The following is a 138303-nucleotide window of genomic DNA, read 5'->3' on the forward strand; positions in this document are numbered from 1 at the left end:
TAATCCGCTTCACCTTGAGTATGCTCCAAGCTTCAGGAATCTTCCAATGAATAAAATGTGGGCTAACCTACCTGCCTTTTCAACTGTAGAAGTCTTGATGACACCACTGTCATCTCTTATGTTCTGGTTCTGTCTATTCATATGCCAATACTTAATCTTCCAATTCAAACTTCATATCAATTTTGCTGCTTTTTTTTTTCCTCCTGCGTTTTTCTGCTATTTCTCTGCTGATTTTTCTGTGTGGACTTCAAAATCACCTCAGTGAGAGAAAAGAAAGAAAAAAAGAGAGGAAAAGACCAAGTAAAGAGGGAAGAAAATGAAGGGAGAAAGAGAGGAAGATTTAAGAAACAAATATGTATTGCTAATAGTAACTGACTTTTTAATTGATTGCTAAATATGTGCCGGGTGCGTTTGCTAGTCACATACCCCGAACCTTCCAGGGTAAGTCTGCTGTTGTGCTAGCCAATGCCTCGTGGGCTCCAACCATCGAATTGCAGCTCAGGGAGCCACACCTGTGTCTATCTGGAGGCTCTGGAATTGGAGAGAATTAGCATTTAGAGCTGCCAGTTGGCTACCCTTCCCTCCCCCAGATAAGCTTTGTTTTACTTTGTTCCCAGCCTGGCCTGGAAACTCTCTGTGCAGCCCAGGGTAGCCTCAAAGTCCCACTCCTCCTGCCTTGGGCTCCCCAGAGCTAGGATGACAGACACACACCACCATCACACCTGGCTTCTCCGATGGATTGTTGGGAAACAGGTTACATAACTTCTCAGAAGCTCAAGGATGCCTTCGGTCCCTCCTCCTGATCCCTGGCCCCTCCTTCCTATAGCTACGATCCCCTACAAAACTGTGCCAAAAAAGCCTTTGCTTTCTAGGGAATCTAGACTAAGACACCCATCTCACTGAGGAGAAGAGAGTTTCTAGGAAATTAAGTGATCTGCTCTACATAGCACATCTGGCAAATTGCAAGCAAGGGTTGTTTTCCTTGTTTTGTTTTGTTTTGTTACCCTTTATTCAGTATTTCTACTTGTTTTCCGTTGGCAGTCACTGGGCCAAGCAGTAGGGTTATGATTGTGGGCCAGGAGATACAAAGTCACAGTTTTCAGGAAGCTGATGAGACATGGATGCTAAGAAAGCCAAAATATATAAAGTGTGCCTGGGGGTGTAGCTCAGTGGTAGAGAACTTGTTAAAGAGTTATTTATGAATGTTATGTGTATGGGTCTTTTGTCTACATATTCCAGCACACCAGAAGAGGGCATTGGAACCCATGTTGTCAGCTGCCATATGGGTGCTGGGAATTGAACCCAGGACCTCTTGGAAGAGCAGTCGGTGCTCTTACCCCCTGAGCTAACACTCCAGTCCATGGCAAAGCACCTGTATGTGTAGGGACCTGGGTTTGGGGCCCAACACTGAAGAAAAAAAAAAAAGAAAGAAAGACTTCACAACCACCCGTGGTGGCTTTAATAAAAAATTATAACGACCAACATTGTCAGGGATGTAAGGAAAAGTAAACCTTCATATAGTATTTGCAGGGACTCAAAAGATGGAGACACTTAGGAACCCAGTCTGTCGGTTCCTCATAGCATTAAGCAGAATTCCCACATGAGCCAACCCTTCCACTTCTAGGTAAATACCCAGATGAACGGAAACCTTGTTTACACAAAAGCAAATGTTCACAACGTAACTGTTAGCAAACAGTTGAAACAGTTATGTTCATCAGCTGATGGGTGGGTAAATAGCATATAGTGTGTATCCATACCACAGACTATTGGTAGCTATAAAAAAGAGTAAGGTACTGAAACATGTATGTCATGGATAACCCTTGAAAACATGCTAAGCGGGAAAAAGCACAGTCACAATTACATATTGTGGGGCTCTATTTATGTGACATGTCCTGAGTAAGTACATCTGTACAAGTAGATCGTAAATAAATGTTTGCGTAGCATCGACAAAATTGGCAGCAATGCCTCCGAGTATGGGTTTCTTTTAGGGGTGACAAAAAAGTCCTAAACTGATCATGGTGACATATTTGAATATGTTAAACGAAAACACTGAATTCTATTTTTCAGGGGTAAATTTTGCAGTATGTCAAATTTATTTGAATAAACACAATAAAAGTATGACTTTTTACATTAGGTTTGGGTAGCAGTATGTTCCAAGATAATATATTATTGAGGAGAACTTTTGTTTTATATATAAGAGATAGATAGATAGATAGATAGATAGATAGATAGATAGATAGATAGATAGATAGGCAGACTGACTTTCTGGAATGTGCTTTTCTTTATTGTTGTTCTTTTGTTTGGGGTCTTTGAAAATATTTTTATTATTTGACAGTTTCATACAGGTATACAACATGCCTTGACTGTATTCACCCCCAACTCATCCTCCCTACTCCCCCTGCCCCGATCTCCCTGACATGCCCCCCACCTTCTTATCCTCCACTCTAAAAACATAATAATCTACTGAGTCCAGTTAGCACTGCACGCATGCCTATGGGTGTGGGGCCGTCCACGGGAACCTGAGCAATCGACCTGCAGCCACACCCACAAAGTGACTCCTCTTCCTCCAGAAGCTCTCTGTTGCCCGGAACAACTGAACTAGAGGTTGAACCTGGTGAGCCCTCCTCCAGCCCTGCTGGAACACTGGCTGGCTTCTTCTTGTGCATGTCTTGTGCAGGTGATCGGAGCTGCAGCAAGTGCATGAGCGCAATGGCCACGGTATGCCCAGATTACAGCATGTTATAGTTCTCCTGCCCATCTTCCAGCTCTTGCATTATTGCAGTCCCTCCTCCGAGGTATTCCCTGGGCCTTGAGGTGGTGGAGGCAGATGTCTTGTTTGCAGCTTCAGCTCTCAGCAGCAGTCACACCTGGTGTGGACAGCCGTGTGGATGTGGATGTGTGCTGGGATAGGTGTGCACCCATGCCAGAGCATGCATGTGCAGGGCAGAGGGCGACTTGTGGGAGGAGATTCTCTCCCTCCATGTGATTTTTTTTCCCAGATTGGACTGAAGCCGTCAGGCTTGGCAGCAAGCCTCTATGACCACTAAGCCATCTTACTGACCTCCATCATCACTAACTCTCATCATTTTGATGAGTTATGAGTCTCATTGACACTGCTGCCCACTTCAAAAGCAGCTTCTCCGGCCAAGGTTGAAGGCAGCATTAGTCAATGGATATAAATAGAAATGGCCCGAGTCAAGCTCCAGAAGGGTTCAGGTCGCAAAGAGTGGAGTCAGCGAAGGGAACGAGGAGACTGACACTACCAGAGGGTGAAGGATGGCTGCCACTTTATGGGAAAAAGGCTCCACCTTTTATATTCTAGAATTGTACAATAGTTTAGCCGCAGGCAAGATTGAAAGGAGTCTCAATGATTCAGGGATGAAAGAGGCCATTAACTTTATGGAGCATTTTTTCCTGAGACAAAAGCAACATGTTCAGCAAGTATCTAAATGCCTATTGTTCTCAAAGGTTCAGTAACTCCGCCCCTACATCAAGGGAAGGGCCACAAGTTCCACAAGAAGGGCTCCCTTTAGCAAGCAGGAACTTTCCTCAAGCCTCTGAGGGAATAGAGGCCCTTGTCCAAATGCCTGACCTTGGGAACAGGACTTCCTCTGGGGACCAGACACTCCACTACAATGTTTGTTTGTTTGTTTGTTTTTCAGACAGGGTTTCTCTGTGTAGCCCTGGCTGTCCTGGAACTCACTCTATAGACTAGGCTGGCCTCGAACTCAGAGATCCGCCTGCCTCTGCCTCCTGAGTGCTGGGATTAAAGACGTGCCCTACTACTACTACTACTACTACTACTAGTACTACTATGCAGAACCAGGTGGATCTCTGTGAGTTCAAGGCCATCCTGGTCTAGAGAGCAAGATCCAGGACAGGCACAAAAACCTTGTTAAAAAAACAAAACAGAAAAAAACAAACAAGGGTTGGGGATTTAGCTCAGTGGTAGAGTGCTTGCCTAGAAAGCTCAAGGCCCTAGGTTAGGTCCTCAGGTCCAGGAAAAAAAAAATCAAGGTGACTGGGTAAGTAGCAGCCCCTTAGAGAATCACACGCGGTTCCCATTGAAGGATTACCTTGCATTGAGAATGCACATTCAAAAGACTTACATGAAGCACACTGTACATATGAACTCACTAGCAAGCACTTTGTCCTCTTTTATTGTTACCCTTTCTTGGCTGGAGTAAAAAGGAGAAAATGAGCTGACCGTCAGCATTCATCTCTCTCTGCTTCCTGACTGCGGATGCGATGGGACCAGCTGCCTCGTGATGCGGTTGCCATGCCTTCCTGCCAGGTGGACTGTATTCGCTAGAACTGTAGGTAGAAATAAACCTTTCCCTCTTCCCTTCCTGTCGCTACATGACCGACCGCACATGCGCAGTCCAGTAGCCAAGCAAGAGGCTTAGTCATACCTTACATCCTTGTGTGTAATCATACAATTGGCATGCAGCGTGATCAGTCTATGCACATGCATGGCGTAGGTATGTGAGCCAATACCCGCATGTAGGGAGGGATCCATAAAAAGCTGGTCACAGACTCCTCTCCTGTTCTTCTTCTCCTTCTTCCTCTCTCTCCATGCACAACCGTCCATAGGCCTAAAGCACATTCCCCTCTGTTACTTGTAATAAATTCTTAGAGTGGGTTTTGTTGAACCTCATGGCTTTTCTCGAACAGTAAACAGCACTGCTTAATAAAAAACAACACGTCACCACATTAAACCAACACTTCCTTAAGTTGCCTTTGTTAGGTATTTCGTTGTAACAATGAGACAGGTCATCAATGCAGGTTAGTGTTGGGTTGCAGGCACTCACCAGTGTGCCTATATCAATATGGTGATATTGTTTTTGTACTGAAATGTGATTTTATTCGTATGTTAATAAATAAAGTTGCCTGGGGGTCAGAGCTAATAGCAAGCCATAGCACAAGTCTGGCAGTGGTAGCACACACCCTTAATCCCAATCACATAACAGGCAGATCTCTGTGTGTTCAAGGATACAGCCAGCATGGAGACACATGCCTTTAATCTCAATACCAACCATAGAAGACCTGGAGGTCTGTATAGATGGGCAGTGATGAGGAGGTCATGTGGTTGGGTTCACAACCAATGAGAAGGCAGAACAGAAAGTCTATAAAAGGCAGATACACAGGAAGTAGCGCTCTTGCTGAGGGGAAGGACAGCAGTGGCAGTGAAGGGTAAGCTCAGCTCTCAGCTACTGCTCTGACCTCTTGGGCTTTTAACTCTGCAATTGGCTCTGTGTTTCTTATTTAATAAGACTGTTCATCTACATATCAACCTTTAATTTTAATACATATTTCAAAGTACGTAAGTAAGTCATAAACAGATCAATGGGCACCATGATTGGATTGTGTTATAACCTCAGAAATGAGAAGTCTTGGGTCAGTGAGATGACTCAGCAGGTAAAGGTGCTTGCCACCAACACCGAGGGACCTGTGTTCAAACTCCAGAACCCATGTGAAGTTGGAAAGAAATAACTGGCTCCATGAGGTTGTCCTCTACCCTACCCATAAGCACCTGGCACACACATCCTCATACACATCATGACCACACATAAACAGTAAGAGAGAGAGAGAGAGAGAGAGAGAGAGAGAGAGAGAGAGAGAGAGAGAGAGAGAAAGAGAAAGAGAGAGAGAGAGAGAAAAGAAGAAGAAGAAGAAGAAGAAGAAGAAGAAGAAGAAGAAGAAGAAGAAGAAGAAGAAGTCTTTCTTAACCATCACCCCAAATCCAGAACAACAAAATTATATATTAATAAGTGTGATTTTATAAAAAGCTGTAACTCTAACGTGGAAAAAGTCATAAAGCCACAATACATGACAAATAAGATATTAACTGTCATAGTCAAGGTTTCTATTGCTGTAATAAAACACCATGACCAAAGCAACTTGGAGAGGAAAGAGTTCATTTGACATACACTTCCACACCACTGTTCATCATCAAAGGAAGTCAGGACAGGAATTCCAACAGGACAGGAACCTGAAGGCAGCAGCTGATGCAGAGGCCATGAAGAAGAACTGATTTACTGGCTTGCTTCCCATGCCTTGCTCAGCCTGCTCTCTTATAATACCCAGGACCACCAGCCCAGGGATGGCACCACCCACAATGAGCTGGGCCCTCCCCATCAACTAACTAAGAAATGCCCTGCAAGATTGCCTACAGCCCAAATTTATGGAGTCACTTTCTTTTTTATTTTTTTTTGGGGGGGAGGGTGTTGAGATGATTCCCTCCTTTCAGATGACTTTAGCTTGTGTCAAGTTGACCTAAAACCATCCAGCACTTCAATATACAGGAAAGTGAACTCATCTGGCTTCTAACTATAAAAACACTCATCTTTACTACTCATAAGAAAAATACATTAAAACCATACTGATAATACTCTTCCTCCAATTACATTAAGTTTGGTAACATGCAGGCAAAGATAGCAGGAAGTGAGAACTGTTATACATTTCAGGTAGAACTATAAAAACATTGCTCTAGCAAGTCCCCTCCTCTGACTTCATATCCTGGATTTATCTGCCTATGTATAAAATGGCATATAAACGTGGTTGATGCCATAGCATTGTTTGAGCAAGTAAAAGGCTGGAAATAATCATCAGAGAAGTTTCCTCCTGCAGCAGATGGGAACAAATAGAGAGACCCACGGCCAGATATAATGTGAAGTGAGAGATCTTGGAACACTCAGCCCTAAACAGAATGTCTCCATCAAATCCCTCCCCTCAGGGCTCAGGGAACCCCGTAGAAGAGAAAGAGTGTAAGAGCCACAGAAAAGAAAAGTGTAAGAACCAGAGGAGATGGAGGACACCAGGAGAACAAGGCCCTCTGAATCAACTGAGCAAGGCTCATATGAACTCAGAGACTGAAGCAGTAAGCGCAGACCTACTCGGGTCTGCACCAGGTCCTCTGCATATAGACTATAGCTTTCAGTTTAGGGTTTTATGGGACTCTTGAGTGTGTGAATGAGTGGGTCTTTGAATCTTGTGCCTTTTCTTGGGCTCTTTTCCATCTATTGGGTTGTCTTGTCCAACTTCGATGTGATGGTTTTTGTTTTATCATGTTTTATCTTATTAGGTTTTGGTGTTATCTCTTAGAAATCTTTTCTAAAGACAGAAAGGGAGTGAATCCGGATTGGAGGGGGAGGGTAGGAGGGAACTGGGATAATTAGAGGGAGGAGAAACTGTAGTCAGGATAGATTGTATGAGAACATAATCTATTTTTAAAAGGGGGCAGGGTAAAAGAAAATACTAAGTAGCAAAAAAGAGCAACAACAAACAGCTCCGTATCTCATGCTGTTCTATGAGGCATTGTAGTTTAAACATGTACAGGTTCCCTTTGCTAAACATCCTGGAAAAATTCCTTAGACTATCAAGGAGCATTTATGATTGAAGAATTAAAGCTGCAACTATCTTTAACAAATGTTACCAATACCAAATAAGAGTAGAAATACAAATGATATATTACAAAGTATACATTAATGTGGCCTTGTAATGATAGCCTACACAAGATGGGTTTTTTTTAAAGACTATTTTTGAAGTTTAAATCTTGGTTGTCAACTTAACTGGACCTGGAATCAGCTGAAAGACAGCCCACAGGGCATACCTGTAAAGGTTATTTGAAGTGGGAAGATGTACCCTCAATGTGGATCACACCTTCTGGTGGCAGACCAGGCAAAAGGAGGTCTAAGCAGCTTAGCTTTTTGCCTGCTTTTCTTGACCTCGCACCAGCAAGTTCATCTACTCGGTTGCTGCTGCTGCTGCTGCTGCTGCTGCTGCTGCTGCTGCTGCTGCTGCTGCTGCAGTCCTTCACTGATTCCAGAACCCAGCTTCTTTGGACTTCCAACATCAACTAAAGACCAGTAGCTCTCCAGGAATCCTCCAGGCCGTTGGTGCCAGACTGGAACCATTGAAGCATCCAGCCTCAAGGACTGAGCAACTACTGGATTCTTGGCCTTTCAGGTGTGAGGCAGCCATTTTTTAGTGATCCACACTGTATCTTGTAAGCCAATGTAATCAACCCTCTCATAATATACATTGACTGTATAGATTCTGTTCCTCTAAAGAACCTTGACTAAGACTCCACCTGAAAGATGCTTTATTAGGACTCAGGGCGTAGCATAAAGGGGGACAGCAAACAGACTCTAGGTTCTAAAGGTGTTATGCCCGAGTTGTGAGTTCCCCTCCCCATCGACAAGACCACCAAGGAGCCCACTTTGGATGCAAAAACAAAAGGTTTCCTTATTCAAGGCAAGCCCAGGCAGGGACTTCGTCCAACACTCAGTTACAGCGAGTGAAGGAGGGAGCCCTAAGAACTTATTACAAGAGGTTTATGTGGGAAAAGTTTACATGCAGTGGGTTACACATCTTAGTGTCTTAGGATTGGACGAAGGAGCTAGGGATGAGGTAGTTCTTTGAAGTTATTGACTGAACTATAAGCATGAAATTACTAATGGCTGACGGGATGCAGGGTATCTATGGAGACATAAATTTTTACTCCCTATATGCTGTTTCACTGGGTCCAGGATATATATATTATATATTACATATTGTATATTATATATTATATATATAATACTGGTCAGCTTCTGGGTTCTTCTACAGGTCAGCAGATACCTTGAGATGGGAACCACTTAAGAGGGCTACTGATTTTTTCCCCTTCAAAGGTACACGCAAATCAGCAAGTAATTCTCAGTTTTGTACCACCGACATGATTAGCACCAGAAACCTAAGTTTCAAAAGTCTGGTTAAGCTAAAAGACACATGAATCATACAAGAGGATATAAACCTAATTGTTTTTCTAGATTTAACTCTGTAACAGCTTTTGTCCTGGTGGATAAGTACACCCAAGCATAACTGATAAGTGGGTGTGTAAAATCCAAAGTGAAGCCTCGAAGCTTGAGAATGGCTTCTAGCATAGAAGTTTGTTGAGATGTATAGACTTTGGATCTGGCTAATGTTGCTATACGATGTCTTTTATTTGCAAGTTCTGTGTAATAACCTTTTAATTAAAAAAAAAAAAAGCCTGGAAATAACCGAAGACGTTCATCAGCAGAATGGAGGGTTAAATGAACTACAGAAACACCTGCTTCATGAACTGTGAAGATAAATGAGGTAGCTCCTGTGAGCTAATATGGAACCATCCTTAGTGTATGTGGTATAGAAAGAAAACCAAAGAACAGAATTGTATATGGTATGCGGTGCTTCATGTAAGCTGGGGAGGGGGGCGGAACGGGACACAGACGGACACATACACACACAGGCATATTTATCTTTGTTTATGCATGCTCTGTTTTTTTCTGTTTTAGACAGGGTCTGAATGTATAGCCCTGGTCTGGCCTGAAACTCAAATGCTGGGATGAAAGGCATGTGTCACCATGTTCAGCCACACACGCCTTTAACAAATTCTAGAAATACAGGAAGCCCTGAGCAGGCGAAGTCCCGAGTGAATGTGTGTTGTTGATATGGGCACAGGCGTGTCAAGAACCCTAATGCCTTAGCCCCACAGGAAATGGCAAAGCTGTCCAACTGCAAATGCTGATAGTATGTGCAGAAAAGGCCCGTGGTAGCTTCCCACCCCCCACCTGCCCTCTCACGTCCCACCCCTGTGCTTTTAAGGCCTAAAGATTGCTCCCCAACAGAGACCGCTCCTGCTGAGATTAGCTCAACTTGCCTCCTTGTTCAGCTGTGTATAAACACGGCCTCCTTCCTTGCTCAGCTGTACGCAATATTCTCAACTCCCAATATTCTCAACTCCCTGTTCAACTGTATATAATAAACCCTCTGAACGTGTGGAGTGCCGAGGTCTCTCCACCAGAGAGCCCAGTCCACCTGATTGCAGTTTTCTGTGTGTTTGTATGTTTGTATGTTTGTTTGTTTGTTTCTCGTTCCCTCCATTCCCCAGTTAGGTCCATCCTTGGAGTCTTGCTGGATGAGGCATAGGAAGACACAGAAGTAGTGAACAGGAGTCACAGGGTGGCACTTAGCATAAGAAGTTAGCCCCGGGATGTAGATTAACACTGGGTTCCTGTGATATTTGTTCTATGAAGTAGATTTTTTTTTTTACTTTCTTTTTTTTTCTTTTTTTTAAATTTTATTTATTTTATTTTACAATACCATTCAGTTCTACATATCAGCCACGGGTTCCCCTATTCTCCCCCCTCCCACCCCCTACCCCTACCCCCAGCCCATCCCCCCATTCCCACCTCCTCCAGGGCAAAGCCTCCCCCGAGGACTGCGATCAACCTGGTAGACTCAGTCCAGGCAGGTCCAGTCCCTTCCTCCCAGACTGAGCCAAGTGTCCCTGCATAAGCTCCAGGTTTCAAACTGCCAACTCATGCAATGAGCACAGGACCTGGTACCACTGCCTAGTTGCCTCCCAAACTGATCAAGCCAATCAGCTGTCTCATCCATTCAGAGGGCCTGATCCAGCTAGGGGCCCCTCAGCCTTTGGTTCATAGTTCATGTGTTTCCATTCATTTGGCTATTTTTTTTTCAATAATTGAGTAAAACCGAAATTTATTATAAGCCACAGTCGTCCTAGGGACCTCCATGCTATATATATAGCCTCTATGAAGCAGATTTTTAAAAAATCCATACAGGTGTGTGTTTGTGTTTGTATTCAATCTTATGTTTGCCTTTTGAAATGTCAGCTCCATTGAGACATAATCCATATGCCACATAGTTCATCCAAATGGCACACATGACTTTCGGCATATCCACAGAATTGTAAGCCTTCACCCCAAACAATTTAAAATATTTTCATCTTTCTACCTTTCCCCAAAATGCATGTCCACTAGCAGACATTTCCCATGTCCCCCACCCACCCTCGGCAGCCCCGGCTCTACTTTCTGCCTCTGTGGATCTGCCCATCATATGAGGTGAGGGCCCCACTATCTCTTCCTGTACAAATTTAATCCACGTGTTCATTTACAGCTACTTCTGCTTACTTTACAGCAATCCAAACATCCCCAACTGTCACCATACTTTATTTAGCTCCATTTCTATAAATGTTCTGTGGCAGTAACAAATGGCATCTGCCAGCTTCCCCGTGGCCACTGTCCTTAGCTGACATGGGATTTCTCATTAGTTTTCCCCTGTTTCCCCTTCGGCTCTCTGGCCCTCCTGATGCTTCACCTGCCACAGGGCAGTACCATACTGCGACCACTGTCTGTGTCTGTGTCTGTGTCTGTCTGTCTGTCTGTCTCTCTCTCTCTCTCTCTCTCTGAGCGCGAGCATGCACATGCGTGCTGTGGTACATGTGTGCGGGTCAGAGGACAACCTTGGAGAGTCGGCTCTCTCCTTCCATCATGGGCTCCAGAGACCTAACTCAGGTTGTCGGGTCTGGCTGGCCACTGCTTTTCCCCACCGCTGAGTCATCGCACCAGTCTTCTGGTTGCCTTTAGTGCATAGTAAAATGTAAACGCCGTGTGAACAGCTGCCATAATGTATTTGTTGGGGAATAATGACAAGGACTTAATATCTTTCTAATGTTTTTTTTAGTTGGACATTGGCTATATTTGCAGACAACTGGATTTGCCTGTATTCAACTTAAGCTTACTAAGCAAGCCTTTCTCTGCCACCTCTCAAAACCAGAGAGTGACCAAGAGATGGTTTATATGCTTAGAATCTTTCACTCCTCTATGCCCTTCTCAACCCAAAAGGCGATGTCAATTCCCCCATTTCTTGAGCCAGAGCAGGCCCTGAGACTGCCGCAAGCCATGGGGTTTGATGAAAATTATCGACACAACTTCTGGGATTAGACTACCAACACGTGTGGGTCTGCTTTGTTCTCTTGCGATGCAGACTCAAGGATGGCAGCCAGCAAGTTGTGAGAAAACACAGTACCCAGCGGGAAGCTCGTGTAGACAGGGACTACGGTCCATGGGCAACAGCCCTAACTGAGCTCTCAGGTAATGGGCCAGCCACGGACGAGAACCATCTTGAAAATGAAACCTTTAGCCCTCGGTTGAGTCATCCCTGCTGAGGCCCTGCGAAGCACATAGGACCACTGAGTCATGAGAAATAGAGAGCTGAAAGACTTACAGAAATAAGTCACTGGTGCTAGAATTACAGCTCTGGGGTGGAGTGCTTGCCTATGTGCACAAGGCTAAGGGTTTGATCCCCGATGACGAAAAATGGGATAAAAAATACACAGAAGTAATTGAATCAAGAAGAGGAGGAGGGAAAGGAGGAGGAAGAGGAGGAGGAAGAGGAAGAGGAGGAAAAGGAGAAGGAAGAGGAGGAAGAAGAAGAGAGAAGGAGGAGGAGGAAGTGAAGGAGGGAGAAGAGGAGGAGGGGAGGAGGAGGAAAATGAGGAGGAGGAGAAGGAGGAGGAAGAGGAGGAGGAAGAGAAGGAGGAGGAGGAGGAGGAGGAGGAGGAGGAGGAGGAGGAGGAGGAGAAGGAGGCAGAGGAAAAGGTGTCTTCTTGGCTCAACCCTCTCCAGAGCAGGCTCTGACACAGCAGTCATGCTCCACTTAACCACAGGACAGTGCTGAGAAAAATGTCTTGTTTGGAAGGGGGTTAGTTTGGGTCTGGTGTAGCCCAGGCTGGCCTTAAACTCCCTGTGTAGCTGAGGATGGCCTTCAAATCCTGATGCTCCAGACTCCATCTCCAAAGGGCTGGGATCACAGGGGTAGCACAGCACCATCCTCAGTTGAGAACAGTGTCTTAAGTGTTGGCGTCTCTGGGCAACCATCACCGTGTGCCCTCACGTAAAGTAAGACAGCTAAGATGTCCCTAGGAAATACACTCGTGGGGGCAGCCTGTAAAATCACCTGTGGGCCAGGTTTATGGAATAGTGCTTTTACATTACCTCCTTCCTCTGGAAGTTAATCCATGTCGGTAATGGAGAATTGTTATCATTTGCCTATAAGGTGTGGTGTGATATTTTGTTTGTGCTCTGACCAACAAGGCTTGCTTGGAGTCAGAGGGCAGAGCTAGCCACTAGTTAACCATAGAGGTCTGGAGGTCTGTCTGTACAGAGAGGAGACAGGAAGTGATATGGCGGGGTGGAGACAGGATCTTGGTCCTTTTGGATGGAGGAACTGAAGAGGTAGGAAGCAACTGGCTGCTGCTCCCTCTTCCCTGATCTTTCAGGTTTTTACCCCAATATTGGACTCCCGTTTTTTTTATTGATAAAGATTAATTAGAGCCGGGTGGTGGTGGTGGCGGCGGCGGCGGCGGCGGCGGACGCCTTTAATCCCAGCACTCGGGAGGGAGAGCCAGGCGGATCTTTGTGAGTTCGAGGCCAGCCTGGGCTACCGAGTGAGTTCCAGGAAAAGGCGCAAAGCTACACAGAGAAACCCTGTCCTCAAAAAACCAAAAAAAAAAAAAAAAAGATTAATTAGATTAACACTACAGTAGGGCTCATAACTCCCCCACCAGCTTCCTTTACCCAGTTAAGGAACTTAGCAAGAGCAGACTCGGTAACTCATTTTGTAGGCTGGAGGCTTTAGGGATACAGATATCAGTGGACACCAGGGCCAGGAGCTATGAGGCTGGGAAAAATAATTGGCTGAATGCTATTCACTAGAAGTTATAGAGAACTCTCTTCACTAGACTTGTAGCTGTCGTGGGCTGGGGAGATGGCCCCAGTCAGTGGAGTGCTTGCTGCATAAACCTGGGAACTGGAGCTCAGTACCCAGAACCCATATAAAACCTGGACAAGTGGGGCGGTGGTGGTGCACACCTTTAATCCCAGCACTCGGGTGTCAGAGGCAGATGGATCTCTGAGTTTGAGGCCGGCCTGGTCAACAGAGTGAGTTCCAGGACAGCCGGAGCTACATAGAGAAACCCTGACTCAAGAAACCTTGTTTCGAAAAAACAAAAAAGAAAAACAAAAACCTGGGCATAATGACATAGCACTTGTAATCTCAAGGCTGGGGAGGCTGAGACAGGCAGATCTCTGGGGCTCGCCGGCTAGTCAGCCTAGTGTAACTGGCCAGCCCCAGGACCTAATGAGAGATTCTACCTCAAAAAACAAGGTGAGGTTTGGGGACATGGCTCAGTGGGTAAGACACTTACCGTGGAAGCATAAGGACCTAAGTTCAGAGCCCCAGAATCCACGTAAGACTCAGAGCTCCTACTGGGAGGTGGGAGGTAGAGACATAAGACTCCTCTGGTCTGGAGGCCAGCTGGCCTGGCTTCCAAAGTAGTGAGTTATCTCAACGGATCATTCACAGTCAATTACAGATTGGACAAAGCGTGAAACAAGAGACTCTGTCTCAGACAAGGTAGAAAGCAGGGACCCACATCTGAAGTCATTCTCCGACCTCTGACATGTGTGCCATGGGATGTGCATGCCTGTACCCATACAGGTACATGTGTAGACACATAGAGGTGAAAGGGAGGGAAGAAGGAAGGAAGGATGGAAAGAATGAAGGAAGGGTTGGCAGCTCTAAAGATGTTAAGACTAAATCTCAGCCAATTAAAAGTCTGCTAGTGTAACCACTGCTCGCTTAGCCAGTTATGTTTGAGGTGACCTGACTGTCCCTGAAACTCCCCTTAGCTGTGCTTAAAAGGAGCCTCCATGCTCCTCAGTGATGGTGCCATTTACAGGTGAGCGAAGCCACATATGCTGAAATATTAATAAATGCTCTTTGCTTTTACAAACTATTTGAGCCTGGGGTCTTCTTTCAGTGTTTCTTCAGACCCTTACAACACACACACACACACACACACACACACACACACACACACACACACACACACACACACACTCAGAAGAGACAAAATCAGGGCCTGGAGAGATACCTCTGCAGTTAAGAGCACTGGTTGATCTTCCAGAAGACCCAGCTTCAATTTACCCACAGGACGGCACATAACCATCTATAATTCCAGTCCTAGCTGATCTGATGCCTTCTTCTGGCTTCTGTGGGTACTAGGCCTGGCATGTGGTGCACAGACATGCAGGCGAAACACACATACACATAAAATAATTTACAAAAAAGAGATTAAAGATGATATTCAACATGACAATGTACAGCTCTCATCAACAACTGTTTTCTTTTTAAACTTTCTTAAAATTACATTTACTGTGTTTGTGTGTGTGTGTGTATTGAGCATGTGAGTTTGTGGTGTGTGTGCCTGTGTGTTTGTGGCAGGTGTGTGTGGTATTGAGGTAAACATACATGCACACATATGCATGATGTTAGGTCTCAAACCTGAGACAAATGGCTAACTGAGGTACTTATTTAACATATCAAAACGGACCTGGGCCCCAGGCTCTCCCAACATCCCTCAGTCCCTACCTGTTACAGTGTATGGCTGGTGCACCCCGCCCTCTGCCTTTAACTTCTCCAGCCCAGGGGCTGGGCTGCCCTTCCCTATATAATCCAGTCATTTCGTACCCGGTTCTTTGTCTACCCTTCACTCTCCTGCCTCTCCGCTCTCCTCATGTGGGCCGGCTTAGGGTCATGTTCACTCTGGACTCTCCCGGATGTCCCTGCCTGTGGCTAGGCTCTCCCTTTTAACTACAGCAAACCCTCTCCTCCACCACACCTAGGAGCAACCATGTCCTTCCTTTTTTCCTTTTTTTTTTTTTTTTTTTTCATTCACATACCACAACTCCAGTGTGGAAGTCAGACGACAACTTTCAGGAGGCCAGGGTTCTCCTCTTCCACCATGTGAGTCCTAGGGGTTGAACTCAAGCCATTAGGCATTGCAGCAGGCGCCTGCATCCACTGAGTTGGCTCACCCGCCTTCATCTTCACAACCCGAAACCGTTCTGGCATCTCTCCTTTTCACCGAGCTGGCATTTGAAGAATCTGTGTCGGTTTCTTTAAGAAACATTCCCTACCTGTTACAAGGCTTCCTCATGCCTTGATGGGGTCCCCTGGGAGGAGATAAGCACCATGCTGAGTACACAATCACTTCTTGAGGCATCTTAGCCAGAGGCGCCCCATCAGTCAGCCCGTGGGGGTTGAGGTTAGCTGAACACCTGATCCACAGGTTGCCTGGTTCCTCCACCGAATAGCTATAATTTTCTCCTTGCAAATGGCAAAGCTGTCTCCTGAGAGACACTTCAGGACTGAGGAAATATCCTGTCCCTTAGTAGATATTATCTCTAGATTTAGAGATCACTGCTTCCCAACCAAACTTTTTTTTTTAACTGTGAAGACTGCGAAACAATATTTCAACCTATTCCTCCACTTATCTTGCATGTCCTCCCCTCTTACCTCTATTTATCAATTCACCTATCAGTATAAACAGATGGGTTTCCTGTGTGTGTGTGTGTGTGTGTGTGTGTGTGTGTGTGTGTGTGTGTGTGTGTGTATGCACTCAAGCACACACATACGGGCATACAAGTCTACATGTGTGAGGGTGCATGTGTGTCGAGGTATGCATACATGGATGAACATGCATGTGAAGACCAGAAGTTGATATTGGGGGTCTTCCTCAATTTTCTATACCTCATACATTGAAGCAGGTTCTCACCCTTGAACCCAGAGTTCGCCAATGCAGTTAGCCAGCTTGTTTGGAGATCCCGTCTCCTTCTGAGTGCTGGAACTGCACACAGGCTGTAAAGCCAGTCTGGGATTTGCCTGTGTTCTGGCAATCTGAACTCCGGCCTCCCAGTTGCATGGCAGGCAGGTCTTTTCCAAACTAAGCCATCTTCTTGGCTGCTTGCTTTGTTTGTCACAAGGCTACCTTTTCGCCCAGGCTGGTCTCAAACTTGCTAAGCGATGGAGGATGACTCTAAACTCCCGATCCTCCTGTCTCCGCTTTCCGAGTGCACCCCCACACCCCACTGTACACTATCCTTGTGTAGGGGTGGAGTTTAGTTTTAGATTTAGTTTTAAGATCACCCAAGGCAATTAATCCTAGCATGTCCCAGGAGCACATATGTTTTCCCATTTATGCAGGTCTTTTGTGTCTGAGGATTTTCTTTTGAAATCCGCTTAACTGTAGAGTTCTTGAGGGTTGAGCTCATTATCTATTTCTTTTTGGTCCTCCAACCAGGCCTAGCACTTAGACTCCAAAGGGGCTTCAACTACTAGTTAACTGAATGAATGAAAGGCTACTCGGGGTTCTTGCCTCACCCTCTCTCAAGAACAACCCACTTGGTGTCTCCAACAGAGCTCTCTTCTGTGGTTTCTTGTTTTATGTGTATGTATGAGAGTGTGTAGTGTGTGTGTTGGTGGTATAGGCATTGTTAGAATTCCTAGCCACTCCCCCAGCTACATGACCACACATAGGCTGTCCAGTAGCCAGGCCAGATGTTTAGTCATCCCAGGGCCTTACATCCTATGTAATCCGTGTGCTGCGTCATCACGTAATTTGCGTGCAGCATGATCATGTGATCTATGCGCATGCATGGCGTAACCTATAAAAGCAGGCAGGTCCCACTTATCCCTCTGCCCTTCTTCCTGCACAATCATTTCATAGGCCTGTGCACATCCCTTCTGTTTTTTTTCCCCTTAGTAAACTCTTACAGTGGGTTTTGTTGTACCTCGTGGCTTTTCTCTCATGATAAACAGCGCCGCTTAGTGAATAACATTGTGCCACTTAATAAATAGCAGGCATGTCCCCCTACGCACAGAGGCCAGAGGAGGGACACCCTATGTCCTGATTTCTTTCCCATGAGACAGGGTTTCCCACTGAACCTGGAGCTCGGCCAGCTACCAGCCAATCCGGGGTTCCTCTGCCTCTGCCTCCCACAGCACTAGGGTTACAGGGTCACGTAGCCACACCTGGCTTTGTACATGGGGTTTGGGATTTGGACTTGGGTTCTCATGCACAATTGCACTTGCTCTTACCTGCTGAACTATCTCCCCAGGCCTGCTGTATTTGAAGACCTAGGTGGATGTGGAGAGTGAAAGTAAGGATAAACATTGTCCTTGTGTAGGGCTGGGGATATCATTGGCCAGGCACTTGTCTAGTATCACAAGGCTCTTGGTTCAGTTCCCAGCGCTGGGGGCAGAAAAAGACTGGGCAGGAAAATTCTTCATTGAAGTATGCAGAATAATTCTTAGTGAAAATAAAATAACTGGCACCTTGAGTCAGATTTGAATAATTCCTCTTCATTAGTGTGGTGGTTTGAATGAGAATGGCCCCCATAGGCTCCAGTGTTTGAATGTTTGGTCGATAATGTGCAGAACGGTTTGGAGATGATTAGGAGGTGTGGCCTTGCTGGAGTGGGTGTGGCCTTGCTGGAGTGGGTGTGGCCTTGCTGGAGTGGGTGTGGCCTTGCTGGAGTGGGTGTGGCTTTGCTGGAGTGGGTGTGGCCTTGCTGGAGAGGATGTGTCACTGGAGTGGGCTTTGAAGTTTCAAAAGCCTAAGTTAGACCTAGGCTGTCTTCCTTGGCCTGCTGCTTGATGATCAGATGTGAGCTCCCAGCTACTTCCCCAGCACCATATACCGACCACCATGCCATATACCGACCACCATGCTCCCTGCCATGATGATCATGGACTAAGCCCCTGAAACTGTAAGCCAGCCCCCCATTAAATACTTTCCTCTATAAGGTTCCTTGGTCATGGTGTCTCTTCCCATCAACAGAACAGTAACCAAGACAATTAGCACACATTTGTCCTCCAGCTCTATGTCTATGTCACGAGTGCTGATGTTAGTTTGGTTGTGAGAGGTCAGTGTGGCCGAGGCCAGTCACGGCCTGTGAAGTCAGAGGCACTGATGACACTCTCAGGCACTGTCCACCAGCACAGCCTTGCAGAAATCCATGCATGGTGTGTCTAGGAGTGACCTAAAGAGGACAGTCTCATCGGAGGTATGTGTGTGTAGGTGCAGGTGTATGCAGGTGTGATCACATGCGTGCATATGTGCATGTGGAGAACAGAGGTCAACCTCAGGTATTGTCCCTCAAGAGCCATCCTCCTTGTATTTTGAAATAGGGTCTCTCATTGGCTTGGATCTATCTCTACAGGTAGGCTGGCTGGTCAATGAGAAGCAGGGATCCATGTAGCTAAAGAGTTTTCTCTCCGGGTCCCACCAAGCCCCGCAGTCCGAAGGCCCACTTATAAAATAAACACACAGATACTTATATTATTTAAACTGTTTGGTCTAATGGCTCAGGCCTCTTGTTAACTGTTCTTATATCTTAAGTTAACCCATTTCTATTAACCTATACTTTGCCACGTGGCTCGTGGCTTACCGGTACCTTACATCTTCCTTGTCATGGCAGCGACTGCAGGCAGTGTCTCTCTCTCTCTCTGCCTTCCTGTTCTCTCAATTCTCCTGTTAGTCCTGCCTATACTTCCTGCCTGGCTACTGGCCAGTCAGTGTTTTATTTATTAACCAATGGGAGCAACGCATTTGCCATACAGAACATCCCACAGCCGATCCATCTGTCTGTGCCTCCTCAGCACTGGGATTGTAACGCCGCCACACTCAACTCTCAAGGAGGCACTAGGGAGTGACCTCGGGTCCCCCTGCTTTACGTGGCAAGCACTTCACCTCGCTCCCCAACGCCTCATCCGAATTCCAGCCTCTGACGTCATGAAACTTTTATGGTATAATTTATGGCTTTTCAACCACATTTTAGCTTGTATGACTAAGTAAAGCTTGCCGGTTTATTACATAAAATATAAACTTAGCCGTGCAAAAACATATGCTTGCCACATATAATTGGACTTAATGGCCATCTAAAGCCTTCCTTCTGCCTTTGTCTGAAAACTTCGTCCCTATTTGGGGGCAGAACTGCCAATTTACTTGATTTTTTTTTTTTTTTCACTTCTCAGAGTTGCTGCAGGCTCAAGTCCCTGCTAAGGAAGAGCAGTGGCAGCAAGGCAGGAGGGCTGTGAGGGTTCCTGCAGTTTCACACCTCCATATGCATTTTCAGTGTAAGCTGGGAAGGCTGGGGTTATATGCTTCAACGGGAGAGCACTTGCTTAGCTTGCGGGGAACTCTGGGTTGAATCCTCAACACTTCAAAAACTAAACAGACAAACAAGGAAACAATTAAATATAAACTGGACTTTCCTCGAACTGGCAGCAGGCTTCGGTGTCCACTCTATCTCTTCCGGATTCTTTATTGTGGTCAGCTCAGATCTCTGCCTTAGGTAAATCTCTTGGTGACCCTATGGTTCAGCTACATACCACCTACTTGGTTAAGACTGCGGATCCCAGAGATACTGAGATGGCTCTGAGGGTAAAGATACCCACTGCCCAGCTTGACCTTAGTTGACTTACTAAGTTGACCTGAACACCCTGAGTTGTCCCTGTGGTGACATATTTCATACCCTAATAAAATTTTCCTGAAGATCAGAGAACAGAACAAGCCACTAGATTAAACAGAGAGGACAGGCAGTGGTGGCAGACACACCTTTAATCCTAGCACTCGGGAGGCAGAGACCCATCTGGATCTCTGTGAGTTCAAAGCCACCCTGGACTATATGAAACTGATTCAGTCTAGGAGAGAAACAGAGCCAGGCAGTGGTGGCACACACCTTTAATCCCAGTACTTGGGAATCACATGCCTTTAATCCTGGCAATAAGAAGGAAATGATGGCTGGGCGGAGAAAGGTATATAAGGCATGAGGAGATAGGAACTGAAGCCTTTTCAGGCTGAGGAGTCCTAGAGGTAAGGCGTGGCAGTGGTTTGTTCCTTTGTCTCTCTGATCTTTCAGCATTTACCCCAATGTCTGGCTCCAGATCTGACAACAGTCCTACATGATGGAATGAGAAAACTGATTCCTGCAAGTTGTCCTCTCACTCCCACACAGACACTGCGGTACATCTGTGTCCTCCTCCCCACTGAGCCTGTCTCAGGTTGAGCTTTTAAGCAAAAAAAAAAAAAAAAAAAAAAAACCCATATCCTGGCTTGACATACTTTAGTTAATAACAACAGTCAGCCAGAAGCAGAACTATAGAAGTCAACAAACAAGGTTAGGACATTTAGGGACTTTCCCAGAACTATGGCTTTTGATGGATTAGGTCTTTGCTTTCATTCTCCGCAGGTGGTGCTGTCTATGTGCTGAGTTTTATGGCCTGAATGGTACTTCTGTCATGGAGTCAGTTGTGCTAAGGTCTTGGGGCCTGTTACAACAATGACTGACCCTCTCTTCTCAGATTCCACAAATCAGTTCTTTAAATTGTAAAGCATGCGATCCTAACATTCCTCTGTTCATTCTTGGAACTCTGGGAGCAGAGGGAGTAGAGGCCAGACCCTGCCTTTGCTCCCCCCAGACTTTTGCTCTTAGGGGACAGATCTCTTCTTTCTTTTCTCTTGCCTTTTCTAGTTTTTGAGACAGGATCTCACGTATCCCAAGCTGGCTTTGCACTAGATATATAGCCAATGATGATTTTTTTTTTTTTTTTGATTTTTCGAGACAGGGTTTCTCTGTGTAGCTTTGTGCCTTTCCTAGAACTCACTTGGTAGCCCAGGCTGGCCTCGAACTCACAGAGATCCGCCTGGCTCTGCCTCCCGAGTGCTGGGATTAAAGGCGTGAGCCACCACCGCCCGGCGCCAATGATGATTTTTGAATCTCTGGTCCTTCTGCCTCCACCACTTGAGTCCTGGGATTGCAGTCACATGCCACTATTCCCGGTTTATGTGGTACCTGGACCCCATGCATGTTAGACAAGCATTCTATCAAATAGACTACAGCCCCAGACTGAGGATTTTTAATCAAGACTTGTGATGGGGGAAGTGGTCCTGATGGCTTCAGAACCTTGTTTGGATGTTTACAATGGCCTTCCTGATATCAGAGAGGAAGAGCTCACTGCAGGCGTGAAGAAACATACCTGTTAAGTGTTTAAAGCACTGACGACCACATTTTCTCCAACAGATGAAGCATGGCCTGTGTCCCACCTACATGATCTATGTCTTTGTAAGAGGCTAGGTCTGTCTTTTCAGCATCAGTTACAGGGATCAATGGCCTTGGAGGTCATGGAGGATAGACCCCCTATTGCTCATAGTTGGCTTTCTAAGAAATAAAATCTGATGCTCATTTTCAAAGTAAAGTGTCTTGAGTCGGCTTTGGTTTAATTATAGATACACAAAACCACCCCCAGCAAACTCTACTGGTCTAGCTAACCACTCCCACCCCACCCCCCAAAAAATCTAGGGGTTTAGGGTAAAAGTTATTACAGCCAAGCTTGCCTAACAACCTGAAGGTATGACATGATCATGTGCCTGGTAAGCTTTAAAACAAACAGGATGTAAGACAGAGATGAACCCATTGTACTGGCTGGCATTTTGTCAACGTGACACAAGCTAGACTCATCTGGGAAGAGGAAACCTCAACTGAGAAAATGCCCCACCAGACTGGCCTGTGCGCAAGCCCGTGGGGCATTTTCTTGATTCGTGACTTAATGTGGGAGGGCCCAGCCCATTGTGGGCAGAATCCCTGAGCTGGTGATTCTGATGTAAGAAAGCAGGATGAGTGAGCCGTGAGGAGGAAGGCACGAGGAGCATGCTTCCACAGCAACTGCTTAAGTTCCTGCCTCGAGTTCCCTTCTGGACTTCCCTCGGTGATGGAGTGTGACCCGTGAGTTTAGAGCTGAAATAAACCCCTTCCTCCCAAGCTGATTCCTGCTCATGGTGTTTTTTTCTTTTTTTCTTTTTTTTTTTTTTTTTTTACAATTTCTTTTTTTTTATTTTAATTTTATTTATTTTATTTTACAATACCATTCAGTTCTACATATCAGCCACGGGTTCCCCTATTCTCCCCTCTCCCACCCCCTCCCCTTACCCCCAGACCACCCCCCCATTCCCACCTCCTCCAGGGCAAATCCTCCCCCGAGGACTGCGATCAACCTGGTAGACTCAGTCCAGGCAGGTCCAGTCCCTTCCTCCCCGACTGAGCCAAGTGTCCCTGCATAAGCTCCAGGTTTCAAACAGCCAATTCATGCAATGAGCACAGGACTTGGTCATACTGCCTAGTTGCCTCCCAAACTGATCAAGCCAATCAACTGTCTCACCTATTCAGAGGGCCTGATCCAGCTGGGGGCCCCTCAGCCTTTGGTTCATAGTTCATGTGTTTCCATTCATTTGGCTATTTTTTTTTTCAATAATTGAGTAAAACCGAAATTTATTATAAGCCACAGTCGTCCTAGGGACCTCCATGCTATATATATAGCCTTCATGGTTCTATGGGTTGTGATCTGATTGTTCTTTATTTTATCACAGCAATAGAAATCCTAACGATGAGACCCAGGCACAGCCTTTGTCAAGAAGTAGACATGTGAGATCGCACCCTCCTGGTTACTCAGCCAATGAGGAAAGCGAGGAAGGGGCCCATGTTAGGGCTTTAGAACAGTCCTCTGCATCTGCACTCCGCCCATTCTGGACTGGCCCCTGGCTTTGTAAAGTCATAGAGAAAACCTCCCTGCTTCGACCACTCTCAGTCCTTAAGGCTTTATTAGGAAGTGAGCGCTCTCTCTTTTTTTTCTTCTTTTGTCGGAGCTGAGGACTGAACCCAGGGCCTTGCACTTGCAAGGACTCTACCACTGAGCTAAATCCCCAACCCCAACCCCTCTTAGTAGAAGATGGAAGTCTGCGCTTCCCCTTGTCCATTCTCAGGTTGGCTTTTATTGTGTGACGTTACTCCCGAGGCAACGTGAACAAACACCCACTCATCCCAGATAGGGAATCAATAGCAGATGAAAACATGGATGCCACTAACGTCCAGTTTGGGTGAATCACTGAGTGTTACTAAGTTACTGGGTTTTCTTACAGGGATATGGGTGAAGGGTTACTTACAGGACTCAAGGACAGCCATATCACCAAAATCCCACCCCAGCGTGGGTGATAGCTCAATAAACCTGAAAACCTGGAGCACACTGCACGGCCTCAGGCAGCTCAACAGATTGAAGAGCGTCCTTTCCAGGTAATTCAGTTGGTCTGCGCCTCTTCCAGACAGCTCAGCTCTCGGCTCTCTTGGCAGACCTTGTTTGGAGAGGGAGGAGCTTAGTATATCTGGCCAGTTTCAGGGACTTCCTGAAACCACTGAGTTGTTTACTTCCTGAGCTTAATGAGCTTCCCTGCAGGACGAGCTGTTCCACTTTCCAGTAGACATCCTGTTGTGTTTTACTGAGTGTTTGCTCCAAGATGGAAATTTTAATTTTGGAAGAAAATGATATATGGTAGCGTTCTATTATTTTTCTAAAGACTTGAGAACAGGCAGTAGTGTGTGTGTTCACATGCATATGGTGACCATATTCCTTAACACCGGTCACCTCGGCTCTTTTGGGTCTCTCGCTGGCCTGAGACCACAGGCTAGAGCTGAGCAGCCCAGAGATGCTCTTGTCTCTGCTTGCTCAGTGCTCGATTGTAGATGCCCGCCACGCCTGGCTTTAAAAAGAATTAATTTATGTGTATGGATATTTTCCCTGGGTGTATGTCTGTGCGTCATGTGCATACCTGGTGACTAAGATGGATGGAAGAGCGTATCGGACCCTCAGGAATGTGAGCCATCCTGTGGGTTCTGGGAACCAAGCATGGGTCCACCAGAAGAGAAACCAGTGCTCCATCGCCAAGCCGTCTCTCCAGCCCTGTGGCTTTAAATGTTTGTCTTAATTGCATTCATTTGTGCATCTGTTTATTTAGTGGATGTGTGTGTTGTGTGCTTTTATGTCACAGCGTTAGTGTGGACGTCAGCATTCAGAAGTCACTTCTCTCCTTATGCTGTGTGGGTCTTAGGGACCAGACTCAGATGTCAGGCTTGTGCTAAGCACATTTGTTTATCCTGGCAGCCATCTTGCGGATTGGCTTTTTTCTTTTCTTTTCTTTTCTTTTCTTTTCTTTTCTTTTCTTTTCTTTTCTTTTCTTTTCTTTTCTTTTCTTTTCTTTTTCTCTTTCTCCCTTTCTTTCTTTCTTTCTTTCTTTCTTTCTTTCTTTCTTTCTTTCTTTCTTTCTTTCTTTCTTTCTTTCTTTCTTCCTTCCTTCCTTCCTTCCTTCCTTCCTTCCTTCCTTTCTTTTCTTTCTTCCTTTCTTCCTTTCTTTTTGTTGTTGTTAAATGAGGTTCCAGAACTCAGGTCCTTCTGCTTGTTCAGAGGCACTTTTACAAACTGGGCTATCTATCTCCCCAGCCCCAGACAGGGTTCTCTGTTTGCTCTGTATCCCTGGCTGGCTGCAGCCTCTCTGTAGCCCAAGCCGGCCTATAACTAGCAATACCCCTGGTTCTACCTCCCAAGTGCTGGGATTATGGGTGTGCTACATGGTACCCAGTCCATCCAGATTAATTCTTACGGGATCTGGTGATTGTATGTCTTTGTTCCTTACCAGAAAGCCTCCAGCTAGATGGTAATTTTGTGCTCTTTTGGCCAGGGTGTCATGTCTCCATACAGGACTGGAGAGATGACTCAGATCCATGCTTTTGACCACTAGTCTAAGTCCTGCAGGGTCAGAACTGGTTTTACAAGCTACTGCTGCTGCTGCTGCTGCCTAAGAAGGCGATATCCCAATGACTAGCTACCCAGTGCTGGTTGGCTGGCAACAGGCCCAGGCTGGGCCAGTCTCAAGCCTTACTCGGTGCCTTGGATCTGGAAACAGGTGAAAGTGAGTCTGTGTTAATCCCAGAACTGAACACTACAGGGTGAGTGTTTTTCGGTGCCACATTTCCCTTCCCCTGAACCAGCAGAGACCAAGGAAGCAACGTAGATGAACCGAGAAAGCCTGAAGATGAAGACCCTGAGATGAAGAAGGAGCACAGGCAGCATTCAAAACTGTGTGAAGAGGTTGATAGGGGACTGGAGAGATGGTTCAGTGGTTAAGAGCACTGGCGCTTTCCCAGAGGACCCAGATTTGATCCTCAGCATCATTCCTATGATGGCTTACAACTACCTGTAACTCCAGTTCCAAGGGACCCAATGTCCTCTTTGATCTTTGACAAATGGTGCACAAACCATACATGCAGGCAAAACACCCATGCGCAGACAGTAATAAAACAAACAAGTAAACAAACAAACAAAAAGAAGTTGTTGAAAGCCATCCAGGACTACCTTTGCTTTCTGATAATATCTTGACATTTTAGGATTTTTTTTCTTCCACTTTCTTACAGATATACATAAATTAAATCATGATTTTTTTTGGTGTGATTTTTTAAAACCCATGCCTTTATCACTTATAGATTATACTGTAGGCATTTCTATGTCAATATCCTTCAAAAATGTAACCCATGATAATTAATGTCTTTGATAGGGATCTAACTATGTGGGTATGAGTGCAAGGGATGATTCCACTTTACTCCTTCTATTTCTAAGAATGAGATCTGTGATGTAATTATAGAAAAGATGATAGCTGGTCAACATGGAGAGGCAACATTGATCTCTGTCAAATGGGAGAGAGGAAAAGACCTGGTATAATGCAGTTTCCTTGGGAAATGTATCACTGATAAAAGCCAGTGTTTTCTTTCTTCTCCACCATTTACCCAAACAGAGGGAAGTGGTTCTAGAAGAAAATGTCAACATTTGTTAAGCACCCCCTGTAACAGGCACTGAGCTGTGCGCCTTACACAGAAGACTCCTTTAGAAGTACTCAAATATTTATCTGTAACATTGAGTTAACAAGTGGGTATTTCTAAGTCCCTTGTCGATACTACAAGAGAAAAGACACCAGTATAAGCCTGGGTAGAGTTTCACGGTAGATGAGTATTTATGAAAACAAACCTAACATGACTATAAGTTTGATTGTTATAGATGACTAACTACTAACCTGTATTTCTTAATTATCCTAAATAGTTTATAACAATAGCTTTCAAGAACTAGAACTTTACATTACATTTTTAAATGAGCTGCATAGGTATAGTATATTGTAACAAAAATAACCTTAAATTTGTATCAATATACAAAAATATCTTAAATAAGAGTAGAAACATGCCGGGCGGTGGTGGCACACGCCTTTAATCCCAGCACTCGGGAGGCAGAGCCAGGGGTATCTCTGTGAGTTCGAGGCCAGCCTGGGCTACCAAGTGTATTCCAGGAAAGGTGCAAAGCTACACAGAGAAACTCTGTCTCGAAAAAAAAAAAAAAAGAATGATGGGCATTGAAAAGCCTCCATATAGAGTTTGCTTTCATTTGTGACAAAGTTAGCCACTGGGCAAGAAACTGCTCTTGCCTTGACTGCACAACAAAAAGAAGTCAACTGCTGAACTTTCCCAGGACAAAGTATGCCAGTCTTTCAAAGTTTCTGCTTCACAGAAAAGTCTGTTAGATATTCTAGGCCTGTAGACCAAAGATGAATGCCCCAACATTGCAGAGGAACCTTGGGTGACTGTTCAGGCAGCCAGCTGTTTCTGTCATTTCTATAGTTTTGGAAGTTGCTTGCTCTGTACTTCCTGTTTACTCAGGTGATATTTTATCCTTCTGGGGTCTCCAATGGAGTTGAAGATGAGATAGTTAAAGTTACAGTTTTCCTTGTTACCAAATTCAGAAAAGAAACTTACAAAAGAGATGTAAAGTTATAAGGCTGAGAGACATAAAAGCTTAATTTGTTTATCTAAGAAAATGTTTTGAGGTCCAAAAAGATATTTTTAGGATGGTAATATAAGTTAAGATAGAGAGTGGTTTAGGTACAAAACTTTGGACTCATCAAGATAGGATAGATAATAGAGTAATTGCTCCAAATTTGCCAAATACAAATGGACTGGACATTGTGAATGTAATTCTTACTTGATAATTGTACTTATTATATATAATTTTACTACATTAGAGTTAAACCTTTCCTTTTTATGTAGACAAAAAGAGGGAAATGTTGCAGGATATTTGATCACACTGTGTGAAAATGTGTCGCTGTTTTATTCTGATTGGTTTAATAAAGAGCTGAATGGCCAATAGCTAGGTGGGAGAGGACAGGCGGGACTTCTGGAGGAGAGAGAATGCAGGGGAAGAGGTATGCAGAGATGCCAGCAAGACACAGAGGGAGTCAGATGTACAGTATGAAGGAGAGGTAACAAGCCCCATGGCAGAACGTAGATTAATATAAATGGGTTAGTTTAAGTTATAAGAGTGAGTTGGGGGTGAACCTAAGCTAAGGTCGAGCTTTCATAATTAATAAAAAGTCTCCATGTCGCTGTTTGGGAGCTGGTGGCCCCAACAAGAAAGTTCAGCAGCAGCTCAGGGAACATTGAGGAAGAGGGGTTGGAAAGACTGTAAGAGCCAGAAGATCAGGGAGTGTGCTGTGAGATTGTGTGTCCTAGTAATGTCATAACATTCCATGAAGACTCACCAACATGACTGCCCAAACATGAGCTAAACAAGGACAACACCAACGGACATGCCAATATAGATGAGGAAAGGCTCAAGAGGCCTCAACCCTACCCAAAGAGCAACTGAGGCAAGCTGGGAGTGGGAGAGGTGGTTTTCTCCAGGGAAGAGCATGCCAATTGGTTGTACAGTTCCAGTCAGCCCTGAAAACATACACACAAATAACATTATACATATTGAACAGGTTATACTTATGAGTACATATGTATATACATGTACATATATGCATGTGATATTAATTAGTGGGAAAAAAGTCATGAATTTGAAGGTGGGCAGGAGGGGTATATGGGAGGGTTTGAAGGGAAGAAAGGGAAGGGAGAAAAAACAACCAAACAAACAAAAACATTCTCCTTCCCTTCTGATAGTTTTACAACTCATTGTTATCATGACCTGTCTTCGACTACTAACATAAATGTCCAATTGAGACAAACAGGTCTGGGACTGTTCCTCCACCAATGATTAAGACACCAGTGGCAGGTGTTAGGGATAATATTCATTTAGCCTCCTGAGCTTTCTGGGCAACTTGGTGACCTCGCCTGCTCCAGCAGCCTTCTTGTCCATGGCTTTGAGACACTCACGGCAACTGTCTTCCTCATATCACAAACAGCAAAACCCAGTGAAGGACAGTCAGAGAAACTCTCAACATATACAGGCTTACCTGGGTCATTTCAACAATGGCTCCATCTCCAGATCGAAAGCATTTAGGGCCATCCTCCAGCATCTTACCAAAATAGCAGCCAATCTTCTCTTTATGTTCAGCAAACTGGCATGTTATGTGAGCCGTATGACAATCCAGGACAGGGCCATAACCCGCACTAATTTGCCCTGGATGGATAATCACCTGAGTAGTGAAGCCAGTGGTTTCCACTAGAGGGTCATTTTGCTGTCACCATTATTATCATCTGACTCCAGCATGTTGTCACCATTCCTACCAGAACCTGGTACAAATGTTCCTGTGTCAGGGTTGAAACTAACTTTCTTAATGTAGGTCCTGAGTTCCTCAACAGCGTCCATCCCCCCCATCTTGTCCGGCTGTAGGGTGGCTCAGTGGAATCTGTCATGGACCACATGGTGACCACCGCTGCTTGACAAAGTTCCAGCATTTAGACATTGCCAATTACAGCTCTCCACATTTTTACTTTCCTTTTTAATGATTCTATGTATTAGGGGAGTTTTCCTTTTGCCTTTTCCTTTGGGAAATTTTGTATGAGCATTAGTTAGGGATGAGGATACATACAATGGCAGTCTCTGAACAAAATAATTCTTCGGAAAAAGTCCCTGCCACAGTGGAACTATGTTATAGCACAATAACTCTGCCTACCCTCCGATTACACCAAGAATAGAAAAGTTAAAAATTTACTAACGGGGCATACCTGGTCCCAGGGATGAAAACACACACAATAGAGAGAAACAATGGGCCCAGACCCAGAGCCTGAGTCCATTAAAGGCAAGAATTCAGTTAATAACTAGAGAATAGTGCCCATGATTAGTGGCTTACTAGATGAATGGCAAGACCTGGGATACCCCACGGGGAACAGATTCTGTTAGGAAGTTAGACTGACTTGATCCCCCTCTGCTGTATACAGGAACACACCTTGAAGGGGCCAGAATGGTATAGTATAATAGAAAAAAGAGTAAGATGTCAGGACCTTTCCTTTGGGAGCTTATGAGGAGAACAGGCCCATATTATAAGACTAAGGCGCAAAGGAATGTAATTAGGAAACGGCTCAATGCTTGTGCTCATGGTACAACCACTATGTCATGTCCCTTGAAGAATGAAAATTGCTCTTATGGGTTTGTTTCTTGGGACTCAATGTTCTACACCTCCTGACCACAAGGGCTGAGACCATGCAGGAGGAAGTTTAAGGGGACACCTGGCAGGGTTACTGAACCTCAGAGGACAATGGGCATTTAGATTCTTGCTAAACTTACTGGGTTTTTTTTTTTTTTTTGCTTCAAGAAAAATGCGGTAATGACATTGATGACCACTTTCATGCCAGAATCACTAAGTATGCTTTCAATATTGCTTATGGTTAAACTACAATGCAATTATAGAGTATATAAGGTGTAGCCTGTTTTCAATAAATGGGCAGCCATCCTGATTCACCCTCAGATTGCATCAGTTTCCTTACCTCGCTGACTCTACACCTCCTCTTTGGGACCTGAACCCCCTGGAGCTGGACTCTGGCAGGAATCCATTTTGCTAGAACCAACAATTAGCTGTTTCATACCTGGTGTGTAAGCCAGAAGTCTAAGCTCATGGGTCTTGCTCATTCTTGGATAGACCAGCTTCAAACTCACGAACACCAGCAGCATAATCAGGACAGCACAATCAACCCGAGATGTGACTGTAATCACGTTTTTGATAAAAAATCTCTGTGTCCTGGAGCATCAGTGATAGTGACATCACGTTTGTTGGTCTTAGATTTCTATAGGGAGATACCAATAGTGATACCAAGCTCAGCTTTCAGTTTGTCCAAGGCTCAGGCATACTGGAAGGAGCGTTTTCCCATCTCAGAAGGCTCCTTTTCAAATTGTACAATGGTTCGCTTGTCAACGCACCACAACGTTGTAGACTGGATGGCCAGCAGTGGTAGACTCGCCCGAGTCATGAATGACAGTGTTGATGTGTGTGTCTTTGCCTTCCCTGTTTGGGCTTCAAGTTAGCAATCGTGATGATTTTTTACAACACCTGCATTCTGACAGCAAACCCCTTGCAAAAACAAAACAGACATTGCTTCTTCCGTGTGTATTTAAGTTGAGATCAGACATCCTGGTTAGAGTACTGGTCCATGGCTTCTGTATCTTACAGGAGGCCTCATATTGGGGAGAAACTTGATAGCCAGGAGCCAGAATGGAAAGAAGGACCCAGAAAACAAAACCTGGTCCAAGTGGAGAGAGCCTAATAAAAATGTGGGGCACTGTGATCAAAACTCTGGGATGCGTCATAGACCACTGGAATTAACCATTGGAATGCCTGCGTCTCAGTCACTCTTTGTCTTGACAGCTCGGCTGTTTTCTGCCTGAGTCAGCCCTGGATAAGTTCGCCTTGTGCCTGGAGCACACTGAGCCCTTATTCCCTGGCGTCTGCTGTGTTATTATGAAGAAACCCGACAATTTTTGGATCTGCTCACACAGGAGATGTATGTATCAAACTGTCTCCTCGGCACAAGGCAGGAAATGGCTTGTGTTACGTTATGTTTTCCTCACCACCTACTGTAAACAGACGCCGTTTAATTTCTTGGCTTTCAACTAATCCTGCAGAAGTCACAAAACATTTCTTTCTTGGAGTCTGGCTGCTCTTTGCCAGTGCTCCACAGCTTGGAGGGCTTGGGGGGGGGGGCTGCTAACCATGCTCCAACGGTTGTTAGAGGTTCTTGAAAGCAGATGCCAGCTACGGGAGCACTCTGTATCTTGAAGGCATTCTCTAGCCATTTTATTGAATAAAAGTTCAACTTTAGGTTAAGGACTAAATCTCTTAATCATCCAGCTAAGGCAGTGTGTTTAATAAAGGAAGGAACAGTGTGGGTCAAATCTTCAATTCTGGAAAATCAGCCTTGTAACCAGAATCCTGAGACTGGGCACAAGTACCTCTCTGGGAGGAACAGGAGACACTGCCAAACGCCCACTGGGCTTTGAGGATGCAGAACACTGCTCCTTTATGAAGGATGGGCCTGCCCCACATTCCAGACCGAGCAGAAACCAAGTAACGTCGATTGAAGCAGAAGGAAGCTGGCAGCGCCTGTGAGGCCCGGGCGTGGGAGGAGGCTGCCACAGTGCCCCATGGAACACATTGGCACTTTACTCCTTACTCAGTGGGGTGAGAAAAGCAAGAGGAAGAGATGTGGACCTAAACAGCATCTGACCACTCACATGTTTTAATAGGAACAACCTGAAAGCATGGTTTCTGTTAAACACTGATGATCTCCTGTTGTACCAATCTAATGTTTATGCATATTTGTATGTGATCACAGAAGTATAGTGAGAATTCTGAAAGAATATTATGGTTGTTTGAATGAGAATGGCTTCCACAGGCTCATAGATTTGAATGATTGTTTGGTCTCCAGTTGGTGGAACTATTTGGGAAGGATTAGGAGGTCTGGCTTTTGTTAGAGGAGGTGTGTCACTGAGCGCGGGCTTTGAGATTTCAAATGCCCATGCCATTCCCAGGTAGCCCTCTGTCCCGTGCTTATAGATCAGATCTAAGCTCTCAGTTACTGATCCGGCATCTTGTCTACCTGCCTGTTGCCATGCTTTCTACCATGATGGTCACCGACTGTCTCTGAAATGGTAAGGCCCCATTAAGTGCTTTCTTCTACAAGTTGCCTTGGTCATGGTGTCTCTTCACAACAACAGAAAAGTAACTAAGGCAGAGAAAAGGGAGAATAATAAACAGAAAAACAACTTGAGAGACAGCTCGCAAGAGAGACAGTACCAGCATATAACATATGCTCTTGCCTGTGAAGGAGGCATGCCTATGCACAAAAGGAGACACATTGGAATGTCTAACTTTGGTTACAGCACCAACTCTCCTCTCCCAGGCAGGCCTGCGTCATAGTCAGCTCCTCTCGCACACATCATGCCTTGTTTGTACAGTACTCCACAGAAGAAAGCCCAGACTCTTTTCAAGTATTTTCCTGCTCACAGGAATATCACAGATGGACCAGCCAATTTGGATCTTGCTGGGATCAAAAAGCCGTCTGTCCCACAGCTTTAGCTGGAGGATACCACTGAGGTCAGAGTAGGGGAATGAATGCAGACCAGTTTTTCAACCTTGAGCTGGTGGCATGCAGAGTCAGACACATCTTGGTTGGGGGTGGGGCCTGTCCTGTACACTGTTGGATATTTGGCACCATCATAAGCCACTAGAGGCTAATAGCAGTCACCTTACCCCCAAGTTGTGATAAATACCCCCTGCAGGTGGGAGGGTGAGAAGTTGAGAAACCATGACTTCGTTGAACCTCATTAGTTGTGAATCTCATAGTATGGTGAAACATGGCAATACTCACCTCATTCATCTTACCCTCAAGTTGTGTAGGAGGGGGACACATTGAGAAACAATGAGTCTGTCAAACCTCATTTATTGCATTAATAGAAACTACTATGGTGAAGCATGCCTATCATGTTAACAAACATGAGTTAGAAGGGAGATTATATCCTGCTTGGATAGAAAACAATGCTTCTAGAGGGTATGTGAGATACGCTCTTATAGACAGACTATTGGTCAGGGAGGCCCCAAAGGTCCCCAAAACACCACTGACTCTAGCCATCCCTCTTGGCTGCCCACCAGAACTAAATGATAAGACCCTGTTGCTGAAGACATCACACCATACTTTGACTGCAAGATATAGAGAAATGGAGCTGGAACAGAGCTGGAAGCTTCATCCTGGCCAAAGAGCTCTCATCATCCTGGAAGGTGCTATGTAGGCTGCTGGGGAGAAAAGGCACTGGTGATCTTACTGAGATGTGACCCTTACAAACTATAATACCAACCTACCTGGCAGGGTGTGCCCACCGGTGCTATAGCGGCATGACTGTTATAGGAGCAACCGGCTGCTTTACGATTGGATTTGGCCAGTGCGCAGGAGGGACCTGAAGTTTGTTACTGTAAACCCAATCAAAGCCTCGTGGTAAGCCAGGTGGTGGTGGCCCACACCCTTAATCCCAGCACTTGGGAGGCATAGCAGGTGGATCTCTGTAAGTTCAAAGCCAGCCTGGTCTACAAAGAGAGTTCCAGGACAGTTGGGGCTGTTACACAGAGAGATTCTGTCTCAAAACAAATAAACAAACAACAACAAAACCTCATGATTGAAGAGGTTGTAGGCCCTGAGGGGAGGGGGGGATGGGGGGGATGGACACTCACTATTACTCCTTAGCTAAATTGACTTGGTGTCAAACTATCTTCTAAACTTGTATGTTTATAACCATGGACCAATGCTTTCCTTAGCCTTAATAAGAGAAGATTCTCTTTACAGTGAATGGGAGTGATTGAAGAAACTCTTGACTATATCAAGATGCTAAGAAAAAGGAACAGTTGAATGCTAATTTCTTTTTCTTTTTTCTTCTTTTTTTTTTTTTTTCCGAGACAGGGTTTCTCTGTGTTGTTTTAGTGCTTGTCCTGGATCTTGCTCTGTAGACCAGGATGGCCTCAAACTCACAGAGATCCACCTGGCTCTGCCTCCCGAGTGCTGGGATTAAAGGCATGCGCCATTGCAGCCCAGCTGAATGTTCATTTCTAAACAGGGCGTTTACACCACCCTCTCCAAGGCTCAGGGAACATTGTGGCAAAAGAGCTGGAAATAATGTAAGAGCCAGCAGACAGGGAAAAGACCATAACATGCTGTCTTCTGGGTATGACACAGCAATTGAAATCATGAACACAGCAGTTGTGGTTGCCCACAGCCAGTTATGGATGGGGGAAGGGTTCATGGAGCCTTACCTCTCCCTGCTGAGCTGAAGGATTCTGGGGAGGGGGAGGTCAGCTTTATATATATATCTCCACTGTTGAACCCATTATGGATAGTTGGATAGTGTCATACCCAGGTCACATGGACAGTCTTGGTTAAAAATCACTGGATCACAGAACAAAATAAAAATACATGAACATAAAAAGAGAACTTGTTGGGAGGAGGGAGTTGATAGGTTTGGGGCAAAGCCAAAAGAGGGTGTGGATGAGAATAATCAGAATGCATTACATCCGTGTAATTGTAGATGGATAAACATAATTATTAATTGTTTAAAGTGGAAAGGCTCTCCTCTGTGCAGGGCAGAACTGGCTTTGACAAGGCAGTTCTGAGCAGGATGGAGGAAGCAGCGGGCGAGTTAACACTGGACTCTTTTCCTTGTGAGGTCTGAAGCGGAGGGACCTTCCCTACACCAGCTCAAGTTGCCTGGTTCCCTGCAGCTTAGGTGCTGTCTGTTGGCTTAGGAATAATGGCTGGTCTGTTGGGGGGATTTTCTTCCTTCCTGGGGGTTGCAGTTTAATTACGTAGCATGAATGATTTCATTTTGGGTTTCTGGGGCCTGGTGCAGAAACTCGATCTAGAACAGTGGCCTCCCCTAAATTCCACTGGACACGATAAATCTTCTGACCCCAGCCACGGCATTTACAAAAAGGAATATACATGCTGATTTTGCAAGACTGGGAGAAGCAGATGAGACACCCAATCTGCAAGCCTCCTTGAGACTAGGAAGAGCAGCTGAATATTTGGGGATTGCTTCATGTTGCAGAGGCCTGGACGCCTGGGTTGGGGGTTACTAGCATGTTAATCTAGGCGAGACTGTGTTAGTTAGGTGCCATGCTTAGCAGCTTTGGCAAACCTGCTGTCCCTAGCTGAGCATGGAGGGAATATGCCCATCTTCTAAGGGGTCCTTCTGACTGCCATGAATGGTGCCCTGCCCACATCTCTGGTGGTGTGTGAGATTTCCAAGAACAAGCAGCCCTCAGAGAGGAAAAGAACTGATGTGTCATCCATCGTCCTCTGGTGAGTAGCTCTGAGCACACACCACACAGTTGCTCAGAGAGTGTGCCAGGGGTGTTTAAGCCCAGATGCCCAGAGCAAGTGTTCATGTATACGCACACACATGTGCATAGGCACAAGTACACACACACACACACACACACACACACACACACACACACACACACACACACACACGTCTCATGCATTGCAGGCTGGCCTCAAATTTACTATGTACCTGAAGATGGCCTTAAGCTTCTGATCCTCCTGCCTCTGCCTTCCAAGTGCTGCATTAAGAGCATGCACCACCACTCCTGGCTTTCATTTCCACACTTCGGTCTTTTTATTTTACACGAGCGTTTGCCCGGATACGGTGCCCACAGAGGCCAGGAGATACCAGATCTCTGGAACTGGAGTGGCAGACCATTGTGAGCCACCATATGGCGGCTGGGATCTAAACCCAAGTCTTCTGCAAAAGCAGCAAGTTCTCTTAACTGCTGAAACACCTTCAGAGCCCCTCATCTGTGCACTTGTTATTGCCTGTTTTCTCTTCCCTATCTCAGTTTGCTGTTCCTTCAGTGCTGCTCAGGATTGCTCCCTAAGTATTACTTGCTCCCAAATTGCTGTCTCAGAATCAATGGCTGAAGGGACCAAACTAAGACATCCAGATACTAAACAAAGCCCTTATGGCAGCAGCAGACCAGAGACTAGGCCTTTCCTGCAGTTCTGTCTTAGGTACAGCTTCTATTGCTGGCATGACACACCATGACCAAAAGCAACTCCGGGAGGCAAGGGTTTATTACGCTTCCACTTCCACATCCCAGTTCATCATCCAAGGCAGTCAGGCCAGGAACTCAAACAGGGTGGGGCCTGGAGACAGAAGCTGATGCAGAGACCATGGAGGTGTGCTGCTTACCGGCTTGCTCCTCATGGCTTGCTCAGCCTGCTCTTATAGAACCCAAGGATGTTCTTACTCACAAGAGGCTGGGCCTTCCCCACCAATCACTAATAAAGAAAATACACTACAGACTTTGCCTGCCCACAGCCCATTTTTATGGAGACATTTTTCTCAACAGAGGTTCCCCCCCTCACTCAGATAACTCTAACTTGTGTCAAGCTGACATAAAACTAGCCAGGGCAAACTCTAAGGAATGAGAGGAGGCCTGCAGATAGAACTATGACAGACTGTCTGGTAGCTGTAATCATGAGTTTGTTCCTTGTAAATTTTATAGCGTGTCACAAACTGACCTAAGTTAAGGTGATGGTTAACCTTTATTATCAACTTGACCAGACTGAAAAGTGCCTATGCGTAACGTACACTTCCAGATGTGTCTGGGAGGTGCTTTCGGACATAAAAATAAGAGAAGAAAAATTTAAAATTAGTGCCATCTCATAGACAAGGGTCCAGGTGGACTTCAAGGGGGAAAAGAGAAAGCCCATGAGCGCAGGCATTCATTCATATGACCACGAGGTGAATGCCTTCCCACTTTTGTGTGGCAGTCTCCTCTGAGTCGAAACATTCCATCCTAGAAGGAAGCTCCTTAGACTCAGGCAATTCTAAAGGACAGTTTCTTAAGACTCTGGAAAAACAACCCAGGAAGTTCCTGAAATCGACTAAATACACATGACCTCTCCATCCCCAAGGTTAGACAAGCAGTAAGGATTGGGGAGATGCCTGGAAGACTTCATCTTTGTGTGTGTGTGTGTGTGTGTGTGTGTGTGTGTGTGTGTGTGTGTGTGTGTGTGTGTGTGTGTGTGTGTGTGTGTAGCTTTGTGCCTTTCCTGGAACTCACTCTGTAGCCCAGGCAGGCCTCAGCCTTGAACTCACAGAGATCCGCCTGCCTCTGCCTCCCAAGTGCTAGGATTAAAGGCGTGTGCCACCACCGCCCGGCAAGACTTCATCTCTTAAACTCCCTTCAAGTAACGCAGTGAGCTCCAGGGTCCCCTCACTCAAGCTGGGGTGGGCTTTTGTTTCTATGCAGCTGCTTTGGTCACCCTGCTTCTGCTTGACCCATAGTCCATACTAACCCCAGTAAGCTCACTGGGTCACAAGGGTGACCTTTGGTGGTATCGCTGCTTTGGTCCTTCACTGGTCTTGGTATGGGTAAAATTATATGCTGCACATTTATTACCTTTGATATATATGTCCATAACATATATGATTTATGATATATAATAAATATATGTCCATAACACAGTCAAAATGCTGTTTTACTTAATGAAAGCCTGATTGACAGCCTTATTTCTAACATAGTCAAGAACAAGGAATGTTAAGTTCCTGCTTGCTTCTGTCCTGGGGGAAGCAATTACTTACAGAACCATCTTAAAAACCGGCTGCTCTGCAGAAACTGTCCTTATCACATCAATCCCACTTCTACAGACATGCTCAACAGCAGAGGAACTTCACCTCGGGGCCATGAAGATCCCATGAAAACCACAGTTAAATCTAACCATGTTGTAACAACATTAAAGTAACCCCGCTCAAACCTATACCTGTTACGTGGATTTGTAACTTGGGGCCCAGTCTTTCCCAGAGCATTAGGTCAGCCGGGTGGCCCGCCCAATTCCATAGTTTCTCCTTGGCGATCTCCAAATGCACAGAAAGAATTCTTGCTGGAATTACTCTAAGTGTTACTCTGCCATTCGTCTCCCCAGGAAAAGTGTCCCATGGCAGCCACACATCCCTGCTGCCATGATGCACCGCCTCACTAGAGACCCATAACCATGGAGGCAAGTGATCATGGTCTGAAACATGAGCCACATCCATCATCCTTCTTCCTTCCAGCTGTTCCTGGGAGGTACTGCGTCATGGTGACCAAGTCTGGCTGGCACGGTGTGGCTGGTCATTCAGCAATTATGCCCTTCTTCTGGCAACTATCAGCAGCTTGTAGAGGGGACAGGTGGGCAGGGATGGCAGCACCTGGGCAGCTGGTGCTCTGCAGTGGAAGTCAGCCCTAGACCGAGGATCCCAAGTATACAAACATTTATTAACAACACAAAGCAGACAAGTGTTCCCAGCTGGGGTGAAGGCCCACCCCGTCCTCAGGCCTCTGTGCACCTGGGAAAGCTTCATTCCTGAGGCAATGCAGTGACCAGTCGGCACTCTGAACTGTGACAGAGGAAGGGTTTAGACCTTGCCCTGCTCCTTAGGCTGCCGGTCCCATATAAGTTTGTGACCTGAAGGAGTGAGATTGGAGCCTCTGCAGTTTTTCCAGTCAACCACATCCCTCAAGTACTCATCCATCCCACCTTTGAGACAGTTTTAACATACCATGTTAAACCCTCTGGGATAGATTTTCAAACTTTGATTATTTTTAGTTATGTACGTACGTCTGCATCCCCTGGAGCTGAAGTTACAGAGGGCTGTGAGCTATTATACAGGTGCTGGGAATTGAACCCTGGTCCTCTGGAAGAGCACCAAGTACTCTTAACTCCTGAGCCATCTCTCCAGCCCCTCACCCACCCTACTCTGGGGTAGATTTTGACAACACCTGAAGTGATTATATTTTATAGCTACCTTTGGAATCTGTGTTCCTGCCCAGGATAAGTCATGCTAACTGTTCCTGGAATGGAAATTTTACGAACATACTCTATAACAGCTAAATGTACTGAGTATTCACATCATAATAGACATTTTACATGAACTTATTTTTAATCCCCTAGAACTTCCCAGAGGTGGGCTCCATAAATGATGACTTTTTACCATGGAGGAAATGGAGATGGAGCGATGTTAAGTGAAGCTTCCAAAGTTACAAAGCAACGGGGTGAACTCAGGCGTTAGGCTTCAGGGGGCCCTGGTCCTTATCAACTAAACGTTGTGGCCTCTCCTGAGGCCAATGCCAGGATCAACCTGGAGAAACAGGAACTGTTACAAAATGTGAGGGGTGTGTGTGACTTGTTGATAGTAAAAGGTTAGCTCTCCACGTCTGTTTATGAGTTCAAAAACATGCAGCCACCTTCACTGGAAAGAGCATCCTCCATGGGAGCTGTGCCCCAAATGAGAGTCAGCCCAGGCTCTCTTCACCAGGAATATGATTGTGATGTTGAAAATAATCTCTCTTGGGGACTGGGGAGGGGAGACCTGGTCTGCCATTCCAGAGAGAGCAAGAACACTTTAAGAAAAAGCCTCTCTGGCCATGAGTACTGAGACTAAACGGCATCTCTAATAACACACACACACACACACACACACACACACACACACACACACACACACACTGCTTTCTACCTTAAATAACAGCAATTCCTAGCTTTTTTTTAAAGTATGTTTTTGAAAAGATTTACTTAATCAGTACTCTGTCTGCATGTATGCCTGCATGCCAGAAGAGGACATCAGATCTCATTATAGATGGTTGTGAGTTATCATATGGGTGCTGGGAATTGAACTCAGGTCCTCTGGAAGAGCAGCCAGCGCTCTTAACCGCTGAGCCATCCTTCCAGCTTGCAATTCTGAGTTTTAATGGATATACCCACAAAAAAATTCAAGCCAAGAAAAATGTGTCTACTTTAAGAAGATTCACTGATATACGGGGACGTGACAGAAGAGAAGGGACCAGAGGTAGAACACGTTGAGAACAGTGAACTGGACAGCAGATGATGGTCTGCAGAGAGACCAAGAGAACAGGGGGTAAGGCTGGGGAGGGCACAAACATTCTAGTTCTTTCTTCAATTCCAAAATAACTACATGGACCACTTTCCTCTTCTCTAAATCTCATTGTTTCTTTCTGGGGGCAGGTAGCTTCCTAAGGCTGGGGCATCTCTCCTCCCTTAAATGACCAATCAATATACTCCCACATATCTTACCCTCCTGTGTCTCCAATTATTTCTTGGAGGATTTAATTCTTCCCAAATTAGTATAAACTATAGCCAGGCATGGTGGTACACGCCTTTAATCCTGGCACTTGGGAGGCAGAGGTAGGCAGATCTCTGTGAGTCCAGGCTACGTAATGAGCCCCAGGACGGTGGGGGCTACACAGTGAGACCCTGTCTCACAGGAAACAAACGAAACGCCTATCAGCCCAGGAGTATAAAGAAAGCTTGGTAAACACATATACTGCCTAATTACTACTTCTAGATCATTCCACTGCCACTGTTTACTTTTAACATGCTTCTAGCTGGTCGTCTTCTACAGACCCACTAACCCAGCTTAATTTTAGTACCATCACAAAGTAACTACAGACATCACACTCAGAATCATCAAATAACCAAGCAGTTGCTGATACTTTCTCCCCGTCACTTTTTTATTTTCACTTACTGGAGATGGAATCCAGAACCTTATGCATGCTAGGTGGGGTACTCTACCCTGAGTTACATCACAAGTCTTTTTGTTCTATTGTTTTGATGTAAAATTTAAATACAATAAAACACCCAAGTCTTAAGCATTTTCTGGGTTTACACACACACACACACACACACACACACACACACACACACACACACACACTTCTGCCCAAGTGCAACTGCTATGAGGATACAGACCGTTTCTTCAGAACACTACTGCGTCCTTTTTTGTCTAGCCCGATTTCTACCTCCACCCCTGGAAATCTCAGCAGATTGTACTACAATCTAGAGTTTGGGCACGGGCTCTTTTTTTTATCAGCTCTTGTTGAAACAACTGTAGTAGATTTAATCAAGGTCCTCAGGGGGAAAATGCAGCACACCTGCATTCTTCCCTACCCAGGAAAGGCATGCACTGGGCCTGTTTTGCTGGGCTTCAGTGAGCATGGCATATTCAGCAAGCCCAAACTGCTGTGAAGGGGAGTGCTCTTTTTCTTTTGTTTGGGTCCTCCCATCTCAGTTAAACCTCTCTAGAAACGACCTCACACACGAGCCCTGAAGTTCGTCTCCTAGATGGATCAAGCTGACAGTCAAGATTACCCAGAACTGAGGAGTAAATGTCAGTGTAAGACCATAGAGCACTGCAGATCCTATCCCTTACAGCAGGTGCCTGTGGGACAGGTGCGTATGCATGCGTGCACAATTCCAGATGTTTGGCTCCAATCTGTCCTGCCCCAAGGACGGCGTTATAAACAGAAGCCGCAGTGGGGACACAGTCATAGCCCTGGTCACAGCCACTACAACCAGAGGAGGAGCTCAGAAACCGGGCTTTAGTCAGGTTATTTCTTTTTTTTTCCCCCTTTGGAGCTGAGGATCGAATCCAGGGCCTTGTGCTTGCTAGGCAAGCGCTCTACCACTGAGCTGAATCCCCAAGCCCCAGGTTACTTCCATAGTCTGTCCCACAATAAGGGAGGGAGTAACATGAAGCACAGGGCTAGTTCTCATCAGGAACCATTTCCCATTCTGGATGGATAGGAAATGCACCATTTTTTTTTTCCCTCATTAAGTGCCCCCACACACACCCTTGGCCAAAACCAAGAAAGAAGCAAAAGTGAGCGCAAGACCACAGATTGCACAAGGCCAAGAGATGGGGAAATAAGGAAGCTGTGACTCTCTAGGGTCTTAGCCAGTTAAGAATATAATACAAATACCTAAGCAGGAAGTCCAGGAGGCAGCTGGGGGAAGAGATGCTGGAGAGATGGCTTTAGCAGTTAAGGACACTTGATGCTCTTGTAGAGGAGCTGGGTTAGTTCCCAGCACTCACATGGTGGTTTCACAACCATCTGTGACTCCAGTTTCAGGGAATCCAATGACCCCTTTGACCTCTGCAGGTGGTACACACACACATAACATACATGCAGGCAAACACTCATGCACGATATAAAAATAAATCACTCACTACAACATTAAGTCTAAGATGGATGGGGCATCTCAAGGCTGGCCAGACTGGGAAGGGTGTTTCAGGGTGTGGACAAACAAAGGCCTGAGAAGCCTGATCTGCAGGTGGGACAGGCCAGAGACAGAACAGAACAAACACCACGTTCCAACCTGGTAAGTATTAAACAAAACAAGTGACGTAAAATCCTTATTCTCCTTGGTCATTTGCTCTGGGCAAGTTCACTCTTCATATCTGATAGGAAAAACTAAAGCCTTTATCTCAGCTTTAAATGAACCGAGATCCTTCCAGCACGAAATAAAATTGTGACGTCGTAGATCCCCATGGAGCAATGGCGCAACACTAGCTCATTTCAAAGACACAAAAAAGCCCCTTTTCTACTCACCCTGGCGGTAAGCAGACCCTCCTTACTTTTCTTCATAGCACTAGAAATGACATTTGTTTCTTTTGTGTGCGAGCACAGGCAAGAGGGGACTTGTGGGGGGTCAGTTTTTCCTTCTCACCTTTTGGATCTCAGGGATTAAACTAGGGTCATCAGACTTGGGGTTCCTTTACCCGCTGGCCATCTCACCACCCCTCTTCATAGCATTTTATTACCATCTGGAATTTCAAGTATTTGGGTGCTGGTACCCCATTACCTGCCACCCACACACGAGTGTACACATACACAGAGGAGAGAGAAGGGGGTGGTCCAGAAAAACAGTCTTGAGTTTCCTAGGGCTCGATGTTTGCCTGAACACCTGCCAGAAGCCAGGATAGGCTTATCACGCCCTGATGACGTCATTCAGGACAAAGCAGGAGGCGGAGGCACACGCACACCAATCACAGCGCTGCTTCCGAGTCGTGTTTTAATCTCTGCAGTCGGCTACAGTGCAGTGAGACATGAGCATAACGTTCATTAACACCAGAAATAAACGGCACATTTGTACTGACTCAGCCTAACAGCTTATTAATTCCCTTAACATTTCTGAATTTAATTAAAGCTAGTTTATCTTCAGTGTAAAAACTTGGAGGTATAAACAAAGGCCAGGTATTATATACAGTAAGGTATTAATATCCACTTCCAAACTTGCACAGTGTATTTTAAACAAATGGTATTATTTTATCTTTTAATGTTAAGCATAATCCACATCTCAATCTTGGATAAAAATTCACAATATATAAACCCATGGAAAGTTCTATACACAAATACAAGTTATAGAAATCTGGTTTTCAAATATAAATACATAAACTGTCATGACCATACAGGTTACAACAGCTTGCTTACTTTTTCTATGGTGATTTAAAAAAAAAAATAGAAAAATATTTCAATGCACATTCAACTGCTATAATAAGGGTCATGACCCTGTGCCTTTAAACCATACCTTGTGAAGTACACAACATCACACGAGGCATTTTTGGAAAGGAAATCATTAAGACTGTAGAGGCTACCATATAAATATTCATGTTATAATATGGTAACAAAAATAGTTATCTCTGCTGAGTATTTGAGAAGTAGACAGAGAGGAAGTGGCGGTTACTGAGAGTTTAGAAAGCTCCAAGAATGCAAGTGAAGGTAGCTAAGGAACTTGCATGTTTTCAAATTCCCTACACAAGCCTAGCACGGACCTGGCCTGAAGGCTCTTAAGGCAACCAAGACTGAGTGCGTTTGGCCCTAGAAACACAAATCCTGACCTCCCCTCAACATGCCGTCCCAACACACCAACCCGGCTTGTGCCTCAGTGTGGAGGGGAGAAGAGGAAAAACGATCATTATGTACAAAAGATGATTCAGTGCAAATCAGAAAGAACTCTTTGTGAAGTTTCAAAATGCCTTATTGCCCGTGAGCAACAGAAAGATTTCCTCAACAGGATCCCTCCTCAACAGCAAATGTAGATAAACGGCAAACACTTGAGACGTTCTCCAATGAGGTCCCTTGCCCCCTCCCACTCTCCATGCGCCATGCCTTTTGTGGGCTTGGACAGGGTTCTGTTGAGAATGATGTGACCCTTATAAAGTATACTTTCAACCCCTAAAAAAATATATATCTTTAAGACAGCAGATCCAAGGTGACCAGGCAGAGCTGAGTTTCTTTTATGGCTTTTTAAATCACTGAGGCATCCCGTGATAATTGCGTCTGACACTTAGGATTGCTTTCCCGTGAAAGCCACATTCGAGAGTGAGCTGCCTGCCCCAGCATCTGTGACAGTCATGGGGAGGCGAGGGGAGCAGCTGAGGGGTTGCTGAGAGGCACAGTCCAGGTGCCGTGAGCCTCCGTACAAAAGCAGAAGGCCAAATGCATGCTCAAAATGAGGGGCTCCGAGGAACGGAAGCTCCCCTTGGAAGACAGAGGGGTTCCCCAGTTCACTCCATAGGTGCAGCGAGACACGGGGCAGGAAGAAGAAAGACGGGAATGGCAGCGAAGGAAGGGGGGAGGCGGCTGCCCGCACCGCGCCTCGTTACAGTCCAGGAAGAAGGAAGTGAACGTCAGGAGGAATGACACCAGTGGAATTTTCCAGCTTTTCTGTGGGGTGTGTGTGTGCTGGAATACGCTATGGTGTAAGTCAAAGCACACAGCTTAACACCCCTGTCTGTCCATTTACAGACACCACGTAGAGCTGACCTTGCTCTTGTTCCCAATGGCTACGGAATTATCTTGGCACAGAAAAGACAGGAGGAGGAAGCTCTCACAGCGACCTGGCCGTGAGGTATTTTGTGTCCATATTATACAGGCGTCGGGAAGCGACCCCGATCCTATGACAGACAGGTCAGGTAGGAACTCCTTCCTATGAATACTTGCATCACCGTTCAGGACTTGGAAAGAAAAGGAGAAGCAGCTCTCTTCCCGAAAGCCTCCACTCTCTCCTCCACAGCCTGCACTACCACCGTGACCCCAGTCCAGGGAACGCCTGTCCCCCACTCTGCTGTGCCTCTTCCACAGTCCCTGAGGAGACAGGTCACACGTCCCCGAGGTCCACAAACTCGTCTTCTCGTTTGGCCAGGTCATCCTCCCCGCCCAAAGCTTTCCAGCCACTGGTGGGTAGGACGGGCTTGGATGAATGTCGCTGGAGCAGCGCGAAGGGGAACAGGGAGGAGAGGCGGGCAGAGTTCCTCAGCAGGCTGGGGGCCTGGGTGTGCACAGCCTCCGCCGGCCTGTGGTGCTTGGCGTCGATTTTCTCCTGCAAGCGCTGCACTTCCTCCATCATCTCCAAGAGTTTGCTCATGGCGGCCACTCTGCCACCTCCCAGGATCTGGGCTTCTGGAATCCAGCGTAAGTAGCGCTGGGCCCACACCTTGATCTCGGGCCCCTCGAGGTGAGGCAGTAACAGGCCGTGGTAGTCGGTGGGCTTACTATGCCAACTGTCGTAGAACTCTCGAGAGTTGTCCTGGAGCTCGTCCGAAGAGCTAATGAGCTTGCTAATTCTCTTCCCTAGGTTTTTGATTAAATGATCTGTTTCCTCCCTGAAAAATCCTCTTTTGGGAGATGACTTAGACTGGGTAAGTGGCAAAGAAAGTTGTCGTTGATGCTTTGAAAGAAAACAGAAAAGAGAATATCTGGTTAAGAGGCAAGGTCACAGTTATTTTAATAATAATAATAATAATGATAATAAAGAGCATCATCATCCTGACGTGAGCAGTGTCAAGAGACGTCAGAACTGCCATCTCATGCCCCTTCGTTAAGATGCTGTAGCACACAGAGAGGACTTCCTGTCCCTGTGACACTGTGAGTGATCTATGCCTGACGTACCATCAACAAACCAAAGAACCAGGCACACATGGACGCAGACAGGCACACTGGGACAGACTAGGCCTTCTGGTAGGAGGGGGGCCAACGGACACAAAGTGCTTTAGAGGTAATGATTTACGTCAGTTTGGGGGCTTCTCGAGACAGAGTCGCACTACACAGCCCTGGACAGCCTGGAACCCACTGTGTAGACCAGGCTGGCCTGAAACACGAGATCCTCCTCTTCTGCCTTCCAATCACTGGCACTACAGGTGTGCGCTGCCGCTCCGAGCACATCATTCAAAGGGAAGAACAGTTTCTTTTTTGAGAACTTAAGAGCTCTTAACTGTAGTAATATTCTGAACATCTTCAGGTAACAGTACTGACCACCTGGAGATCTTATCCCACAGACAAGACAACCTTTTAGCCTATCAGGTACTCAGAAGAATTCCAGCTGAAGTCATGTCTGTCTGTCTGTCTCTCTCTCTCAAGGACATCAGGCAGTGAGAACACAGAGGCAATGGCTAAGAGGAAAGGACTAACTTGCCCAGATAGTCTTGTCTGTCAAACTGCACAGAACAGGAAACATGAGAACACTTAAGTTTTGTTCCTGCTTGCTAGCTTTCTCAAGTAAGGCAAGGCATTATATTTTGGGGTACACCGTGAGAGGGTTATGAAGATAGGTCAGAAGTTGTGGGTTTCATCGGTGCCCAAAGGAAAAGGTACAAATGTGAGGAGAAGCTGTTTCCTGCCAACTGTTCTACCCCTAGGTGTTCATGCAAAGTAGGAACAGAGAGCCATAAGCAGTGGATGATGCCTGTAATCCCATGCTCAGGAGACTGAGACAGGAGATTGCCAGGGGCTAGCTTGGATTATATAATGTTTCATGTTAGCCTAAGCAACAGTGTAAGACCTTCCCACAAACAAAGTAAGAATAGAGTAAAAATATGACCTTCAGGCTAGCACTCCCATTTTCAAGCATATTTCTACTAGTGTGCTTCCTTGTAAAAATTTTTTTACAAAGAAAATATTTCCTGTTTATAGAATATGTAATAATAATAAAAAATACATACACAGGCAAAGCAAAGTTACCCACAATAACACAACTCAGAGATGATCAGAACCTTTGTCTCTCCATCCGGAGACAGCAAGGATGAAGACCAGGCATAAGTGGCCTCTCTTCTCCATAATGACCAAGGTGGGTCAGGCAGGAATGCGGGACAAAAATCCCCACAAGGGAACCTAACTGTCACCAGGTGTTGCTTGGTATGGAGGCCTCTGCTCACACCTCCTCCAGTGGCCTCTCAGCCTGGTGCCCAAGCCCGGCACCCGGTGCTCACAGGAAGGCTTCCAAGTCCTTGTTGCTCACCTCCAAGGCTGCTGCTTTACAGCCTGCAACCCACTGTCTCTAAGAAGAGACCGGGAGCGAGCGAGGACAGCAGACAAGGGGTGCCCGGCAGCTCTGTGCTCTAGTGCAGGCTGCCACCAGGGGGCACGGCACACCACAGGAAAGCTCATCCCTGGCTGACATGTGCTGACTGGCAGCAATCTCGCCCCAGCTGCAGAGAAGGGAGTATCCATCCGCTCTGGGCCTGAGGACAGACAGCTGGGAGGGCACCATGGCAGGTCTAAGCGCTCAGCAGCGACACTCCCTCCAAGTGCTGGCCTTGGCTCACTTGATCCCATCTTGCTTAGATTAGAACCCTGTTCTGATGAACTGGCAAGGATCCTAGGGCCCCTGAGGAGCAGGCAGGAAAGGAAGGGCAGTGGTGGGAAAGACAACGGCATGCACGGACTTGGATTTGCCATCACTGACCAGGTGACAGAGCTGGGGTGCTGTTTAAACGGTGTGCCGGTTAGTGAACTTTGGGGTGTCATAATTAGTAAAATCAGGAAAGAATCTCTAAAAGGAAAACAAAGACTTGCTGTTTGTGCCTTAGGACACAGGCTGGCAAACTCCAGTCGACGGGCCAAAGCCAGGGTGACACTCGTGTAAACACTGGAACCCAGCTGCGCCCAGGGCCTATCATTCAGGACCACTGTTTGTGCCACAACAGTAGAGTGGGTAGAGCTGGGAGACAGTTCACGTCTCCACACAAAGCTTTCCACTCTCCCTTTATAGGCTTATTAGGAAAAGTCCTGGGGCTGGAGAGCTGTCTCAGTGTTTAAGAGCATTGACTTCCAGCCGATCCAGGGTTGACTCCCAGCGCCCACATGGAGGTTCACAACTGACTATAAACCCAATTTCAGGGGACCTGATGCTCTTTTTTCTGGGCTCTGTGGACACCAGGCACACATGTAGTACACAGACATATATCAGATGAAACACAGACTCATAAAATAAAATAGTAAAGTTGTTTTAAAAAGAAAGAAAAAGAAAAGTCTTGTTATGAAATACATGAACTGGCACATGCGGAGTAAAGCCTTCATAATCAATGCTCCCTTTACTCTACCAGACACACAGACACAGGGTAAGGGGCACAATCCCATGCAGCACAACTCTGACAACAGCAGCCTCAGTGATAAGCTTCATCAGAGCAAAAGCAGATTTGCTAAAGGCACCCCTAATGAGCCCCAGTAACCTGAGTGCCGCAAGTCCCAACTGCACACTGTATTAGAGGTAGCACGCCAACAGAGCGATCCATAAAGTAGCCTTTGTCCTCACATGCATGCAGTGGAGGAGCCAATGTTGGGGGCAGGGTGTTAAGACATGCACATCTTACTTTGAAACGTGATCCTTTCCGCTGGCCTTTGTCCAATTTTGGCTTTTCCACATAGAGAGGGTTTCTGAGCAATGTCTGTGCTTTGGGTTCAAACTGTACTGACCAGTCCCACACGGTGAGCAGAGTCAAAGGCTTGCTTTGTGTATCCAGGCTTTCCCTACCCTGCCAAAACAAGCACAGGTCACCACGGCCTCCAGGGATGGCTGGGAAGCAAGCACACATTCTCAGAAACGGGCTGCAGGAAGAGTTCTCTGCTGGGCCGGGAATGAATGCACACAGGCTGCGTTTCTCCAGGCAGCAGATCTTGGCAGGGAGGGTGAGAGGGGCCCTTTTTTTCAGGGGTCTACGAACAGCAGCTAGATGGCTGGGTGCTTTCACAACAACCTTGTGAGTTAACCCCTACTTTCCCAACTTGACATCTGAGGAAACTGAGGCTCCGAAAACAGGAGTGAATTGCCTGAGAGTATGAAGCTGGCAGCCCCAGGGCTGTGAACAAAGATGTCAGTCCCACTGTTTCCGCTTCCTCGTAGAACTTGGCACTTACCAACTAAAAGCCAGTCCCAAGGCAGGAGAGAGCTGGATGAAGGTATGGAGATTAAGAGAGACCCCTTCCATCTGGAGCACAGGCTGAGCAGGACCGAAAGGGCTCTCAGGTGTAAAACCAAAGCCTGGCTACCTTGTTCCCCTGGGGTCCATTCTTGTCCCAGAACAACTCTAGGCATTAAGGTAATGAAGAGAGGGCATCTGGTCTACCTTTGAAAGGGATAACTTTGAATTTGTCTTCATTCCCAAACATTCGCCTCCATCTTAAATATTTACTATATAACCTCAGGCTAGATGATTATTGTTTCAGCTTCCTCAGGAATAACAAGAGACAGCCACAGTGTGCTGCGAAGATCGAACACTTCCCCAGGAAGGAAGGACGAGCTGGGAATCACCTGAAGCCGTGTCTGGTGCACAGCCAGTATTGAATACCTGTCGTCTGCAGAGTCACTGTCAGGAATGAGTTTGTAGGATGAAGCTTTGTTGACACAGAGGTCTCTAACAGGGACTCTTACCATGTTAGTGTCTTTTTGATGAGGCGAATTGAAGAAGAAGGTGCTGAAAATAGGTATATATAAGCTATCGGATAAGACAGTCAGGAAAGTCTCTGTGAACTCAAATGCTGGGGGGTGCTGGTGCACCAGCTGCCAGACACAGTCTAAGAAGAGCAGGAACACAGGGACCTGTGGAAACAAAACACACGTTATTTAGGAAGCCTAGGCCCAGCATGAGCTGTCCTGAGCTCATTGAACAAACAGACAGTTCTTTCCATGTGATGAGCGTTCTCAGGGAGACCACCTCCCTGTAAGTTAGCAGTACCTGTTAGAATTGCTAGCCACTCTCCCATGACCGCTCATGTGCTGGCAAGATGCTTAGTCATCCCAGGGCCTTACATCCTACATAATCCATGTGCTGCGTGATCATGTAACTTGCGTGCAGTGTGATCACGTAATCTATGCACATGAGTAGCATAGTAACGTAAGTCCATATGCGCATGTGCAGGGAGGAGGGGAAGGCTATAAAAAGTGGAGGCTATAAAAAATCCTTCCCCTCTCTTCCTGCATGACCTTTCCATAGGCCAAAGCACCTCCTTCTTTTCCCTTCCCTTACTTAATAAGGTCTTATAGTGGGTTCTGTTGTACCTCGTGGCTTTTTTTGAACAGTAAACAGCGCCACTTAATGAATAACATTGCGCCCCTTAATAAAAAACAGTATCTAAAACGAGTATCTAAAACCACATAATGGATGTGCACTAACACATGAGTGTCTGCAATCAGCTTTGCTGATTAGAACACTAATTCTGAACTCCAATTAAGTGAATCCCATTCTTCTTCAGAGTGGTCAGGACTTAGTGATGACTGCCATTTTACATTTTATCAATAAATGGGGGCATTCCTGCCAGCCCAGTGATAACAGGTGGGGTGGGTTCTGGAGACTTAGCTGGAGAAGGTTCCCTTCTTTATCACTCAGTGAGGGCCCTGAAGGAAAAAGGGCAGGAGAGAAGGCAAAAGCTGCAGAATGGGCTCCTGGCCTGCATTCAAATGCTTGGTCAACTTGGGTCCTCTTTTGCAAGCTACTCAGAGGGAAGGCTTTGTTGGCAGTTTGTCTGCTGTGCTACCAGTTAATGGAGCTTTCTTCTTGACCCACCAGTGATCCTGCAACAGGGTAAGGCCACTATGTGACAGTGTCCACCTTCTACAAGAGCAGAGATACATGGAGCTGGTAAGAGGAAAGCGGTAAGAATTCTTGGTAAAAAGACCAGCTCTACATCAGTAATATCACGAGTAACTCCAGATAGTCCCCAGAACTCCAAAATATTGGTTCTGACAGCCTTCACATCACAGATTATGGGCAGTATCACTAAGTAAGAGATAGACTAGACGAGCCTCACTGTACAGTAAGGAGAGGGCTCTTGCATCTGAGTGACTGACTCTACGTGCTGGATGAACACTCCTTTTTTTGGCTTCTTTCCCAACTAGATACTGAGTCTGCCAGTCTCCCTTCCTTAAGACATGCAAAGTTACATCTTTCCAAACAGCATCACCTCTCTCTGCCTATCAAAGTATGGGAATTGCACTAGCCTTTCAACCTACTTCCTCTAAGTCCCTTCCAAGACTGAGAGATGGTGGTTTCTCTTAAGTTTGATAACATAAAGAAGAGCACAGATGTAGCCAGAAAGAACCAGCTGGCGTGGTGACAGAGGCCTGAGTCTCTCCAGGAACCTGTCAAGTCCTGAGGAGCAGAAGCCACAGGCTCTCTATTCACAGCATGCTGTGCCAAGCCGTTCTGCATCACAGACATGCTGATTAGAGATCTAGAATAAGAAAAGCCACAATTCACACTACTAGCAAGTGTTCATTCTGTAGATGATTTGACTAAATGAAGCTGGGTCCATTTTTCCTTTCACTAGTTGTCAAAGAGAACCAATAAGTTGCACTGATGTTGCCTAAAAAAGCACACTACAACCTGGAGATGAACTAAACGTTAACTCAGGCTGGGGCTGGGGCTCTGTTGATAGAGCTCTTGCCTAGCATACTCCAAGGCCTGGGTTCATCTCCAGCACTGCATAAAACTGGTTGTGGTGGGTTATGCCTACAACCCCAGTGCCTGGAAGGTGGGCACAGAGGATTAAACTTCAAGTTCATCCTTGGCTGTATAACGAGTTTGAGACCAGCCTGGGATACGTAAGACCTTGTCTAAAATCAACTCAAAACAACACATAAGACAACACTCTGATCTGAGAGGTTGAGCTACTCATCTACAGAGAAGCAAGCTGAGTGTGGTAGTGCATGCACATAATCCCAGCTACTTGGGATGATGAGATGGAAGGCCGAGTGCAAAGCCAACCTGGGCAATATAACCAAGCCCCACACCCAGACAACACCGCAATGACACCCCGACCAACAGGAGAGGCTGTGACTCCGGCCGCACTTCTCCCAGCCCTGCAGAGGCTCTAGCAATCGATGGCAGCAAACAAGGAAACTTCACTTTGAAGTATATTGTCGGTGGCAAATTTATACACCACACATCACTAACTACAAAGTGTAATTTACAAGATTTGAAGGATTCTTTCTTCCTGAGTTATTCTGTAAATAACTGTTACAAAACCAGTATTTCGGCTAGTATGAAATGTATAGGCAGCCTTACTCTACACGAGTTAGAAGACTTTGAACACACTTATTGATATCCTTGCAGCCCTGGAAAGGATTTCCACATTGTTTAAAGCATTCAAGTCATCCGAGACGAGCTGAGGTTTGCTGCTGTCTGTGAAGTACACACTGGGACAAGCCTACATCTGAGGACAGTGAGCAGATGAGAGGGAGTCCCTCCCCAGTGACAGTCTGCAGTAAGGGCACTCACCTCCTCTTTGTCGCTCTGGCGGAGATGATTACAGCGATCCAAGAAAGAGTGGCAACCCATGACCCACTCCTTTTGAATGAGGCTCTGGAACCCAGTCCTGGTTCGACAGTGGGGGTCCATCATCACTTGCACCAGAGAGGAGAGGAGGCAGCAGAGGTCAGTTGCGTTCTCTTCTAGAATGGTCCAGCAGCAGCACCAAGGAAGAGGACAGGGTGTCACAAAGAGACAGTGCTCTCATCCACACAGCTAAAAGCAGGGTTCCCAACACCAAGGTCTGCTGTGACTTCCTGGACAAGGGCTAACTTGAGAGGGAGGAACTGCTTCTGGCTTGTTAGGGCGGGTTCTGGCACACAGTGGTGCTAAGCAGGGACCTGCTTACTGAACAAACACGGCCCTGAGAAACCCTCTTTCAGCACAGGGCACCACAGGCACCCCAGAAGAGGAGCCACACTGATGCACCAATGGCTGCCTGACTGGATGCAGTCTACTTCCCTTCTGGCCTGGGGAGAGAGCCGAGTCTCCGCCCACTGCTCCAGCTTCAGCCTCTTCACGTCACACCCTGTTTCACTCCCTGTCTGTCCTTCCCGGGCTGCTTTGTGCCAACTGACCATTTTAGTCACAAGGCTCTTCCTGTTCTGTCTGAGGAGCACAAAGGCGCCTGCGTCTCCTTGCCAAGCCTACAGGAGGAATTCTCCTTGGTACTGCTCCGTGTGCCCGCCTGGAGTGCACTTCACAAACCCACACTGCTGACGCAGAGCAGAGGCACACGCCCAGCCACAGCCATGCATTCTTCTTAGTCTGAAGACACCAAAGCCAGGCCTACATTTCCCATGGCTTCCTCTTTATTCCCCACTTCCAAAAAGGCGCAATTCACACTGCTTTTTAGAAACGTCCTCAAGGGAGATGGTGGCTGTATCCTCAGGGTTAGAGAACTAGACCTATACTCACACTACGAGCACTCTTTCTTCCGGTGTCCTAGAATTACAATGTACACTCATCTACAGCCAACATGCAGAAACTACGTGGGGTTAACAGAGACAGATCTGTGTAGGTGTGTGTGCATGTGTGTGCAGGTGCATGCAGAGGCCAGGCCAGAGGACAATCTTGTGTGTTGCACCTTGGGTGCCATCTACCTTTCTCCCTACCCGGAAGACAGGGTCTCTCACTGGCCTGCAGTTCAGGAGTGGTCCTGTCTCCTCCCTGGGGTCACAAGCATATGCTACCATGCCCGCCTTCTATTTTTAATGAAGGTTCTAGAGATCTAACTTGGTGCGCCCAAGGCTATCTGCCGTCTAGTGCTATCTATCAGTCTCTGACAGTGCCATCTGGAAGATAATCTTCCTCTTCCTCTGAAGGTGCTGATGGGACACCTCTGGGGACAGCAGTGAGGGTGTGAAAGTGAGACTTCAGAAGACAGACAGCTCGAAAGCCCAGAGGGGTGAGAGACATCTGGCCTCCATCAGAGCCGGATTGGCACAGCACAGCTCTGTAATTGGTGGATTTGGTTCTGGGCTCTCCCACCTCTCAGATCTCATCCTTCTTTATTAGTTATTCAGAATTCAGATAATACTCTTCTTGTGTCTTTACAAAATAGTCTTAAGGTAGTGCTCCCATTAGTCTGTAAGTGTCTGGAAGGAAAAGCATAGCGTAGTTCGGTGTACGGAAGGTGCTCAATGAGAGCAATCAATGCTCAGCTGGTGAGCTAGCACCAGGTGGTCCAGAAACCATAAGAAGGAACATCTTCCAATGTGCTCTTAGGAGCCACAGTAAGAGAAGCATCACAGAAGTGATAAACGCCAGGGGTAGACTCCAGGAGACACTATACTCAATGTGTAGCATCCTCTACAAAGCAAGTCAGGATGCAGACACATTTGTGGTTCCAGCTACTTGTGAGGCTGAAGCAGGAGGATCACTTAAGCCTGGACAACACAGTGACCCCCCCATCTCCTGCAAACAAACGGAAACAGGACCTAAAGAGCAGGTAAGGCTTCGGCTCTCATCTAAGCCCTCACAACAGCACTCTGCTGCAGGTGGTTTACGGGGCTTTTCTGACTGTGTGACACTGTCCCCGAGCACAGCAAATACCCACTGAGGACAGGAAAGGCACAGTCCAGCACTTCACTTCCCGTGGCAACTGCACAGAGCTGCCTGCACACAGGCAGACAGTAACTTAAGCATCTGCAGGGCTCCTGTGTAAAAGGGCCTCCCAAAGACTGCCGGGTAAAGACACCACACAATCCCTTCTTGGTCTGCCAGGTTCCAAGTGAAAGGATTTTGTTTTAAACCATGACAGCGAAATTTGAGGCAAAGGAATTTGAGGCTAAGGAAAAGGAAAAGAGAGGAGAGGAAACAAATCGGCTCCATAAGTTAGATATACAAAAGCTGACTCTTAGCCCGGCAGTGGTGGCCCACCCCTTAAATCCAGCAGAGGCAGGCAGACCTCAGTGAGTTCGAGGTCAGCCTGGTCTATGAATCAAGATGTTACCCAGAAAAACTCTGTCTCAAAAAACCAAGGGTGGAGGGGTGTGTGGGGGGAGCTGACTCTCAGTGAATGAAACCACCCTGTGTGCTTTATTACCCAAGAGGAGGACATTCACGTTCTGTGCTTCCAGGCATTCCGTAATCTCTATCGCTTTCTTCAGGCAGCGTCTAAACATGGGAGAGATGAGAACAGGAGTGTTAGCTCTGGAGTTTGCTGCCGTAGACAAGTGGAGGGGCAGCTGGAATTGCTCTTCAGTTTTCTTTGTGTTTCTTCATGCTAAAAGGCTAGAAAGGGGAAATAATCACTATTTACTGATACTCATCTGCCTATGAAAAACTAATTATGGATACCCAAGAGTATACACATACACACTAAAGGGGTAGAAGAAGTACCTTAGCTGTCCATACCTCCATATGTACTGTGACTTCATTGTTCATGCTAGTCAAAACATGGAGGCAACCTAAGAATTCACTAACAGAGTACAAATTTATGTGTGCACACGCGTGTGTGTTAGAATATTATTCAGCAGTACAAACGAAGGACACTCTACCATTGCAGCAATATGGAAAATCCCAGCACTTGGGAACTGAGACTAGCCTGGACTACAAAGAGACCTGATCTTTAAAAAAAAAAAGGTAAATGAACACAGGAGAGAACAGCCAAGATTGGATGGGAACAGTTGTTTCCTCAGGCGTGGCACAGGGTGAGCTAGTCTCCAGCCCACATCTGTTTTGTATCTGCCTTTACTGTGTCCTTCAGTTAACAGCAACAGAGAGGAGCTATGGGTTATCAAAGGCAACATAACTCTTTTCTGAGACTCAATTCTAAACCAAAATGATGCACTGATTTTTCTAAAAAAGTCATTTTAAATAGGTACAGGCAAGAAACACATAAAGTGCAGGATAACATCTGTGAGAAATCAGTGTCCTTTCCACTGGGAGGGCCAGCACTGCCCCCTCCGTTAGCTCTGAATGGTCACAGCTTTTCCTGTAGTCTCAGCACGTCTTGCTTAGAGAGCGCACTTCTTTGTAAGCAGAGAGAGTGTTGGACAATTCTTATCAAATGTACAAAGAAGTGATAAACAGAAAACATAAAATGCAGCCCAACCCAGTGGGCAGTGATGACACACACTTTTAATCCCAGCACTAGGGAGGAAGAGGCAGGCGGATCTTGGATCTTGAGTTCCAGGACAGCCAGGCCTACAAAGAGAAACCCTGGGGGAGAGGGCGCAACCCAACCCTGAACATATGATCTCAGAATCAATAACTGTGACAGACTAGGTATCTGTCCATTCTTCCACAATTCAAAATTAGAAAACTGTACAATTCATGTGAAAAACAATGGGTTAAAATACCTGATTATATCAAGCCAGCTGCTGCTTTCTAAGAGAGAAAACCACTTTATATCTGTGTCCCAAAATTCCGTACTGTTATCTGAAAACAGGAAAAAAATGGGAGACTTCAAGTTATTGTCCACGGCCACGCCTGCCACAGTACACCCACGATGCCCCCAAGCTGTACAGCTCAGGGGTTCCAAGTGAATGAACAAACCACAACTGAGAATCCCAGTCCTGGGTCAGAGAGTGAAATCATCTACTTCAAATCTACCTTACAACATGTATCCCATTTTGGTTAGCAGTGTACAATGGTGTTTCCGTTTCCTTTAAGTGAAAACAGCTTTCTGGATCAGTTCATCTTTATCATGATACCAGTGCAATTAGTGTATGCAATGAAAATTCAGTGTCAGCTGAACAAATCCTAAAATAGTAAAGAATGTGCTAGGCTAAGGAGGCAAAGTTAGGAAAAGCTGTCTCTAAACATGACAGACCCAGAAGGAAAGGCTGGTTTAAGAATGCGAAGAATCGCCGGGCGGTGGTGGCGCACGCCTTTAATCCCAGCACTCGGGAGGCAGAGGCAGGCGGATCTCTGTGAGTTCGAGGCCAGCCTGGGCTACCAAGTGAGTTCCAGGAAAGGCGCAAAGCTACACAGAGAAACCCTGTCTCGAAAAAACCAAAAAAAAAAAAAAAAAAAAAAAAAAATGCGAAGAATCCAGCTGGCCATGGTGGCACACACCTTTAACCCCAGCACTCCAGAGGCAGACTCCTCTCTGAGTTTGAGGCCAGCCTGGTCTACAGAGTGAGTTCCAGGACAGCCAGGGCTACATACAGAGACACCCTGTGTCTCAAAAAACCAAAACTGGGGGTAAAAAAACCAAACAACTTCAGCAGGCTACCAAGTGTGACTGAGTCTGTCAAGTTTCCAGTTGTCACTCACAGGCTGGAGGGAGACAAATGGGGCGGGGTCATTGGCATTCCGGCCTGACCCTTCAGGACCCACCCTGCGTCCTGACGTAGCCTCCTTTGAAGAAAAACCCCTCCCTTCTTCCTCTCCCCTTCCTCCTTGTCTCGCCATGAGGTGTGCATGCCTCAGCTTCCCCCACCTCTCTCTCTATATATATATAAAAACTCTCCCCGTGGATGCTGTGTCTGCATGGTGTAAGTAACCACGCACCGCAGCCTGCCTCCATGTCTGCCACCTGCTCACCTTATCATTACAGGGATGGGGTGGGGTGGGGTGGTGGCTCGAGTGGTTGGAATGCTTTTACGTTTATTAACAAAATTGTTTTGCATTGTAAGAAACTACATGCCCAATGAGGGCTAAAACAAATTAAAGTATTCCCAGTTTGGGAGAAAAGTCAATCAGGGAAATCCAACAAATCCGTCACATTATAAACGCTTATGAAGGTTCCAGGTACTCCATGGTTCAAAACCTTAGAGAGGAGCCAAGACGTCCATCATGGGACCTGGCATGCTCGGGAGGGAGAAAGGAAGGAGATGGCTATGTGTCTATGTGACCATTGCCACAGAAGCCACGGGAAAACCTGGAGAGCTGGGCAGGAGCAGGAACTCTGACAGCGGTAGCTGGCGCCCCGACTTCTGCCTACAGCCTGACACTGCTTGTCAATGACCCTGGCCTGAGAGTCCCCGCACACCACCATTGGCTTTCACCTGACCCACGAGGTGTGGTTTTCCCTATCTGACAGAAAGAGTCCGCTGTTCTTACCTATCAGAAACAGCTGCTTAAATTTACAGTATGCACTCTGGATTTCCTGCAGCGACAGGAAGTTGTTTGATAAGTCTTCAGTTTTAACAATTTCGTAAGGTGGCCGGTGGATGGTCTTGTAAATTCTAGGTGTCAAAAAGCAACGTGAGGTTAGAAGAGCCAACGGGAGTGTGAATAGCTTGTCTGTCCTGAGCCTTGCCACGCAGTCTGTTTTCAGAGGCCTCACCTCACTGAATCCTCGCTCAGAGCCAGTGCATAGATGTAGAAATGGGGGTCGTGGTCGGGTCAAGGCAACTGAATTACATAACCTACTCCTTCTGTGGTTCAAGCCATCGACTTTACCACTTTATCTTTGAGGGGCTGGAGGGATGGCTCACTAGTGAAGAGAAGTGGCCGCTCTTCTGGAGCAGCTCGGTCCAGCCCACAGAGGCTTGCAGTTATCTACAATTCCAGTCCCAGGGAATAGGCACAATGGTGCCCAGACAGACATTCGGACCAAATACCCACACACATCAAAGTAAACAAATAAACAGATTTAAACTTACAGAGAAACTTCTACTCCATTTAATAGTGGGACAGTACAGTGTCGCACCCCTAGACTTGACAGCTGTTAACACTAGAGCCACCATACCCTCCCCCACCCCCTGCCCAGTACTTCTGGGAATCTCTGAAAACAGCGCAGCTGACCTTCCTAAGGATTAAGCTATATTGGTTTCCTGTGAGGTCATTAAAATGAGTGCTATTACCCGTATTCCTCCAACAGAAAGCTACCAGCAGGTAAGCAGAATGGACACACTAGGAAGAACTATACTTACTACCTGCTCCTCATAGACCAGGAGCTAAATGGACCCAGAACAAAGCGTAGAATGAGTACTGACCCATCCAAGAAGCTCTTCTGGATTTGCAGCGCACCATCATCCTGTTCTTTGGGCAGTGCTGACATTTTCAAAAGGGCGCTTCCATTGTGGCAGGACCAACACCAGATCTTCAGAGAGGAAAGGAAAGTGTTTGTCAGAATACTCAAAATCCAACAGGGAGCAGAGGAGCTTAGCATTTCCGTCCAGACAGAAAAGTTTCTAACTCCAAAACAAACTGGCCGGGCACAGTCAATGACCAAGATTTAGTCTTAAAAAACAAAAGAAAGAGAGAAAGAAAACAGGACCAGGCAGTCAGACTCGGGTTTGTTCACAGTCCAACATCCATCCCTGGGCTTTCGAGCTGGTGACTGACGTGGTGACGTAGCACCGTCACTGTTACTTCCAGGAGTATAGCAACCACCATGGCAGTGCAGCTTTACAGCCCAGGCATTTTACATGAACTAAACTCGCTCAATCCTCAGGGTCACTTCGTGTGATAAGAATGGTTAGTGGCCCCATTCCAGCAAGGAACTGCAGCTCAGAGAGCCAGCCCAGAGGACTTCCTTCCCATGTGGCTACGTCTGACTCTACAGGCCGCGCTCTACCGGATGGCAGACGGGCAGCTCAGTTCCCACCAGCAGAGGGAGCGCCCCCAGGAAGAGCTGACTGCTTGACAGGGAATCGGAAACTCGCAGAGGGAAGGCACTGACGGGGTTGTGAGATGGCATAAAGATGACCAAGATCTGTTCTACCTCACAGCTCTTGGACGGTGAGGCAGAACGTGGGAGACAGCAGGAAGAAAGGACTTGGAGGAACAAGGGGGGCAATGAGTGACTGTAAAGGACAGGCTTCGGTGGGTGCCCGGACGTTTTTTCCTGGATACTGCTGTGGTTCACTGGGAATGATCTGAGGGCAAAGCAATGTGCCCTGCTATGGGTTCTCTAGCGGCTACGTGTCTAGCCCTTGCTTTGCTGACCCCACTATCAACCTAGGCTGGAAAGAAATTGAGGGGCATTGCCAGCAAGCTGGTTCGGCAGATAAAGATACTGACAGGCAGATAAAGCCTGACAACCTGAGTTCAATTCCCAGAACTGACATGATGGATGGAAGGAAGAACCCAGAGATGTACAAGTCATCTTCTGACCCATGCATACACAGTAAATAATCAATGGATGCATGGATGGATGAATGGATGAATGAATGAATGGATGGATGAATGAATGAATGAAATGCCATTTTCCTCTTACTGAACACCACTTCAGCCTTAACTGCCATGAACAAACTATGCCTTGGATAAGCGAGCAGTTGCCTGGGCAGGAGCTCAAGGCCTGCAGATCAATCCAGAGCTGCTCTGCACTCGAGAGAACAGAAAGAACTGTCCTGGGTTCAGGGAAGGCAGTGGAGTTGACACTGGGTGCACTGGGTGCCTAGGCCTCCAATGCATCACCATAGAGCATCCAGGAGACTTGTGAACGGGGGACCATGAGTTCAGGAGAGAGGGCTGTCGCCCTGGACATGGGAAGTGATGTCAGCTAGATTGAGGGTCGAGGACTACTCTAGCATCTGCCTCTAAAGAGCAGCTCCCTTTGTAGGCAGGCACACTTGTAATTCACAGGAGGCAGCCGTGTTCAGACACTGGGGAAAACTGAGGTGCCCTTTGTTTCTTACTCCATCCTCCAGTGTGACAGGAAGAACCACGGGCGAACTACCACAGACTTCTGTGCCTGCTGCCAAAGGTAGACAGTAATATTTTGAATACTTAAGCAGCCACGCCCACTAGCCGGTCAGCTCACTTGGATGTAGACGGAGGACACTCTTAGTCATGACTGGATGACAGTATTCAAGAGATGAAATGCTCCTAATCATTTTAACTACTTAGATGGGGCAAAAATGGCAGGTCTTGGGGGACATACAGCTGTTGGGACATATGTGATAATAACCTTTAACCAGACTGTCTCATCTCATCTGAGGCACAAAGGAACAACTATCACCCTTTATTTCAGAGTAAATCAATACAAGCAACTTAGACAGGTGGCAAGGATCAGAATGACCTCACAAGTCGTACAGGTGACCAACGAGGAGTTAGACAGGGATAAGCAGAAGAGGGGCTGGTAGTTCGGGGACAGAGCACCCGCCGAGCACGGCAGCATGGCGAGGCCCTGGATTGAGCCCAGCACCAAGCAAAGGAAGAGGCTCAGGCAGAGAGGGAGGAGAGGAGACTGTCTGCTCTGTCCTGTGCTGTAGACACGTCAGTTCCATCCCGTGTGCTCTTACTGCTGTCCGTGCATACCCCACTGAAGAGTTTGGAACACAGAACTGCGGAAGACTCAGGAACATGCCTTTCTAAAGCTCCTAACCATGTTGCTGGCTCTTCACCCGTTTCTTAGGAGAACGCTTTCTATGTCCCAGCCCCAAGGCCTGGCGAGAACATGCTGTATCTTAATTTCCCATGTGGTAGGGATGGAGAAGAAGCCTGAAGCCTATCTCCACACGTGTAGTTAATCCTTTTGTTCCTCCCACGGACCACACCACACCCTCTTTTCTATGTTTCTCCATGGAGGGCTGGAGCTAGGAACCCTCACTGTATTCCTCTCAAGCAAGGTGCTTTCCGAGTGCACTACGCACTGTCCTGAGACCCACCCTTGTGGGTGGCCTGCAATACCATAGCCATGTCCACTGTGGTGCCATGCACACCTGGGCACAGTAGCAGGGAACCTGTGTGGTTCAGCACCAGTCCAGGCACAAGCACTTGTTAACACAGCTTGTTACTAAGTTACCACTAGTAGGAAACAGTCCAGTTCCCCCGAGAATGGCCTTGGACAGAAGGTGGAAATGACTAGTTTTAGGGCCAAGTGATGGCTCCATGGGTAAAGGGCCTGATGACCAGAGTTTAATCCCCAGATCATGAGCAGGTGGAAAGAGAAAATCAACTCCACCAAGCTGTCCTCTGAGCTCCACACATATGTCCTCGATCCCCACTAATAACACAATCTTCTAAATGGTCGATTTTATAATCTTAACTGTGATACATCATAAAGTGTCTGTCCTCCTGAGTTGAGTGCCTCTCCAAAAATTGTGCGTAGACTTTGGAGGACCATCTCTTATAATACTGGAAGGAGCTAGGCCAGCTGCCGTGGCTGAGAAGCAGCCACCAGTCCGCCTGCTGTGATGCCCACCGACCACACCTGAGCGGCCCAGAAGACACTGATGCAGCTGTGGCACTCTGACTGGGGGGCATCCAGCAGCTGTCTAAGGGACTTGTACTCTCAATGCCCAGCCCGACGTCCACAGGTAAGTGTAACTCTCACCCTCATCAGAGAAGCCTCTTTTCACAGCAGATGGTGACTGTAGCAGATCACAGCTGGTCAAATACAGAAAACAAGTGGAAGAACCCCGGGGTGCCCAACCCTAACCGATACATTGACAAAGGGGAAAGTTTTTAACTAGAGGATCAGGACACCTGCTGGGAAATGGATGCACCTGTGAAACCTCAACAGTACGGTTAGTTGAGTGAAAAAGACCTGCACAATGAGAGTACCAGCTGGCAGGCTGACGTAGATGGGCCTAGGTGAAGAGCTGTGGGCATCAATGGCACTGAGAGAGGGGAATTGGTCTTCTCCAAAGATGAACCCTTGAACCCTCACGGCTTATCTAATCCCAAGGGCTTAGCCATCAACACATGTACATACAAACGTGTGTGTGTGTGTGTGTGTGTGTGTGTGTGTGTGTGTGTGTGTGTGTATACACATATATGCATACACATATGTAACAACAATAATTAAAGAGGTCATGAATGAGGAGTAGAGAAGAACATGGGAAGAGGAGAGAGGGAAGAGGGAAATGATGTAAATACAGTGCTCTTGTATGAAATCTCAAAAAAATTAAAATTCTAAAATAATTTAAAAAGTAAAGTGAGTCTATCATTTCACAGAAAGCAATTTATAAAATGTTGCCAATGACAAAAAATTAAGCTTCAGAGCATAAAATTAGAACTGTGGAAAACCTGACGTTACTTGAGCGGCTTCCTATTTTTACTCTTCTTGTAAGAGGATGGTATCGATGGGTCAGTATTTAGAAGTATAATTCCAAATGTGTGACAGGACGAAAACATTCTCTGAACCCTACTCAAAGTATGAGAGAGACTGGAGGACTTTAGTAACAGTCCCTTGTGTCTTCAAATTCCTTACTGTCGCTGACCTTTGTGACACCGTCACAGACCATGTTCTGGTGCACTGTCAGATAACAGTATTCTCAGTCTAGCTACTAACTCTGCCTTCCTGTCCAAATACACATGCCTGAAGCCGGACTTTCTCTGTGTTCTTTAACTGATCCCCAGCATACCACAACAGACAAAATAAAAGAATCCAGCTGGCTTCTATTTCCAAAATGCTAAATAGTGCTGTTCCATTTTACTATTTTGGATGGTTATTTTCCAGAAAAGTATGTAACTCATGCTAACATACGCTACTTAAATTTTTCATTAAAATTCAGTTTGGAAAAAAAATTTAGCCGGGCGGTGGTGGCGCACGCCTTTAATCCCAGCACTCGGGAGGCAGAGCCAGGTGAATCTCTGTGAGTTTGAGGCCAGCCTGGACTACCAAGTGAGTTCCAGGAAAGGCACAAAGCTACACAGAGAAACCCTGTCTCAAAAAAACAAAAAAACAAAAAACAAACAAAAAAAAAAAAGAAAGAAAGAAAGAAAAAAAAGAAAAGAAATTTAAATGCTGCCCTCAAACTCACAGCAAGCCTCCTGCCTCAGCCTACTGAGTGTAGGGATTACAGGTATGAGCTATCATATCCAGTTTCAACTGGAATTTCTTTCTTTTTTCTTTTTTCTGTTTTGTTTTTTTGAGACAGTGTTTCTCTGTGTAGTCCTGGCTGTCCAGAAACTTACTTTGTAGACCAGGTTGGCCTTAAACTCACAGAGATCCACCTACCTCTGCCTCCTGAGTGCTGGGATTAAAGGGGCGAGCCATCACTGCCCAGCCTCAACTGGAATTTCTAATACTACACAACCCACATAAACAATACCTTTTATAGACTCACTAATTTTAAGAGCGTAAAGGTAAGTGTGTGAACTGTAGCTCTCAACTGAAGGCTGAAAACTGGTGGAATGTGATCCAGCTCTACCCCAAAGACACACGTTTTGAAACTCTCCGACTTAGCTATGTCTAGTTGGGGGTCAGAAAAACTCACATAGAAATCTGTATTTCTGGCTTCCTCTGAAGAAATTCAGCCAACAGTGTTATAGGCCGGTGAAGAGCTGCCCTCCTAGGCCAGGCAGAGGAACTTTGCCTCTCTGCAAGGGCCATACTTACTACCTGCCCATCCTCCACGGGCTCTGGTGTGTGGTGGAGCTTCACCACGTTGGCTCACATTCAAGAGGCTTCTGGCAAACCAGCCTGTGTACTGCACAGTACTGCCTTGTAATTCTCATTTCTTACTAAAGTCCCACACGGTGGGTAACTCCCAGCCAACAATTAGAAACAGGGGTGTCATCTAGTCCTGCTTTATCTGATCAGAGACATACTAAATCTGGCTCCTATCCTATTCTGTGAAAATCTAGGTGTGCTGCATGTTATCTCTAGAAAAAAAAAACAACAAAAAAACAAACAACAACAACAAAAAAAAAAACTCAACGTGCCCTTATCAAGATAACAGACAGAGCTGGCCAAAATAAATTAAATTCCACTATGTGTAGTGTCAGCTCAGGTCCAAATCAGGTTTAAATGTGAAAGCAGGCGGGCCTATTCTCCTCATGAAGCTTTTCCATGTCTCTGCTAAAACTCTAAGAGCATTTGTGACAACTTTAGACTTGTCCCGGTGAGCCTCATGTTCAGGAGACTGCTCTCGGGAGTCCCTGTGGCAGTTCCAGATTGCTCTTAGACCACAGACAGACTCTGGAGCACCAGAGCCGAGGGCTTTACAAGGACCACTGCTAGGATGACCGAGAGCTGCTGATGTCCCCTCACCCAGGGTCCCCGATGCACTTACTGGTATGCCATGGCCCTGAAAACGCTTCACATCCTCTTCAAGAAGGGGAGTGGGGACAACAAAGTACGCTGGCAACCTAGAAGAAAGAGGTGGCATCAACTGTAACCAAGTCTTTTTCTGTCCCACCAGCCAGTTCCCAAATAATGACACAGAGACTTTTTGTTAATTATGAAAGCTCGGCCTTTAGCTCTTATAACTTAAATTAATCCACTGATATTAATCAATGTTGTATCACATGGGGTTACCGCTCTTCCATCCTGTACAACCTGTTTCCTCTCCATATCTCCTGGCTTCTCCTACATGCTTAGATTCCTCCTCCTCTTTCTTTTTCTCCTCAGAAATCCTGCCTATACCTCCTGCCTCTAGCTATTGGCAGTTCAGCTTTTTATTACATCAATCGCAGCAATATATCTTCACCTAAGAGATGTGAAATTTATATGGTTGAGAAACAAAGAAGCTTAAGTTATTTATCTAAAAAGATGTTTTAGATCTAAAAAGATACTTTCAGAATGGTAATACAAGTTATGATAAAGAGTGATTTAGGTATAAAACTTTGGACTATTATCACTAAGGTTAGATAATAGAGTAGTTTCTCTGAATTTGCCAAATACAAATAGACTGGACACTGTGAATGTAATTCCTACTGTAATTCTTACCGTATATAGTTTTACTATGTTAGAGTCAAGACCTCTCCTTCTTAAGCTGGGTGGTGGTGGCTCAATGTCTTTAATCCCAGCACTTGGGAGGCAGAGGCAGGCGCATCTCTGTGAGCTCAGGGCCAGCCTGGGCCACAGAGCCAGTTCCAGGACAGCCAGGGCTGTTACACAGAGAAACCTTGTCTCAAAAAAACAATAACAACAAAAACCTTTCCTTTTTATTTAGACAAAAAGGGAAATGTTGTGGGATATTTGTACACTGTGTGAAGATGTATTTGCTGTGGTTGGTGTAATAGAAAGCTGATGGCCAATAGCTGGGCAGGAGGTACAGGCGGGACTTCTGAGTAGAGAGAGGAGATAGGAGATTATTTAGGTGAATGTGAGATGCCAGAGGACAAGGAAGAAGCAAGATGGGCAGTATGTGACAGAACAAAGATTAATAGAAACGAACTAATAAGTTGTAAGAGCTAGTTAAAAACAAGCTTACGCTAAGGCCAAGCTTTCATAATTAATAAAGAAGTCTCAGTGTTGTTATTTGGGAGCTGTTGATGGGACAGGAAAAGACTCATCAGCTTTCAATTCGACACTTAATTCACAAAATATGAAAGCTGACATCAGGGAATTCAAGGACGTAACACTGAGCTACAAAAGGAACCATACTTCCCCGTTAAGAACCCAAAGATGAACTGCCACCCCTGGGTTGGTGACAAGGACTCTGACCAAATAGATTAGGAATCCGGATTCGAACCCTAGCTCTGCCTATGGCTCTGCACAGCCCTGCCTCTGCTGATAAGGAAGGTAAATTGTTCTGCCTTTCTGGGTCTTGTGTCTTCTTCTACAAAATGAAGGAGATGAGGGATGTGGGTCCAGCTCTGCAACAGAGCCCTTGCCTAGCATGCACAAGGCCCTTGGTTTGATCTTCAGCACTGAAAGAGGCAGAGATTGGAAAATGTGATATCTAAAAGTATATGAAGGCCAAAATCTCATCCAACAGTAACAACATAAACACCTGTGGTGCTCATAATTAAACTAATATGAAAATCAGTAACCATAATGACTGCAGTCCACTTTATCACATATTCTGAGATGGGTATGGTGACACACGACTTTAACCCCAGTACTTGGGAGACCAGATCTCAGTTGAGTTTAAGGCCAGCCTGGTCTATGTAGTGGGTAGACAGACAGAACTACACAGAAATACTCTCTCAAAACAACAACAAGAAACATTTGAGGAGTGCTCCGAGTCAGACATTGTTCTAGTCCCTCAAATGGATGATTCACTGACTCCAACACCACAATCAGGTATGCAGTAGGATCATTGTCAACTGTAGGACATGGGGGAGCTAGATTTTTTCAGAGGGATCAGAAACACATGGGCACACTGGCTCCTCCATCAACAGACCCCTCCCGATGGAGCTGCAAACATCTCCCTCAAAGAGTTGGAAATACAGCACCAGAGACCTTAGAAGGCGCCTGTGCAGCTGAGCTGCAATGGAAGCAACCAGACGGTGTCTGCAGACACACTGTAGGCCTGACCTCAATCTAACACCATCAAGTCATGGAAAAGATACATTTCAGAAAAAGGAACTTTTTATGTGTATATGTGTGTGCCTGAGCGTATGTCTGTGCACCATGTCCATGCAAGTGACCTCAAAAGCCAGAAGTGGGTGTTGGACTCTTTGGAACTGGAGGTACAGACCATTGTAAGCCACCATGTGGGTGATGGGAACCAAACTCCAGTCCTCTGCAAGAGCAGAAAGTAGTCTTATCTACTGGCTATCTCCCTAGCCCCATGGAAAGATGGCTCTTTAAAGCAAGGAGATCAAACAAAACACAAATGATTGCTCCATCAATCAATCCACAGGAGGTAGACCAACATACTAAACATCACCAGGGGGTGTGGTCACTGAACTCCACACTATGGGAAACAATTAACAAGCAGCTTGATTTCTTCAAGAAAAAGATGAGGGTTTGAGAATCCACACATAAAGTAACTTAAGAAACCCCTTAAGATATGGCAAAATGCTAGTCTGACTCTTTATTAGCAGTAAGATGAAAAAGATGAAAGAGAGCCGGGCAGTGATGGTACACGCCTTTAACCCCAGCACTCAGGAGGCAGAGGCAGAGGTTGACATTGAGTTCCAGGCCAGCCAGGTCTACAGAGTGAATTCTAGGACAGCCAAGGCTATACAGAGAAGCCCTGTCTCAAAAAAACAAAACAAAACAAAAGGATGAAAGAGAAATTTTTCAAAAATGAGTCAAGAACTGGTGGCACACGCCTATAATCTTATCTGTTGGGTGGCCAGCCTGGGATATATGGTGAAACCCTGTCTCAAACCAGATATACACACAAAACAAAACAACTTCTCTCTACCCCCAAGACGAACCAAGTCATGAGGAAATTTTAAATACTAACTAGATGTCAAAGAAATAGTGTGAGGCTAGGTATGACACATTCCTTTAATCCCAGAATTTGAGAGGCAGAGGTAGGCGGATTTCTAAGTTTGAGGTCAGCCTGATCCTTATAGCAAGTTCCAGGCAAGTGCTTCAAAGGAAGACCCTGTCTCAAAAAACAAAAACCAACAAAAAAGTAGTGTGAATTTGAAAAGCATGATAACGGTTTCATGCTGTATTTATTTAAAAAAAAAAATCTCAGTCCTTTGTTCTTTGCAATATATACTAAACATAAATGAGATGAGCTTTGAAATTCATTTCCAAGCAATCCAAAAGGGAGACAAGTAGGTGGGGGTATAGAGAAGACAGGATTAGCTATGAATTAGTCATTGTTACACCTGGGTAATGGATACAAGGAAGTTTGACATACATTGTTTTCTTATAATGCTTCAGAATTTGTATAATCAACCTTACGGCTCATTTGAAAGATTCACTTGTGTGTGTGCCTGTCTCATCTGGGTGCTGGTGGCCAGAAGAGGAGGGGGTTCGATTCCCTGGGGTTAGAGTGACAGGCACTTGTTAGCAGTCAGACACACAGGCACAGGTCACTAAATTGGGGTCCCTCTAGAAGAGCAGGAAGTGCTCTTAACTCCCAAGTCATCTCTCCAGCCCCTTACAAACAATTTGAAAAGGATAAAGATCCTATGAGATTGTGATGTATACCCAGGTCTGTGAAACACTGGTCCTAGCTAAGGCCCTCAAGTCAGTGAAAGTCTGACGACCTTGACTTCTGAAGTTCTAAAGTACTTATATTTTATGTACCTGCCTGAGTGGGTGGCCAGTAAGCTAATCCTTCTTTAGGGATAATCACTAAAGTACAAACATTATAACAGATCAATGGCTTTTTTTTTTTTTTTTTTTTTTTTTTTTTTTTTTTTTTTGGTTTTTTCGAGACAGGGTTTCTCTGTGTAGCTTTGCGCCTTTCCTGGAGCTCACTTGGTAGCCCAGGCTGGCCTCGAACTCACAAAGATCCGCCTGGCTCTGCCTCCCGAGTGCTGGGATTAAAGGCGTGCGCCACCACGCCCGGCTCAGATCAATGGCTTTTAAACTCCAGATGTCCATTAAAAGCACAGGGAAGGATTAGAAAATTATCAAAATCCAGGCCTGACCCCATGCTTACAGAGCAGAAGCTTAAAGCTCTCTGGGAATGCAGTGGGCTGAAAGCTGCTGTCCTGGAATGCCCTGCGATCAGGGTGGACTGCAGCAGCCCCTGAGCTCAGGAGGGATGCAGATCAGTCCTGCCCGACCTGCTCAGTCAGCACCCGCAGTCAGGCCCTGGGGGTGGTTGAGAGTCCCAACTGTGGGAAGCACTGACTGGACAGTAACTTCCCCACAGGCCACCACTCTAACATCATCTGAGGAGTTCTATAACGCAGATGTGCCCCTCCACCCCCAATAACTCCCCCCCCCCCCCATTCTAAAACATTTGCATGTCTTCCCCAATATTCTACAATGTTGGCTCTGGTTAAGTTTGTCTGTCTGTCTATCTATCTATCTATCTATCTATCTATCTATCTATCTATCTATCTATCTATCTATCTATCTATCTATCATCTATCTTTATGTGCGTTATCCATCTATTTATTTTTATGTGCATTGGTGTTTTGCCATGGGTGTCGAATTACAGTCATGAGCTGTCATGTGGGTGCTGGGAATTGAACCCGGGTCCTCGGGAAGGGCAGTCAGTGCCCTTAACCACTGAGCCGTCTCTCCAGCCCCTATCCCTGAGCAGTGCGGAAGAGCAGCACACCAGGCACAGGGTGGAGGGTGTTCTCACCTGTCCCACATAACTCGGGTGGATCCCAGGCACAGGGTGGAGGGTGTTCTCACCTGTCCCACATAACTCGGGTGGACCCCAGGCACAGGGTGGAGGGTGTTCTCACCTGTCCCACATAACTTGGGTGGATCCCAGGCAGTCTGTTGAGACTATGAGACTAGTCCGCCCTCTCTGAAAACGGGTCACTTGGGCAGTGGGATGAGTTCAGAGTCAAGGCCTCTCTCGGGGCATCTCCAGCCTGGGAAGCTGGGCGACCCACTCAGGCACAGTGTAGTCTGGGAAGGATATGCCCGGGGCAGAGCTACGTCTTGCTGTGTCAGCATTAGCTCCAGGGTCCCTCTGGGAAGCACACCCCCAGGGGGTTAAACAGCCTCTTGTCTCTCCACAAGGAGGTGGAATGAAGGAAGGATTTTAGGAGTGAATTGAAAAGGGGAGCAATGGGCTGTGGCACCTGAGCAGCCAGTTCTGACAACGCAGTTTCTCATTCTTACCCAGACCAACTGGGGGAGGGGGTCATCTGAGACACCCGGATATAAAAAGCGCTATAAACCCACAGTATTTTACGCGGCTGTCAGCAGCGTGCTAGGAAGCTATGTTCCCAAATGATAAGAGTCGAGTTTCTAAAAACAGATCCACAGAGTCATCCTTTAAAAATGTAGGCCAGATCACTCCCTGCCTCTGCTCAAACTCCCCCTCATTGTTCTCGGATTCAAAAAGGATAAATTCTTCTGGAAGCATCCAACCAGTCCCTCTCCTCAACCTCTCCTCCTTTTCCCTGGCATGCTCCTCCCCAGCCCTGGGCCCCTGGCTGCTCCTGCCCACCAGGCTTCTCTGCCTCCCCTTCTCTCGGCTTGGACCAAAGGCCACTTCCTCCCGGGACCTTCCTGATCACCCTCTTCTCCACCACCTCCAGCTCTTCCAGGCTTCTTCTGCCTGATCTGTTTCTCCGCAGTTTCGTTTCTATGCTGGTTATTGAACCCAGGGCCTCACACATGACGGGCGAGTGCCCTATCTCATCCAGTGTTTTTCTCAATAGCTCTCTACCGTGAACTTTTTCTGTGTATTACTGTGTGTCTAGTGTGAATATGAGTGTACACATGCCATGGTGCACGTGGAGTCAGGAGGCAATTTTCAGAAGTCAGTTCTCTACTTCTACCATAGGCTCTGAGAATCGAGCTCAGGATCATGTGTCAAGTAGTTTTATCTGCTAAGCCATCTTTTTTCAGATAGGATCCATCACTGAACCTGGAGCTCACCAACTGGCTAGAATGGATGGCCAGCAAGCCCCAGGGTCCGTCCATCCTGCCTTCACCTGCCCAGCATTGGGGTTACAGGCACATACATTTCTTCACACGGGTTCTGGGGATCAAACTGAGGTCCTCATCCTTGTGTGGGAAGCACTTTGTCAACTAAGCCATCTTCCCAACTCCACTCGTTCTCTTTCTTTCTTTCTTTCTTTCTTTCTTTCTTTCTTTCTTTCTTTCTTTCTTGCTTTCTTTCTTGCTTTCTTGCTTTCTTGCTTTTCTTGCTTTCTTGCTTTCTTTTCTTTCTCTCTCTCTCTCTCTTTCTTTTTTCTTTCTTTCTCTCTTTCTCTTTCTCTTTCTCTCTCTCCCTCCCTCCCTCCCTCCCTCCTTCCTTTCTTTTTTTGAGACAAGGTTTCTCTGTGTAACAGCCCTGTCTGTCCTGGATCTCGCTCTGTAGACCAGGCTACCCTCAAACTCACAGAGATTCACCTGCCTCTGCCTCCCAAGTGCTGGGATTAAAGGGGTGCGCCACCACCGCCCGGCTCCTAACCCCACTTTTTCTGTTGGGAAGAGTGGAGGTGCGGCTCAGTGGCCCGCGCTCCCAGGCACGCACAAGGCTGAGGTGGCTGTCTCCCATGTCACTAACAAACGATAAAAGGAAAAGCTAGGGCTGAAACAAGGAAGCTTTACACACTTGATGGGAGAGCCAAACGGCACATCTGGGGCAGCCAGTCTGGTCATTCTTAAACAGCTAAACACAGAGTCAATCCCTCGTTTCGGCACTCTATTAGATTACATACTGAAGAGAAATAAAAAACATATCCTCTTAAAAACTTGAAATGTTTATGGCAAATGAATGGATAAATAAAATATGGAATGTCCATACCATGGAATATCATTTGGCATTAAAAAGAAAAAGCCAGAGGTGTTAGTGCACATCTGTGCTGGATACTCAGGAGACTGAAGCAGGAAGATCTTAGATTTGAGGCTAATTTGGGTTAATTAGTGAGTTTGAGACCCACCTAGGTGCCACAGAAAGAAAGACTCTGTCTCAAAACAAACAAACAGACAAACACAAGGCAGTCATTAAAGACCATCTATCCTATGTTTTATTTATAAAAAGTGTCCAAACAGGCAAATGTATGATTTGCTTAGGAACTGGCACAGGGAGGAGAACTGAGGAGAAATGAGGGTAAATGTTAATATGGCGTTTCTTTACTAGATGATGGAAACGTTCCAGAACTTACTGTGATGATAATCACACAATGTCAACACATTCAAACACAGTGGGGGGGGGGGCTAGAGAGATGGCTCAGGGGTTAGTTTGGCTTGTTTTGAGACAGGGTCTCTTTACATAGCCCTGGTTGTCATGGAACTCGCTATGTAGACCAGGCTGGCCGCAAACTCACAGAGATCCACCTCGTTCTGCCTCCCAAGTACTGGGACTAAAGGTGTGCGCCACTATGTGTGTGCTATTCTTCCCAAGGACCAGAGTCCAGTTCACAGCACCCAGTTTACCAACAGCTCACAGAATCCTGTAACTCTAGCTCCGTGGGATCTGTGATGGCTCATCTTGGATGTTAACTTGACTATATCTGAAACCAACTAAAACACAAGCTTCTGGGTACTCCTGTGAGGAAACTTCTTGATCACATTTGAAATAAAAAGGCACATTAAATGTGGGCACCCCTTCTAGTGGAAGTTTGGACAAAGGACAAGGAAAAAGAAAATTGCTCTTTTTTTTTGGCCTGCTTGCCCTCACTTTTGCTGACAAGATCGTTCTATCTACTGCTGTGGTATTCCTTTGCTGGTATCAGAAGCGACTTCTTCCAGAGTTCAGCACAGACTGAAGATGAGCAGCTCTCCAGGAGTCCTCCAGTCCTTCAGTGCTGGACTGGGACCGTTGAGACAGCCAGCCTTGTCGACTGAGCAGCTACTGGATTCTCAACTTCTCCAGAGCGAGGCCGCCATGGCTGGACTACCCAAACCACACCCTGTGAGCCACTCTAGTAAATCGTGTGTGTGTGTGCGTGCGTGCGTGCGTGCGTGCGTGTGTGTGTGTGTGTGTGTGTGTGTGTGTGTGTGTGTATCCCAATGCTCCTTCAGAGAACCCTAATATATGATCTGAGGCCATCTTCTGGCCTCCAAGGGCACCCGTAGACACATATGCACATAACTAATGGTGAGAGTCAACACGGAGAGCTTACCTGTCACAGATTCTGTAGCCTTCATTCACATTCACTGTTTTGTACTTCACACTACCCTTGGTCCGCTCCAGCTCCCAACACCAGTCTTTAGGTGTGTCAAACATTACAGTATGGTCCTTGGGATCAGTGGCTAAGAAAAAAAATTAGCACACAGTCAAGTCTTTAAAAAATTAGCACACAGTCAAGTCTTTGCATGACACTGGTATTTTGTTCATGTGGACACATAAGCTCTGAACCCAATTTATTATACTGAGTGTTTTTATCTAAGAAGAATAAATTCACAGTTTAATTGTACCACTTTTCTCCGTTTTTCTGTCATTAATCCAAAAACTGTAATGGAAAGTTTACTAAAATTTTCATTACATTTACTGTTTTGTGTGGGGAAGGGAGCGTGGCATGCCTGTCACAGCGTGCATGTTGGTCTGAGGACAACATGAAGGAGTCAGCTCTCCTCTCACCGTGTGGGTGCTGGGAATTAAACTCAGTTCTCAGGTCTGGAGGCAAGCATGTTTACCTGCTGAGTCCTCACACTGGTCCATGCTGTCTCTCTATAGTGTAGGAAAGGGGTTCTGTTTCTAAAGTTCAGTTTTCATTATTTTACATGTATCTGTTTCTGTAGGCCCAGAGTGTGTGGGAAACTGTGGAGTCTGGAAAATGGTGCTGGAGCCCCTGTAGCTGAAGTTACAGGCGGTTGTGAGCCACCCAATATGGGTGCTAAGGACTGAACTGGGTCCTCGGGGAAGCAGCATGTAGTCTTAGCTACTAAGCCATCCCTCCAGCCCCAAGAGGTTATTCTTGTTCCATTCCTTGCAAAAGTAATTTCTAGTTCTATTTTCAGTCATCTGCCCATGACATAATTTATATAAAACAAAAATCCTGTGAAGCATTGGAAGATGGGCTTGGCACCAAAGCTAAGAAACGAAGTATTTTTAGCCCTACCACATGTGTATAGCATGGCACACTGATTAGAATAGCATGCCTGATTCCAGAATGTAAATCTTTCCTCAGTGGGTGATGTGCTGCTGAGAGCGGCCTGTCCAGGATGGCACTCGGTCACTGAAAGCCATCAACAGATCAGAGAGTCACAGTGGAGGAAGTGGCCAATAGCCAAGGCCTGCATCATGGTGACAGGAACTTTGGCTACAAAATCAGCACTGTTAGAACAAAGTGTCCAGAAGTGCTGTCCAAAGCTCAGCAGAAACGGCTGTGGCCTTTCTCCAGGCCATCACTGATTGCTGGAAGTGACAAGCACATCGAAAAACCCAAACTTCCTAGAAAATAAGTGCTTGCTAAAACAACCCCACCTGCTTCTGTTAAATGAAACAAAATTACAGTAACAGTAGTTAGAACAATGACAACAGTAAATGTTTACATAAGTTGAATATTCCTAATCTAAAAAGAAAAAAGAAAATCTTGAATGTCTTGACTGCCAATGTGATCTTCCAAGTGGAAAATTCCACACCTGACCTCAGGCCACAGTCAAAGCACAGACACGTTAAAAATCTTGTATAACCAGGCAGTGGTGGTTCATGCCTTTAATCCCAGCACTTGGGAGATGGAGACAGAGACAGGTGGATCTCTGAGTCTGAGGCCAGCCTGGTTTAAAAGCAAGTTCCAAGACAGTCAGGGCCACACAGAGAAACTCTGTCTGGGGGAAGGGGGAGTATAAGTGAGCTAGAAAATCTGTTCCATGGTTAAGAGCACTGGCTGTTCCTCCAGACTACCGGGGTTCAATTTCTAACACCTACACAGCAGCTCCTAACTGCCTCTAGCTCCAGTCTCAGGAGATCCAATGTCCTCCTCTGGTCACAACAGATAACAAGCACACATATGGTACATGCATTCATGCAAGCAAGCAATCATACATATAAAAATAAATACATCTAAAAAGATCCATAAGACAGGAACAGTATCATGCCTACAATGTCAACATTTAGATGGCTAAAGTGGGATCTTGAGTTTAAGGGCAGCCTGAGCTACATACTGGAAGCCTGCCTCAAACAACAAACACACACATGCAGATACCATATGTATGTTGCCGCCTGAAAATCCTAGGCTGAGGAACAAAGGTCAGTAGATAATGTGTTTGCCTTTCAAGCATGAAGATTTAAGTTTAGTCCATGCAGGTGCTCACATTCCCAGCACTGAGGAGGCAGAGACAGAAGGGTCCCAGTCACATTAACAAAACCCATACTCAAAAACTAGGCGATGGTGGTGATATCTTTAATCCCAGCACTTGGGAGGCAGAGGCAGGTTCAAGGCCAGCCTGGTCTACAGAGTGAGTTCCAAGACAGCCAGGGCTACACAGAGAAACCTGTCTCAAAAAATAAAAACAAATTATAACCTTTACAAGCCTATACTATCCCCCAGTGAAGGTTAGAAGGAAGATCAGAGAAGGTCTGAAAGGTAAGGGCTTAGCATATTGACCATGTATTGGCAAGCCCAGAAACTGTCCTAGCAAGAACCAGAACAAAACCATCTGGATCATTGGTGCACACCTTTAATCTTAACACGCATGGGGACAGAGATGATAGGCTGTATCTCTGAGTTTGAGGCCCGCCTGTTGTACATAGTGAGTTCTAGGCCAGCCAGGGATATAGTAAGAACCTGTTTTGTTTTTTGAGACGGGGTTTCTCTGTGTAGCTTTGCGCCTTTCCTGGGACTCACTTGGTAGCCCAGGCTGGCCTCGAACTCACAGAGATCCGCCTGCCTCTGCCTCCCGAGTGCTGGGATTAAAGGCGTGCGCCACCACCGCCCGGCTAAGAACCTGTTTTTAACATTGGTTTTTTTTTTTTTTTTTTTTAAACCAGGATCTATGGAAGAAATCTAACTCGTAAAACTGAAGTGTAATTTTTCAAATATGAACCAAAATTTGCTTATATATAGTTAGTCAACACTGCCAAAGCTGTACACCAGCACCCAGGCCGGAATCAGAATTATTATGAAATATTTGATTGCACTGTGAAACTCCAAGACTGTGTTAATAAAATTAACTTTGGATTGGGGGGTGGAGTCAGCGACTAGTTGACAAGAATTAAGCATAGAGAGGATGGAGGAGCCAGGAATACAGATAGAGACACACAGGAAAGAGTAGGGAGGGACAGAGAGTATCTTTTTGGTTTGGGACCAGGAAAGATGTTCTCTTGCTGGTCTCCAGCCAAAAAGGAAGGCCAGCTGGTTGCTTCTCAACTTCTCTTATCTAGCAGGTTTTCACCCCAACATTTGACTCCTGAGTCTTTACTGGTAAATAGAACAATAGAGACTTAGTTAAAACCTACATTTGGCGGCCACGGCCTAGATGGTGCTGGTGGGACCATAAGTCTGAGCATGCAGGTCTGACTGACAGGGTGCTGACTATGGGACCACAGGGCACAGATGGTAGTTAAAATATCAGTAGATTCAGGTGAGGCCGCTAAACCAACAAAAAAACACTCCAGAATAAAAAGAGGCAGAGTTTCTAAAAATAGAGATGATTATTTTTCAAGTATGAGCCTAACAGATGTTTATATAAACTGTAGTAATCAACAAAAAAGCCATGTTTAATGCCTACCATACTGTTACAACATTATAGCTACAATATAAAGAGCTGTCTGTAACAAAGATGAACTAGAGGGACAAATTTCCTGTCTGCCTTGGTAATACTAATGTGAACTATAATTCTCATGCATAGCCCACCATGAGTAATAGGTACCTTTCCTTTGCTTCTTTTGAACAAGGTCTCTGTATGTAGGCCTTGCTGGCCTGCAACCTGGTACCTAAATCAGGCGGCACTGAACTCACAGAGATCCACCTGCCTTTGCCTCCAAGTACTGGGTACAGGTGTGTGCACCACCCCCAAATAACAGGCACTTTCACTCTCAACTAGCTCTCATTTAATGACTGCATCCTATATGTCATGAATTTAATGCTTACTAATCTTCACAGGAGAGGCATTAACACTGCTGTTTTCAAAATGAGAAAACACGAACACAGGAGGCATTTAGAAGCCTAAATAGACATCACCAAGGAAGACCTTCTCTACAGCATATTATAGTCCAGATGTCAGAAATGAACAAGCAGAAGATAGGGAGCTGGCTCAGTGGATAAAGCGCTTGGCAGACCAGTGTGAGGGCCTGAGCTCAGATCTCCTGAACCTACTTACAAGCTGGGTTGGGTGTAGTGGCCCCTGCCTTTAGTCCCAGCAGAGGCAGGGAGATCTTCGTGAGTTTGAGGCCAGCTTGATCTCCACAAACAGCAATGACTACATATAGAGCCCTGTCTCAAAAAACAAAAAACAACAACAATAACAACAAAAATCTAGGCACAGCAGCAAACATCTGTAACCCCAGCACTGACGGAAAGCAGGCTACCAAAGACAGGTGAATTCTTGAAGCTCATTAGCCAGTTGGTTCAGCCAATGAGCTCTAGGTTCAGTGAGAAACACTGTCTCAAAAAAAAAGTGGAGATGAACTGTGGAAGATACCCAATAATAACCCCTGGCAGAGACATGTATGTAACACACACACCTACATGAACATGTACATACAGAACACCCACACACAAAATCCACACAATAACCAACAAAAACAGAAAAAACAAACAAACAAAGAAACAAAAAATTCCAACCAGATAGTCTCAACATCTGATAGGTTTAAAACAGGATTATCCATTAGTCTGAGGCTGCCTTGGGCTACACAGTGAGTTCCAGGCCAGACCGGGTCTCAAAAATTTATACACAAAGACACAGAATAAAACATGATTAAAAACTCTAAAGGGAAAAGGCCAATTCACCTACAAAGGCCAGCAATCCAATTAACATCAGCAACCCTAAAATCCTGGAAAACATGGAACAATAATATACTTCAAGTCCTGAAAGTAAATAATTACCAACCTAAAGAGCTACAAAGAGCAAAGCTATCTTTTAGAAACGACAGAGAAATGAGGATATTTCAAGACAAGAATAAACTAAGGCAGTTCATGACCACACAGTCAGCACAAAGTCAAAATCATAATAGTACAGAAAAGAATAAATTTCCTAACAGTAAATACATGAACAAAAAACTAGAAAGGAAGCCATCACATCCAACACACTAATACTTACAGCAAAAAAGACCCACCAAACAGTAATCTACCCAACCAAAAACAAAAAGAGCAGCAGACTGGCTGAATATATTGAAACCCCAGCTCCAGGGACTGCAGAGGTGGCTTAGTGATCAAGAGCAAGTACTGTTCTCCAAAAGGATCCACATTTGGCTCTATCACCCATGTCGGATGGCTCACAAACACCTCTAACTCCAGCTCCAGAGAGACCTGTCACCCCTGCTCTCCTCAGGCAACACCCACAAAGAATCGTATAATTTAAAATAATGAAAAATAACAGATCCAACCATCTACTACCTCCAGGAGACATTCGCTGGCCTAGACTGAAAGTGAAAGGATGGAAGTCAATCTAACAACAAACAGAAGTCCAAAGCAAGCTGGGGTAACCTCCTGTGATCTGAGAAAGTACACTAGAAACCACGGTAGGAACAGATAAGGAAGGCCACTACATAGTGAGAAAGGGAACAACTCATCAAGAAGACATAAAAACAGCCAACTTACATGTGCCGAATATTAGAGCCGGGCCCACAGCAAGCACTCAACAGATGTATATAAAATGGGTGGTTGTCGACGTCCAAAAGCTTTCTACATCTGCGCTCTTAGACAAGCCAACCAGACATCTCTGACAAGGAGCAGGGTCACTAAGCATCCACTCCATGTGGAGAGGAAGGGGCAGAGCACACACACTAAGGGGAGAGCAGTGCACGAAGAAGACAAACACGGAAAGCACGTCCGTGCTGGACACTGTCTGCTTGTTGTAAATGACATTTACTCATGTGTGCTGCTGTATGTGCACACACACACAAATGTGGAGCTACAGCAGAGCTCAGAGGACTCAGAAGGTTTTCTCCTGCCATGTGGATCCTGTGACTCAACTCAGGCCACAGGGTCTTTACCTGATGAGCATCTCGGCCTTCTTCTCAACAAACTGGCAAACACTCAGAACTGTAAATAACATCCATTCCTCCCATCGCCCTCCCCCCCCCACACATACACACAGGGTGTCACTCTGTGTGCACTGGTAATCCTGGCATGTTTTCTTTTATCAAGCCAGACTACTAGAGTGCTTTTGGGTTTTTTGTTTTTTCCCCCCAGAGCTGAGGACTGAACCCAGGGCCTTGTGCTTGCTAGGCAAGTGCTCTACCACTGAGCTAAATCCCCAACCCCAAATATTTTCTTCTTCTTCTTCTTCTTCTTCTTCTTCTTCTTCTTCTTCTTCTTCTTCTTCTTCTTCTTCTTCTTCTTCTTCTTCTTCTTCTTCTTCTTCTCTTTTTTTTTTTTGATTTTTCGAGACAGGGTTTCTCTGTGTAGCTTTGTGCATTTCCTGGAACTCACTCTGTAGCCCAGGCTCACCTTGAACTCACAGAGATCCACCTGCCTCTGCCTCCCGAGTGCTGGAATTAAAGGCGTGCGCCACCACCGAGTGCTTTTCTTATGAACAAATGCCTTGTGCCCACCAAACATCTATATATTATTCTCTCTTTATTTCCAACTTTAAATATATGGTATCCTCTAGAATCTTAAATAAACACAAGTATATTTATGTAGAAAAAAAGAACCCAAAGACAAATAGAGTTATTTTAAATTTTGTCTCAATTTTATTTTTCCAAAAGTTTTACCTTCCCAGGATAACATTGATTTTACCTTTTCTTAATTCATAAAAATTAAAGTCCAGGATGGAGAGATGACTCAGAGGTTAAGAACACCAACTATTCTTCTAGAGGTCCGGAGTTCAATTCCCAGCACCCACATGGTGGCTCACAACCATCTGTAATGAGATCTGGCACCCTCTTCTGTGTACATAATAAATAAATCAATCTTTAAAAACAATTCAAGTCCGCTTGTGTGTGTACACTCGCACACACACGTGGGCACCAGAGGTTGGCACTAGGTATATCCTTCTCCACTGCTCTCCAACTTACTGTTGAGGCAGTGCCCCTCCTGAACCTAGACCTCGCTCTCCTGGCTGGCCTGGCTGGCCAGAAAGCCCCCACAATCTGTTCCAGCCAGCAGTCCTGGGGCTCCAGACACGCACCGCTGCACCTGTCTTTTACACGGATGCCAGGAACTGAAACTCTTCATGCCTGCACAGCAGACATTCTTACCCACCACGCCATCTCTCTAGCCCCTGACTTGACTTTTCATAAGTAACCACACAAACAATTCATTGCAACGTGAAAGCAAACAGACCTAAAAGATCAGTTAAGCAAAGATCCCAAGAAAAGAAGAGTACTCCTGAATGAATCATTTATTAGATGCTTGCAACCAAATGCATGTTGTCATTCAGGGAGTGTCCTGGTTGGCTTTATGTCAACTTGACACAAGCTACATTCATCTGAAAAGAGGGAACCTCAATTGATAAAATGCCTCCCTAAGATGAGGCTGGAGGACATTTTCTTAATTAGTGATTGATGAGGGCAGGTCCAGCCCATGGTGGGTGGTGCCATCCCTAGGCTGGTGGTCCTGGGTTCTATAAGAGAGCAGGCTGAGCAAGGCACAGGAAGCAAGCCAGTAAACAGCTCTCTTCCATGGACGCTGCATCAGCTCCTGTCTTCATGTTCCTGCCCTGTTTGAGTTCCTGTCCTGACTTCCTTCAGTGATGGACTACGATTTGGAAGTGTAATAAAATAAACTCTTTCCTCCCCTGCTTGCTTTTGGTCATGGTGTTTCATCATAGCAATGGTAACCTAACTAAGACAGGGAGGATGCAGATACCTTGAGAGATTAGGCATTCCTGGAGGAAGCAGGTCCCTGCAGTGTGTCTGCCAAAGTTATGTCTGGTTTCTGTTTCCTTCTTCTTTTTCTATTTCCTGTCCCTCACCAGGAGGTGAACAGTCTTCAAGCTGTTCCACAAGCACATGGGCTAAGCCACCATGGAGTGAACCTCTTAAACAGTGAACCAAAAATAACCTGTCTTCCCTTTTCTGGCATGTATTTGGTCATAGTGATACAAACTCACTAAGATGGGGTTTCCCTTCCTGACTACAGGGGAGAAGAGAAAGGAACCTTCTGGGGCTGGGGACACTTGCTGGGAATCCCAGCATTCAGGAGACCAAGGCAGGAAGCTCCTGAGTTTGACAGACAAAACCAAAAGTGAATAGGAAGGATCCTGACTATTCAGCAACAATAGCTCCGAAGAGACTTACCTGTGCTGTGCACAGCAGCTGCATAGGAAAACAGAAACAGTCTTTTCAGCAGTTTAGGAGCTTGGGTGTGATGGATTATGCCACTGACAATCTAGAGAAGAAAGGACCAATGGAAACTGTCATGCTTCTCATAGATCAACGCTGAGAAAAGCAGGCACCAATTCTGTTCTCTATCACACTAACGGGCTCTGGGGACAACACAACCCTTGCTGAACTTGGATCTATGAGTAGGCTCTTGGAATAGTGCCAGAGCAACAGAATACTATTTTGTCATGCTTTCTAAGAGCTCTGAATTTCTAGGGAAAATTAAAACACAGTCTAATTTCCCCAAAACCAAGAGTTAAACATCTCAACTGCCCTATGAGGTCAGGTCCAAATATCCAACATGCCCAAGACTCACAATTGATAACAGAGAATAAGCAGTACACTTAGCCAACTCACTTGTGGCTCCTCTAGACAATGGAGGAATGGGGCCAGGCATGCAGCTCAGTTAGTAGTATGCTTGCCTGGCATGCACAAAGCCCTAGTAGCACATGCTTATAGTCCCAGCATTCAGGAGGTAGAGGGAGGAGGAGCAAAGCTTCAGGGTCATTCCTGGCTTCAGAGAGCGTTCAAGGCCAGCCTGGGCTACACAAGACCTTGTCTCAAAAGGAAAAAAAGAAAATCCATCACTGTACTCTCTATCTAATATGCTAATCAAAAGTATGTTTTGATAAATGACTAAAATAACTGTTCAAAAGGAAATGCTCTGTTTCCCAGGGAATTTTCTCTATCTACAGCTTTCTCTGCCTGCTCAGAAGAGATACTACAATTACACTTACTATTCTAACTGAACTACCATACTATCTCAAAGAAAATTAAGGCACTACCCATACATAGCGTGCATAATTCATTGCACACAACACAGTATAAGCAGACTGGCTTCTTGTGGGCCTTCCCTAATGTGAGCACCATGAAAGGGGCAAGTTTGAGACCTTCCCTGTCGCAGCAAGAAAAACCTTGGAAATTATAATCAATCACAGCAAACTGGTACAGCCATTTCCTGACCGCAACTTGATGTGTCCACCAGGAAATGATACTTAATCTTTACAGGTGCACCTAGTGACCCGACTTTGCTCACGGAACAACTGCTGTTTCGTAGAGGGAAACACACAGATTCTCAGGAGTTGGAAGTCAGCACTCATGTGAGACAGACTGTAGAGGAAGGGCCAGCCTTAGCTGTCTTTTCCTCCCCATTCCCCAGCAGACCCTGACCTCACTCACCACCTCCCCGTCCCCCTTTAGTAGTTCTAGGTAACCAGCACTACGGTGCTTGTCCCAACTATCTCCCACACACTAATCCAAGAATGATATTACAGCTTCATCTTCAGAGTGAAAGGCTCCCTTCCACCTCTAGGCAATATAAGCAAAACCTACAGTCAGTGGGGGAAACCCTGATGGGAAATAAACCTAAAAACACATGCAGCTAGTTACCCTTTTGACTTCCTCTTCCTTTGTGTACCTCAGACAAAAGTGTAGCACCCGCAGGTCTTTGCAGTGGATAACAAGCTTCTCGGGGTATTTCTTCAGTTGTCCAAACAGAGGTTTCTTTTTCTCATCAAACACTACAGACCAACGATGAAATCATGAGTAGAAATGAATGTTACATGGCAACAAATTAAGGCTAAAGGAACAGGTAGACTGTTAGCTTCCAAGGACAGGAGTCCCTCCCAGAAGTATTCTTTTTTGTTTTTGTTTTTTTGTGACTGTTCTTTGTTTGTTTGTTTTGGAATTTTCAAGACAGGGTTTCTCTGGGTAATTCTGGCTGTTCTGGATCTAAGTTTTTAGATTAGACTGGCCTTGAACTCTGAGATCCACCTGCCTCTGCCTCTAAGGTGCTGGGATTAAAGGTGTGTGCCACCACTTCGGGCTTCTAGCAGGATTCTTTATTCCTCAGGAATAAGCCTGAGACTCAAATGGACAGAGCAGACTCTAACAGCCTGAAGAAAGCACAGCTCTGATGGGCCTGAGAAACAGTAGCTATGTGGTGATATATTGTATGCTCTTATAAACTTTGGCTGAAGATCAGAGAAAAGAACAAGCCACTAGATTAACTATAGATGCCAGGGGGTAGTGACACACACCTTTAATCCTAGCACTCGGGAGGCAGAGATCTGTCTGGATCTCTGTGAGTTCAAAACCACCCTAGACTACATGAGATTGACTCAGTCTAGGAGAGAAACAGAGCCAGGCATGGTGACACACATCTTTAATCCCAGGACTTGAGATCTCATGCCTTTGCTTGGGAAACACACACACACACACACACACACACACACACACACACACACACACACACCCCTTTAATCCCAGGAAGTAATAGGTGGGTGGGGAAAAGTAATAAGGCTCAGGAGACAGGAACTGAAGCTTTTCAGGCTGAGAAGTCCTAGAGGTAAGACGAGGCAGTGGCTTGTTCCTTTGTCTCTCTGATCTTTAGGGAAATTTTATTAGGGTACACACAGCTATGAGCACTTCCTGCTCTTCCAAAAGACCAGAGTTCAGTTCCTAGCATCCATGTCAGGCAGTTCACAACTGCCTGTAACTCCAGCTCCAGGGAACTGGATACCCTCTTCTGACCTCTGCTCCCACACGCACACACCCACTAATAAACCTTGGGTCCAGGGAGATAGCTCAGTGGTTAAGAGCACTTGCTGCTCTTGCAGAAGAGAGGGTTGCTTTCCAGAACAAACATGAAAGGGAGGCTCACAACCATTTGAAACCCCAGTTCCAGGAGACCCAACACCCTCTTTGGCCTCCTCAGGCACAGGCATGCATGTGGTGCACACACATACACATAGACACACACACACACACACACACACACACACACACACACACATGTGCACGCACACACACATAGGCAAACACTCATACATATAAAACTTAAAAATAAATAAATACTTAAAAAGGAAAAGCTGCCCAACTGCAAAAGTTGAGCTCATAAAGGATGGAAGGGAGAGTGTTGGGGATACAGTTTCCTGCTGGCCAACATTTATGACTAGAGTCTCTCTAAACATTTCCACCCCTGCTCCAGAGCCTGGACTCACTCAGCACCTACTGGGGTTGAGAATACCATAGGTGGCTGAACAATTTCTGAAAACATCCAACAGAAAACAGTGCGGGGTTTGGAAGGGCAATCTTATTAAGTCAGCAGAAAAGATATCCTAATATACAATCAAGTTTTTTTTTAGACAAGGTTTCTGTTCTGGAACTCACTTTATAGACCAGGCTAGCTTCAAACTCAGAGATCCACCTACCTCTGCCTTCTGGGATTGAAGGTGTGCACCATCACACCCAGCTCAAGTTTTTCTTTTCTTTTTCTTTAAGTTTTCCTTGTGTGTACTCACTGAACATGATACTATGTTTTCTAAGGGCACTGTCATACAAGCATTTAATGTGTGTCAAGCATATGCCCATTACCCGCATACAGTGAACCTTAACTGATCAACATCCAACTCAGAATAGGCTGGTGTGAGGATGAGGAAGAACAGGCTTCCGGCTAGGTGTGGTGCCCTGCACCTGACAACTCAGACTCAACTCAGGAGCCAGAGCCAGAGGCAAGAAGATAGCAAGTTTGAGGCTGGTGGGCTACATTAAAACAAGCAAGCAAACAAACAAACAAACAAACAAAAACTGTCTCCCCAACCCCCGCCCACCAGAAAAGGAGGTGAGTCGGTGAGTAGAGGGCTTGCCACTGAGCCTGGTGACCTGGGTTTGACCCCAGGACCCACAGGTGGAAGGAAGCTCCTGCATGTTGCCCTCTGACCCCCACGTGCACACTCACACAAATCTTAAAAGAACGAGATAGAGAAGAGGATCCCAGCCCAGCGTGGTTTACTTCAATCCAAGGAAGCCTGGGTAAGCTACTCTGTGCTGCACTTACCCTTCACAGAGCTGCTTTACACACGGTAACTTAACTAACACAGTTAAACAGGCCGTACGGATATCATCATTATTGCTATATATTCTGAGGCAGGCAGAGTAACAAGGGAAGGAGACACTCACCTCCATAAATCTGATCCACACAGTGAAGTGGAACATCATTTGCTCCCACAATCTTATTCTTAAACTGAGTTTCCTAAAAAGAAACAAACAAACAAACAAAAATCAAAAGAAATAACAGTGACTCCTTTCAATAAACTCAGATGTTCACAGCAAAGCAAATCACTGTTCTCCACTGTACACTGAGAGAGACATCTCCCCATGCTCCCAAGAAAGGGATGCTGCAGTACTGTGAGAAAATCTCCTGAGCACCAGCTGATTCAATCCAGGGAGAACGTGCCACTTCTGGGCTGCCCCGAGGAAACCCACTCACTGTGCACTCCAACTCAAGTGCAGACGTAAGAGTTAGTCCTGCACCCAAGTGCAGACAGGCGGAGACAAGCTACCTGGGCGGCTTTGAGAAGCACTGTGAGAGGCAAGTGTTTGGCAAAGCTGTCTTTGCTCAGCTCTAGGAGCCAAGCCCTGCAGTGGAGAGCGGTGCAGGGGCCAGCCTGAGAGGAGCACCAGTCCTGCTTTATGCAAAGCAAAGGGGTCCAGGGCAGCTGGCAGACGGGGGTCAGGCGGGGCCCGTGGGGTTCCCACCGGGTGTCGTGCCCTCCTCCACTGCTCACTCCTAAGTAGTCACAAGTCTCACAACAACACTGCAACTAGGTTCGGATCAAACAGAAACAACCTCAGAGCCCAGTTCCCGAATCTGTGAAAGAGCTTAGCAGAGGGAACCGTGAGGAACCGGACATGGTGGGAGAGGTTGGTCCAACAAGTGACTCATGCCGTGCTGAATTCAGAAGCAATCGGGGAAAGTTGATGATGTCAGCTCGGAAGGGCCAAAGCAAGCTTGAAGCACAGGTGGGGATTTCTGGAGGTCCTCCTGGTGGCGTGAGCCCGTGCAGGGCAAGAGCAGACCGCTAACGGGAGAGGCTGGCCTCTGCTTGTGTGGGGGAGGGGAAAGGCGGCAGGGGCCGCACCGGATCCCGGGGCGCTTCCCCTAGCACTCGGCAAGCGCAGTTCATACGTACCCCACCGTTGTCCAAGGTGGAGTGGTCATCCCCCAAGAAGGCGATCTTGAAGTCGGTGCAGACCAGTCTCCCGTAGACGCCACTCAGACAGGAGTCTTCCTGGACATACTTCATGACTATGCTGGCTTCACAGAGCAGTTGTTCACCTGATGGGACACAGGGACTCTCCTCAGAGGCCTCGGGAACACACGGAAGCGTGAGCACCAAGTTTTCTCACGCTGTCCAGCAGGAGGGGCAGGGACTGCACACGGAGGAGCAGAGGGAAGCCGAGGGAAGCAGAGCAGGAGAACCAAATGGCCCAGACACACTTCATGCGGGGTTTCTCTGACTTCTCACAAGCTCAAGCCTCTTCTCTCTCCTTGCTTGGAGACAGGGTCTCACTAGATTACACAGTCTGGCTTTGAGTTCACTGTGTAGCCTGAGCTGGCTGCCTTGACTCATAGTAATCCCCCTGCCTCAGCCTCCCAAGTGCTGGGATGAGAGCTGTGTCTCCTTCACCTGCCTTTCAGCTGCCTTCTCTAGTGTAGATCTTGGTGTTTTTATTACTCTGACAGTAGGTGTCCCACGGTACTAGAAGTGGAGCAAAGGCGGGCGGGCGGGCGGGCAGGCCGCAGGGCCCGGATTCGGACTCGGCCCCTTTTTCTGTGTAAGCCAGGGCTTCTGGGCAGCTTCCTCAGATGACAGAAGCGCTGGCTCACGTTGGAGGATGAGAGGGAAAAGGAGGTCATGAGGTGAGGGGACACAGTCCCTCTTTCTTAGTTCAAAGCATTTCCTCTCGAGTGCCACCCCACCCCACCCCACTCCATCTGCAGGCACCCGCCCACACTAGAAGCTATACTTCCTGAAGACAGACCCCATAGCCCAAAAGCACTAGGGTGGAACCAGGTGAGCCTCTGCTCCCCAGAAGCAGAGAAAACCTGCTAGTGTCTGGGGGAGGACAAGAAGAGACGGACACATAGGAAACAAGAGTTAATTTTGCAACAACAACAGAGGGATTTTCTTGTCATCTGACAGATAACCGTCTTCCCTAAGGCCTCCCTCTGGCTTTCTTCACCTCTGAATTCACTTGTTGGTTAAAAATTCATTTGATCTAGTTTTTAATCCCAGCACTTGGGAGGCAGAGGCAGGCAGATCTTTGAGGTCAGCCTGGTCTACAAAGTGATTTCCAGGACAGCCAGGGTTTCACAGAGAAACCCTGTCTTGGGGTGGGGTGGGGAAGGGGTAATAAAAAGTCAGGCATCCTTGTTACAGGAAAACCCACATTACAAGGAAAACAAAAACCCTTTGAAAACTCGACACAGCCTGCATATCTGTGAGCCCAGGGCTCGGGAGAGGCAGCAGAAGGTCACAAACCCAGCCAGCCTGAGCTGTGTGAAACCCAGTTTCAAAATCAACAAAACACTTAAAAAGAAAAGGATTTTTATGGAGTTGGCAACATTCTCCACATAAGAGGGAGATATGCCACCAAGAGGTCTCTGTTCTTGAACTCAGAAGTGATATACCAGCAGACAGACGGGTGAGGCTCCCACCACCAGCCCTGAAGGCCCAGGCAGCTGTGAGATCTGAGAGCAACTATGGACAGAAGCATCACAAGTACATGCAGACTATGGGATTCTTCCAGGGACTAGGTTTTCTTAACTGGAGACCAGAAATACTGGACAAAGCCAAGTAGGACACCCTCAGAAAGGCTTCACTGACTTGTGAAAGAAGTGAAATAAATTTCCCATTTATTCCCATCAGGTTGGAGGAAAGGGAAACAAAGAAAATTCCTTCCAAATGTTGTAACACCCTGAGCCAGGTGTGTAGTTACTGAAGACCTTGACATCTTTATTATGATACATCATCACTGTTATGTGCCAGAGGATGAGAACAAAAGAGTTTATAATAGCAACACTAGGGATGACGTAACCTATCTTTGGCCTTGAGCTGAGTGTCAGATATGATGCTAACATGACCGTTACCTGGCAACAAGTGAAGAGTGACTTCCTTCTGTGTTACTTCCTTTTCAGTTGTGTGAATTTCCTAAAAATAAATAAATAAACAAATAAATACAAAAGCAAAAGGTCACGATTTTCATTTATTAAGGGCCCAAAATAACAATAAAGGCACGCTTTTAGAATGCACATTAAATTACCACCTATGCTCAGGACGTTTACGTTGATTTAATAAGCTATTGTTATTACATTTATTTACTGTGTATGTACAGACATGCAAGCACAGGCACGTGCCACTGTGTGTATGGGGGGGGGGGTGTCAGAGAACAAGTGGTAGGAGCTGGATTTCTCCTCCTACCATGGAAGGGCTCAAACAAGTACACTTTCCACTGAACTACCTCACCTCCTTTCACAAGCTATTCTTAAATGCACATTAGGGAGCTGGAGCTGTTGCCTACCATGCATAAACCCCAGCACGAAAAACAAAAGCAGGATGTAGAGAGGACTCCTTCAGTCAAGCACTTGCTGCATGAGCATATGGGGACCTAAACTTGGCACAGCAGCATGCACCTGCAATCCCAACACTGGGAAAGCAGAGACAGGGGATCCCGGAGGCTCACTGGCTAGCTAGTCTAGCCAAACAGACTGAGTGAGAGACTGTCTCAAAAATAACACGGAGGGCAACTAAAGAAGACACCCAATATCAACTTGTGGCCTCCATAAGCACACACATGCACATGTACCTGCATATATGTATACATATACAAACAGGATGTGGCAGAACATGACGGTAAAAACAGCAAAGAGGTGGGGGCAGAGAGATCAAGAAGTTCAAGGTCATTCCTGGCTATATAGCAAATATGAGGCCAGGTTGGGCTAAATGAGACTGCCTTTAAAAAACAACAACAACAACAAAAACAGATCTGGGTGGTGGTGGCACACATCTTAATCCCAGCACTCAGAAGGCAGAGGCAGGCAGATAGATCTCTTTGAGTTCAAGGCTAGCCTAGGCTACAGAGTGAGTTCCAGGACAGGTTCCAAAGCTACACAGAGAAACCGTCTAAAAAAACCAAAATAAATAAATAAATAAATAGATAGATAGACAGATAGATAAATAATAAAGATATCTTTTAAATAAAAGTGGACAGAAAATTCCAGTAAGTTTTAGTGATAGTCAGTGTATTAAATTAGATTTTAGAATTTATATCTATTACTTATCTCGAACAGAAAGGCAGAGGTAGGCATCCCTTGTATGAAGGAACAAGTTAAAAATGACATCCAGGCAAAGAAACATAACTCAGACACAGATTCAGGAAGAAAAAGGAGACATGTCAGAGAATAAGCTCCTCTCTCTCCAAAGAAAACCAAGGGTTAAAAGCAACAGATACTGAGTCATCTTAGGGGAAAAAAGTCTAGTCTATCTCTAAAAGGCAAACAGAGGAACACAGGACAGTATGTAGTCAGTACAGATGAAATATCTGTAACAGACAGACAGAGGACACAGGACAGTATGTAGTCAGTACAGACGAAATATCTATAACAGACAGACAGAGGACACAGGACAGTAGGTAGTCAGTGCAGATGAAATATCTATAACAGACAGAGGACACAGGACAGTATGTAGTCAGTGTAGACAAAATATCTATAACAGACAGAGGACACAGGACAGTATGTAGTCAGTACAGACGAAATATCTATAACAGACAGAGGACACCAGACAGTATGTAGTCAGTGCAGATGAAATATCTATAACAGACAGAGGACACAGGACAGTGTGTAGTCAGTACAGATGAAATATCTATAACAGACAGAGGACACAGGACAGTATGTAGTCAGTGTAGACAAAATATCTATAACAGACAGAGGACACAGGACAGTGTGTAGTCAGTGCAGATGAAATATCTATAACAGACAGAGGACACAGGACAGTATGTAGTCAGTGTAGACAAAATATCTATAACAGACAGAGGACACAGGACAGTGTGTAGTCAGTACAGATGAAATATCTATAACAGACAGAGGACACAGGACAGTATGTAGTCAGTGCAGATGAAATATCTATAACAGACAGAGGACACAGGACAGTATGTAGTCAGTGCAGATGAAATATCTGTAACAGACAGAGGGCACAGGACAGTATGTAGTCAGTGTAGACAAAATATCTATAACAGACAGAGGACACAGGACAGTGTGTAGTCAGTACAGATGAAATATCTATAACAGACAGAGGACACAGGACAGTATGTAGTCAGTGCAGATGAAATATCTGTAACAGACAGAGGACACAGGACAGTATGTAGTCAGTGCAGACAAAATATCTGTAACAGACAGAGGACACAGGACAGTATGTAGTCAGTGCAGACAAAATATCTGTAACAGACAGAGGACACAGGACAGTATATAGCCTGTACAGATCCAACTACTCTATGTAGCACACTAAGTTAGGACTCAGTGAAGACACCTGCAATATCCACTGTCCACTCCAAGTGACTTAAAACCACAAGATGTTGCCCTGAGTTGCAATCACTTCTACTGGAAAATCAAGGCCTGGCTCAATGTCGGTTTCTCAATATCTATCCTCATGTCCCTCTATTTTGTGTTCAGCATTTATTGGATATTCAAGGATAATTTGTAAAATTGAATGAGTGATGCTTGCTCCTTTGCTAAGTAGTGACTTAGTACAAACACTTGTTAACATGACAGGAGACTAAGCTTCCTAGTGAAGTCAGCCAAGTCATCTAAGAAGTATTCCTACCAAAACACCTAACCTCAAACACACCTGGAATCCAAGGCTCGAGAGGCAGAGATTGTATGTTCGAACAGCATGAGCTACACAAGGAAGTCTAGGTCAGCCTGGGATATGGAGTGAGACCCAGCCAAGGGCAGATGGATAGAAGAAGGAAGCAGGGAAGGAGGGAAGGAAAAGGGCAGGCTGGTGGTGCAAGCCTGTGACCCCAGTCAGCATTAGGCCCCAGCACACCTAAACAGTGTAAAGAGGCTGGGCTTCCAGTATAGTTCAGTGGTAGAGCACTTCCCTAGCATAGGAGGTCCCAGGTTCAATCCCTAATACAACAGAAAACAAAACAAAAACAGGATAGAGAAACACAGTAAATGATGCCATGGGGATGATGTAGTCAGTCAATCCCTGACTGGAAAATGCTAAAAGACACAACAGTTTTGTCAGCAAATGAACTGGGTTCATTTCATTTCACTTAGGTAAAAGGCTATGGGTAGAGTAAGGATTGACTGTGTTCATTCAGACTAAATCATGGCATCAGAATAAACGTGGGTGTGGCCGAGGCAGTTGGAGGGCAGTCAGCTGCCGCAAAGATGAGACAGAGTGTCTTTGCTTCCCTAGAGAATCCTTTCAAGATAGCCTATTTTTTTATGTGAACAGGATTTCTATCCAGGAGATACCACAAATCCGGGAACAGGCTTCTCAAACTTGGGGTGTGCTAGGGAGTCTGGGGAGCCTGTCAGGGGAGCTGAGTCTGATGCAATCTTCTGGAGGTTGAATGAGCTATCCGTGTACACGTACAAGTGAGTGTTTGGTAATTTAGGAATTTTTACTTAGAGTTTTCATTCTCTGTCACAGGCGAATAAACACATGAAAGCATGATTAATCCTGTCAGGTTCTATCATCCTTCTCTGAAGAGAAAGCAAAGGGAATCACTAAATCCTATCAGCTGATGAAAACTGTGGCATCCGTCAACTAGTGCTTAGAATGCACTCCAAACACCTCGGCCAGCTGGGGCGAGGACTATGCTGTTCTTACATCAGAAGACGTAGCCTGTCTTTTTCAAAACATACTGTGCAGCCCAGGTTGGCCTTGAACTCAGGATTCTCTTGCCTCAGCCCCCTGAGTGCAGGGATGACTGGTGTCCACCTCTATGCAAGGTGTGAAATTCTTGCTCTAAATTCCAGAGACGAAGTAACTCAGAGAAGCCTCTAGAATACTGTCCAATCGCAATCTCCCTTCTTCCCCGGACCACCGTTCCCAGTGCCCAGCTTCTGGGAAGGACCCGCTTCTCCCAGTTACTGCAATGGGAACCAACAGGAAGAAGGGCTTTACAAACACAGGCTAATCACTCTCTCCTATTAACTTCTCGGAAAGGCTCAAAGCTGCTAATCTAGCTGGCTGCGTCAACTGCAGCCTTGAAAAATAGGCCACAGCATGGTGATGCAGAGGGAGCCGGCCGTTCTGCAGACAGTGAAACACACGAAAAGGCTAGGGCGGACAGGGGAGATACGAATATGGCTCTCAGAAGCTGACCGCTCTTTGAGTCACACCTGTGTCACGACGACCACTGCCCTTGTTGACATACATGTGTCACAGTGGAGTTCTGTTTACGGTCAAAGATGCTGACTGGTGAGTTTCCTGACAATGGAAATCAGAGATGACTAGAGTCATATCACCCAACACATCATGTTACACTATTCCTTAGAGCCACAGGATAAGGATCTAATGTCACAGCCACCACCTCACGAGACTGGCAGGGAAGAGTCCCAAGCAGCTCTACAGCTTCAAATACATGAGGTTCAGGAGGGCTGAGGATAAGGGGCCTCTAGCCAGGAAAGCCCTCACAGGACTTGACATTATTCTGCTGGTATTGATGCTGCTTGAATGGCTTTCCTCGGGGCCACCACACTCCCATCACGACTGAATGTAGACAGGTACATCCACTCTCCTGCCCCAACACACGCCAGGCAGAAAACGACTTAAAAAACTTCAAACTCCATAGGTGTGTGTGGGGGGGGGGGGGCGTTTACCCACCAACCCCACAGCTCCCCAGAGTTTTCTTGAGTGTGAGCAGCAGGAAATATTAGATAGAAGGATTTAATGTGGAGAATATTGCAGAGATAAACAGATAGAAAATAGAAAATAAAGGATAGCCTCGAGAGGGCCTGGAACCTATTCCAATGGGCCCCGACTGTCTCTGGCCCAGGGTTTTTATAGAGACGCCAAGGGGTGGAGCAAAAGACCTCCTCCCCCAGCACAGCCAAGTGCAGACCATCTCAGACACCTGCACTCAGGCCCATGGTCCTGATCATCCTCTATGCGGACCTGCTGGGTAAAGCCACAAGGAACCCGAGAATGGGCTCCCACTGGTGTGGTGGTGTTCCACAGGTAATCCCAGCATTCAGAGGCTGAGGCAGGAGGATCATCAGTTTGATGCCAGCCTGGACAAACAAAAGCAAGATAATAAAAATCTTAAAACTTAAGAAAGACTGGAGAGCTAGCCACCTGCTTGTAAGCATAAAACCTGAGCTCAATCCCTAGGAAATATTAAAAGGTTAGGTGTCGTGAGGAGTTAAGGCAACGAGACCTTCATTAGTCAGCCAGGTTAGCCTCAGGCCAGTGAGAGCCCTTATCCCAAACACAGAGTGGATGGTACCTCAGAAATGACACAGAAACTGACTTATGGCCTCTACAGACAGAATACTTAAAAATCCCACGTTGTTCTTAACCCTGTCGTTTCCAAACTAAGTCCTATATGTACACATATATACACAGACACATACATACACTTTAATTTTTTCTTAAAGGAGAATATGCTATACTTCCTAAGGTAGATGAAATGTGTAAGTACACAGGAAGGTCTGTTTCTGAGATTGGAGGGATTTTAGTCGAGACTTGTTGCAACAAAGGTCTTTTATGGAAGACAGGTCATTTAAATGAATCCTTGACAGTGCTGGACCCAGGCACCAAAGGAAAAACGAGCGCATGCAGTCCAGCCTGGAAGACAGTACCAAGCCCCTGTACAGCACACTGTGAAGGATGCTCACATCAGGCCCTGATACAGAGCTGTGGGAGCCTGAAAGGCACCGAACGGCAGGGAGACCAACAGAGAAGGAGGTAGAGAAGATCCTGTCCTCCTCGGAAATGACAAATGAAGAGCATACGCAGACAGACAAGGTCTGTCATGCAGAGAAGGTACAAACGGTGGTGGCAGCGGCGGCTGACACCGTGAGAGGTGAGAAAGAGGCTGCGGCTGGGCGGCTTACGGGGATTTGTGTACCATCCTAAGGGATCTGGGCTTTATCCCATGGACAGCAAGAGACGGAAGTACAGGAGTAAAGTGAGCACACAGTATTTCCTCTCTCCAGTAAAGGCAGGGGAGGGGCTTGGACTTGCCTCTACTGGATGTGCCTCCTCATGCTCCAGGAGCCCTCGCCTTCTTGTGGGAAAGAGTGGGGGGTGGGGTGGGAGGGGGAGACTGGGGGGGGGCGGGAGGGAAGAGGGCGATCTTTGATTGGTGTGTAAAATGAATGGAAAAATTGTTCTTAATGATGACAGAAAAGCAAAGCACAGGGCTGAATCAGGAGCATGAATGCATTGCAGCTGGTCAGGACAAGTGTCCCACTCTCAGAAAAGGGTCCAAAGGGATGGGATGAAGAGCTGTACGGCCTGCCTTGTGACATCAGTATCAAGGGAGCCTGTTCAAGGGTCGAGTCATGTCACGGAGGTCAGCCTGAGTATCTATATCCGGAAAGGGGGTGGGGTGCTTTGGCTGAAAAGGAAAGGCTGGGGTACAGCTCAGTGGTAGGCCTCACTGAACAAGAGACCTGAGTTCAAGGCCCAGCAATTAAAACAAAGAAACAAGGGAGGGAAGAGGGGGGAAAAGGAACTGAAAAGACCCCAGAGGAAGACCCTCTGCCTCCTCCATTCAGAACACAGGTCACAGCTAAGAGGGTGTTCAGAGAATGAATGCCATCAACCATGCAGAGTACTTTCTGGAGTGAAAGGAAGAGGCTGTGTTTAGTACGGCCTCTGGATTTAAAAGCACGGACTTCTTCCCTGGAATAATTAAAATACCTTTTAATGTTGGTACCAAGCGGCTAATTGAAAATCAATCTTGTTTCAATCTTGGGAAAACCCAAAAGCAACAAAGTCACCCAGGAGCCACATACTTTTACAAAGCAGTTGGTGATTTCAACATCAGAAGAGCCAGCTGAAAAGCCAACAGATGGATTCCTAACCTGCTCAACTTCCTACCGAAACTGCCATTATTCATCACACTTCCTCAGCACTGGAGCCAGGAAGGGAAAGGTCAGAACACAGTAAGCCGCTGCTGGGGCTGCTGCCGATGCTGCTGCTGCTGCTGCAAACAATCTTATCACCAACTCTATGCAAGTCCTTGTCTCAAATGACACTAAATTAACTACACCAACACCCTGTTCAGCCCACATCTAGATCCCTCGGCCACCTCACCTATTTGGAATGCTGCTGAAAGTCCCAAGCCCTGCGCAGTAATAATGGATGAGTAGAACTTTGCACTGAGTGACAAAAGTCCTCCTTAGCCAGGCTGACAGACTCACCTGCAAGCTCTAACTAACAATAGTCAACATCTAATAAGCTTTTCTTCCTACCACATTCATACTCTCCATTCACCTCACAGCCCCAGTACTGCCTCCACTTCACAGATGAAGGGTCTGCAGCCTAAAGAGGATCAGCAACTAAGAGGAAAATGGGGCATCAACCTGGGCTAAATGAGACCCTACCTCAAAGAAAATTCTCACGTGTGCATCTTCCTCCCAGTCATGCCGTGTTTTGCCGAGACATAAGCTTTGCCCCCATAAGTGAACCACTTGGACAAACGACCCCAGGCTGTGCAATATGACCTTTACCAATACATGAATAAATACAATCTCTTCCTTAGTGCAATACGATCTACTGCGTCCCAACCCAGTGGACACTATGGACTCATAGTCAGTTGTTCAATCTTTGAACGCCAAAGTCTCCAGTCCTCTTTCAAAGTGAGCACAGGGCCAGCCTCACTGAGAAAGGTGAATGATGACAAGCATTTCTTGAGCCCCAAGCACCTGGCTTGTTTAAAGGACTTTGAATTTATTAGCTCATTTAATCCCCACAGCAAGACTTTGAAATAATCATCATACCCTAGAATATCTCCTTTACAGATGGAGGCACCAACTGGTATATGGAGCAGTAGAATCCGTGCCCAGGTATCTATTCTCACCTAGTTCTGTGTTCTTGCAAAAGGCCATAATGTCTCTTGTATCAAAAGGAGAAGCAGAAGGAAAAGGAAAACAGGATGATCAGTCAAGTTGCTCTTAGCTCCACCTGAAGTCCGGTCAGAGCAGGTACCAAAGACAGTGCCCACAGGAGCTGGTTGTTCAGGAGTTCAAGGCCTATCTGCAGTTAGTTCAAGGCCAGCTAAGGCTACATGAGACCCTGTCTCCAAAAAAGGGAGTGGGGCGAAGGAGAAAGCCTCAAAGAATACTGATGGGAAAACAAAAAAGACCTGTGTGTAAGTCAAATATTTGAGAAATTCAAGGGAGGATTTATTACATTACCCACAGTTTAGTGTCAATCCATGGTGGGAACACAGCAGAGCAGAGGAGTTCACACCATGATAGACAAGAAGCAAAGAGAACAGTACACTACAAGTAACCAAGGCAAGATCTAGCCCTCAAGGACACACCCCAGCTACCAACCTCCTCCAACTAGTCCCAACTTCCTGTCTTCCACCACCCCCCAGAATGCCATCATATAATAAGTCTATCTAGGGATTAATCCATTCATTGGGTCAGAGCCCCCATGATTAACTGACTCTAGAAATTTTTCACTAACTCACCCAAAGTGTGCTTTACTAATCTCCTAGGTATTTCTTAATCCACTTAAACGGAACCAGAATTAACCATCACACCTACTCTACACAAGTAATGGACCGAAGGGACACTGGCCGACGGAGAAGACAGAGAAGAAATCCTGGGCTTCATTCACACCAGCTGATGCAGTTATTCCTTAGGACTTACTCACTGTGTAAAGCATCAACCTCTCGGTTGCCATCCCAATCTGGAGAGTTCTTGAGTAGCATGGTTCACTGTGCTCCAACCCTAGCTGACACTGCTGTGCACTGTCTGGGCACGATGATGCTTCCCCTCAAGAGCACACAGCCTAAAGGCCATCCTAAGAGTGTCCTTTACACCTCTTCCAAACACCCTCAACATCCAATCTAACACCAATTATATCAATAGCACCTACTGAGGACACCCACAACCCACGCTCCTCTCTTCTGCCCACCAGCACCGTCCTATTGGAGGTAACCTCATCTCTTACCCACACCACTGCAATAGTTTCAACCAGGCCACTTGCCTCTGCTTTCTTTCTAACCCATTCTCCACCCTCAAGTAGCAACGATCTTTTCGGAACACAGCCTGCTCTGGCTTAGGTATGCGATAAAGACATATCATCTCAAGACTAGGAAGCCCTGTTTAACATGGCCCACCTACTTGACCAGTCTCAAGACTATGAAGCCCTGTTTAACATGGCCATCTACTTGACCGGTCTCAAGACTATGAAGCCCTGTTTAACATGGCCACCTACTTGACCAGTCTCAAGACTATGAAGCCCTGTTTAACATGGCCATCTACTTGACCAGTCTGGCCTTCTACTGTGTCCTCATCACTATATTAGGCATTCAGTCTTCTCTCAGCCCCCTGTATCTCCCTCACACCCTCTCGTCCGGAGTTGTCTCCACAGGCATTTCCTCTTGCCTTGAATGTTTCCTATCCCTCTTTGGCACTGAGAACTTTTTTGTGTAGCTCAGTACAAGAGCATTTCCTCAGGGAAACCTTCTCCGTTGCCAGGTCCTTCCAGCCCCTGTGTCTCCTCTCCTATAATTATCTATCTCCATGAAGTCAATAAGCCCTTTGGGGCAAGTCTTTGTCCCCAGAATCTAATACAGCTCTGATACACAGTAAATACTCAAAGATTTAGTTGAGTTATTAATAATTAAAAGTAAACTTCATACTTCTTACTTTTATTTGTAATTTTAGTCACAATGGAACTAATTCCACCACTTAGGAGGGAGAGGCAGGAGGATTACACGATCAAGGGCAGCCTTAACTATTGAGTGAGACTGTCTCAAAAATTTGAAATAAAGCTGGAGATATGGCTCTCTGGTTAGGAGTACTTGCTGCTCTTGCAGAGGACTTGGGTTCAGTTCCCGGCATGGCAGCTCACAACTGTCTGTACCTCCAGTTCCAAGGGATCTAACATCTTTTTTCAGGCTCTATGGGCACTGCCATGTACACAGCACACATACATACAGGCAACCAAAACACTCATACACATAAAATAAAAATAAATTCAACACACACACACATACACACACACACACACACACACACACACACACACACACACTTTTAAATAAAAAGTCAGGCATGGTAGCTCATACCAGAAATCCCAGCCTTTGGCAGCCTTAGGCAAAAAGAACAATGTGAGTTTGAAGCTAGTACGGACAAGACTGAGCTTTAGGCCAGCCCAGGTTACAAGTGAGACTCTGTCTCAAATAACATCTAAAAATTGAAAAATAACTGTACAAGTTTTTTACTAGGCAGATCCTGAAATCACCAAGAGACAAAGAAGCATATGGGAGATAAAGAAACAATAGACAGCTGGGCAGTGGTGGCACGCATGCCTTTATTCCCAGCATTGGAAGGCAGAGGCAGGCAGATCTCTGTGAGTTCGAGGTCAGCCTGGGCTACAGAGTAAGTTCCAGGACAGTCAGGACTGTTACAGAGAGAAACCATTTCTCTGGGGTGGTGGAAAAAGTGGGCAGGGGGAGTCATTTAAAAAAAGAAACAATAGCTAGATGTGACCATTAGTATGGCTGGTGTTGCCAAATGCTCTAACCATGGCACAGCATGGCAAGGAAAGAGCACCCCCTTAAATGCTGCCATGCCGTGTGTGGCACCAATCCAGACTGTCACTCATGAAGCCCATCCAGAAGAACCTCAGTAGGGCAGCCAGCCTCCATGGACAGACCTGGCACCATTTCAGGATCTCACAACCAGTTTACCCAGCAGCCAGGGAGCCAGCGCCTCTCTGGGGCCTTGTTCTTCGGACGGTGGAAGCTTTGAACCCATCTTGGTTTCTGAGACAGGCCAGGATTCTGCTCATGCCTCTGCACTTCCTATCACTCTGGCGGTCACCGTCAGCTGTGTAATCGGCAAATGGTGACCTTCTTATTCCTAAAGCCATGAACTGTGACATCAAATTCCTCACAGAGAAGAAGTCATTTCTCACTGACCTTGTTAATATCCTTGTTAACATGCAAAGAGAAATGGCTCTACTGGTCACAATGAGACTTTTCAAAAGCTAACCCATTTCAAAGAAAGACAAATTTTCAACATGTTACAAACGGCCTATGTGCTCTGCACCTGTCACTGTCCCATTGGAATAGGGACAAAGTTCGCTATAATGGTATAAAAGAAAAGCAGAATACTGTTGTCACCAGGGTCACAGTATGTCTTGGCTCTTAAAGCTAGGCAGTCTCAGGGGCACGGACTCAGTTAGAACGGGGGTAAGATACAAACGAAAAGTGCTTCTGCAGGAATGCAGGATAAGAGCTGGGCTTTCTTCATCTCCAATTTCAATGCTTATCTCAGTGCTTTGGGGCATTCTTTCTGTTTTAATCTAAAAACAGGATAAGGGCATGAAAAATAAGTCCGCTGATTTCCGAAGCTTTTCTTCCACAGATCAAAAGGAGTTAGCTGCATCTGTTCCGGGTCCCACTGTGAGAATCAACTGTTCCTAGGGCCTGCAGCTGCCAGTACCCCCTCATCCAAGATAAACCCATGCTCAGCCAGAAGCACGCCCTTTCTAGAAATGTCTACGCCAGACAAGATGAGATCTTGAGAACTGTCACCCAAAGAAGACGTACCCACAGAAACTCCACAAAGGTTGTCAATCTCATCTACCTGGGATCTGTTTCTGAGGAGTGGCCCCCAAATCACAGGGCTTCAGTACGGATGAGTCAGTACTTCATGCCATATGTTTGATAACAGGGTTGCAAAATGACCGTCTCTAACATGGAGCAACTCATTTCAACAAACACTGAAAGTCCTCAACTACCAAGTGCTGGGGACAAAGACGAATAAACTGGAGCTGGGGAAATGGCTCAGTGATGAAAGCAGTGGCCACACAACTATGAGGATCACAGTCTGGGTCCCCAGAACCCACTTAAAATAGCAGGTGGGTGTGTCGGCCTTGAAAGGTGGAAACGGGATCCCTTGGTCAAGCTGACTAACAAGACTGACTGAACTGGTGAGCCCGTCTGTCTTGAGGAGTAAGATGGAAGAGACTTGGGGATAATTCTCATCGACCTCAGTCCTACATACATGCAAACTCTCACACATGTGCCTACTCACATGCAAATATGCATAAAATCCTGTCCCATTCAGGGTCACTGTTGCTGTGATGAAACACGATGACCAAAAACAACTTGGGGAGAAAGGGGATTATCTGGCTGACACTTCCACATCAGTGCTCATCACTGAAGGAAGTCAGAACAGGAACTCAAACAGGGCAGGAACCTAATGCAGAGTGGCACCATGCATAAGTGCTGCTTACTGGCTTCTTCACAGCTTGCTCAGCCTGCTTTCTTACAGTCCCAGGACCTCCTCCAGCCCAGGGGTGGCACCACTCACTGTGGGCTGGGCCCTCCCACATCCATCACTATTTAAAAGGCCCTACAGGCTTGTCTGCAGCCAGGTCTTATGGAGACACTGTCTCAATTGAGGTTCCCACCTCTCAAATGACTCTAGCCTGGGTGAGGCTGTCATAAAACTAGCCATCACAACATACTAAAGAAAAAAAAAAGGAGAAAAAGATTAATTTACTTTTATGAAATTCAGACAAAAAAATCATTGGCTTCTTGGATAATTGAGGCAACAGTCACTAAAAGCCACATCAAAAAAAAAAAATCTATTGGCACATTTCATTTAATTTTCATGACTCTTAATTGCCCTTACTATTCTCATTGTTCAGATTGAAAAAAAAAAAAAAAAAGCCTGAGCCAGGAACAATACAATACAGTGGCCCTTCAGCCTCAGGTAAACAACTAAAGCTGGTACGCTCTTACCTTGAATCCATCCTGCCTGTCCCCGAACCGCCTCTCTTGGATGCTGCCTCTGCCCCTCAACACGGGGCAGACTCTTTCAGTTACTGGGCAGCTGTCCCTCAGGATCCACTCTCGTCCAGGCACAGCAAACACAGGGACGAGGCAGCCCACGCTCTCTACCTCTTCAGAGCACACCATGTCCAACACCAGAGCAGCACAGCGAGGGTGCTGGAGGAGAGAAGGTAAAAGGGAGCCCAGCAAAAACACCTAAGCACATTCGGAGAGGGTCCAGAATCTCACAGAGCCCAGACAGGCCTCCATCAGACTGTGGAGCTGATGACCTTGAACTGTGATTCTCCTGCCTCAGCCTCCAGAGATCACGGCTGTGTGCCCTACCTCATCTGGCTTCAGAAAGGGATTCAAGAAGACAGTAACCCTCGGAAAAGTGTCATTATCCTGAGACCCGAGCAATGAGCAGAGGTTAGATGTACGTAGAATGGCCAACACTCTTCCTCAAGTCCTTTTTCTGAGAAGGCCTTAATGCCTCTCCACAGGCCTTGCAGACAAGCACTCCCACTAACCGGGCTTCCGGATGATTATCTGCAAACATTTCTTCATTCGAGATCTGTTGTCAGAGCTCCAGATCTAGACAGCCCAACAGCCTCATGGACACTCACACAGCCATGTCCCTCAGTCCTGCCAACTCCTCACCACACCCACCCCTGACTCTTAGGAAGCTGCCTCCGTGGAGTCACTCCAGGAAGCAGGGGGTCATTCTCTAACTACTGCCTGCTCCTCGGGTCCACGCTCTGCTGTCACAGCACACGCAGATCTACCCTCCCTAGTGCTCTCTTACTCAGGCCATCATCCTCTGTCACCTGCGTGCTCCTACGACGACCAAGTCTTATTGCCTCTGTGTGACCCCCAGCCCCTGGGCATGTACTGAGACCACCCCATGCATACGGGTCCCCAACCCTGTCCACTCCACTATCCCCACAGTCCAGCTCCTTTGTCCAGCTGTCCCTGATCCAGCCTTCCTCCCAAGACTGACAAGGGGCCCTTTCTGGATACCTAAGGCACTCTATATGCTTCTGTCACAGTACTTCCCATACTTTACTGCAGTTATCTCTTACCTAGTCTGTCTCACCAAGAAATGATGGCAACTCAGGACCTAGACTGTACCTTCATGGTTTTTTAGTTTCAGCTCCTACCCCTGACAGATAGAAAATTGTCAGATAAAGTCTACTGGAAGAGCATATACATCAAAAAATACAAAAACGGCCGGGCGTTGGTGGCGCACGCCTTTAATCCCAGCACTCGGGAGGCAGAGCCAGGCGGATCTCTGTGAGTTCGAGGCCAGCCTGGGCTACCAAGTGAGCTCCAGGAAAGGCGCAAAGCTACACAGAGAAACCCTGTCTCGAAAAACCAAAAAAAAAAAAAAAAATACAAAAACAAGTAAGTTCTTCTCTGGGTAATATTCTTCAGTGCCAGGCGGAGTTATTTAAAGAATGAAATAACAGTTCTACTAGAAATTCCTAAGTGCTATAGTTAGGCTCTAGACTATCCACCCAAGTTCCTTATGTTAGAGGTCTGACTGCTGGTCTGGTACCTTATGTTAGAGGTCTGACTGCTGGTCTGGTACCTTATGTTAGAGGTCTGACTGCTGGTCTGGTTCCTTATGTTAGAGGTCTGACTGCTGGTCGGTACCTTATGTTAGAGGTCTGACTGCTGGTCTGGTATCTTATGTTAGAGGTCTGACTGCTGGTCTGGTACCTTATGTTAGAGGTCTGACTGCTGGTCGGTACCTTATGTTAGAGGTCTGACTGCTGGTCTGGTATCTTATGTTAGAGGTCTGACTGCTGGTCTGGTACCTTATGTTAGAGGTCTGACTGCTGGTCTGGTACCTTATGTTAGAGGTCTGACTGCTGGTCTGGTACCTTATGTTAGAGGTCTGACTGCTGGTCTGGTTCCTTATGTTAGAGGTCTGACTGCTGGTCTGGTTCCTTATGTTAGAGGTCTGACTGCTGGTCTGGTATCTTATGTTAGAGGTCTGACTGCTGGTCTGGTACCTTATGTTAGAGGTCTGACTGCTGGTCTGGTACCTTATGTTAGAGGTCTGACTGCTGGTCTGGTACCTTATGTTAGAGGTCTGACTGCTGGTCTGGTTCCTTATGTTAGAGGTCTGACTGCTGGTCTGGTTCCTTATGTTAGAGGTCTGACTGCTGGTCTGGTACCTTATGTTAGAGGTCTGACTGCTGGTCTGGTACCTTATGTTAGAGGTCTGACTGCTGGTCGGTACCTTATGTTAGAGGTCTGACTGCTGGTCTGGTATCTTATGTTAGAGGTCTGACTGCTGGTCTGGTTCCTTATGTTAGAGGTCTGACTGCTGGTCTGGTTCCTTATGTTAGAGGTCTGACTGCTGGTCTGGTTCCTTATGTTAGAGGTCTGACTGCTGGTCTGGTACCTTATGTTAGAGGTCTGACTGCTGGTCTGGTACCTTATGTTAAAGGCCAGACTGTCTGGCGCTAATGGAAACCTGAAGTGATGTGGCACAGTGAACGTCTTTAGGCCTTCCCTCAATGCAGATGATGGGACCCTGATCCCTTCATGGACAAAGTCAGCAGTTTTGTCCCACCACACACTCCTACCACGACGTGCTACCTCATCACAGGAAGAAACCAGGTCAACAAATCAGGGACTAGACCCTCCAAACACATGAGCCACAATCAACCTGAGCTTTTTACTACTCAGATCATTACCTCAGGTATATCACAGTGACAGAAAGCTCCCACTATGCATGTGGCTAGTGCCAGACGTTATCAAATTGCTCCCTGACCTGACTTCCGGAAACATTTTCTAGTTTCACTGAGAGAATAGGGGCACATTCAAGTCAGATTTTAAACACCAGTTTTCTCACTGATGATACAGACCAGAGCCTGGATGAACCCACAGTTAATCGACTGCAGGGAGCTAGACTCTTCCTGAGATGCCTACGGAGGGACTGGCTCCCTCAGAGCCAGCCTTACTGGCAGACCCATTCCCCGGCCTTCTGACGCAAAAAGCAGGGCAGGGCAATGGCTTTGCTGACCACAGCTCCACTCTGCTAGCTGTATACACTGCTTTTGGCCACCGCAGGCACCAATTACCTGATAATAAACCAACAGAAGAGCATCTGAAGACAGATAGACAGACAGACATGCAGTGAGAAACTGACAATCTGTCTGGTTCAAGGTAACAACACCTCACAGATAACCACATGCCTGGCCTGTAAGAACTCTCCTGTTCACTCATTACATGAAGCAATTTCAGTCAGAAGATGTCTTCATTTAAGAGGCTAGCTGGAGGCTACCATTTCCAGACTAAGCATCTGTTGTCTACAAACATCTGAATGGAATGTGTTGGTGTTTGTATGTCCACTCATAGATGTCTTGCCTGTGTCATTTATTTTCACATATGTGTCCAACCTTTGGACATTGATATTGTCATCTACAAACGTGTTGAACAGCATTTACAATTAAGCTGGACCACAGTCCCTTGTGCTCCAGGTTGGACACACCTGTGAGTGTTAGGAATTTTCATCCCCACTTTACAGATAAGGCCAATAAAACTTCCAAAGGTTAAGTAATGCCAACCAAGGTTCCCACAGCTAAATAGATGAAGCTAGGGTTCACACACACACCTCTCTCTCTCTCTCTCTCTCTCTCTCTCTCTCACACACACACACACACACACACACACACACACACACACACACACACACACACAGAGGCTCCAGGCATCTAACAAGTCACGGGCTTAACAACTAACAAGCCCCTCTAAATAATGCTTCCCGGCAACTGCCTTCTGAGGTCCTATCCTAGTACCGGCCTCATGCATCATGCTCTTCCTGAAGTCACCAGAATTCAACCAGACCGGTGAGGGGGTGGCACAGAGCTCGGCCTCAAGGGGCTTCTGGCTTTGCTGGGAAACTGACACACAGCAGTGGAGAGGCAAGACAGAAGAAGAGCAGCCAACTGCACCAGCGAGGACCAGAGTCGCCTGCACTCTGCCCTACAGGGTCAAAGAGAGGGAGACGCCGCCAAGCAGAAAGACCCCAGAACACAGAGGGAAGGCGCTGAGCACTGCCCCCCAGCAGCTTTACACACCGCACCCCACTTGTTTCTCTTCGGAGTTTCTCATCTGGTTGCATTTGTAACGGCAGTAAGAAAGTCCCTCAAATTTTGAAGTTAAAAAAGAACGTCTCCCTTCCCAATCCATGACCTTCCCCGTCCCTGGGGCATATGTGAATCAATCTCCTGATTTTGTCGTTGTTCTTTTATTTTGTATATCTGAGGCTCAGAAGGGTCCCTTGGTGATGCATGTCTTTAAACCCCATACTCAGGAGGCAGAGGCAGGCAGAGCTCTGAGTTCAATGCCAACCTTGTCTACAGAGGAGTTCCAGGACAGACAGCCAGGGCTACAGAGAAACCTTGTCATAAAAACAAAACAAAACACCCTCTAAACTCAGGATTTTAATTCTCTAATCCAGGAATCGAGACCTTGGGTCACACAGAAAAGGAACAGCCACAGGCCAGGCCTAGGAAGCCAAGCTCAGGCTTCTTACCAAAAGCACAGCAGGTAGGGTTCCGAGAGAGCCTTTCCTGTTAGACGGAACTGACTGTAAAGGCCGCATAGACAGAGCTCTGAGGTGGGAAACAAACGGAAGCTGCACTGGACAGGGACTCTCCGGCTGGGTCGTGCAGAGATCGCAAGGTAGTGCAGACAGGAAGTGGAAGATGCTCTAGACAGGGAGGTGGTAAGACAAATGAAGACACCCTCTGGGGTTGTGACTGCTTTAGCTTTCGGATGATGAGGGAAGAGGACTGTTGGGGCAGAATCCTGAGAGGCTGACTTCCGAGAAGGAAACCAGGCTGAACTGGATCAGTGTAAGACTTCTCATGCCATCCCAATCCCAGGTCTCCCCAAAGTCCTGAACCTGGTACTGATGCAGAAAGACAAAGACACTCCGAACTCCAGAGAGACGGCAAAGGCGCAGGCAGGGAGGCCTGGGTGGACAGTAAGGGCGGCCACAGTGGGGGGATGGCAAGCTCCCCCCAGACCTGCCAGGTCCTGATCTGGCTAGTTCTTCTCATCCTTAAAACAAGCCTCCAGGGCATCACCATCCCGGACCTCAAACTCTACTATAGAGCTATAGTAATAAAAACAGCTTGGTACTGGTATAAAAACCGACATACGGACCAATGGAATCGAATTGAAGACCCTGACATTAATCCATGCACATATGAACACCTGGTTTTTGACAAAGGAGCCAAAACTATACAATGGAACAAAGAAAGTATCTTCAACAAATGGTGCTGGCATAACTGGATGTCAATATGTAAAAGATTACAAATAGATCCATATCTGTCACCATGCACAAAACTCAAGTCCAAGTGGATCAAAGACCTAAACATAAATCCAGTTACACTAAACTTAATAGAAAAGAAGATAGGAAGCACTCTTGAACGCATTGGCACTGGAGACCATTTCCTAAATAAAACACCGACAACACAGACCCTGAGCACAACCATTAATAAATGGGACCTCTCAAAACTGAGAAGCTTTTGCAGGGCAAAAGACACAGTCAATAAGACAAAAAGACAGCCAACAGATTGGGAAAAGATCTTCACCAACCCCACATCTGACAGAGGATTGATCTCCACAATATATAAAGAACTCAAGAAACTAGACATCAAAGCACTGAACAGTCCAATTAAAAAATGGGCTAAAGAGCTAAACAGAGAATTCACAAAACAAGAACTACAAATGGCTGAAAGACATTTAAAGAAATGCTCAACATCCTTAATCATCAGAGAAATGCAAATCAAAACGACTCTGAGATACCACCTTACACCTGTTAGAATGGCTAAGATCAAAAACACCAATGACAACCAATGTTGGAGAGGATGTGGAGCAAAGGGAACACTCCTCCACTGTTGGTGGGAATGTAAACTTGTACAACCACTATGGAAATCAGTATGGCGGTTTCTCAGAAAATTAGGAATCAAACTACCTCAAGACCCAGCCATCCCACTCTTGGGCATATACCCAAAGAATGCTGATACATACCATAAAGATACATGCTCAGCTATGTTCATAGCAGCACTATTTGTAATAGCCAGAACCTGGAAACAACCTAGATGCCCATCAACGGAAGAATGGATGAAAAAAATGTGGTACATATACACAATGGAGTACTACTCAGCAGAGAAAAACAATGAAAGCATGAAATTTGCAGGCAAATGGATGGAACTAGAAAATATCATCCTGAGTGAGGTAACCCAAACCCAGAAAGACAGTTATGGTATGTACTCACTCATTGGTGGATTCTAGATATAAAATGAACAATCAGACCACAACCCATAGAACCATAGAGGCTATATATATATAGCATGGAGGTCCGTAGGACGACTGTGGCATATAATAAATTTCAGTTTTACTCAATTATTGAAAAAAAAATAGCCAAATGAATGGAAACACATGAACTATGAACCAAAGACTGAGGGGCTCCCAGCTGGATCAGGCCCTCTGAATAGGTGAGACAGTTGATTGGCTTGATCAGTTTGGGAGGCATTTAGGCAGTGGGACCAAGTCCTGTGCTCATTCCATGAGTTGGCTGTTTGAAACCAGGAACTTATGCAGGGACACTTGGCTCAGTCTGGGAGGAAGGGACTGGACCTCCCTGGACTGAGTCTACCAAGTCGATCACAGTCCTCGGGGGAGGACTTGTCCTGGAGGAGATGGGAATGGAGGGTGGGCTGGGGGTAAGGGGAGGGCGTGGGAGGGGGGAGAATAGGGGAACCCATGGCTGATATGTAGAGCTGAATGGTATTGTAAAATAAAAAATATATATCACAAAAAAAAAAAAAAAGAAAAGAAAAAAAAAAAAAAGCCTCCAGGAAAGACAGCGGTACAAATTTTACAGCGAGAAGTCTCCAAGACGTGACAGCCCCAGGTCTAAGGTCACCATCAAGTGGCTAACTCCAAACAGGAAACCTACAGAATCAGGGGCTTGTCCACAGGATCAGGGCATCTCCTTCCCATCCCACTTCCTGAGGCTCAGCTCAGGAAAGGCAAATGCACGAACAGGTACACGTGTGTGCTGACACACACACACACACACACACACACACACACACACACACACACACACACAAACACAACTGCAGTTTCTGAGGTAGTGAGGAATAACTACAATTAACATATAAGCCTGGGGGTGTAGCTCAGTGGTAGCACACTTGCATACCATAAGTGAGGCCCAGGTTCAATACCAGCACCAAAAACATAAAAATTAAACAAAAACAGTAATAGTATCTACCATGTACTGTTAACAGCTTTGTATGAATCACTTCATGCAAGACTAGCAGCATCCGTTTGAATTACACAGTATTAGTATGATTCCCACTCACAGGTCAGAACACTGAGGCTCCCTGATGTTAACACGTTGACAGTAATGACGGTCCTTCTTGGATGTGCTCAGGGGCTGGCAGGAAGGTGACAGGTGGCAGTACTGGGCTGGCACTGCTCTATAACCTTAGCTGGGGGTGATGAACGGCAGCTGCAGGCACATATGGTGCTGCCTTCTGTGACTCGCTCGCCATCATCTTCCCCAGAAAGCTCTATGTTGCTTAAGTAACTGGGAGGAGTTAAAAGCCTTGGAGCAAGGGGCACATGGAGTTTGCCTGTCGGCTTCATCAGAGCAGGACTGACCTGGTGGTAACGAGTCCTTCCAGAACCGGACATGTTCCTGCAGACTTACTCCTTTTCCACTGTCACGCAGAGACACACATGCTGGTACAGGATGGGGACAGAGGCCGCACCGCACACGCCCAGCACACCTGTAAGCTTTCAAGCTGTCCCTCTTGTCTGCCTGTCTTACCAGCCCCTGCTTCCCACACCAAATCCCCCTGTATGACTGACCTTTCCAAGTCCCACACAGCCTTCACACAAGCCGGCTGCTGTGTGCAGCCTCCTCTGCTGTGGGCATTCTGGGCATGCCTCCCTCTTAGGCAGGCAGCTCCACCTCCGTGCTTAGAGCCATCTGGAGACCTGCTGTCCCGCCAACACAGTGTGCAGCTCCTGCGTACACGGTTGCTTTGGGTTCCTAATTTTAACCAGTGTTGAGCGATGGTGAGTACACAAAGATGTTGAACAAATAAAGAATCTTCCAGCTCTAGCCATTATTAATAATAAGAGCATCTATAAGCCATCAGGCATCGACCACAAGGGCAGTATGGAGCAGAATATTCAACCTGTATTTCTTCTTATCCCCAACATAAGCCTGAGGGAAGATACCTATCCATGTCACAGGAGAGGAGAAGAGACAGAAAGGTGAATTCCACGTCTAAGGTCACATCAAGTGACTGGTCCAGAACCAGAAACCTCTAGGATCATAGGTTGAAGCTCTTGTGTGAGATCATGGCACCTTCTTCCCATCCCCAAATTCCTACTATTACCAGTTTATTCCTCAGCTGTCTCTCTGTTCTGGTCGGTCACAGTGGCAACCTTACCCACAACCCTTTGACAGACTCCCAGGCACCTCACAGTACCACTGCCTTCTGTCTGCCACACACTGACTGGCAGACTGAGTCACAACATACTTAGGCACAACACCCAGGGGGCACGGGGGTTTCTCTTGTCACTCTGGGCCATGCTACTCACTTAGCAGGTAGAAAACGACAATAATGTATAACAAAAAGGGAATGCCGGGGAATGCCGGGAGTGATGGCGCACACCTTTAATCCCAGCACTCGGGAGGCAGAGGCAGGCGGATCTCTGGGAGTTCGAGTCCAGCCTGGTCTACAGAGTAAGTTCTAGAACAGCCAGGGCTATACAGAGAAACCCTGTCTCAAAAAAACAAAACAAAAGAACAAAAAAAGCGGAGAAAAAACAAAGAAATGTCAAAGATTAAGTTGGGTGAGTGGCCTTGAAGCTAACCTAAGCAAGCTGAGGCGGAGCCAGGAGGCAGGGCCCTGAGCGGTGACAAGGAGGCAGGCGGTAGGCAGAGGTGCAGAGGTCAACAGAGGGTAGCGAAGGGAAAGGCATGAGGTAGAGACGCGAAGCCCAGACAAGGAGGCCCTGGACACAAAGCTGAGGTACCGGCAAGTGGCTTCCCCACAGCCTGAGTCCCAGACCCTGTTCTTTAACAGTGTCCTCCACCACAGACTGGAGACAGGGGATGTGTGCTCATAGACCGGGAAGGAAGGAACCATTCTCTCTCCCCAGCACAGGACACAGGAGGAAAGTGACCTGAAGGGATTGGGCTGTATTTCTAGAGACGGCATTGACACAGGGAGACTTCTTTATTTGAAAAACTGGGTTCAGCCAGGTGGTGGTACACACCTTTAATCCCAGCACTGGGGAGGCAGAGGCAGGCCTGAGTTCAAGGCCAGCCTGGTCTATAGAGTGAGTTCCAGGACAGCCAGGGCTACACAGAGAAACCCTGTCTTGAAAATAAACAGACAAGGAAGGAAGGAAGGAAGGAACGAGAGGGGAGGGGAGGGGAGGGGAGGGGAGGGGAGGGGAGGGGAGGGGAGGGGAGGGGAGGGGAGGGGAGGGGAGGGGAGGGGAGGGGAGGGGAGGGGAGGGGAGGGGAGGGGAGGGGAGGGGAGGGGAGGGGAGGGGAGAGGAGAGGAGAGGAGAGAAGAGAAGAGAAGAGAAGAGAAGAGAAGAGAAGAGAAGAGAAGAGAAGAGAAGAGAAGAGAAGAGAAGAGAAGAGAAGAGAAGAGAAAAAAGGTGGGTTCATTTTTTTCAGGCTGTTCTCAGATTTTTGGTTTGTACTGCTTTGTTTTGCTTTGTTTTTTGAAACACGAACTTACTATGTAGCAAAGACTGGCCTTGACCTCACTGCATAACCTTCATGAGCTGCCCTCCTCTTGCCTTCATTATTAAGGTGTGTAGCATACAGGCTAGAACCACAGCACCACGTCCTTAGGTGTTTTTAAACTCCTAGCAAAGGCAAATCTCAACACCCAGCAGGTCAGGCCCACTGTCTGAAACAGAGGCTGGTAACCTGACCTTAGAGAAAGGTAGGCAGGCCACTCTAGCCAGTCTCATTGCCTTCACCCATACTTAAGCCCTGACATCTGGGCTCCCTTCACCAAAAGTAAGCAACAGAGGAGGTAAAGGCCACCTGTGAAAGGCTACCTACCACCCCAGGTGATCCAGGATGGACACAAGAGACAAACGGGTACTATCTAGGCCCCTGGAGTAACTGTAAGCCCAGACAGCACACAGTCTTGTAAACGCCTTTGAAATCAACACAAGTCATTTTATTTTGCTTAAGCTAATTGTGACTTCACTTGCTTCACTCATACCTTAAATGAGTCACTGGACACATGTGATAAATGGACCTTTGACAGAAAGGCCTGATAGCAATGAGCAGAGGAAAACTCAGTCAGTCTATACCACACAATGAAACTAGCAGAAACTAGAAAAATGCTGACAACTGTGTTCTCGTTAGGTCAGAATTTTAAATATAATCAAATCATTCTCAAATGTATAAAGGAACAAAAAAAAGGAAAAGGAACTTTTAGAGATAGTGAAAAAGACTCCAATAGTTACCACAATAAACTTTCCTGTCACGGCACCATGGCAACCACCACAACAAAACACTCCACTTATTAACACCTTAGCCAGAAAGAGTTCTGTCCTCTAAGATGAGTGAGCAAGCACTGTATGGAACACCCCAGTGGCTGAATAACAATGACAATGATGATGATGATGAGGAGGAGGAGGATAATATAATAAAACATATACTTATTGAAGGCTATGTGCCAAGAATTCCACCCAGGCCTTCCCAAGAGCAGTCAAGAGTTAATGGTCACGAATTGTCCCAGACCTATGGTATAAGAAGGCTGTTACAATCATTCCAGTTCTCCAGTTGGAAAACAAGAGAGGCTTAAAGGAGCCGGCCTCCCCTGCTAGCACGCAGAGCACTGACAAGCTTTTGCTTTCTGTAGTAATGTGTCACAAGGTGGCACACAGGGATGGGGTGGGCTCGGGTGGCCTTCCACCTCACTTCTCTGTCTTCTTCCCAAAGCAACAGAAGACTAGAGGTTAAAAGATTGTTCTAGTTCAAAGCCAGACATGGCCTTCTAGCCCCTGGGAGGCTAATGCAGGAGTATCACCCAGGGTTTGAGGCCAGCCTGGGATACCCAGTTTGTTCCAGGTCAAATCTTGGCCAAAATATCACATGCATGAACAACTAAAAATAAAATATCAGGGCTGGAGAGATGGCTCAGTGGTTAAGAGCACCTACTGCTCTTCTTAAGGACCTGAGTTCCATTCCCAGCACCCGCATCAGGTGGCTCACAACTACCTGTAACCCAGCTCCAGGGGGAACAACTCTGACCTCTGTGGAAATACCCACACACATACAGATAATTAAAACAGAACTTAAAAATAAAATACAGAGGCAGGCAGATCTTTGTGAGTTCGAGGCCAGCCTGGTCTACAGAGCGAGATCCAGGAAAAGGCGCAAAGCTACACAGAGAAACTCTGTCGCGAAAAACCCAAAAAAATAAAAAATAAAAAATAAAATCCATTTTGCAGGGCATGGTGGTGTACAGCTTTTATCTCAGCACTTGGGAAGTAGAAAGGCATATCTCTGTGAGTTCAAGACCAGCCTGGTCTATATAGTAACACCCTATCTCAAATAAAAATAAAATCTTTTTTCTTCTTCTTGAGATAGGGTCTCACTATGTAGCCCTGGCTGGTCCAGAACTATGTATACAGACCAGACTGGCCTCCAAGTCACAGAGATTCACCTGCCTCTGCCTCAGAGCTTAGCTGGCTAAAATAAATCTTAAACCAACAACAAAGTAACCACATGCACCTGCAGTGAACACTTGCCTCTGCTATTTCCTAACTGCACAGAAGTCCCCAGGTGCCACCATGAGCGGCCTTGAGCATAAGCCTAGTAAAGCGAAGAATGCAGCTTCAAAGGCTGCAAACCTACGGATGAGAGACAAAGGCAATTTCCTGCTGTTAAAACAGCTTGTACATACTCTACGAATACGGCACAGCACCATCTTCAAATTTGACAACCACATGCAGCCCAGAAAGTTTTACACATCTGCATTGTAACCACAAGACACATACATGCACACATGTAAACACAGACAAGAACTGGACAGGCTCCTGAGTGGAATCACTACTGTATTTGTGGTACCATGCCTACTGGTAATCTTACTTTTCTAACTTCCAAACTGTAACTTTGTTACACTGCTTTTATCATAGGAAGATATATGCATAGTAAGATATATGTGATTTTTCTGGTTTTACTTAAAGGGGGGAAAAATCTGCCTGAAAACCAGATTCTTTCTGAAACCACTTGTCCCATGGGATGATTCCATGCAGAACAGTCAGGGCATCCAACATCCTGCTGAGGGCATGCAGAAAAGAATAACAGTGTTAACCTTGTAACCATGAGCGCCCCGCATCCTAAGGTCCTGACAGGAGCCCTGCTGCTTAGACTTTGTCCTTCGGGTGCTGGGATCGAACCCCGGCCCTTGCACATCTACCACTGACAGAGCTTCGCTGCAGCCCTGACAGGAACCCTGGAGATGGCAGGAGGGTGTGGAGGACGATCTGGCTGTAAGGGGGTGGCAGCACGTGGCAGCTGTTCGGTCAGAATGCAGGAAGCGCTGCTTGGCAGAGCCTGCAGACGCACCATCTGCAAGTTCTATGGTGTTGGATCTGACCCAGGGAGATGCCACAGGAAACACATGGAGGAGGAAAAAACAAAAGCAGAAGCTTGGACAGATCATCAAACTAAAGCCACAGCTAAGAAAGTGATTATTTTAGGAAGAACTTTTAATGTCCTTCTATGGCCACTGCCAACTTCAAGGTAATGTGGTGGGGACAAGGAGGATACAGCTCAGCGCTGGAGGGCTTGCCTAACATATGCAGGCCTTGGGTTCAATCCCCCACCCAATTAATTTAATTATAATAAATAATAAACATTTGCTAAGGGAAGGGGGGGCAGACTGTATATTATAATATCACCATTAACAGAAGAAAAGCAGTGTGTCTCATACATAGATGGCAAGCATTGAATGCATTAAAAGTCAAGAGTGGGGGCAGGCAGTGGTGGTGCACAGCTTTAATCCCAGCCTGGCAGAGCTAAGTGGATCTCTGTGAGTTCGCAGCCAGCCTGGATGGACTACAGGGCGAGATCCAGGACAGACACCAAAACTACACAGAGAAACCCTGTCTTGGGGGGGGGGGGGGAGGGAGGGGTGGACCAGAGGGGAAAGTTTCTACGTTTAAAAAAAAAAGTTGAAAATGGAGAAAAAGCTATGGAGTTATAGATTTTTAAAAAAGGGTGGGGGGTGAGCAAGATCATCAAGATGGCTGAGTGAGTAACTGTACTTGCCTCCAAGCCTGACAACATGAGTTCAATTCCTGGGGCCTACACTGTGGAAGGAGAAAATCAATTCCTCAAAGTTGTCCTCTATTCACATGTTGGGGTGTGCACATGAGCGCCTGTGTGTGTGCATGCACTAAATTTTAAATGTAAAAACAACAAAAAAGTAGTGCATCTAAGCCAGATGGTGGTAGTGTCCACCTTTAATCCTAGCACTTGGGAGGCAGAGGCAGATGGATCTCTGAGTTTGAGGCCACCCTGAACTACAGAGCAAGTTTCAGAACAGCTAGGTTACAGAGAGAAACCCTGTCCCCCCAAAAGCAACAACAAATAAAACAAACAAACAAACAAACAAACAAACAACAAAAATCATGAAAAAAAAAAAAAGGAAGTAATGCATCTAAACTTTGCTTTAAAAGTATTTTTCCTGCCAGGGCTGAGGCAGAATGTCTGTTTTAGGATAAGCTAACTTCTTCTTCATAGTATTTATCCATCAAAGTCATCAAAGTAAGCGATCTGTCTCAAGCTGGCCATGATAGTGTACATCTGTAATCCTAGCACTCAGGAGGTTAAGGCAAGACGATCATGATTTCCAAGCTAACCTGGTCTACACGGAGTTCAAGGCTAGCTGGAACTACATAGGTAGACACTGTCTCAAAATAAACATAAAACAAAATGTTTTAAGTTTCATGGTGTCTATTTTGCAGACCACTAAAACCCCACTGGATGCCTGGAATGCTTGGTACATACAGGAGATGCTGAGCAAACATCTGCTGACCTGGAAAATGAGGCCTCTAGAGACTAGAATAGCCAAGAGGCCCTTGTACCTGCTCAGTAAGTCTCAGATCAGCATCTAATAAAAGCCAAGGAGAAACTCTCATGGAAAGACACAGTGAGAAAGCACAGTAGTGCACCACAGCCAGATGCGGACAAGCTTGTTCTGCAAATGAACATTCCCTGAATTCAGCAGGGCGGTGGTGGCACATGCCTTTAACCCCAGCATTTGGGAAGCAGAAGCAGGCAGATCTCAATGAGTTCGAGGCCAGCCTGGGCTACACAGCCAGCTCCAGGACTGTTATATAGAGAAACCCTGTCTCGAGAAAAAAAAAAAAAAAAAGGAAAGAAAGAAAGAAAGAAAGAAAGAAAGAAAGAAAGAAAGAAAGAAAGAAAGAGAATTCCCTGAATCCACAAAAACAAGGAGAAAGAGAATGAGACACAGAATCAGAACATCCAAGTTTAAATACTGTATGACAGGATCAAACGGTTACAAATACAGGATCATAGGTTCACTTCTCACAAAGAATGCCTTTGTTTCCCTGGGGGATAAAGAGAAAATGCACAGTTCTTACAACTTAAAAAAAAAAAAAATCCGTTTCCATCTTTCTTGCCTTTTCTCCCTGTCTTAGTGTTTCTGTTGCTGTGATAAAACACTTTGACCAAAAGCAACTAGAGGAAGAAGGGCACCCTTCCAGGTCACAGTCCATCACTGAGGGACTCTGTGGAGGAGTGCTGCTTCTTGGCTTGCTCCTAATGACTTGCTCAGCCTGCTTTCTTACACTCCTCAAGGCCATACAGAACCTCTCCTGAGTTCCTATGGGCCTGGCTAGGCCCTGTCACTGCTGGCTCCCTAGGAGACAGTTCTTTGTCCAGCAATCCTGCTGTGCCCATATGCGAGAGCATTTAACCTTGCAGAGCCTCAGTGTACACATCTGAAAAATGGAGGCCAAATTATGTTTTCTTCCCAATCTAAAAAATGCACAAAATGTTACTGGTACTATGATTAGTGTATCCAAATCAAACACGTGACTAAACTCCAGGAGCAAGTACGTTTTCACCATATTTGGAATGCCATGTACAAATGGGTGTGCGTGGCAGCACTGTAAGAGCTAACGTTTTCCAGGTGGGTTTTAAAGAACACATAAGCACGATGAAGCTTTCTGTTTGGCACTCTATCACAATGGAGGCGCTTCTGTCAAAGGGGATCTTCCTCCTAGTACTGTCTGGTTGTCCTTTCTATAGAAGCTTCCAGGTCCAGTCACTGGCCCTATCCAATCATTAAAAAGGGGCTGGGGAGATGACTCAGCAGGGAAGAATACTTGTTGCTCCTGCAGAAGACCTGGATTTGGTTCCCAGCACCTAAAGGGTGACTCAGAACCCTCTGTAACTCCAGTTCCAGGGGATCAGAGGACCTCTTTAGACCCCCTTGGGCACCAGGGAAACATGCAGTACATATTCAGGGAAAACACTCACACGCATAAAATAAAATAAATCTTTTTTAAAAATGCCAAAGATGCTTAGCAAAGAGCTGGTAAATTTGAAGAATCAGAACTGTCTGTCACTTAGCCTCAGTTTCTAAGTACAGAATCATCCCGTCTGAAGATCAGCTACTTCAGCTGTTTGTGCTACCCGGCCTCTCCCATCGCTGCGTCTCCACGGAAGAACAAAGGCCTAACTGTACCTTCACCACTGATATGGAGAGATGTTTACAACACTCTCAACAGCATTTTTGGTGAAGAAAGGCAGCTGAGAATATGACTGGTAATATTAATTCCATTTTGGTAAGTTAGCAAGTTTGTCATGTTTTATTTATTTAGAGAGTGTGTGTACATGTGTGGGCGCACACATGCCACAGTGTGGAAGTTGAAGGACACCTTGTGGAAAATGGGTCTCTCCTTCCGCATCACTTGGGCCCCATGGATTGAACTCAGGTCCTCGGGCTTGGTAGCGAGGTCCTTTACCCACTGCACCACCACCTCAGCATAAATTTATGACGTGGGCGGCTAGCACCAAATCCAGACTTTTTTTTTAAGATTCGTTTTAATATCTTTGAGAGAGAGAGAGAGAGTGTGTGTGTGAACGTTTGCCACAAGTGTTGTGAGGTGCCATTGTTGGTGCTAAGAACCAAACTTGGGTCCTCTGCAAGACCGAACAAGCAGCACAAGTTTCTAATGTCTACTTAATTTTTTGTGTAACTCCATCTGACTTTTCTACAGCGAACACTTTTGGTGCCTGACATTAAAATTCAAACAGGTGTCCATTCTCACATGAAAAGTGGTTTTGTACTCAAAGTATCACCAGCTGCGTCCCTGGAACATAGCTCAACATGTCTGCTGCACACTGCCAGACACCCTCTGCAACCTGTGCCTGAGGCTGGGCTGGGGTAGGGGTGCTGAGATGTTTCTAGGCACCAGCTATCAAGTAGCAAGGTGGCCCTGACTCCTACCTCCTGTCCACCTCAACTTTCACAACCACTAGCTTCCCGCTAACTAGCAACCCTCCCTCTGAAGAGATGACAAAACGTGACCAAAGGTCCTAAGCCATGGTTCAGGATTTTACCTGCCACACTTCCTGGGAGAATCAATGGCAAAACCACTCAGTTACTCAGGCAGCGATCCAAAGGCTGGAGTTAACTATTACCCTGCACTTTAGGCTATCCAATGCGAGGTCCAATATCCACTTTGGACCAGCAGGCGAGTGGGGAAAGGATCATGTTTAACAACTTCATCTTCAAATACTTTATCGAATGCTTTTGAATAGAAAGTGCTGACCCAGCCAGGCGATGGCGGCGCACGCCTTTAATCCCAGCACCTGGGAGGCAGAGCCAGGCAGATCTCTGTGAGTTCGAGGCCAGCCTGATCTACAGAGTGAGATCCAGCACAGGCAAAGAAACCGTCGGGGGGGGGGGGGGGGGGAGTGCTGACCCTTGACCCTTGATAGATTCTATTCTGGCTTACTGAAGCTGCCTTTGCAAGTTCCACGATCTGATCCAGACTTATCACCAGGAGCAGGCATCATTACGCTACAAGGTGTAAAGGTTCTGCCAACTTAGTCACCCCTCAACAAGGAAGCATCTGAGAAACTGCAAGTCTATCAACTAGGAAAGGCTAGTACGGAGAAAGAGGTGATGGGCTGGGGATGCGGCTCAGTGGTAGAGCACTTGTTTATCCCAGTGGAGGCCCTGGAGTCTCTCTCCAGAACTGCACAGAGGAAAAAAATAACACCAGATGGGATGGGGCCTCTTCAGAGTGGGGTAGTTCAGGGTGGTACAGCTAAGGACCAAAATTAAAATGCACGCATACCCTCAGGACACACAAGAACCACAGACAGTAGAGGTGAAGGGGAGTAGAAACAGTGGGCGCCAGTCTTCATAAAAGTGTTTTGAGGCTCCCACTGGGCGAACCAAGAGAGTATCAGACTCAGCAGGGCTCTGAGCCCCGTAAGCAACACTCAGGGCTGCTCATCCATTTCTGGTAGCGCGATGGCTAAGCAAAGCTATCTACTTCCAAATAAACGGCTTTCTCACCTCCTCCTACCATTATCTTTTAATAAACCATGCCCAGAAGTTGAAAAAACGTCATCCAGCACCACCAACTGCAACAAAGGCTCACAGCATCACCACAGCACTGTTTTAAGTGCAAAAGCACCAAGCGCCTTCTAAAAAGACTCCAACTGTGGCCACAGTGAGCTGCACCACTCACCCACCACCTTTCCCACCAGAGGAAACATAGCAGAGCCTGTGGGCAAAGAGCGCACTTTCAGATGAAGGATTTGAGCATCCTTGAACTCTGGCCACACTTCGGAAGACTTCCCACTTGCCCTTAACGCTCACAAAATAAGAAAGGTTCGAATCGGTTACCTTTCAGCTAGGGTGCTATCAGAGAAAAGACAATGAGCAGCTGACCACATTGCCTCTAGGGGATGCAGGGAGAGACTGGTGAAAACATAAGATGACCCTGCCTCTCTATCAAGTTCTGACAGAGGAAGTGGTTTTTATTTGAAAATTAAGACTAAAAATAGGACCCATTTTAATACTCTCCACTAGATGTCTTGATTTCAAGACACATGCAAAGGCTGCTAGGCCCCAGGTCTCTGACTTGACATCACTGCCCACCTGTTTTCCACCTTAACAGGAGTGAAAAGTGGGAGGACACTGGGAGGCACTGAATCTGGCAAAGCATCTACCCGCATACTGCTGATCTAATTGCAAAAGTTGGGCATGGTAGTACCACCTTTAGTCCCAGCACTCAGGAGGCAGAGGCAGGCAGATCGCTGAGTTCGAGGCCAGCCTGGTCTACATAATTGAGTTCCAGGACAGCCAAGCCTACAAGACAGAGAGACTCTGTCTCCAACAACAAACAAAATTGCAGAAGCAGAAAAAACACAACCTTCACAAATCCAAAATGAGAAGGTGTCTATTCAAAGATAAAGAAGCCTCAGAAGTCTTCAACATGGCTAGGAGTTCTGATCTCTCCAACCCCCTCCCTGTGTCTTCTTATCCGGAAACACTGTCAAAGGGCAGCCTTCCCTGGGCGGTCCAAGATGCCTTACCTAGACCGCTCTTCCCTGGTACCGAACATCTTCCCAGTCTTGACTGAAATACCACCTTTGCAAGAGTGAAAGGACGCCTTCCGCCCATTATCTTCTAAACACCATACAATTAACTTCTGTATAACGTTTACTCTGTTTCTCTTTTTACGTAAGCTCCGGGGGAACGCGATCTTTGTTCTGTTCACTGATACTCATCACGAGCGTTCAGGGTCGTACCTGGCACACAGTCAGGCGGCTCGGAAAGTAATACCCGAATAAATGCACTTCTTGACTAAAACTGCACCGACTGGAAGGGAGGAGATGGAATGGGAAGAAGCGGGAGAAGGATTCTCTGGGGAGAGAGCGAAAGAGGCCAGGGCCGACCCACATTCCCTACAGCGGCGCCGGCGGGAGGCAGTGCACCAACGTCCCGCCCGCGGCATCCAAGGGCACCAAAGGCAGGGGGATCCGCGACAGAAGAGCTCTCAAAATTCACGGGGGAAAGTCCAGGGCAAGAGCATACCCACCAGGCTGCGGGCTGCTGAAGGAAGCCCTCGGGGGTCCCGACCCGCAGCCCTTCTGCTCCCCTCCCCTCCGGATACCTGGGGCGCCCGGGGCCGCAGGACCTCCCGGACTCCGGCTCCCGCCCATAGGCGCGGTAACGAGACCCAGGGCCCTGCCCCAGCACCTGCACCGCCAGCCGCAGGGGTCCGGGCCGCGGCCCGCCCGGAGGCCCCAGGGCGTCCCGCCGCTCCGCCCCGCCCGGCACCCGGGCAGGAAGCGCCCCTACCCCGGCCGCTCCACCCGCCACCGCGCTCGCCCGCCGGCGCTCTCTCACCTCGGGGCGCACGTACGATACGAAGGAAGGCTTGGGCGCCTTGGTGCCGCCGCCCCCGCCGACTCCCCCTTTCCCCAGCATTCCCCCGCCTTGCGAAGCAGCGACGCGCGGCAGCAGAGGCGGCGGCGGCTCGGGCTCGGGCTCCGGCAGCGGCGGCGGCCACCAGCACCAGCGGCCGGGGCTCCGCCCATCCCTAGGGCCGCGGCGGCCGCGGTTCCGCCCGCATCCGGCTCCGCCGCTGACACCGTTCGCCCCGCCCAGGCCGCGCGCCCCGCCTACCGACCGCGGGACACGCCCACTGCCGCTCCCTCGCTTCTCAGGCTGCGAGGCCCCGCCCACAGCCCTGGGGGCCGGCCACGCCCACCCGAGCGTCTGAGCCCGTCTCCTGGCGGGCTCTGGTCGGCTGTCGGAGGCAGAGCCCGCCCCCCCGGGGCGTCCTCTGATTGGCACGGGGCACTACCTGAAGAGATATTTGCTCTAGCCAATCCCGAGAGCGTTCTCTCCGGACTTCACCACGATTGGATAGCGAGAATGTCGCCGTTTGTCCAATGATCGTGCGGTCACTAAGTTGTTGCAAGCAGCCCTTCAAACCCCTTTGCTTTAGTTATTTTGCCTGCAGCTTTGAAATTCAGCATCCGAAAGCCTGCTGAACAGAATCCCTTCGTAGAAGCTTCAAGTTCACGTCGACGACGTTCAGACTTTTAACTTTAGACGAAAGAGAGACACAGAGCAGACAGGAACTACGTAGTAGACTGAAGTGACCATAAAATGTTTTAGCAACTTCAAACTTCTGTCCGCTGCTTTGTTTCTAACTGGTAAGATCAAAAGCCCTCAAGACTTACCTAGTCTCTCAAGTTATGGACAAACCTCTCATTTTACGCCAAGATTGCAAATAGAACACACACACACACACACACACACACTTCATTTAAATTCCACCTTGGGGACACTTGCCTCGCGTGAGCAAGACCAAAGTGAATTCTACTTCTGAAGTATTGCCTTAGGCAGAAGGATAAAACTGGATGCAGCTCGCTAGAAGTTCCATCTACTGGGACAAGACAATAAATATTTGCAGTTAAATTTTCAAGCACCAGGCACCTTGCTGTGCATTAGTAGCTTGTTTTGTTTGTTTGTTTGTTTGTTTAATCCCAGCTGGGTACTACTCCTTCCCAAAGCTCTTCGATATAAAATATAAGTGACAAAGTGGGGGTGGCAGTGCACACCTCTCATCGCAGCACCCGGGGGGCCAGACAAGAAGATCGTGAACTGGGACCCGGAGGCAGTTTCAGGTCAACCTGGGCTTCAAATAAGACCATCTCAAAAACTAGCAAAAGATTAACTGAGATTCTCCAGGTTGGCTCCCAGGAAGAAGTCTAGGGACCCCCTCTTCAGTTGCCAGACAAATTCTGTTCCTTTTATTTTCAACATCTGGACCATTCCGTGAACAGAAACACTGGCTTTTGATGGAAATTTACCAAGCAAATGTCCCTCCCTTCAGGCCATCATGCGTTAGATATTACTTACTTTATTACCCTGATCTTTAGTATCTGCTGATGGTCAAGCCCAGGTGTAATACGATTCTGGAAACTTGACACTGTCTCTGGATCTACACACTTCCCAGGGATTAAAGCCAACAAATCAGAGTTTTTAAATACCAAAAAACCAGCTGGTTTGCCATTTTCTGAATGCCCCTGCCCCTTCCCTCCCCCTCCCCACTTCATATGTTAGAGCATAATACCATGTGATACTGTTGAGAAACGGTGCTTGGAGGAGGTGATTAAGTCTTGAGGGAATGCCCTTGTAAGAGAGATCAAAGGGTTCTGGCTAGCCTTCTCCCTTGAGAGGGCTCAGCAAGGTTGTTGACCAGGGCCACCCTTCCTAACTCAGAATCTACTGATGCCTGTCCTGGACTTCCCTAGCCTCCAGAACAGTGAGAAGCAATTTTCTATATCTATAAATTATCAACTGTAAGATGTTTTGTTACAGCAACAGGCATAGACTCATACATACTTCTAGAGTCAGTTTTCACTCACTAATAAACACTGGGTTTTAAGTAGTGTGTGTGTGTGTGTGTGTGTGTGTGTGTGTGTGTGTGTGTGTGCCCATGGGAGATGTCTTGTATTCCCTGGGGCTAGAGTTACAGATAGTTATTAAGATACCCAATGTTGGTGCTTGGAACCAGATTCAGGTCAAGAGCAAATGCTCCTAATTCCTGAGCCAACTCTCCAGCCCTGATGGATCATCTTGATTGTCAAGTCAGTGGAATCTGGAATGAACTACAGACACACCTATGGGCAGGTCTTTGAGGGCATTTCCAGGGAGGCTTGACAGAGGGGAGAAGACATTGCTCGAGAATAGGCTGACCTTCTAGCAGGTGGCCCAAATATAAACCTCCAGAGAACGTCAGTGCAGCTCCCCTGCCTGTCTTAATTCCAACTGGAGTGCTGCGACTGTTGTCACCCTGCACTGACATCAGACTCCAGCCCGGACCCGTGGCTCCCCAGCAATCTCTCAGGTCTTTGCACACAGCCCATATTGGCTGTAAGCCTTTGCTGGGGGATGTCTTTCTGTACACTGTGAATATACACTGTTCCCATTGGTTAATAAATAAGCTGCTTTGGCCTATGGCAAGGCAGCTTAGAGGCAGGTGGGAAACCCAAGGAGAGAGACAGGAAAGAGAAAGGCGGAGCGAGAGAGACGCCAGCCCGCCGCCCAAGGAGCAACATGCCAGCAGACTGGTAACGCCACAGCCATGTGGCAAAACATAGATGAATAGAAGTGGGTTAATTTAAGATGATAGAGCTAGCTAGCAAGAAACTTAAGCCATTAGCCATACAGTTTGTAATTAATAAAAGCCTCTGAGCGATTATTTTATAAGTAGCTGCGGGACTGGGGACCTAGGTGGGACTTCCGGCTACAAGCCTTCCTAGTAAATTCTCTTTATAGTATACTAGATCCTTTTTCTAGTCCTAACGGTTCTGCTCATCTAGCCTTACCTAGCACACGTACTTCCTTTAATTAAGGGACAGTAAGAAGAGAATGAGAGAGAAAACAAATGAAAAACAGTTTCTATCTTGCCCTTATGGTTTCCCAGCTGCTGGCCTAGGTTTGATCTTTAGGGTGTGGATCAAATCTCATGAGAAGAGTCATTCCCACTGACTGAAAAGCCCATCCTACTGAGGGCAAACTCTTTATTCTCTATCTGGGCCAGGAGAGATGGCTCAGCGGTTAAGAGCACTTGCTGCTCTTCCAAATCACCAGCACTTACGTGGCATCTCATAATCATCTATAACTCCAGTTCCAGGGGATCCGATTGTATTTTCTGGCCATATAGGGCACAAGCACACATGCTTTTCATGAATACACATGGAGGCAAAACATTCATATAAAATAAAAATTATTTTTTTAAGAAGAACACACAGATGGTACCTTGGAGATTTTGAAATGTTCCTATCTACATATAAGAGTTAAAGGGTTAACCCTTTCTCCTCATGTTGTCCTAATTCCTCAGTGAAATCTAAACAGGAATAAATCTTAGCTTGCCTAGCAATGGGACACTCGACACATGTCCCTCCCGGATGGGACAACACTTGACTATGGCACACAGCTCTAAGATGCTTAGCCGTTGACATTTCTTCCTCTTCGGAGTTACTTGATGCAGTCTGTACGTCTCACTCATCTTGACTTAACAGGTGCTTCACACACAGTAGGAATTCAATAAATATTTGCACTTGAGTGGGTGAAGTAGCTTTGTGTGAACAACAGAGATCAGTAGGCAAGGAAATAACATATACAAACTTTTCAAGAACTGAAGTACATTTGTGTGTGTGTGTGTGTGTGTGTGTGTGTATGTGTGTGTGTGTGGTTTCTGTACATACATGTGTGTAGAGGTCAGGAGTCATCTTGGGTGTCTTGTTGGGCACCACCCACCTTGTTGGGCACCACCTTGTTTTTAAAGACAGCATCTGTCACCTGCCTGGTGCTTGACAAGCAGGCTAGGCTGGCTGGCCACCGAGTCCTAGGGTTCCACCTGTCCCCACCTCTTCAGCGCTGGGATCACAAGTGCCTGGTTTTGGTTGTTGTTGTTGGTTTTGGTTTTGTTTTGTTTTTTTTTTAAGATTTATTTATTTATATTATTATGTATACAGTGTTCTGTCTGCGTGTATACCTGCATGACAGAAGAGGGCGCTAGATTTCATTATAGGTGGTTGTGAGCCACCGTGTGGTTGCTGGGAATTGAACTCAGGACCTCTGGAAGAGCAGTCAGTGTTCTTAACCTCTGAGCCATCTCTCCAGCCCCTGCTTTTTAAATTAAAAAAAACAAAAACAAAAACAAAAAAAACATGTGTTCCTAACAGTAATTTCTCCAACTGAACCAACATACCAGCCTCATGCCTGTATTACTTAGTGGCCACTATCCACATTTCAACTTCACTAAGTAGTCTGGTGTCTTCAGACTTCTTCCTTTATCCGGGAGGTCGAGGCAGGAGGATCATGAATTTGAAGCCAGCTGTGTTACATAGACAGACAGAAACACACACACACACACACACACACACACACACACACACACACACACACACGGCGGGGGGGGGGGGGGTGGTCCTTAGCCTCTTGCTGCAACCAAGAGTCTTTCTACTCTCCTCTGCTATGAGGAGGAACAGACCTAGCCTAAGAAGCACATGGCAGTTGGGCAGTGGCAGTACACGCCTTTAATCCCAGCACTTGGAATACAGAGGCAGGCGGATCTTTGTGAGTTTGATGTCAGTCTGGTCTACAAAACGAGATCTAGGACAGCCAGGATTACATAGTGAAACCGTGTCTGGGGAGGGGAGGAGGAGGAGGAGAAAGAAGAAGAGGAAGAAGCAGCAGCAGCAATTGGCTTCTTCATCTTGAGGTATTGTAATGAACATAGTAAAAAAAAAAAATGCTTTTTACTTTTAGTCAAGTAAAAATAGCTTAGTCAGGAGCCCCACGACACCCAAGGCTGCACCTGATAACCCGAACCCAGTGACACTGCTCACTCGAGATAACCAGACACAGTCCTGGTACCTACCCCATGATGCCCCCTGAACACTATCCACGCAGAGACCAAGAGTAATGCTGTGCTCTGCATATCTGCGCCATCCTCATCTGCCTTGTGGCTGGAGGGTCTCCCCCAGGACTCCGACCCTAGAATCCGAGACTTCTGGCAGAGACTGGACCTGACCTTCATCTAAGATATGTCTCACGGGTGAGCAGCCTCGGGAGATAGGCTTTTAGGAGTTCGGAATTGAATGCATAATAAAATACAACTTGTTATACTAACTACTTGTATCTACCTTCCTGCTCATGACAGGTATCGATACAGGACAGCCTGCTGGAAATTTTTGATTTTTTAATGTCTCCTGTCCTATTGTTCCGGTTGGCCTCAAACTCCTTGGCTCGAGCAATCCTCGGCCACCAACTTCTGCAGTAGCTTAGACTGCAATAAGGGACCATCACATTCAGTTTATTTATTCACTCACTCTTTATTTAGTTTACGCTCACAAAATATACAATCTAGGGGCTGAAGAGATGGCTCAGTGGTTAAGAGTACTGACTGCTCTTTCAAAGGACCTGGGTTCAATTTTCAGCACCCACGTGGCAGCTCACAACTGTCTGCAACTCCAGTTGCAGGGGACCCAAGAACTCCACACAGACAAAACACCAATGCACATAAAATAAAAATTTAAAAAAGAAACACACATATATATATATAACAACCTAAGCTGGTCACATGGTTAGAAACTTAGTGAGCCTTTATTGTATACTACCTTCTTTGAGTCAATGGCTTGTTTGTTTTACTTATTAAAGGTTGACCAGTGGTCCATTGTGACTCACGCCAGCCTATCTAGTCCAGAAGGTTCTTTTTTTTTTTTTTTTTTTTTGGTTTTTCGAGACAGGGTTTCTCTGTGTAGCTTTGCGCCTTTCCTGAAGCTCACTTGGTAGCCCAGGCTGGCCTCGAACTCACAGAGATCCGCCTGGCTCTGCCTCCCGAGTGCTGGGATTAAAGGCGTGCGCCACCACCGCCCGGCCAGAAGGTTCTTGAGAACAGTATGCTCTCGGTCTCCTTTCCAACAAGACCAACACTAGTCACTGAGTGCTACACAAATCCACAGCAAGAATCAGGCATGGGGGTTCTCGATGGCTGTGGATGTGAGGATAAATTGAAGAGGCAGGGGGATGGCAATTCTACAGTCCCTATTAAAAATTGTCTTGAGTGTAAGCATTACAGCTCAGCTCAAATGGAAAAGGACCCTGGCAGTCAGGAGCCAAGGAATACCACAAAGTCACACTGTAGGGCCAATGAAAGAACACCCTCCCCTAAGACCAGCGCTAAGGAGACACACCCTGCCCCTAACCAACTCAGGACTTGAAATCTAACCAATCCCTGAGCATGAAAACCAACCAATCCCCGAGCACAAAATCCAACCAGTCTCTGAGCTTGTCCCCAGCTCAGGAATTGAGATCCTACCAATCCTCACCTTAGAAAGCCCTGCCAATAAGAAACCCCATATAAGTAAGCCCTGTACCTGTTCAGCTTGGGGCTTCCTTTTTCCAGCCACTGGAAAGAGAGGCAGCCACTCTCTTGGATTTCCTCCCTCCCAAAAAAAATTTCTTGAGTGAGGTTTGCTGTAATGACTTTCTTTCACTGGAGCGGGGCAGAGCTGCAACGACTTTTGCTGGAGCAGAGCAGAGCTGTAACACTGGCTGGGAAGCCTTTGTCTTACTGGATCAGAATTATTACACTCCAGGGAAGCTGGGCAGCGCTGTAATACTTCTCCTGAGCAAATCTGTAACAACCTCAATGGGGAAACCCTCCCCTGCTGGAACAAAGTTGTTACACTTGCATTAGGGAAACCTCCCAGATCAAGGACAGGAACGCAATTTGCTGGGGGGGGGGGATGACACGGAACGGAGGGGGGATGGGGGGACCGACTGTCCTCCACCTGAACAGAGCTGTAACACTTCTGTTGGGACAACTTTCCCTTCAGAGCTGTAGGCATTCCTTGGCTTCCAACTGCCAGGATACCTTTTCCTTCAGAGCCTCAACACTTACACACAGGGCACAACAAACCTCACACAAGAGATTTCTTGGAAGGGAAAAACCTAGGAGGGAGCTGCTTCAGCTTGGGTGAGAAACAGCAGAGAACTGAGCAAACTGAGCAGAAGGCAGGGCTTATATAGAGTTTCTTGAGGCGGAGGTGGGGGGATGACACACTTTTCAGGGTGAAGCTTCCAGGGTGGAGATTGGTGGGATTTGACATCCAGAGACTGGATTTTTTACTCTGCAGGGTGGGGGCAGGATCCAGCAGTTATGGCAGGTAGAGTGTTCTGTGGGTGGAACCTGGTAGTTGGAGGTCTTCCGGGAAGGGGCCTGGCCACTCGTGTGGCTTGACAGGCTTACACTGAGGAGCTGGGGAGATGGCTCAGCAGTTAAAAGAGCATTGCTGCTCTTGTAGAGGACCAGTGTTTGGTTTCCAATGCCCTTGATGGGCGGCTTACAATAGCCTACAGGGACTCCAACACCCTCTTCTGGCCTCCATGAGTACCTGCACACACACACACACACACACACACACACACACACACACACAGAGAGAGAGAGAGAGAGAGAGAGAGAGAGAGAGAAATACACAGAAATACACAAACACACACAAATAATAATAATAAAGTTTGTCTTAAATAAATGATAATTAATAAATGTATCCCACAGATAAACATGTTTGAAATGACATATAAGCATGCTTACTAACTACACTTTTTTTTTTTGGTCTGAGGTTTTGCTAAGTTGTGTTTTGGTTTGAGACAGGGTCTCAAATAACCCAAGCCAACCTGGTCTTCTGCCTCCACTTACCAAGTGCTGGGATCACCACCACACCCAGCTACTAACTGCATTTGTGTGTGTAACATTGGGTTAGAAATATCGTAAATGTTCACTAATAGGAGTGATTCAAGTAAATGATAGGGTAGCCATTTAATTGGACACTATACAGCCATAAAAAAGAATGAGGAAACATTTTAGGCAGCAGCTGTGCAGTTTGGTGGTTAAAGGAGCCAGACAACCTGGCTTCACATTCTGCCTACATGTGCAACCCTTTCTCTAAGATAGTGTCTCCTTGTGTAGTCCAGGCTGATGATGAGCTTACTGTGTAGTTCAGTCTGGCCTTGAACTTAAGAGTCCTCATGCCTCACTTCTTTAGTGCTGGGATCACTGAAGAGTCCAGTTATTCCTATCTTTTGTATATGAATGGAACTTTTTTTGGATAGATACAAGGGGAATTGTGGCATTGGTTGTTCATATAAAGGGAAAATAGGTATTTAGAGAAGCATTTTAAAGAGTTTTCTGTACATGCCTCTTTCTAACTTTTCTAAATTCTGAACCATGGGGTTTATCATCCAGCCTTAACAATAGGTAAATTAAGAAGCTGTTGTACTATTTCAACATACCTTTTTTAAAGGGTGACAGTCTCAGTGGGTATACAAACCACACTTTTGTTTGTTTGTGTTTGTTTTTCAAGACAGGGGTTCTCTGTGTAGCTTTGACGCCTTTCCTGGGTCTCACTCTGTAGCCCAGGCTGGCCCCGAACTCACAGAGATCCACCTGGCTCTGCCTCCCAAGTGCTGGGATTAAAGGTGTGTGCTACCACTGCCTGGCTCAAAACACACTTAAGGGAAGGCCCCATGCCCAGCAATAAATGGCCAACACAAAACAAATTCACTGGCATTTTTAGAGGGCTTGTTTTTTTTGCCTCATAATGCTTTGTCTGGGGGCTTTCCTCCCATAGGTCCTTTGCTTATCTGTTATGGTTTCCAATTTTGTATTTCTATGGGATTTCTATGGGCACAAATGTGTGTGTTTTTGCATCTCTATGTATTTTCTGTGGATTTTTTTTTTGGCTTTGTTTTTGGCTCTTTTCTGTTCTTTTATCTGTTTTGTCCTATTCTAGTTTGTTCGATTTTATTTTATCTTCTTTCCCCCTTTTTCCTTTCTTTTCTTTTCTTTTCTTTTTTCTTTTTAGATGTCTGTTTGTTTTCTAATGGGGTAGAGCAAAAAAGAGTGTGATTTTGGGAGGGTGAGGAGATGGGGAGGATCTGGGAGGAGTTTGTGGAGGGGGAAACAACCAAAATATACTGTATGAAAAATATCTATTTTCAATAAAAGATAAAAGTCACACAGTATTAGCCACTTTATAGTGAGTAATTCAAATAATTTGGACTTCAATAAAAAACAGGTGCCTTAGTGTAGACACTTTGACTCGGTACACATTAACACAGGAGATTGAGGTAGGGAACTCAGGAGCTGAAGGTCTCTTGGCTACATAGTGAGTTCCAGCCAGCCTGGACTACCTGAGACAGCGTCCCCTCAAAACTAACCAACCAGCCAAATATACAACAACAAAGACGGAAGAAAGCCTCACTACTTTCTGCCTCTGCTTGTCTTGACCTAGTTCCCCAAATCCTACCCAAAAAGCCGATCCCAGCGTCAACAGGACTCGGGACAGCTTCCTTAGAGATACTGCAGAGATAGACTCCTGTATTTCTAAACACCTCAAGCTGCTCAGCCAGCGCCTGGTCCTATCCACTTGCGTTTGTCTCACTATCTAGAATAAGTCCTTTCATCCTCCCGAGGTGGGTAGGAGCTCCTCCAGGACTTCAGTACTCCTGTTTTCTTTCTCCTACCTCTCCCTGACCCTCCATTTCTTCAACAGAGTCTTGCTACGTAGACCTGGACCACCTGGAATGTACCACGTAGGCTAGCTAGCCTCAAACTTGCAGACCATCCTCCTGCTTCAGCTTCCTGTGTGCAGCCCTGCTGGGCTTCATGATCCATTCCTCAAGTGTTTTGAATACTCGGTGGGATGCCTTTAAAACAATGACCTGTGGGTGCTTCGGGATGAGGAAACGCCGCCCTCTACAGGACTGTTTAAAAAGTGGTCTGCTAAATCTGGTAGACTGGACCAGGTCCTGTCGGTTGTCCACCCTACTCCTTCCGTCCCACAGTACCTCCTCTGAAACACATCCGCTATGCCACAACCATACGAAACTTGGAGTACATACTCAGCCTTGGTCAGGACATCGCAGGAGTTACAGAACTGAGCAGTCTCCATCCCAGCTTTCAAAGAAGGGTATCACAAAGGCTGGGGGTGTCGCTCAGTAGGCACAAAGTCCTGAGTGTGACTCCCAGCACCGCATAAACCAGGCATGATGGTGCAAGCTTGGTCAGCTCAAGGTTTGAGGCCATACATGAGACCTCGTCTCAAAACAAAGGCTCAAAGGTTGAGAACACTTGACGCGAGATCATGAGAACTGGCTAAGTGTCCTGGCACCTATGTAAGGGGCCAGGGTGGTGGAGACAGGAGGGTCACTGGGACTCGCTGGCTTCCAACTTAGCTGAGGAAACTTGGCCCTGGGTTTTCTCCACCAAAAAGGAACAGGCAGAGATCGATAGAAAAGGATACCCAGCGAGCCTGGTGGCACACACCTGTAATTCCAGCACTCAGAAGGCACAAACAGAAGGATCTCTGTGAGTTCGAGGCCAGCCTGGTCTACAGAGCAAGATCCAGGACAGGCACCAAAACTACACGGAGAAACCCTGTCTCGGAAGAAAAAAAAATAGAACTCAAGACCCTGCATCTATTCCAGAGATGATCTCCAGGAAGAAGGAGGGGGCTTATTGATGTCTCAAATGATGAAGATTCACACAATTTAATGCTTTTATATGTCATCCAATTACATGAATGCTGTATAGCACAAGATGAAAATAAATTGTAGTCGGAAATTTGACTGGTCCTGCCTTGCCCAGCAGTCGAGAAAAATCTCTCCTCCCTACTGTCCCACAGCCACTTATAAAATAATTACTCAAAGGCTTATATTAATTACAAGCTATATGGCTTATGGCTTCAGCTTCTTGCTAGCTAGCTCTTTCATCTTAAATTAACCCATTCCTATTAATCTATTTGTTGCCACATGCCCAGGACGTTACCAATCTGCTGGCATCTTGTTGCTCCTTCAGCAGCGGCTCTCATCTCTTCCAACTCGGCCCTTCTTCTCTCTGTATCTCTGCTTGGATTTCCCACCTGGCTGTAAAGCTTTCTTGCCCTAGGCCAAAACAGCTTTATTTATTATTCAATGGGAACCACACATATTCACAGCATACAGAAAGACATCCCACAACAATAAATGTGTGTGACAGCAAAGTGATACCAGCCACCCAGCTCTCTCTTTTCTGACTTGACGGAAGTTGCCACCCAGAGAACCTATTCTCTCTCCCACATTTGAGACAAGATTTCTCTGTGTAACAGTCCTGGCTGTCCTGGAACTCAGTTTGTAGATCCGCCTGCCTCTGCCTCCCAAGCACTGAGATTAAAGGCGTGCTCCACTACTGCCCTGCCTTTCTCCCAAATTTTGTCTGAGACTCAATATAAGGCTTGGAAATCTGGAAGAGCAGTGGGAGGGGCCACTGGGGGTTGGAGTTTACAGATCTTAGTAGAAAGCACTGGCAGCTGTAGGGTCAGGGGAACCTTCCCAGATCAAATGTCACATGTCTCCTTGACTCCCGGGGATTTGATCTTTGCTCAAAATGCCGTCGGGCCTGTTTTGAGCTTGGCTCACCATCCCACTTCTGAAAACTTGATAGGCTTATTGTTCAGGCTGCTGTAGAAGAATCCAGAGGCTAGGAACACCCTTGTACCCCCATTTCATGTTAGAAACAGTCATCTATCCCAAGGTTTAAAATGCAGTTTGGGGCAGTTGGAGGTAAGTCTGTTTTATCAGGCAGAGAACACTGGGAGTCACTGAGCTGTGATGCAACTTCTCCATGTTTTTAACACAGTAGCTGGCCTGTTAACAATCAGCCATTTCCTGGCTCCTTACCTTCCTCCAGAACACTGGCGTCTATTCACCATTCATCCACCTGGGCTCAGGAACATGTTCTCAGGGCAGCCAAGGAAAGCAGGCAATGCCGGACTCTGCAAATAACTCTCACAGTCTTTGGAAATCAGAACAGGAACAGGACGGCCCAGCTGAGCTGGGGACTCAGAAGGGCCGGGGGGGGGGGGGGGGGGGCGGCACAATTTTCCATTACCTGTGAGGAATCAGCTGCAGAGGAAATATCCAAAGAAACAGTTTGAAACCACACGTCATGAGAGAAGTCTTGTGTCCCAAATCAGAAGAGCCCTCTGGTGTAGGACAGAGAAAAACCAATATTTTTATTTAAAGCAGGTTGACTATAAATATAATCTCTTTCTAAAGAAAAAAGGGGATAGTTTAGATATGATAAAAGAGTAGATTAATGAACCTACCTTTAAAGAGTAACAACTTGTTTAAAATGTTTTACATTGCTATAGATTTTAGTTTATTGATACAAATTTAAACTTAATTTTGTTATGCTGTATATATATTTCTATTCTTGTTTGAGGTATTATGTTTATGTAACTCATTTAAAATTGTAATGGATAATTAAAAATAGATTAATAATTAGTCATCTATGATAATCATATTTGTAGCCATGTTAGTTAAGTCTTCTAGGTATACATAGATATATTTCAGATAGATAGGTAGTCTTCAAACACTTCAAAGACCTACAGAATATGGCATTTAAAATGTTTTAAAAATTTAGACCTTCTGGACAGTGAGACATGTCTACTCCTGACAGCACCGATTTACTTCAGAGAGGAGGATGGGCATCAAAGACACTCCACATGGAGTTTATCTTCACCTTGGCAAAAATAGCCATTTGGGCAAGAAACTGTTCTTGCCTGGATGGCTTGATCAACTGGACATGCAGGACCCATAGGAAGATGACCACTGAACTTTGCTTGATAAAATGGTCCTTCAGGTTCCTGCTTCACAGAGGAAACTGCCAGACATTCTACAGGACACAGAGAAAAGTGAATGAGAGACTCTAGGCCTGTGGGTTGAAGACAAATGCTCCAACTTTACAAGAGAACTTTGGATGACTGTCCAGGCTGTCAGCTGTCTCTGTCTACCCTGCAAGACTCCCCTCCTGAAAGTTGCTTGCATCCTTCTCCCATTTCTCAGGTAGTATTATATCCTTCTGAGGTCTTTGATGTGGTTAAAGACTAGATACTTACAATTTTCCTTAGTTATGATAAAAGAAAAGTTAGATATAAAACCTTAAACTCACAAATATAAGATAGGATATCTTCTTTAATATTGTAACTGTAATTCTTGCTTGATAATTGTTTTGTTATATGTAATTTTACTATGTTAAAGTTAAAACCTTCCTTTTTATAAAAGAAAAAAAGGGGGAAGTGCTGTGGATAAATAAACCCTGATTGGCCAATAGCCAGACAGGAAGTATAGGCAGGACTAACAGAGAGGAAAATGGAGAAAGGAGGAAGGAGAGGGAAGACTGCCTGGAGCGCCGCCAAGACAAGGAAGATGTAAAGTACCGTTAAGCCACAAGCCATGTGGCCAAGTAAAGATTAATAGAAATGGGCTGAATATAAGAGTGAGAGCTAGACAATGATAGGCCTGAGCTAATGGCCAAGCAGTTGAAATAATGTAAGAGTCTGTGTGTTTATTTTATAAGTGGGTTCCGGGACTGGCGGGACTTGGCGGCAGGAGCTGGAGAGAAATTCTTGTAAAAAGAAGGTTCTCTGCTCTGCTATCTCCTATTCTCATATTAATAAGGAAGTACCATTCTGCTTTTCCCACTTCAAAGAAAAGACATCCACAAAGGCCTAGAGACCCAGCTGAGAGAAAGAGCAAATGTGTAGAGAGATGAAGACAAGGACTTGGCTCTGGAGGTTACACTATGTTAGAATGCACTGTGTTCTAGGAGATACAGATAGAAGGACTAGTTGTAGACACATCCACAAGCCTTTGAATATCATATAAGGAAGCCTGGGAGAGTTATAACCCTGCTCAGACCTGTGGACTTTCTCCATAAGGGGCTACTCTTGACTGGCATCTGGAATCTCTCAGCCCTGGGGAGAGCTTGTGAATGCTAATGCTCCCTAGATCTGCAGTATTTTACAGACCTGTAAGGACTCTTGAGAGCATCCCACTGCTACCGAGAGTTCAGGCCTCTTTTATTTAAATCCGCAGCATGACAACCGGTTTTAAGTTATTTTATCCCATTTTAAAGTTATTAGTCCCAAGTTACATACTTCGTTGTTTGCTCACCTCATTCTTGGAGAGGGCAAGACAAGAAAGGACCCAGTTGGAGACAAGGGTTGGTCTCTACTGACCCCCTTACATCTAACTCCACAGAGCTGTCCTCTGGCTTCCAGAGGCCCAGGTTGGGGCACACACACACAATAATACAATAAAAATGTGAGGAATTGATAATTTTGTATACTTATTGAGAATATTTAATTCTTTAGGACAAAACCTTTGATGTACAATTGCTGAGTCAAAGGCTCTCTATATGTATGTGTTAAAAAAAAAAACCATTAAGATGCTGAGGCTAGATATAGCAGTGCATGCCAGTAATGCCAGCACTCAGAGGGCTGAGGAATGAAAATCATGGGTTTGAGGCCACAGCTGGTTACAAAACAAGTTCCAGGCCATTATGCACTGGAGAGCGAGACTGTCCAAAAACCTGGCATTAGGAATCACAATAATGGTGATAATAATAAGGCAGATTGAACTGGTATTCTGCAACTTTAAGATCTTGGTATTGATAGCTCAGACCTTAATATTTTCTTATTTTGTTTTGTTTTTGTTTTTTGAGACAGGGTCTCACCCTGTAGCTCTGTCCTGGAACTCACTATGTAGATGAAGATGGCCTTGAACTCACAGAGTTCTCATGCCTGTCCTGAAGTTAAAGGAGTGCACCACTATGCCTATTGGAACCTTAGTATTTCTGATCTTTATGTATTTTGTCAGTCTGATTGATAAACATTCTATTACCTTTAAAATTTTGTGCACTTATTTGATTACCAGTAAGGTTAAAGTTTTGGCTTCTCCGTGTAGTTTTGGTGCTTGTCCTGGATCTCGCTCTGTAGACCAGGCTGGCCTTGAACTTACAGAGATCCACCTGGCTCTGCCTCCAGAGTGCAAAAATTAAAGGCATGTACCACTGTCGCCTGGCTTTTTTTAAAATTTATTATTATTTTATGTGCATTTGGTGTTTTGGAGTTACAGACAGTTGTGAGCTGCCATGTGGGTACTGGGAATTGAACCCAGGTCTTCTAGGAGAACAGTCAGTGCTCTTAACCACTGAGCCATCTTTCCAACACTGGCTTCATCTTCCTATAAGCCATTTATATTTCTTTTGAGATTCATTTGGACACATAAACATTCTATTGCCACCCCACTTTTTTGAGACAGGATCTGTATTAATGTTTTATTTCTGGAACAAAGATGTGAGAAAAACTATTTAAAGGAAGGACTTACTTGTTTTGAGTAAGGTTTTCAGCACATAGTCCTTGGCTCCACTGCCTCTGGTCCATATGAAGAGGCTGCTCACATGGAAACAGAGTGAGGAACAGTGAGAGGCAAGGGTCTGTGAATGAAACTTTGAAGACTGAAAGGCAGGGTCATCAAGATGGCTCAGTAGAAGGCACCTGCCCCACAGGCCCATCAGCCTTTGTTCAATTCCAGAATCCAAGTGAGGTGGGAGGAGAAAATTATCTCCACCTCTGACCGCTGCATACATGCTATGGTTCATGCACATCCTCCAGAATGCACACACAAATGTGTGCATGCGTACACACACACACACACACACACACACACACACACACACACAAATAATAACCTGAGTAAAAAAAAATAGATCAAGGGAGACGGTCTATGAAAAATTATTAGATTATAAGATTATTATAATATAATACAATTATATAAGCATATATAATAAGCATATATAAAATGAATATGTATATTATATTACATATATTATAATTATGAGACTATTATGTATATATTAACTTTCTGTTGGGTTATTAGTAGTCATACAGAGTACTAATTTTAGAAATAAACTCCATCTAGTTTCCTGTACATGTTTTAGGATTTGAATCTGAAGCAGGTAATTAGGAACTAAGTTTGTGTACCCCAGATGTACTTAATAGTCTGTGATTATTTCAGACTTTCAGAGATCAGTGGTCTATGGCATTTAAATGTTTAAGTTTTCTGCAGTGAACTATGACCATTCCTAACAGTGACCTTTGAGGTCTCCAAAAAGATGATGGGGCCCTGCAATGACAAATCCACCTAGACTGTAGTAGTGCCATTAAGCTGACAAACACCACCAAGTATTAGTTTCAGACTACAAACTGCTCAGGACAGCTCCAAAGCTTCTAGCTGAGAGGGTCCAACCTCATAGACTACTCTTCCAGAACTTCAGCTAAGCCCTGCACTTTTCCATCACAAAGATACTGGACAAGAAATGATACCACTAACTCTCCCAGGACTTGACCAGTATCCTAGTTTTCTCAGGGTCCTCTGAAGATACCCAGACAACAGGAAGTAACTTTAAGAACACAATGTTCACATTCCCAAGAGGTAGGGTGAGAGGTTTTTGGTCATTCAGTGGATTATGGATGTTTTTCATTGTTTGGGGGGAGGTTAGTTTCAAGTTGTTATTGGTTATGGTCATGGATGAAACTATACAAAGGAGGTTGGATTAAAATGTTCTTTATTCCTTTCTTTTTCTTTCTTCTGTCCTTCTTTCTCTCCTATCTTTTGGAAAAAAGAGAGGATATAGGAATTATAGGATAAAAGGATAGATTAATTGAATCTACTTTTAAACTAAAAACAACTGCTAGTCTCAAATATTTTACATTGGTATGGATTTTTGTGTACTGATACAAATTCAAGATTATTTTTGTCATAATATACTGAATATATGTTTCTATTTTTATTGAAGGTACTGTACCTATGCAGCTCATTTAAAAATGTAACAAAAAGTTCTAGTCCTTGAAAGATATTATAAGAAACTGTTTAGGATAATTAGTAAATGCAGGTTAGTAGTTAGTCATCTATAACAATCAAATTTATACTCACATTAGGTATGTTTTCAAGGTTAAACAGAGATATATATTTTAGATAGATAGGTGGTCTTCAAACACTTCAGAGATCTACAGAATATGACATTTAAAATGTTTTCATAACATAAGGCTTTTCATGACAGTGAGATACATCTGCTCCTGGCAGCACTAATCAACTTCAAAGAAGATGAGGAGCATTGAAGAACCTCCACATGGAGTTGCTTTCAATGTATTAAAGCTAGCCACTGGGCAAGA

At 46.1% G+C, this 138303-nt stretch overlaps 1 protein-coding gene across 3 annotated transcripts; it reads right to left on the reverse strand.

The window, feature by feature from the left end:
• Positions 1 to 43194: 43194 nt before the first annotated feature.
• On the reverse strand, positions 43195 to 121327 carry Mtmr12 (myotubularin related protein 12). 3 transcript variants are annotated; one of them, XM_042261402.2, is made up of 16 exons: positions 121067 to 121327; positions 88669 to 88729; positions 86708 to 86853; positions 85695 to 85767; positions 83124 to 83254; positions 81651 to 81741; positions 73426 to 73555; positions 65088 to 65163; positions 59115 to 59221; positions 58237 to 58361; positions 56529 to 56607; positions 55271 to 55341; positions 52693 to 52865; positions 49848 to 50015; positions 48790 to 48951; positions 43195 to 45869 (listed from the first exon to the last, which is right to left on the reverse strand). In XM_042261402.2, the coding sequence occupies exons 1-16, from the start codon at positions 121145 to 121147 to the stop codon at positions 45300 to 45302; spliced, it is 2244 nt and encodes a 747-aa protein (XP_042117336.2). In that variant the 5' UTR covers positions 121148 to 121327; the 3' UTR covers positions 43195 to 45299. The 3 variants fall into 3 exon arrangements, with proteins under 3 accessions (XP_042117336.2, XP_076407851.1, XP_076407850.1); XM_076551736.1 differs by having other exon boundaries at positions 83152 to 83254; positions 121067 to 121276; XM_076551735.1 differs by lacking the exons at positions 81651 to 81741; positions 83124 to 83254 and having other exon boundaries at positions 121067 to 121270.
• Positions 121328 to 138303: the final 16976 nt, after the last annotated feature.

This window comes from Peromyscus maniculatus, chromosome 15 (assembly GCF_049852395.1).
Source record: "Peromyscus maniculatus bairdii isolate BWxNUB_F1_BW_parent chromosome 15, HU_Pman_BW_mat_3.1, whole genome shotgun sequence".
NCBI lineage: Eukaryota > Metazoa > Chordata > Mammalia > Rodentia > Cricetidae > Peromyscus > Peromyscus maniculatus.

What these genes read in the sequence shown, in the direction of transcription:
- Mtmr12 (XM_042261402.2), bottom strand. Translation starts at nt 121,147, where the DNA reads ATGCTGGGGAAAGGGGGAGTCGGCGGGGGCGGCGGCACCAAGGCGCCC. An exon ending in TATCGTACGTGCGCCCCGAG is followed by an intron (nt 88,730 to 121,066) that starts GTGAGAGAGCGC and finishes ATTTATTTTTAG; the next exon opens with GAAATTCACACAACTGAAAA. An exon ending in AGCTGCTGTGCACAGCACAG is followed by an intron (nt 73,556 to 81,650) that starts GTAAGTCTCTTC and finishes TTTTTTTCTTAG; the next exon opens with CCACTGATCCCAAGGACCAT.